The sequence below is a fragment of the Amblyomma mixtum genome, chromosome 8 (assembly GCF_055824585.1).
Source record: "Amblyomma mixtum isolate Tamu chromosome 8, ASM5582458v1, whole genome shotgun sequence".
NCBI classification, from domain to species: Eukaryota; Metazoa; Arthropoda; class Arachnida; order Ixodida; family Ixodidae; genus Amblyomma; species Amblyomma mixtum.
In genome coordinates, this window is record NC_143019.1 from 66434880 (window position 1) to 66573668 (window position 138789).

Here is a 138789-nt window from a genome sequence, read left to right on the forward strand (position 1 = left end):
CAATAAAAGCTAAAATAAGAAAGCAGCCCATGGTTTCCTGGCAAAGCGCCCATGACCGCCTTGCTTGTCAGTCTACTGGGCTCTACTTGCACGCAAGCACTGTCTCTAAATCGTACAAGCTGCGACAAGGTGACGGTTTTTATGCGAGAAAATGCGCCGCCCAACCGCTCCACACAAGGGTGACGCGGACTGTACGCGGTCGGCATTAGCGGTGACCGCTTCAGTTTGATGTTGCAAAGGACACACCAAATTATTTCTTCGATTTTTGCTCATTGCCATGTCTTCTGCCCTTTCTAGTTATGCTTTTATGGGGTTAAACGCCCCAAAGCGACTCAGGATATGGGGGATGCCGTAGTGGAGGACTCCGGAAATTTCGACCGCCTGGGGTTGCTTATAGCGTGACATCGCACAATACACGGGCCTAGGGCATTTCCCCTTTTCTACTTGTCGCCTGGATTCCACGTTTGTTCTCGGACCTCTCACTAGCCTTTGGCTATTGGTCCTGAAAATCTCTTTGTATTTTCTGAATATTACGATGAGAATAAAAGATGATCACGATGAAAAACTTTAAGAAGGAAACGTTAATAATAAAGAGAGAGAAAAACAGCCACTTGCCAGCGCTCGTTTAAGATCCACAGGTGCTAAAAAATATTCCGGAGCAGTGATCGCTCATGCCTTACCTGAAAAGTCCCTCAATTAGGATCAAAATTCCTAAATTCACGCTCTTTTACCTGAAAACTTCGTTAATTTGAAAAAAAAACGAGAATATCGGTCGTTGAAATCTCTGGACTTCGCGTTAAATTTCCTTAACCAAATTTAGACTGAAAATTCTCTGAAAAGAGGCTAATTGCCCGAACAGAACGTCATTATACCGGAGCCCCCCACTACGGCGCCTTTATCTCTCCTCCTTCTTTCACCCCTTCTCAGAGTGCGAGGTCCCGGTGTCCCTCGAAAAGTGTGCCAGTTACTGCGCCGCTTCTTTTCCCCAATTCCAGTTTTCAATACCGGAGAGTTTTAGCACAGCACGATCCACGCACTGACTGCGGAACAAGTCGCCATTGCCCCAGCTCCAACACACACTACATCTCAGTGCATTCTTACAGATTCGCAGACAGCGTATCTCAGCGGCAGGACAGCCCCGCTATAGTCGGATATAACTTATAAGTCTGCAGTGAAGCTCGGCCTATATTCAGCCTCCGCGCACAGAATTCCTCCACGACGAAAAGTAGTCCGTTGTTTAGCCGTTTCTTGTTACCTAAAGAAGAAGCTTGTTACAACAACAACAAAAAAATATGAGCTCTTATCATTTTGATACGTGGATTGTTTGATGTAGTCAAATATTAAAAAGCTGATTTCATTTACTGTTCCGATTGGCCAGCGGAGTAATTACATGATATCGCGGATCACGGCCCAGTGTTAGCAACTGCTGTTCTTTCTTAAGTTGTATCCTATGACAAAATCCTGCGAGACAGCTACACCCGTGTCTAGCAACCACACGCCTTAGCCCGAGCGTTTCTCCTCCGGGCACCCGATACGGATTTCAGGGACCAGCCTACACAGACATATATACTTCAGCATCTAAGACAAAGGGGACGAACCACCCCTCCGCAAGCTAAACACTTTCAACAACAACCCACGAAGACTACACACAATACAACCGCAGTCATTTGACCCGCCAACGAAACCAGCTAGCGCAGGAGGGGAGGGCCAGGGCTTTGCGCACAAGACCTTTTAAAAATCCGGACAGATAAATACGGAAGTGTTTGTATTTCACTCTACCGGCTGCAAATTTTTCAGAATGCTGCTTCCATACTTGGGGACAACTTTTTTGGAAATGCAGCCGAGACTAGCAGGAAGGGAGAGAGACGGGCCTTTGTCCCCGTACCTTGGGGGGGGGGGGGGGGGGGGGGTTCGTTGTTGGGACTAGGGGTGAGGTTGTGAAGAAAGTACAGGGTCGCTAATACTGAGCAGCCCACGGCATGAGGACAAAAGCCCGTCTCATTCCCTTTCCTGCCTAGACTCTGCAGCATTGCCTAACATAGCTATTCCGAGTATAGCATTTCAACATTTTGTGCCTCACGAGCAATCGTAACAAAAAAAAAAAACTATAGCCGGCAGCCATAAAAGAAGCGTCTCTAAACTGATTCGTGAAGAATCAAATCTCAACGTCTATATTTAATGCATGTTTCAGATACCTTCGAAGCAGCGGAGTAGTGCCGACCTCTGAGAGGACATACACGGTGAGATTGCAGCAGGAGGTTATAAGCAGCCCTAAATTCTTATCCCTTCGTTTCCTTTCAGCTACAAGAGATCAAAGACGCTCTCCACCACGACATCAAAGAGGCGGCCAATTTTGTGTGCCGCGACAGTAAAGTAAGCGCTTTACCGATATTCAGATTATAACTTTGCTCAAAGCGGCACTGAGCATCACCACTAGGTGACAATATGCAGGTGCATCGCCTCTATAGTATGTGCACATCTTCCCTGTGACAGAAATACTCAGCGCCTGTCCTGGCCGAGATTCGGCTCTGCCTGGACCGAGGGCTCCGGCCCATCAACTGTAAGGTCAAGCACTCCGAATGCGATCAGGGAGGCGTCTACTACTTGGCTTCCGGCGCCTCCTACGGCAAAGGTGGTGCCGTCTCAGTGACGTCACCACTCACGTGGCTACTGCACTGCTGCTGGCTGCTTACTATCAGCGTCATATACCAATCCCACTCTACCGAATGATCGACAATGGTCAATAATAAAGGCCACGTGTCTGGCATGAGAGGCCCCATCGTCGGCGGGTACGCAATAATGAATCTTATCGAATGGTTTTCCCGGTCATTATTTGCCACGGCCGGTTTAATTTAGATATGGCTCGGTGACAATCGAGCCGATAACGAAGCATGAGAGGAATGCGACTGAAATGAAACTGTTGCGTTATTCCAATCAAGGGTGTACACGACGTAGTCACATCGGAGTAACTTTCGTGCTATCTGCGCGCAATCTGAGTCAAGTGTCTGAGTCTGAGTGAGTTTTGTGCAATCTACGTTCACCTGTGCGGTGTGCCAAAAGCGCAACACCTGTGTCTTTCAATTTCTTTTCAAGAGGCTAATCGCTTCTGGTTAGTTCATTGTGGGTGGTACAGCCGAAACAGACGAAAGACAAAGTAGAATATCATATAACTAACAGCGCAAAAAAAAGCAGGACACACGACGAAGAACGGGGACACACAAGCGCTGTAACATAACTAACAGCGCAAAAATCAAGACACACGACGAAGAACGGGGACACACGAGCTTTTGTGTGTCCCCGTTCTTCGTCGTGTGCCTTGCTTTTTTGTGCTGTTAGTTATACGTTATGGATCACCAACTAACCCACACTCTTACCCTACTGAAAGTAGAATATGTCTCTTCCGCTTTGTATTTCGTCCCTTTCGCACTGTACCACCCACAATGAACTACTGTTACCAACTCGCCCAGCCATCCATCCTTCTTCAGTGTACTTCTGTCCAACCCTCCTCGAAATTCCAGCCCACTGCGTTCCAGACTATCCCAGTAGGATTCCCAGCGCAATCTAGTGCTACGGAAGTCGAATCCATCGTTGGCGAGCTAATAATGAGCGCGGTAGGGAAAAGTTGCTTGCTTTGAATAAAACTTGCAAAGGTTTCCATGTATCCAAAAAGAAGACAAACTTACAATAAACTTGGTAACACACATAATGCCTGCTTATCCAAAAAGAAATAATTCTTCCACAATTGTACATATGCTTAAGAAACTAATCACTCCCGTTTAATGTGTTTTATAGTGGATTCCGACAGAATGATGCGCACAACCACTTATTTTGCTTTATAATGAATTAAATTCACTTGACCGCAACAAGGAACTCTTAGGTATCAGTGCGGAAGAGCGTATAAGGTTTCTCCGCGATGCGTTCTGCCTAGTTTAGAAAGCACAATGGACTAATATATAGCGAAATTTCATTAAAACTCTCCAATTTGCAGCTTTCTTTTTCTACAGTGTTAGCTCTTATAGCTCGTTCCTCAGTTTCGTCGTAGGCATCCACAGCGCCACCTTCCTCAGGTGGCAACCGACAAGGCAGCACCTGAGGTACCTGAGGTAGGTGGCAAAGTGGAGAGAAGATAATCTCCATCTCCACTTTTAAAGGAAGAGGGTCCGCTTCGGCTGTGGGAGGTGGTTGGTTCTATACGAAGCAACACATTTACCTTTTTTTTATGCGTAGCATACTGCAATCACTCAGTTCAGCCCTTGGGCGCGGCCGGGCAGCCGCCAAACCACGTGACGTGACGTCACGTCGTTTGGTGACGTGACGTCACCGAACCACTTAAAAAAAGAAAAAAGAAAAAGAAAAAAGAAAAAAAAAACAAACAACGGCTGAGCATGGTGGCGGTTGCCACCGCCCCGTTTCAAAGGGGGCGCTCCTATCCATCCATCCATCCATCCATCCATACGTCACGGAGGAAAAGCTGCTGAGAAAATCGAGTGCCGCCAAGCAATACCTCGCGCAAAAAGACCGCGCAATATGCAACGCATTCTTGGCTTAACCAAGCTAAGCCTGGGCATTTTTTTTTCCTAAACATCTGACATCTTTTCAGCGAGAGAACACACGTAATTGATAATGATTATGATGCTGATGACCTTGCGGCTTGACCTTTTGTAACGAGCGGTCGCAGTACGTGTGTTCCAGCAGTAATATTAAAAACAAACATAAAAAACGAAGTCATTTCTAGCAGTGTCCCTGAAAAGGGTCCCCTACAGGAGGATAGGGTACCTCGATGGCACGGACCTTTAAGGCACGGACATCCACGCATCCAGGCACCCTAACGCAACCCTATACCCCGGAGTTTCTAAATATTGACAAGAGCGAAAGCTGGCACCACCGTCTATGCGAGTTTCTTAAAACGGCACTTCATCCATCACGGGAATGCCGGGAAGACAGGTATAGCTAGTCTTTGTCAAAAGTAACCAGGCTGCATGGTTTGCTTCTAGCTCGTACAGTGGAGCCCTTACAGCTTCCCTGAAGCCGAAATGGTCGTTAAGGGTAAGAACTGGAGGTCTTCTTACCTTCCAACACCTTTCGATATTTAGGAAAGCCACAAGGGCTCCACTATACAAGCTAGAAGCAAACCATGCAGCCTGGTTGCTTTTGACAAAGACGGTACCTTATCTGGCTTAGCTATAGGTTAGCTCTATGACATGACTACGAATGCAGAAATACAAATTTTCGCAAATTATATGTTGCAAGGAAGCGTTGTTTTGCAATCAGTACGTCCTGTAATGAAATACGGTGACTGCACATCGCAGTAAATTAGCAGAAAAACAGATAGGCCTAAATGACCACCGAACTTGTACACGGTGAGAGAGGGCATTCTCTTCATACCGCCAAATATATAGCAAACCGCGGGAAATATTTGCGCTTAACAGACACACTTTTTACAGCAAATATTCATGCAAGAGAGTTGTCACTTAAAATATTATTATCGTAGGATACAACTTAAACAGCCGTTGCTAACACTGGGCCGCGGTCCAGGCATTCTGTATTACTCCGCTGGCCAATCGAAAAAGCAAACGAAATCAGCTTTTTAATGTTTAATTATATCAAACAATCCACGTATCAATATCCTAGAGCTGATATTCTTTTTGCTTGTGATAAGCTTCTTGTTTAGGTAACAAGAAATGTTTAACTAGCGGACTACTTTTTTTGTCATGAAGGAATTTTGTGCGCGGAGGCTGAATGTGGGTGCAGCTTCACTATCGAAGCTTTCGTTTCCGCATTGTGAAGAACAGAAACGTTTCATTGGTGTTGTCTGCTATTGCGGGACGCGCCCTATGTCCGCGCATATACAGGGTGTTTCACGTAACTTGAACCAAAGATTTAAAAAAAGCAGTAAACCGCAGCCCGCTGAAACCAACGATACATTGTTCGCCATCACGCAGCGCTCCTCAGAATATTTTTATTGTGCTTAATTAGTTAATTATAAAGATTAATTATGCAAATTTTCAAATATTCATTTTAGTGCTAAGACTGTTACGTTAGGTTGTAGAGCAGGTTTATAAACAACCGATCCAGTTTATTGTAGCATCGTATCTCCTACGGGGTCCTTTATTCCGGCATCTAAAGAAAGCCCACGAAATATGAAAAAATACCACGTGACTGCGTTCGTGCGCTACCAAATTGCAGCGCTCTCAACGGCGTTTCGATTAAACGAAGTGTGCCCGCTGACCGTGGCGAAGTGAACGGCCGCCGTTCTTAGCAGCTATAGCGCTTGACCATGGGCTTGACAGTGCGTCAGCACTTTCCGCAGCGGCGCGGCGGCCGTGACAAATGTGTAGTTCCGTTCGATGAACTGCTCCTCGAAGTTGCAATCACACACAAGGCACAGTGCGGTACCTATACTTGTTAAAGGGCCCCTGCCCACCCCATGGTCCCAAACACTCTCTACCTCACTTTGAGCGAGCCTCCTCTCCTTCCATTCCCTCCTCGAAATTTTTCTCTCCCGCTCCTCGTCGAGTAGGCTCGGCAAGGCAAAATCACCCCTTCGTTCTCCGGTGTAAGCCGGAGGCGTGGTGTCTGTGGAGTGCGTCAAAGGGCGACGTCATGGCCCCGCCTTCAATAGAATTCTTTTCTTGGTTTTTGCATTTTCTCCGCACACTGAACGATCGAGAGGCGCGATCGGCTCGACCACCTAGACTTGTTAGCGAGCGCATCCTTTCATACATCTGTTTGTCATTCCCAGTTAACGAGCCACCTTTTCATTTTCTTTTAGGCCTCCCCACCGTTTCACGAGCGGAGGGGCGGAAGTCGGTTGTGTTCGAAACACACGGCGAAGCGCGGACCCGGCAACCGCCCGTTTGCTTTTCTCCATGCGTGTTTGTGTTCTGTGTTTGTGTCTTTTCTCCGCTCCAAAGCATATGTCATTCATTGGAGTCAAGGCGTACGCAAGATGCACGAAAGATAAGCGGTGTGTGTGCGGAGCGGTCAAGTGGGCGAGCGAGGGAAAGGCTCTGCTGCACTAGTAATTAAAACCTTGTTTTGGGGGGCTTGCATAGAAGAAAAAAATCTGAGAAGGGAGCGCGTACGCAGAGCGTCTCGTGAGGTGATCACGGCGGGGGGGGGGGGGGCGAACCAACTCCCTCAGTTTTACTATTTTTTACTTTTTATGGCAAGGGTTCAAGGTAGGGGTGTGCGAATATCAAATTCTTCGAATACGAATCGAATACGAATACTTGGCTCCGAATATCGAATCGAATAATCAAGGACAGACGCATTTAACGACTAGAATACATTTATTTGAGCACCCAAGAACATCACAGTTCAACTATCGATGATTAAATGAGCACATAAGGTGTGTGTAGCTGCACAAAGAGTATCAGTCTCGAACATTATTCTTAGAAGAGTGGAAATATCAGAGAAGATGGCTGGTACACAGCATTGATTAAGGCTAGCTTGCCATCAGCACGAACGCGCGTTGCTGAGATGAACATAGAATGTTGTCGTGAAGGAAAACCCGCTGCTCCACATGATCAGGCAGAAGCAGTCCCTTCTAGGTGAAATGACACCTCAAGCCACAGAAAATGGCCTCTCACTTGGCACTGAACTCGCACGTATTGCGAGGTACGTGCACAGCTCTGACTATACCAGCTTCGCAGGTATAGCCAGAAAGAAGCTCACCAGCGCAGACAGCTACGGCATGGCCCTTGGAGTATCTTGGAGGAAGGAATGCGCATTGCTCTGGGCGCCAACGTTACTAGTAACGTTGCTGTGCGCCGCCTTGTTGTTATGTCTCTGTCGATAAGGCTTGCGGACTGAAATTAACGCCGGTGCTCGCAATGAATATTCGGCTAGATACGAATATTCGCGTCGGGTCGAATATTCGAGACAACACGACTACTTGGATTTCGAATCGAATACGAATACTAAAAATGTAATATTCGAATTATATTCGAAAATTTCGAATATTCGCACACCCCTAGATCAAGGCTGTCGCCGCACGCTCCCTCCGCAGTTTTTTTTTTTTTTTTTGTTCCTTCATGCGGGTTTGTAGGCATGAGCCAGAACAGAAGGCGCCGCCAACGTTTCTAGATAAAGACAGTTGGGAAACTGCGCCGGCGAGCCAGGGAGCAGAGCGGCCCCACGCGATCGCCGTCTAGGCGGTGGCGCTGCGGTCGCTTTAGGATGAGCGCGTCGTCTGCTACTGCCAGCTTGAGGAGCGTCGGAAGGAGATGGCTCGCGTCCGTTAAAAAAAAAAAAAAACGTATTTAAGGAATATTACCCGCCCGAGGAATATTATCAACATAAACTACGAAGAGGCAAGCGGTACGTCATGTTTCTTTAAACCGCGGAAAGAAGGGCTTCCAGTTTTTTCCGATATCTACAGCCAAAAGCTCAACCTCGAGCTACAGTGAACTAGAATATCCTGTACTCGAGCATCCTGCCCTCACGTACCCCAGGCGTGGAGCGCACGCGGACTTCGCAATTCGTAGATGAGCGCGGCTAGAAGCAGCCGCCCCCGGCACAGACGATGCGAGGCGCGAACTAACGTTAATCATTCGCGCAGCAAACAGTGACCAAGCGCAGTCAATGGGCGCCGCGGCGGTGAAGAGAAATCGTGGCCTCTGAGATTAAGCGCGGTGTTAGATGCTTGAGCTGGTCACGGAGGCCATGGAAAACAAACGCGGTACTCCCACCACCCAAGAGATGGCGCTCGCATCTCTTTGAGATGAAATCGGCGACAGAAAGGGGCCGCATACCCGGAGAGAGTTTTCCAACTGTCTTTATCTAGAAACGTTGGCGCCGCGGAAAGCGTTGTGCAGACGACGCGACGCCAAGGCTACGCCCAATCTTCTCCCGTCAGTCAGAACGATGCACCAATGGAGTGCCTTCAGCGAAAGTAACCCCCCATGACGTCAACGGGGTTCAGAGTAGTGGGCCGGGCCCGTTTTTGTTGAAGGAAAGAACGAGCGGGCTTTGATCTGAATTTTCGCAGCTTTTCGGGGCGCGCATGGCTCTAGTATTTTGCAGAGGTTATCTTCGATGCCTCATCTATGCAGTGGGCTTGTTTTTCAAAAATGTCCGGACCCTGGGCAGTGGCCCTTTAACCAGCAGATATAGTGGACCTCGCATTTCTAAACGATTTGTGACACGACGGCACAAAAGGACTGAAAATTTATGCCTCTTCCTTGCCAGTTTTAAGCTGCCTATAAGTTTCTTTTCTTCATTTTTACTATAAAGCACTGGGTCTGTTGCGAACTGCATTGTGCTAGAGCCGACGGAAACAAGAAAATAAAGTAGCTGCTGTCTCTTACTTTTAACGTTTCATTGCCAAATAGTAAATATCTCCTTCAGCCCTAGCGTCTTGTGACAGTCAACAGAAAAAGAAGTAACGCTGTGAGCCAATATTGCGGTTAGAAAAAAGCCAAATGCAACCGCGACGAGTAGCAGACGATCCACAAGAGCCAGGCGGTAGGGTGCCTCGATGCGCTCGCCCTCTCCGCCGCTCCATGCAGGGTGGGGACATCCTTTGAAAGGGTCAGTGCCGCCGCCGCGGAGGAGGGCAGCCATATTTGAGCCCACTCCTCGCTTCCCCACGAGGGGTACGGCTTCTTCCTCACCAGCACCACCAGCGGACTGCTACAAGATTGCCTTGAGAATCTTTTCTCTGTGGTTCGTCGCAGGAAGCCTGTTCCAGACGCCTATGATATGAAATGCGCTCTGAAACTTGTGTGCATAAGCCAATTTTTGCACATGCCGACTACCACCAGCTACACTGTTGACGATTCCGAGTATCTGGTTGACCTTCTGTCAAACGGAAAACGTGAACTCGCCGAAGCCGAGACACAGGAAATCGATGACTCGGAGATTCTTTTCATTGAAGCACTAACGTCGACTGAATGCAGCATCCTGTTCCATATTGCCGGATTCCTCGTTAAAGGTGTCCTGAAAGCCATAAATAATTGCGAGCAGTGCAAAGCTGCTCTGCTTGGTTCTAGTGACGCTGAAAATGCATATCTCACAAGGCTGAAGGAGTACATCGAGAATGGCGACAACCTGCATTACCCCAGTGCTGAAGTGATGAAAGTGCTGAAATCGTGCGAGGAGCATTTTAAAGGCATCACAGAATGGGCGGAAAGCCTTGTAACTATGAAATTTCCTTTGCAGGCTGTTATAACACACCTAAGAGAAATTGTGCAGTTTAATGTTTAAACATGCCAGGTTCACAACGAAATCATTCAAAAGTTGTTATACTCGGCCTATGCTCGAACTAGGCTGCGAATACACCTGCGACAACTGGAAGAAAAAAAAGTCAATGGACATGCAAGCAAAACATGTGCTGACGTCAGCCTCCCGTGAAGGAATTTGTAAATATTGTACATATATGTCAAATTCACCATAGTTCGCTTGTCTCCTATTTTTTGACAGTAGCTTTAATAATTTCCAACATAAATAAACTGCATTATTACAACTCCTAAGTATGTGAAATTTATTCATTTACGTTTATCATTTGCTCTTCACACTATATAAGAACAACTTCCTCAGTCGATGAGACACGCGCATTTTGCCAACGTATGCTCTGTTCGCAGATGTTTTTTTTTTGCCTTTTCATGAGAGTATTTTTCACACTGAAGTTTGCATTCACTTAATGTTTTCGGTGAAGGTATGAAGGTGCCGAAATTATCCCATGCTTTGTTAAAGTGGCCACCTTACATGAAAAAGGCTGCATGAATTATGCAGCTGCATTGGATTTTACAGGTACAGTGCAAACTCCCGTACCACAGCATTGCTTTTTTTTTACCTGCGCAAATTAAGTGTCCTAAAACAAGCGATGCCAAGGACCTAACGACTACGACTGTCCTACCATACTGTACCTACCATACGGCCGCACTTTTCTTAAAGTATAACTTACTTCCAATTACTAAGCTTTATGACTATCGTTTGAGCAAGTGTGTGAAAAACGAGGTGTTGAACAATATATCTTTTCTATTCAAATTAGCTGGTTTAGAAAAACGAGATGCAATGTACAGCACAAGAAATATAGCGCAATGGAACGTAAAAACATGCAGAACTTTCTATGGTAATCAAACATTAGAAAATAAACTACCACGACTTCTTAACAAACTCGCACAAAACGATATTGATCTCCAAAATACAACACGCCACAAAGTATTTTTTACACTACACCTAACCTTTCTTTTTTTCCTGTGATTTGTTTACCTAATTCTTCTTTCTCTCACCATCATTGTAAGTTTTCTTTCAAGCCAGGAGAATGCTGTTGATTTTATGCTGACTACTGTAACCTGATAACAGCTCTCCTATATGTATTTTTTTTTGTTACCTGTATTTACTGTATTTTCTTTTTTTTTTGCGTGTGTGTGAAACTAAACCACTACATTGCTGTCAAAGTGGGGGCCCGTGGGGGCGTCAAGCTGTCAAACGGCAGCTTTTACTATGGGTCCCCGCCATGATGTACCATGATGGCAAAATAAAATTTGAATTTGAAGAGCCTACAGATTGCGTCCATTTAATTCTGTACCGGTAAAATATTTCATTAATAAGCCTTATCATTCTCAGCATTTAATATTGACAAATACGTTGCGGCGAGCGAGATAAACACTGTTTTTGCGAGTCAGCGCACTGAGCCCCAGACAATTTACAAAACTCCGTAAGCCAACTTTCCTGCATAACAAAAACACCTTCACGATGGCGACGCGAACTGTCCCAGGGAGAAGAGTTGGGTGCAGCGCGAATGACTTTTATTTCATTGTATTATGGTGTGCACGCCCAGGCGAGCACCTTGGCGCAGCTGCTTTTCAAATTTCCTTCAGGAATGCAGCCCGGGGAGGCTGCATTGTACCTGCAGTAATGGCGGGAAGGAGCGGCCCCTAATCTCTTTATTGTGAAAGCCACACAGGGCAGGAGCCTGTAGGAAAGGGGTTACAATAGATGTCCCCAGCGCTGCACCCAATTTCTGCCTCCAAAACCTGTTTCGCCGCGATGACGAAGGGGTTTTAGCTGCGCAGAGAAGCTTACCTCCCGTGTTTTGAAACGAGTGGGCTCAAATATGGCGGACGCTGCAGCAGACGACGCGGTTGTCCCCACCCTGCACGGAGCAGAGGAGAGGGCGCCAATCGAGGCACCCTACCAGGCGGAGAAAAGGAGCGCCGTTGGTTTTGTTGTCATGAGGCGGAGGCGCGCGGAACTACGCTTTATTCCTTTACCCCTTGCCGTACGACACACTTACTGATCTAGCCAGCGTACCCTAACTAAAGCATAGAGACCTAACAGGACTACGACGTAAATCGCCATCTGACGCAGTCTGCCTAAACTGCGTAACCAAATGCATGGCCTCCGCGATCGAAACGCGCTTTTGCTTAGGGCGCCGCCGGAGCAGATCGCGGCGGCCACGCCAAATGCGTAGCCTCCGCGATCAAGCACGGAGGCCACGCCAAATGCATTGCCTCCGGGACGACAAACACATTGACGTAAATCGCTGAGGCCGTTTTAGCGGCACAGCTACCGAGACGTCCCTACAAAATTGCTGATCTCGGAGGCTTCGCAAATGAAGCAATACGGAGGCGCTGCTCCAACGGCCAGACGACAACAGTCCGAGGTGCGGCTTACTGCCGCGTCTGAAATTCTCCCTTTCAATCGGATACGCTTCCTGCACGTCACGGACGACACGAGCAACACGAGTGAGCAATGAAACGTCACAGAATTCCAATATCGACGCATGCGATGGCGAGCTGCGGTTCCCCGGCAGGTCAGACGACCTGGCGTCCGTAGGGACGCCGTCAGCGGACGACATAAAAACACAAAGGCCTATTATCACTGAACGGGCGCAACAGAGGAGACGAAAATGCTTTGTCCGGCGCTGCTCGTGCTACCGCTGCTGGCTTCTGTTGGGTAAGTTGCGATAACTTTGCTCCGTTCTCGTTCGCGGGAAAGGTCAGCGGCGATCAGCTGATTATGTGCGGGGTTGAGAGAGGATTCGGCTGCCGGTTTCGCCCCGCGGTCACCGCCTAGCTTGCAGTGTTTACCTCGGTGGCTCGGGGATGTAAAGAAAAAAAAAGTGTAGATCGGAAATAATATTCGCGAGGCCTGAAAAAGCAAGAACAGGCCGTTGGTGTTTATTTTTCCAGGTGCCCATGCGCGCAGTTATGATATGTCTCGTGACCTCGAGCTGCTGACAGATGCTGCGTGAATCAGTTTCGCCACTTCGATTCGTCTCGGCGTACCTGTTGAGCGGCTAGGGTTCAGTTGTCAAATTAAAAAAAAAAAATGAAAACGCGTAAAAGTCCCTGCACGCGGTAGTGTTAGAGACAGTTGTGCGAAGCAAATTAACAACTCGAACATAACGGCATATGTTGTAAATTACACGTATCGTCGGCGTAATTTGAACAGCGTCGTTTTCCATTTTGCGACGATCACACAGGACAGCGAACTCCATGAACCGGATTTTCATAAATGCCTGCAAGAAACTACATAATGTGCATGCATGTTTGCAAGACAACTGACAAATACGTCATGTGTTTTAAGTTCTGTACACAGCAAAAAAAAAAAAAAAAATATTTTAATGACAGTGAGAAACCGCAACTGGTAGCTATGGTGGTAACTATGTCATTTTTTGTTTTCTTCAGCTGGCGTAATATGTGTGTCACAGACGTCGTGTCACATCACTGTCATGCTCTATTCGTGCAGTGGACTTGCCACACACATGCGGAAAAATTCAAAAGAACCAGCAGTCACTTACTTCATGCTCAGTCAGCAGTGGAGCGTCGGTTACTGCAGCACGGCAGATGACAAGGTCAGTCAACAGAAATACACCACTATACTCCAATAGGCAAGTGCCAGGGACTAGAACAAGCTGGAATTGCCATATCCATGCAAGGAAAGCTTAAAACTGCATCCCAGTTTTCTGAGCACTGCATATCCCACCCTCCCCCTCCTTTCAGCCTTTTTTTTTTTTGCCCATGCATTCACACGCCACGTTGATATACTGAAATAAGAACAGTGTCGGTTTACTCTTGAGAATATTGATGTACGTTGAGGCGGCTCTTAATAGGAAGTGGAAGTTATTGCAGAAAGAGTCACTCTTCTTCACCATCGCACGGCGTATGACACTCCTTTTAACTGCAGGCACAGTTCACAAAATTAAACATGCCTTTTCATGTCAACCTAGTTTTTCATCCTTTGCATTGTCCTCAAATGATCATAAACTATTGTAAAAATAAAAAGTGCTTTTTTTTTTCGAGCGCCTCTGTGGCGGGATGCGGGTTGACATGAATAGGGTAGAAGCTTTGATAAATGCCATTCATTCACAGTTGCTGACTTTGTTGTAGAGCAGAAGCTTCTGTGTTGTTGCATATTACATGAAAATATTGCAAATAGCCACAATTTTTCATTCAAGTGTTTTTTGCGAGAAAATAAATGTTCTTTATGAATCAAGTCCTTGGAGTCCTGCGTGTGCTCGCATTTTTACGGAGATATTACAGTGAACGAAACAACTAACCCCTCGGCTTTATTGAAGCAGAAAAATGACATTGTTTGGGCACAGGCTCTTTCTTTCTATTTTTTTTTTTTACCGGTGGCGTATAACACCTCCTGAAAAATATTTCTTGCAACGCCACTGCCAGTCACATATGAATAACCATCGGAAGGGCTGAAAACACTACTGGATCAGGCACCTGGAACTTTTGTGTTTCAACTGGTTCTAATTGTGCCTTCAACACATGCAGTGGTGGGATAATTTAAAATTTACTTGCAATCTACTTCGGCCTGTATTGCACTGCTTTGCCCAAACGTAGGCACCATGCATTTTCAAGTTACTGAAGTTCAGCTTAATCCATCAACTATAATATGCAGGTACACAAACATCGTCTTTCCCTGTATATGCAAATCAGAGCAAAATAGTACTGCCACATTGTGGTAAACTACTAGGCTGACCTATCAACCATTTCAGTACACGGCACGGTCATCAGGTGCTAAAGCAATATGTTTCTTCAAGGGGGCTCAACTCAAGAAAGGACCCAGCAGTAACAAAACCAGCTAATCTACAAATAAGAAAGTTACAGCTACCAACAACAGAGGCTAAAGCTGCACATATCGATATAAACCTATATACCTTTTTTTTTTTTCCATTATCTAACCTCATCTTTTTTCTGCCTATTGCCCACTGCTACAGTGCATAAGAGAAAACGAGAGGAACTTCTGGACAATACATGGACTTTGGTAAGGATGCCACGACATCAATCAAAAATGTTAAACTGAATTAAGCATATGCCATACATAATTTCTTAAAGGGACGCTGGGGAAAAATTGAATTTGCCTTGAGTGAAGCTGAGATTTGAGCGAGTTGGTTAGCATTCATGGTCGGTGAACAGCGCAGCAAAGGCGAGACAAAGACAAGATGTCTTGCCTTTGTCCTGCCTTTTTTGCGCTGTTCAGCCACCTTGAATTTGCCCAGTATTGGAAGTTTACCAACTTCTAATGGCCAAAATGCTACTTTAGAAAAGATAGAAATACCAGCGTCGCCATCACTGGCGAATTCTGCAAGTAAACTATGCGCATCAGCACAATATTTCGGGCAAGGATCCCAGAGGTTGGGCTGTGCCACCAGGCACTTCTAACGGGGATGAGTCCTTTTTGGTGTAAAATGCACGAGCTTCAATCGAGTGAATTTTGAATAGATGTTTCAGTAGAACATTCTTGCAGGATAGTCGGTTCGTTTTCAAGGAAGGTTGGAAACTGCACAAAAAGGACGACGACAAGGAGGTAAAAAATGCATCATGGTGTCGTATTCATTTCTTTATCTCCTTGTTCTCATCCTTCTCGTGCAGTTTCTAACCTTCCTTATTAAATAAACACTTCTTTTGCTGCTGGACAAATATTACCAGACAGTGCCGCAGAATCGATTTTAACTCGCTACAAAATTGGATGGAATAAGGGAGTGATTACTCATTGACATCCACCTGAGTGCAGCCATACGGCTGCAAAGGAAAGCTTTACATATTTCTCATAAACTTCTAAGTTAAAGAAAAATTCGTCCTGGTCCGGGGTTCGAACCCAGAACCATCGCTTCATCGGAGCAGTCGCTCTACCAACTGAGCTAACCAAGACAGCAAGCTTATGGTAGGGAGGGAGCGAATTTATCAATAACTCGAAGTGGGAACAGTGTTGGTCAAATGTTTAGGGGAATCCCCCAAGGTGGAGTAGGTACTGCACCCTGGGGGGGCTTCCCTACTAAACATTTGACAAAAGTTGAATGGAGTTGTCCTCAGTATCCTTTCAAGTAGAGTCATTGTTTTTGACAGAGACAAAATAAGGCAGCTGAGCCACAAATACTAACACAATGATTTCAGGGTCACTTTAGTTTCATAGTTAACATTCACGGCAAAGTTTGCACGAAATTTAAATTTCCACCACTCACACATCGGATGTGCCCTACCTTTCAATGCAGGCCTTCTTCGAATACCTCTTATCCTGCATTCTGCAACACAACACTCCGCTACAATGCCACAGTTCTCTCGGTGAGCCCAGATTTACATTTCAGTAAACATGGCTACTTTCATGCAGCCTCGTACAATGTGCATGCCATCATCCTTCTCACACTTGCAGTCCCTGGTACCTCTCCTTGACCTGTACTGGCCATCCATGAACACCATCAACAACAATGTTTTCTGGTAAGTGTGAGTTGTGCGAAAGGCACCCTGCCTGTTAGGAAAGGCAATCTGCAAATAACCTAAGGCCGTACTCGTTCTTACATGCGTTGTTAAGATAGAATAGCAGTACTGCGAAGACAAGTTTACAAACTAGTTGTGCATTCCCTAAGTGATATCAAGCTCTTGGTAGAAAATTTTTTTAACTATCATACATATAAGCTTTAACCTCTGCAAAGAAAACTTTGTTAAGTATATTTTCCTTTTCCGCATCAATTGAATGAAGCAACACTACGCTAGCCCTGGAGAGCCCCAGCGAGTGAGACAGTTATTGGGTAATTTCCTTTCCTCAAATACAATTTTCTTTTTCTTCATTAGGGCCCCTCTTTCTTCTTCCTGCAGGATGGATGACCTCAAAATCGTACTCCTGCAGGAGCAGATTCCAACGGGCTAACCTCAAACTGGGGTCTTTTACATTGATGAGCCATTTCAATGGCTGGCAGTCTGTCACAATCTTGAAATGGCAGGCGGTAGAAGTGATGCACTGCTGTGTAATTTCCTTTCCTCAAATACAATTTTCATTTTCTTCATTACGGCCCCTTTTTCTTCTTTCACTGCCACTTCCTCCCTTCCTGCCTTCCTGTACTGTGCTCAGGTGTCCACTGAGATGACAGAGAATTGCAGCACCATTTCCTTTCCTCAAAAAGCGTTGCGTTCAAAGGGCAAGGCATCCATGTTCAAAGGGCAAGGCATTGCGCTGAACGAGTGGCGGTGCTTGGTGTTCAGTAGACTCCCTGGCAGCGCTACAACACGCTGTCGCGTTCCACTCCTAAAGGCGAAGCTTAAGCATCATTAATTAGCAGTTAATTAGTATTTAGTTATTACTTAGTAATTAGTACTTAATTATGTGTGACGTCATCCAGTGGTGACGCCACCAGTGCCACAGAGGCAGTCAAAGTGGTGCGAAAAATGCTTTCGCCTCTACGCACTTTAGACAGTCAAAGTGCCCCCCGAGATGCCGCTGCGATTGCCACGCCATTGCTTCCGCAATTCTACTCGGGATGGCCACTGGTCGAACCACAGCCAATTTTTGTGGCTTGGAGCACTCCCTCATGATTTCACGCAGTAAAGCAGCAATTACGGTTTTTCGAGGTTAGAAAGCTCCTCGTCAATCACTTCCAGAAAACACAAAGAACAACAATTCTTTTAGGTTCAACGTTTTCTTAAGTTTCTGCATTTGCACAGTCATCAACTCTAACGGCTAAGGTTGATTCTGAAGGTTGTGCAAAAGGGACAGGCGTCAATTTTCAACTGACGTTTATTCGCCCAAACCCTGTCCCATTCTTTTCTTGTGCTTTTCTTGTCCCTCCCTGTCTCTTTTGTGCAGCCTTCAGAATCAGACCTTAGCTATGAACTAACTAGCCCAAACCAAAGTAGTTCTTGAACTCCAACGAGCCACAGAGGTACGAGAAAGTTACCTGGAGCAGAGAGGCACAGATGGCATGATAGATCAAGACCTGGCCAGCTGTTGTTGACAGAAAGAAAAGGAGGATGATGACCACAGAGGCAAAGCTCATAGAGCTCGCAGTTATATGCGGAGTGGAAAGCTTCTGCTCAGTCTCGGGTCGTATTTACTGCAAAAATCCTGCCACATTCCTCATCTCGGGACGAAAGCCATTCATCCAAACACACTGAGCACGCAGCTAGTGCCTCTCTTCCCACCAAGTAATATGAACAAATGTACACAGCACACATTTCATCACCTCCAGATGGGCATGCTTGCCGCAGTAAAGACATTCTGCACAGCTGTTAATGTGCACAGATAACATGAAGCAACCTCAATCACACGCGCTGCTGCAAGACTAAACAAAATCCCCGTGAACAGCAAGAAAATTTCCCGACAAATAATGGGCCTCAATAACGGTGTGTCTCCCTCTTGTGTCCCGCTCAGGAAGCACGAATGGCAAAAGCACGGCACTTGTGCCACCACTGTACCCGAGTTGGACGGACTGTACAACTACTTCAACAGGACGCTGAGCATCTACTTGCAGTACAACATCACAGAGTAAGTGGGCTTGAAACACATTCGGGCCCGGGCACCAGGCCACGTGGAACAAAGCAGACTACCGTATTTTCCTGTGTATAAGACGCGGCTTTTCTGGAAAAATTTTGCTGGTGCGTCCTATACAAGGGTGCGTCTTATACGCAAATACTTCAATACGGGGACCGCCGTGTGCAACTTTTTTAGGTGAACTTTATCATGAAACAGCGGGGATGACGACTTCCGGGATCACAAACACGCGGCCGCTTCGGAGGCCCCAAGCAAAAGTAATGTGAAATGCCAAAAGATGGCGACAGTCTCGCTTCTCGCCATTGTCAAGACAAGCCAATAAAAGCCAGCGTTATTTTTTAGTCACCCTTTGCAACTTTGCTCCGCACATGTACTACGTACGCAAACGTTTTGATAGCGCATCCAAAGATGAAGACTTCGAAGGTTTTAAGTAGAAATTAAATGTTTTTATGGACATAAGGAAAGTTCTCTTTCGTTCTTTCTTTCTTTTTTGCTAAAACGTGGGCGGGTATGGCGTGAGTGTTGCCTTTTTCGATCACTTATCATTGCTTAAGAACTTCTCAACAAGTACGGTGCATTTCGTGATGGTCACGCAAGTGTGTTTAATTAAGCCTCACTAGCCTAAGTGGGTAAATTGGGTTGCGTCTTATACACGGGTGCGTCTTATATACCAACTTTTTCAATGACAGCCTGCATATATGGGGGGTGCGTCTTATACAAGGGTGCGTGTTATACACCGGAAAATACGGTACTGTTTGTTGTTTCAAAGCCGAGCAGGAACCCACTGGAAAAACCGCCAGTACACAGTCAGAAGTAGTGTCGAGCGTCTTAGTAAAGCATTTTGACCACTGAGAACACTTGAAAAAGCACTCTTGATTTTATGTAGTGTAAACCGTTTTCGACGAGGAGAAAAATAGCCTCGAACATGGCACATGCAGCACCGCTACTCCTCTCTGGTATGCACCGGTGGCACCAAGGCATGGTACGCAAGATACATGTGTGCTATGCAGCCTTCTGCACCACCAAGTAGTTGCAAAGCATTTCACATCTAAATATCACAATGAATCGAGACTCAAGGTCATCCGGCTACCACTGTGTTGTCGTCGTGTGTAGCAACAACTATCGGAAGAAAAAATGGTCTCCAGAAACATGCAAAGCGCTTCCGCAGCCGCTGCATGTTTGTGGGCGCACGCTGAGCACTGCATGCCATCCTTTTCAGTGGCTCGTGAGGCAACACTTTAGGAGAGAAATTTCTAAGCACAATGGCTTTCGCGCAACTGTCAGCTGTTCCCCTCGTAAGCACAGCAGGATGCTTAGCGCCCTAGCGCACTATGAGTGTATTGTTACAGACTTGGCTTAACTTACATGGCAAGGAGACTTCATACAGCAGTGAGAAATACGGAAGCACGTTATTTTCAAATAATGAGAGAGCTCCCCTTCGAACACGGCTGGTAGCCTTATTATAAAGTTCGAGCACACTCCAGATCCCAAGAAAGGGATCCACAACCACAAGGACCACATCCTCACGGGTTACACAAAGGTTGTTCGAAGATACAAAGCATCTTCAGTTAGCTTTTTGTACGTCAGTAACACAGGCGAAGATATCATCCTTAAATGGAAAGCATCTATGGTTAAACAATGCAGCACACTGTGCTGCATTTAACTGTGTGCATGGGGCACTATGCAGGGTTCATAGCTGGACGCTAATGGCCTTTCGCTATAGGGGACGCTTTGAAGCCTTCTCTTGTCAGCTGTCCAGTTTGCTCCTCTATACAGCCTCCAGTCAGCTAGGCTTCTGCTGACGGCGGCGGCTTTTGTCTATACCCACATCTGGGACTTCAGAGAGGTGGGGGGGTGGAGAGCCATGTACCCCTGAAATTTGCACTGTCGTTCAGTGCTACTAACAACAGCTTGAAGAGTGAATCAGAGCGATTACTGAATGGAAATTTCGTCTTACACTCTTGAAGGCATCAAAATACCTCACCCTCGTGCATGCTAACAGTTACGACATTTTATGCATCGAGTGTTCCTGCAGTAGTGAGACACACTTACATCAGAAAAACATAAGGTAGATGAATGTCACTTCACTAATGAAACCAGTTTTGTGAGGCGTGTAAACTGCCTAAACCTCTTGTTACTGTGCATTCCAGGTATCTCCGAAATAGTGGTGTGGTGCCAACCTCTGCAAAGACTTATCCGGTAAGGTGACCTTGGAAACATCCCACATAACCCTTGCTCATAAATTTCTGAGTCTTCAAAACACTTCAGGGCAAACCGCTGCACATTTCTAAAGGGGCGCCGAGCAGAATGTGAAGTTGGCCTACATCGAGTGATTACTGCACTCTACTGACAGTGAGAGATAACTTGCATTGAAAAACGAGCTTTTATTAGCAGAAAAACTCAAGTGCCAGAGTAATCACAGAGTCTTTAATGCTCTCAACATCATTATCATTTTCATAAGTTTGAATCTAGTGGCAGAGACAAAATACTACATCTTCAGCTCCAAATTTATCAATAATAAACTTTTAGCCTCCAAATAAACGTTAACAAAGTCTCAAAATGCCAAACAGTCAAACATTGCCAAGATAAAAAATTTGATGGTGTTCTCAGCTAATCGGTGCCTGCTTGAGAATGCTCTCCTGAGCTCCTGCATAGGGCTCACTGCCCTTTAAAGGGTCTCTTAAGTCATGGATAAGGCCTCCAGAAAAAGCATGTCTCTATTGCCCAGATAGACGCAGGAATTTGTCTCAGCTGCTGTTTAAACTGCGTACACAGCTCACAGCCGAATTCTGTATAGACATAGAGAAAGGGCTTTTTCTTTTGTTTTCTGCAAAGCCATACCACCAAGTACCGAGTAAATACAATTACACAGCTGAAATATTGAAGCATTCTCAGAACTTTATGGACGGAGGTACAAATAAAGCTGACTGCAAGAAATTTCAAATTCAGATCTCTCATTTCTTTTATTTTCTCCCTTCCAGCTGCAAAAGATCAAAGAAGCCCTCCATGATGATATCAAAGAAGCAGCCAATTTCATGTGCTACTCGAACAAGGTGAATCCTTGATAAGTCTTTTTTTTTTTATTCGAGCTGTTTGCTAGGCATAATGAAAAAGGAAAGTAAAGTTATAAAAAGGAGTGTAAACAAGCCTCGCTTAAAAAGCGGCAAAAGTTCGCGATAAAGCGATTATCTTGAGTCCACTTGCAAGATAGTCGTCTGCAACGTCCCATCGCAGGCCAACCTTTCTTTCTTCTTCAAAGCATGTCCCGCGTAAACTGTATTTTATGGTGCCATAGCAGATCAAGCCAGATGGCACCAATGGTACAAGTCGATCAGTTTCTTATTTTAAAATGAGCATTTTCTGGTGGTGTGGTAAACTGATTATTGAACAGGTGGCAGATAAAGGACACAGCACCACACTGACACACACTGCTACCTTTTCGCTCTGGTTTTGATTGCCAAGTGGGCTCCATGACGCTCATCAACCCCGTTTCCTGCGTTCTTATCAAATCCTTGTGTCACACTTGCGAAAGCATGCAGGCCATGCTGAAAAGCCCAAACCCAAAACCTGAGCCGTGGAAGGCTGAGCTGTCCAGCTCAGGCCTAGAAGATTAAAGACAGCTGGTTCAGAGTGTTTCAAAAGAAAGTATTGCAAGAACGAATAACTTGTTTATTGAACGGAATTACTCGATCGACTGCCGTGCCACCCGCACGGGCGCCATGCTTGACAAGCCAAGAGCCGGGGAGAGAGACTGCTTCAAGAGCTTGCACTGGCGGGAAACGTAGAGGGAACGATGCCGCCACGGTATGGTGTCGCCATCTCGTGGCGCATATTGTCCTGGGCCCCTCCTAGTTCTGGAGGCGCGAAGCTCTTTAGTGATTAAAGTTTATCACCAGCACCACCTTTCCCATATTTCATGGCATCTGCCACCACTTTGCTAAGCCAAAGAAAATAAAAGCAGCATGCTATAACCAAATACAAAAGTGGCAGATTCCAAACCAATGACAAACAACCTGCTCCAGCCTTGGCTATAGTCGGCTACAACTTAAGCCTGCAGTGAAACTCCGCCCACATTCAGCCTCCGCGCACATAATTCCTCCACGACGAAAAAGTAGTCCACTGCTTAAATGTTTCTTGTTATGTAAAAAAGAAGCTCAACGCAAGATAAAAATTATAAGCTCTAGGATTTTGACACGTGGATTGTTTGATATAGTCAAGCATTAAAAAGCTGATTTCGTTTACAGTTGTGATCGGCCAGCGGAGTAATATAGGACACCACGGTTTTTAAGTTGTATCCTAATATAGTGCACAGCTGTTGACCGTCACATCAGATGGATGCCACTGCTTGCCACTTCATTCTTGAGTTTCAACTTTTACAAGAGGAGACAACATTCTTGAACAAGAGAAGGAAGGTGCAGCAATGCTTCACAGGGCCTGTCCCTGTAGCAGAACCGTAGGGACAAAGGAGCAGCCGTGCTGTTGAGAGGGGGGGCCCTGCAACTTGCTGAAGCTGGTCCTATCACGCAGGGTCGACCAGTGCAGTCCCAAAGTTTTCAAAACAAATTACAGCTTTGCTGCTGTTGAAAGACTGCAGCAAAGCACTGAAACATGAACAAGTTAACAATGATCAGTACTATCCCAGTATCTGGACGCTCAAAATTGAGGACAAAAAATTATCAGTACTACCGCAGTGTTTGGGAGCTCGAAATATGTGGAAGCCACCTACAGCCCAGTAAGTTCTATTTGTGTTTTTGCAACTTCCAGACATCTTTTGAACGGTGCATACTGCCAACACAACTTACTGTGGTGCCTAGACTACCCACTGTCAGTATTCATGTGGTGCATGTTTCACTGTGCTGTTACTGTACGTTAGTGGGAAGCCGAGACAGTGGCCTTGAAAAAAAAAAAGCGTAATATACATGGACTGCGTTTTCCTACTCTGGTCACGCAAAATACGCAAGTAATGGGATAAACCGCTCTCGACAGCCACGATGTGATTTGAGCCAAACCGCGTGGAGTAGTTGTGGTGCTCTGCTGCTGACCTTGAAGACGCTGGTTCAACCCCGACCGCGGTGGGTCGCATTTCGATTGAAGCGAAATTTTAGAGGCCGCTGTACTGTGCGATGTCAGTGCACTTAAAAAGAACCCCAGGTGGTCTAAATTATCCGGAGGCTTCCAGTGCGGCGTCCCTCGTTGCCCGTGTCGTTTTACGACGTTAAACCACTTTCAGCCGCGCGAACAGCTCGACGCCGCGCAAGCGCTGGATTGGCCCTGGTCAGCTAACTGATGCTCTCTACCTTGGCTGTAGTGGACAGCGCGTAGCAATGACAGAAAAAAAAAAAACACAATCTCTGTCAGGTCTTATCGCTTCACTGAAGAAACATGACTCATCGAAACAGGCACTCAGTTTGCGTTCCCCATTGACAATTTTATTTATTCCTGGCATACGGCAGTCGCAGTTTACTGCATCGGTGGATGCAGAGCATGCAGACTGTACACTTAGCGTCCTCACTTTCTGATTGCGATTTTGAAGCTTTACTGCTGGACAACTTAGGCAATAAAGCTTCAAAATCGCATTCATGGTCCATTAATTTACTTATTCACTTAGTACGCGCGTTAGCGTAGAGACTGCGTGCGTTAACCAGTCAGTTCTGCTGGCGGCCCACTGCAATGAGACACTTGGTTCCAACCCGTGGTACTGCCGAACACGCGACATAAAATGAACCACCACCAACCTTCGTGAGGCAGTGTCCGTAGTGCGTTGCTGCTGCCGGTGCAACATTTCAGGGCGTCTCGGCTGAACGAGAATTAGCGTAGCAGGGGAGGGATTGAAACTGCCGCGAGAGCACGCAGTTGTGTTGACACACGCAGCTGTCGATGACCTTTCCCTGCGCCGGGGCATCGGTTGGCTGCGCGGCGATGAGACGGCGTCATACTATCCGCGTCGCCGCGCGAGTCATCCGTCACGCGGGTATTGTGAGTCACAGTGAACGCAAGCTTTCGCTGTTGGCTTCTTTCTTCTTTGTTTTACAAACCGTGGTGAAAGCCAGCTTGCAGTGCTCGCATGGAATGCTACACACAGTTCGCTCGTTCGAGCAATTCGAAACTACCCGTAACCCGACTACCCCACGTGCCCGTGCCCCTTGCGCAAAAAAAAAAAAAAAAAAAACTAGAATTCAGTGTTGCCAGGCAGTCTTGAAAGTCCGCTTGACTTCGCCGCGCCGATAGTTTCGGTTTTAACCGGTTAGCGCGTTTTTCGGCCGGCGCGTGTTGGGCTTTTTGAGGCGAAAGCCTTTAATGCCTCATACTGTCGTTAGCAGTTACTGCGTACTTTCCTTTCCTCAAATACAATTTTCAGTTTCGTCATTACGGCCCCTTCTCTTTCTTCTTTCATTCCCACTTCCTCCCTTCCTGTATGGTGCGGTTCGGGTGTCCACCGATTCCTTTCCTCAAAAAGCGTTGTGTTCAAAGGGCAAGGCATCGCGCCAAACAGTGTTGGCTGCGGAGTTGGTGTTCCCTGGACTGCCTGGCAACGTTACAACACGCTGTCGCGTTCCACTCCTAAAGGCGAAGCTTAAGCGTCATTAATTAGCAATTAATTAGTATTTGGTCATTAATCAGTAATTAGCCACTAATTAGGAATTTGTCATTACTTCATCAATTATGTGTGACATCACCAGTGTCACATAGGCAAAGTGGTGCGGGAAAACGCTTTCGCCTCTACGCACTTTAGACAGTCAAAGTGCCCCTTGAATTTTTTCACTGGGAACACTTTCAAGTGAGCCGGGCCAAGTGTTGACCCTGGCCAATGGAACGTGAAACGCGCCACACGCTGTCATGTTGGGACCGACTTTAATTCTTCCTTTTTTTTTTTTTTTGACTAGGTTTCAGAAATGTAACTTGCGTGATCCTGCGTTTTTCTACCTCCATGTATACAGCATAGCCAATTCCTCAGCTGTGTCAGCTTCTGTCAGATCGCAAGCATGCGAATGTGAATTTTTCTGGTCATATTTGAATTTCATTGCAGAACTACTCGGTGCCTGTTCTGGCCGAGATTCGACTGTGCCTCAATCGTGAGCTGCTGCCCATTGACTGCAAGGCAAAAAATTCCGGCTGTGGTCAAGGCGACGTGTACTACTTGGCCTTCGACAAGGACAGCGCCATCTCACAGACGTTGCCGTTCTCATGGCTTGTGCACTGCAGCTGGCTTTTTGCACTCAGTGCCATACCAATGCCACTGTACTGGTTACACTGAACAATCAAAGCCATCAACAGATTGGAGTAATATAACAATTGATATTGTTCTATTCCCTTCTCATCGGTCCACGCAGTGTGGTGGCTAAATGGCTTTGATATTCGGCTGCAGACCCCTCAGTCGCAAGATGGAATCTCAATCTCACTGGCCGCATTTCGATGGAAACAAAATGCAACAGCGCTTACGTGCTGTGCAATGTCAGTGCATGTTAAATAACACCATTAATCTGGAGACCTCACTATGGCGTCCCCAATGGAGTTTCGGGATTTTCTATCCCAACCATACCCTTACCCACATTATACCTAAACGATGCCATACCCTTACCCACATACCTAAACCATGCCATTTGGCCGCCGCGGTGGCTCAGTGGTTATGGTGCTTGGCTGCTGACCCAAAAGACGCGGATTCGATCCCGGCCGCGGCGGCTGGAATTTCTTTAAAGGAGAAATTCTAGAGACCCGTGTGCTGTGCGATGTCAGTGCACGTTAAGAACCCCAGGTGGTCGAAATTTCCGGAGCCCTCCACTACGGCGTCTCTCATAGCCTTAGTCGCTTTGGGACGTTAAACCCCATAAACCAAACCAAACCTAAACCATGCCATTTATTATCTGCCATACCGCTTAGTTGATTACGATGGTAACAGCAGCTCAGCAGCATTTAATAAAGGATGAACAGAACATGGTAGAAATAGAACTGTACCAATTGTTACATTACTCCGGTCCAGGATGTATGCGACTACATCACTAGAAAACCCTTGAAAATGGTATTTGGCCTGTTAAACCGTCTGCTTGCAACTTGGTTTTTATAAGTTATTGTAAACACCTGGAGACTGCTTTTGTTTGGTAATACAGTCGCCTATTGTGTTGTGCACCAGAGAACTTATGTACGCCCTTGAGCTAGAAGTTTTTAAACTGCTAGTCACTACTTTTTAACACCAGTACATTTTTGGCAACCACAAAGCAGTATGAAAAGCGGATGAGCAAAGGTACCGTACTGAATGAGGATCTATATCTTGACAATATCGTGCTTCACTGTACTGAATTTGTCGAAATGCATTGCCATACTACCTCTTGTACAGGTGTTATAATGCATAAATGAACAGCATCTAGATGTCAAAAGATCTCATGCCATGTTCATGAAGCACAGTTCTGGAAATAAATTTTGTCTCTATGCTGCTGCTGTGATCTGCCAGCAGCTTTTGTTCAGCCTACAAGGACAGAGCTGGAAATGAACTAATACATTCTGATGAACTTTGAACTACACTGAAATGTATGCCTCAGATTTTTTTTAACCATATTTTTAGCACTTGTACATTATCCCTGGGTATTGAGTAATACATGAGAGATATGTAATCCTATGCAAGAAAGGCACATGCCGAGGTGCTTGGAGAGAACCGGTTTTTTGCTATAGGCTTGAGAATTTGTCGTGTGGCACCAGTTACATCCAGAACTGGATATAACATGCCATTTATATCTGGCATGTTTTTGTCAGATATAAAAGCAGACAAAAACATGCCAGGCAAATGTATCATGCGTCCAGGATGAATTCACACCATAAAGACCCAGCAAGACCTTGGTAGAACTTTCTTCTGTCGAAATTTTTCACCATTCATGTCCGAAACTGCAGGTGTGAGGTTTATTGCACAGAAACGGTTTACGTGTTTGCGGACAAAACGCACAAAAAAGTTTAGAGCAGGTCAAAAGTAGGCAGGCCCAGGTTACCATGATATTTGTTGTTGTACGTGCTTTACCCATGCTTGCTTGGTTGCTTCGATGTCTATGCAGATAGTAAGAGCCTATGACTGCTAACAGCGGCTCGCGACAGTTTTTCGACCTAGCAGAAAGTTGTGCCGTCCTCTTCATCGCTTTACAACGAGTATGCCTACTGCCTAAGAAGCTAGTAATTTTTATTTATTTGTATGCCTTCTTCACATAGAATTTACACAGTCACATGAACATTTTACCACCAACCGCGATAGGCTTCAACAGAGTAACCAGGGTGTCAACACCAAATGGTAGGAAAAAACGTCTGGTTGCGATGCTCAAGTTTTTGACGGCCAGACTAGCTGTTATGTTGATTTTTGTTGTTTCATTTTTACTTTAGCATATGACTTATTTACACTTGTTTGCATTTTTTTCACACATTTCTTTCTGCATTATAAGCGTCAATGAATTCAAGATTTACTAGAAATGCCATGCTCGAATTTTGGGCTTTGTTCTTTTTCCGGAGTTTCACATGGGAACGGCAGTTCATTCACTTGTACAGCCATGAGCAAGACTATGCACCGTGCCAGCGTTTATATTCATGCACTGTATCTGTGAAAAAAATATCATTTGGTGCATTTTGAATGCGCGAATGCACAAGCATTTTTTGTACCAATGTTCCAGAAAGCTGTGCCAGAATATTGTCTTGACATATTGAATGCAATGCGTCCAGTTTTTGTAGGACATGGCCAGAACAGAATTGAAATAAACGGTTGATATATTTACACATTGTCTCATCTTCGCACATTTGTTTACTGTAGTTGCCAAGCCTCGTCATTTTTCAGGGCTAGATTGCTCTGAACTGCGATGACATGAGTACGGCACACTTTGCTGCATGCGCAAGAGAGATCAAAAAGCAGATTTTGGATGGATTGGTGCTTCGCACTGAACCCAGCTGTCTCAACCCCAAGTTTTTTTAAATGCGGCAATCGGAAGGCAGATTTAGGAGCACCTAACTGCCATCCTTATGGTGAATTGGTCCAACTCTTAAAGGTGCAGTGAAGAGGAATCTGAACTCGTCTTTTTGCCGCAGGAACTCGATCTACACGTTCCGAGCATTCTTAGAAACATCGACTTATTGCCCTGTGTGGCCGATTTCCGTAATTTAAATCGGATTAACATCCGGCTCCCGTCTTTTTTTTTTTTTGAACTTTCCCGTACGGTGGGCAGAGTCGACCAACGCGTGGAGTGCCTTTCACCCAGTCCTGTGGCGGCTTGACGCTCTGCCATCGGCGGAGTAATACGTAGTAATCCGTAGAAGCAAATAGTCCGCGCGTATTTTTATTTCTGCGGGCTTATTTTGCGGCTATATTATCTGCGAATGAAACTATTTATTCACGGAAACCTAAAAAACAACAAAGCGAAAGCAAAGCCTCCACAGAGCTGGCTGAAAGGCACTCCATGCGTTGGTCGACTCCGCCCACCGTACGGGGCGAATTCAAAAACAAAGGCGCGAACCAGACGTTAATTCGATTTAATTAGGGAAATCGGCCACACAGGGCAATAAGTCGATGTTTCTAAGAATGCTGGGAACGTGTGGATCGAGTTCCCGCGGCAGAAAGACAAGTTCAGATTCCTCTTCAGTCCACCTTTAAAGGTGCACTGAAGAGGAATCTGAACTCGTCTTTTTGCCGCGGAAACTCAATCTACACCTTCCGAGCATTCTTAGAAACTGCGACTTATTGCCATGTGTGGCCGATTTCCCTAATTAAATCGAATTAACGTCCGGCTCCCGCCTTTTTTTTTTTAATTCTGCCTCGTACGGTGGGCGGAGTCGACCGACGCGAGGAGTGCCTTTCACCCAGTCCCGCGGCGGCTTGCCGCTCTGCCATCGGCGGAGTAATACGTAGTAGTCCGTAGAAGCAAATAGTCCGCGCGTATTTTTATTTCTGCGGGCTTATTTTGCGATTATATTATCTGCAAATGAAACTATTTATTCACGGAAACCTAACAAACAAAATGAAGCGAAAGCAAAGCCTCCACGGGGCTGGCTGAAAGGCACTCCACGCGTTGGTCGACTCCGCCCACCGTACGAGGCAGAATTCGAAAAAAAAGGCGGGAGCCGGACGTTAATTCGATTTAATTAGGGAAATCGGCCACACATGACAATAAGTCGCAGTTTCTAAGTATGCTAGGAACGTGTAGATCGAGTTCCCGCGGCAAAAAGACGAGTTCAGATTCCTCTTCAGTGCACCTTTAAGTCATATGTGGGCAGCTGAGGCAAGATCAACATCCAGCTAGCATTAGTTGCAGAAATAATTTAGGGTTAATGGTACAGTGGCAACTTGGGGCACATGAGCTATGTGTTGTCACTCGATATAAAATGCAGGCCAATTTTCACCTTCCAGAAAACTAACTCATCCCTTGGGCCCCGAGAAAAGAATAAAAATCATGAAAACATGGCACTGCACACTAATTTTCAGAACCTTGTATGACTTGCTCTGAAACAGTGCAGATGTCTTGCATCAGCAATGGCACTGTACTTCACTGTAACACACCTTTGCATGGTACACATTGAAACGAGCTCGATGAAAGAGTAGCAAGCAAGATATCGAGGAGCAATTCGTGGACGAAAGTCGGAAGAATGCTATTGCTGAATACACACTTCTTGGGGTAGGGTAAATCATGCACAGATGTTAAGCTCAGAAGTGGGGTTCACAAGGAGATATATAGATATGAAACTGGTATACAACACTTTCCTGAACAATAGCAAAGCATCACATCAAGGAGATGAAAATAACGCAGCTTCTTGTGCCCATTACAAACATTACAGAACAATAGCCATGCACTTGATTTTTTGCCTCTTGCATTTCTTTGTGTGTGCTTCATCTGAAGACTCAAAACGCAAGTAAAGTGCAAACAAGCATATAACTCGCTACTGCATCAGCTTTCTTGAAGCTCAGAGAAAGATTAATTCTATGAGAAATTAAAAATGCACGAAAAGATGCCAAAGCAATGGTGCAATGTTCACCATTAAGAATCAAGTACGGTATTGTTCCCATACAAATTCTAATTTGTTTTCATGTAACCTAAATTAGCACACTTCTCATTGAAGCCTCCTTGCACAGATAATCAATATACAGGTACATTCACGTAAGAAAAACTTTATTCGCTGTACAGGCCAAACAAATTGCTTCACTTCAGGGAAAATAAAAACAGAAAACTTTGGTAATTACATTCTCCACAAAGCAGGGACCCTAAACATACCCTGCACAAGAAATGCCGCACGAAGTGAAAAAAAGAAGCATTAAACATATTTAATGCAAGGAACAATCATCAAAATTACTGCATTGTTGGACACTTTGGTTTGAGCAAATTGCACTGGTAACAACTGTAAGAATAAAAAACAAAAATTGCACAAAGCTCAGCAGAGACTAAAACAACACAACTTGTCGTCAAGTAAAACATGTACAATACTTTGGACAGCAAAAAAAACCATTTAAAAAATGTTCTACAGTCACGCTATCCCACTGGTTTAACAATGTTCTGTGAAAGATACAAAGTTTACGTTCACATGAATGCTCAAAATAAGCAATGCGCATTATACATGACATAGAAACACACTCTTCCACTTCTCACTGAACTGTGCCAGTCCCCTTCCATACGAAAATGTTTAAGCATATTCGCCAAAAGTTTTCACGGAAAATACTGAAACTGTCTAACAGCAAATACCTGACATACAAACATCAAAGAAATTGCCTAAACAGAAAATTTTACAATCAAGTTCTCTTTCAACAATTATAAACAAAAATATGTTAATTCTCAAAACTTCTGCTCCACACAAATTCTTACCTATTAGTTTGCATAAAATGCATACAGGGCACAGGCTTCACAATATAAGGCTATGAATGATATGGCATTGCTGGCTTTTATAGTTTCCCCACAACTCATTAACATTAGCATCAGAATAAGCTTGGACTGCCCAAAGAAAAAAAAAAAGTGCAGAGTGGTGTCCTGAACAAAGTGCAGACATCCACTTATAGTACCACATAACTCACCAAGGTTCACGTTTCTACCCAACATTGTGACAGCAGCAATAATTTGCACCAGCTGTCACCTCTGATGTATTTCACAGAACGATGAATCTCAGTGACATAAGTGCCTCATTTTTTTTTTCTGCTCTGACCAGCAAACTAAGTAAGATGGCAAACTGATTAATTAGCAAAGCAAATTGGATAACTCACGCTCGGGGAACTTAATGAACCAAACGACCAAGAAGTTCCACAAACAATGTCTAAAAGTAGCAGAAGCCTGTGTCCTCAATCCAAAAATGAGACACTTCTACAGAAACGGCAAATCACGAACATCTAATACTGTTCTGCTATCCAAGTAGTCCAGTGAGAAGCAGAAGTTTACCAACCACACTCTCATTCAACAAGGCACAGTGGAAATTCAGCGCCAGAGCGGAGAGAACTGTGAACAAATCATACTTGGCAAAAGGGCACGCCAGAGATAGCTGAAACAACAATATCCACGTATGCATTCAAGGTGTATGGCACTCTGTGCTATGCATGCGAACAAGAAAAAGCAAACTCACACAATTTGCAACGGGACATATCAACGTCATGCACAAAACAGGAGGGTCACAATAATGACACTGTGGTGCTGAGGCAATGCCAGGCCAGACAGGCCACACAGGGCTGCACAAACATCTCAGGCAGGCACAAATGACAGCTGCAGAGTTGATAGATGCAGGGGAAGTAGCAGAATCACCTTTGAAGAAACTTCACTGGTGATAACAGAGCTGCTGCTTTTACTGACTGGGATGGACTGGCAATAAAACAGGCAATACATGGCATGAAAGCAGACCACTGATAAGCCAGGAACTGGCAATGATAAACCATCAACTAACAAGCTAAATGTAGTCCATGGTAGAGAGAGGTTGGTTACAGATGGTTCTCGATAGTCACACAAAGTGAACAAGGCAGGGAGGACTTGGGGGTGCTTGCCTGAGGTTCTCTTGTTATCTTTGTGATTAGGCTAAATGTAGACCAGGTAAAAACCATCAAATTAACTTTCACAACAGCTGAAGCACTCTTCACAAAGTCAGAAATTGTTTAAATGTGTAATTCTTGACGCTTTTAAGCACTTTACGCTATGTCATGGCAGTTGTCAATGCATCCCATAATCCAAGGAAGATGAGAACAGCAATAAAACAATGCATTTTGTGTTCTCGTACGAAGTGCAATGAATGTTTAAGACATACTGCAATTAAGGGAACATTTAGATGTTCTCTGAGTCTGTTTTTCAGGCCACATTGCTTCTCTCCAGATGCAGTTACCTTGTCATGCTGTGTCTAGTATGGGTGATGTACAGTACTCAGTGAGTTGCCAACATCAAACTTATTCTCTGGTATCTTGACCTGTAGCCTGGCCTACCAGCTGTCTGCTTCATGACAGTGGAACACTACACACATCTGCACAAGGAATCAATTCTAAAACGGGGAAAAGAAAGACTGTGTGCACTCTGACTAATTTCCCTAGCCTCACTCTGATTAAGTGTCGCACCCTGCTGAATATGTAATATTGGAAAAAAGCAATGAATGCCTTGCACAGCAAAATCAAATGGCCAAAAAAAATTGAGACGGGGCCTTGACAATGCGAAGCCCTTTCTATGTCCACATATCGAAACTGTTTCTCTCAGGACTTACACGTGTCAGTGACGGGTGCCTCAGTTCACCGAGATCAGAACTTGGAAAAATGTCAGCATGTGCAAACACAAAAAGGCAATGTGAACGTTGTGATGGCGGACAAGTTGTGTGACTCGGCTATGCGGAGGCAATCATCATGACACCTAAACTAAAAATGGTGAAACAAGTGTAGCACATGACTAAAACTTTGGCTAAGCTTTGTATTGACTTTGGCTCTCAAAAGAGAAAAAGCAAAGTTGGCACCATCTAGGATGCAAGAGAAACAAATGACTCGGGACAATACTGACTTCTCTGCATTGCATTATTACAAAAAACACAAAACAGCCCCTCTCACTACCATAAAGACAGGTCACTTGTATGCTTACTGTGGCTAGCCTCTGCATCTAAGAAACAGTGAAAAAATCCGTTACTATAGTAGGATATAACTTAAAAGAACAGCAGTTGTTAACACTGGATCATGGTCGGTGGTATCTTTTATTACCCCGCTGGCCAGTCGTAACAGTAAATTAAATCAGCTTTTTAATGTTTGAGTTCATTAAACAAAATTCCAAAGCTTGTAATTTCTTTTCTTGTGATAAGCTTCCTTTCTAGGCAACAAAAGAATCTCCAACAACGCACTACTTTTTTGTCATGGAAAAATTGTGTGTGGCAGTCCTGAATGTGGGCCTACTTCTGTCAGCCAGTATATACGGGGTTTCAATATCCAAAATACAACTTCAGTGAAGAGCCTGTATTAGTTACGACCTCTCGTCTTCTCCACGTGTCCACATTTCGGTGGAGATTCGCGTAGCACGCTTAAACATTACAGGTGGAAATAAGTCCAGTTAAAAGGGCTCACAATCACTTCCAACAGTTTTTTTTTTCTGTGTGGCACAATCCTGACCCCCTCGGGTTTTTCTTCAAGTAACAAAAACAGTTAAAAGAAGCAACAAAGGTATAAAAAACGAAAAAAAACCATGGCACCAGGTAAAGAACAAGAACAGCTCAAGACACTCGTAAAAACGTATTGATAGACAGGAACCAAAACGCATGGCCTGCCCGAGTTCAATAGGCGATACAATGTGGTGGCACTTTGCGCAACTAGTAGTCATGACAACTGCCCTACGTCGGCAAGGGAGCATCAACAGAACAGCAGCACTAAAAGCTTCAGCCGATATAAAATAATGTTTGGAAAAAGAGGGGTAAGACTTTGAGACAGGGCAGATGCATTCGTACAAGAAAGAAAAAAAATTTAAACAAAAATTCTTTGGCTATTTGCAGTGTCAACTGCCACTAAATATGGCAAGTAAAAAGTACAGTGCTGTGCATATTTGTCCAAGTGACTTAAAATTTTTCCCACCTTCTCGTTTGCAGTGAAACTGCACACAGTGCTTGCAGCTTAACTTTTGTTTCAAAGTTTTTGAAAACAGTGCTTACCTAATTCGGCCACGCATGATGCATAACCATAATCGTCTGTGCCAAGAACAAGGAAACGAAAGGCAATTATGATTTTACTTTATAAAGAAATTATGATTTTGCTCTAACCATAAGCAAGTCATTTAAATATCTAGGTGTCTTTTTTAGATCGGACTTACGATGGAATAAGCACATTAATTATATTGCGAATAAGGCAGCATCACGTTTGGGTTTCCTACGGCGGAATTTTAGCCATTTACCAAGTAACTTAATAAACACAGCTGTATTTCAGTCATGTACGCTCCATACTTGAATATGGATTTGTTTGCTGGGACCCACACACATCTGAGTGTGTAGGCAAATTAGAGAAAATTCAGAATAGGGCTGTTAGATTTGTTTTTGGTAATTATAATCGGCAAGTTAGTATGACGGAAAGCAAACGAAAACTTAAATGGCAAGAGTTGAAGGACCGTAGAAGGTACATCAGACTGAAATTTTTCCATGAGATTTATTATTTGAAAACTGGCGTAAACCACGAACAACATGTCCAGGCACCTCATTATATCTCAAAGCGACTGGACCACTGCTTGAAGGTCAGTGAATTTTCTTGCAATTTTCTTGCGTTTTTCTTTTTTTGTTAGAACTGTTCGGGACTGGAACAGTTTGCCATCGAGCATTGTATGTATCGCATCTAATGATGCCTTTTTCCATGCACTGCAATAATTGTTTTATACCTATAATGAAGTCTGTATAAATAAATATTGCAGGGTTGCCGCCGATGGGCAGCAATGGCTTCATCTGTTGTCTGTAGAGGAAAGTGCCACAATGCGAACGGCACCGAGGCAAGCATCTTAAGGACCTTTGATGGTGCCAGCATGCCCTTTGGCAACAACCCACAGTTGGTGGCTAGCGGTTTGCTAATCTTGACACAGATGATTATGGGTTTGTGTCATGCACAGTTGAACCAGGTGCGTACCATTTTCGAACTTCGTACGAAGCAAAAGTTACCACGTCATGCAAGTTCTGGGTGCAGTTTCACCTTAAACAAGACAGCAGTTAAGGCAGGAAAAAATCATTACGATAAAGATGCACAACACTGTACACAGTGAGCAGCTATAAAACATAGGCTGCATTACAACTGTAAACTGCGAAAACCAAGAACTAGGGGTGTGCGAATATTCGAAATTTTCGAATATATTTCGAATATTGAATTTTTAGTATTCGAATTCGATTCGAAATCCAAGTATTCGTGTTGTCTCGAGTATTCGACCCGACGCGAATATTCGTATCTAGCCGAATATTCATTGTGAGCACCGGCTTTCATTTCGGTCCGCAAGCCCTATCGAAAGATACATATACAACATGGCGGCGCCTACACGGAAGGAAAATTCTTTCTTCCTCCAAGGGCCATGCCGTAGCTGACTGCGCTGGTAAGCTTTTTTGTGGCTATACCTGTGAAGCTGCTATAGTCAGAGCTGTGCACGAAGTACCTCGCAATACGTGCCAGGTCAGTGCCAAGTGAGAGGGCATTTTCTGTGGCTGGAGGAGTTGTTTCAGTTAGAAGGGAACTACTTCTGCCTGACCATGTGGTGCAGCTGGTTTTCCTTCACGACAACCTTTTACGTCATCCCAGCAAAGCGCTTTTGTGCTGATGGCAAGCTAGCCTTAATCAATGCTGTGTACTAGTCATCTTCTCTGATATTTCCACTCTTCTAAGAATAATTTTCGAGACTTTGATACTTTTTGTGCAGCCACACACACCTTTTGTGTTCATTTAATCATCGATAGTTGAACTGTGATGTTCTTGGGTGCCCAAATAAATGTTTTGTAGTGATTAAATGCGTCTGTCCTTGATTATTCGATATTCGATTCGATATTCGGAACTAAGTATTCGTATCCGATTCGTATTCGAAAAATTTGATATTCGCACACCCCTACCAAGAACGTTATGACACCAACGGGCTCATGAAACTAATACAAGAGACTTTGGTGGTCAACATACCCTGTGGTGGTTACTTCATCCTGTGCTAAACAGAGTCGTGAACAGCAAAACGACTTCCAGCACAAACAAAACAGCCCCAGGCTAAACATCACAACACAAACAACGCTTTGGATTTCAAAAAGTAGTATAAGTAAGAACACTGAACAAAATTGCAAATATTCTTTGGTGGCTTCCTCAGTGAAATTACGAAACTAATGCTCTGCATGTCATCTGCAACGCATTTAAAGGAATACAGACCAATACTAGGTCAAGCACTAGATATTAAAAAAATTTCATGACAGTCCAAAAAAGAGACGCTCACATGGATGTTAAGTATCAATCAACTAATGGACAAGTCATGGCCAACCACGACATAGGTTAAGCATTACAGAGGCCTCTTGTTGACAAGTGAAAACTGAGAATAGCACGACTTCTCACCTCATCTTTACGGGCCCATCCGTATAATAAGAAACTAAAACGACCCACCGGCAACATCCACACTGCACGGAGGGCAAAAAAATTGGCCCCCCCGGGCGAGCAATGCAAACTGCTAGCATGAAAATACATCAATGTAGTGTGCACCAGAGTAGCATGCATAAGTGTACATCAGTGTAGACCGGTGCGGCACATGTACAATATGCACAGTCAGCAATCGGACATCCCCCTGCCTGCGGTCTGGAGCAGCTGCCATTTCAAAACGGTGGCAGGGTCATGACACAAAGCTTGCGATACAGCCCACTGGCTTTTCGAACCAGCTGAGGCTGAAAGGGAAGAACAGCTTCTCGCTACGAAGAAAAACAGCAGCAGTTTCGGAACGCTCATGCATTCAATTTGTTTCACTAAAACTAGAGCGACGGGTCCATGACACGGCATTCCTGGCTAACGCACTCCAACATAAAAGGGTGTACTACAATGTTTTTCGATGGTTCCCTAGTTGCTTCATTCACTAAACTGGAGTTACTCAAAAGAAAGGCGGTGCAACATTTTAAAACACCCCTAGAAAAGCAGCCCAGAAGTTGCAACCCTGGCCTAGCTTCAGAGTCATACACATCAGCATTTCTTCGAAGAACCAGTGGGCAAGCCGCAAGCAGCTGAGCTTTAACATTGCCGAGAGTAAAAGTTTTTTCCCTTCATGCGCGGGCAAGTGGAGGGAAACACTGCGGATGCAAGATACAATGCACTGGACAGTTCCAAACACACGCGGCTTGCAGTACATGCGAGGTCTCCTCGAATCACCTTACACTGGCTCAGCAGCTGAAGTTCCCTTATAACGTAAGCAGTGCGCTATTGGTCTCAACTGACTCTCAGTGGACTCTCACTGGCTGTGTAGTCCTTGTTGAGCCCTCGTTCACTCCAGGGCAGTGCAGTGTGGAAACTGCACTGCTTGTTAATAAGCCGGCAGCAGAAGTGTTCGTGCAACAACATGGTCACATACGAGTCTCGCACGGTACGGAACCATCGACACTGAACTACAGTGACCCAGATTCAGTGAAAGCCAGCATTTGGGGCCCCAAGAAAACATTTTAGGTTTCAAGCAAATCGTCTCAGCATTTTTATCACACCTTTGGTATATGTCCCAGTAAAGCAGAACAAGTATGCTCAAATTCCTTTGGTCCTGGCAAGTTTGTTTGAGGAAGGTGGACGTGGCAGGAACAACAGCTGTTCACACACAAAGCACTAGCCTCGTGCTGGGTGTCATCTACCTCTGCCTTAATATGCCTTATGCTGCACTTTCTTTCCTTTTGGAAACATGGTGTTTTGGGGCAAAACACCATGTTTTGCCCAAAATTAAGGTGAATCACACATATGTCTACCAAACTGACCCAAAGCATTGCACGGGCAAGCATGAACAAATCTCGCACTACATTAACCCTTTGAAGGTTTTTGCCGTATATGTACGGCGGCGGTTTTCTGTCCCGCAAGGTCTTTGCCGTACGGGTACGGTTTCGATCTTCCGTTTGAAATTTTGCGCCAAAAGAACAGTGCGTGCTCACTGGGGGGTGCTGCCACCTCTTAGGACTTACAAGAAGTGTTTGAATTTTGTGCTGCCTTCTTACGGAGATAAGCAGAACTTATGTCTAGCTTTAGCGCGGCGGCACAGACAGCGGCAACACCCCTTTTGTAGTTTTGGTTTCGCCGCGTGATCGCAACGGAGTCGCGCGAAATTTGAGTTTTCTTTTTGTCAGCACTATCTTGCAGGGGCTGCCGAAGTTGATTTCTATCTTTATTGGCGCTGCTCTTAGCTTGCTTATCACCGTTGCTCGCGAGGTATTCTCGCCCTCTGTGGCAACGCGCCTACGCGGTTTCGATTCCGCCACGGGATCGCAACGGAGTCGCGCGAAACGTGTTTTCTCTTTGTGGGCACTGTTTTGCAGAGGCGGCGAAAGTTGATTTCTATCTTTATTGGTGCTGCTCGTAGCTTGCTTATCACCGTTGCTAATCTATTCTATTGAACATTTTCCAGTTGTGAGTGATGCTGTCACCAAAGTACTGTTCCTAATTTTTTTTTACTATTTATTCTCGATTATATACATTCTGTAGATTCAAGATCCGCAATAAAGTAATTTGACCACCTGGGAAAGTTTTCTTCAAAATAATTCGACCCTCAAAGGGTTAAAGGGCACAAAAAAGTACAACTACACTAATAATTGCTCAGTACAGCTCACTTCTCGTCTGACCTCTCCTCCTCCGTCGCTTCCGTCTGCATTTTACACCAGCGTGCAGCCAGGTAATGTGATATCCCGAGGAGATCTCGCAGGTATGAGACACACCACAACACACTTTGATAAAATCACTAGATGAACACAGAAAGCACAGCCTCGCGGCCAAAAAGCAGGGGACCCCCCCCCCTTTTCAGGTAAGGTGGCTCCGTCTTGTGGCCAAAGGCAGAGGCAATCTGGTGGGGAGACCGCTCGGTCAACAGGGCAGGACCTTTGATTAAAAATCATTAGATGAGCAGGGAAAGCACTGCTTGACGGCTGAAAAGTTGCCCCGCCCCCTTTTTCCTGTCAAAGGAGGCGACTCCATCTGGCAGGGAGACCTCTGGCATGACATCATGGCGGGGCCTGCAAAGAGTGGCGGGTGCTACCTGTGCACAGCGGAGACAGAGCTGCTTCTGAGACAGAGCTGGTGGTCTCGGACGTCACCCCAGCCTCCATTCCCCTTTGGTGCTTTCAGGTTGCGCTGCACACCACGCTTGACCTGCGGGGGCAGGGAACAGGAGGGAGAGCACAACTTTGCAGAGCACCAGCGAAGACAGAATGCACAAGTGTCTAAAACGATCGATCTTGTCGGGGGTTCCAAGCAAGGCCGGATTATCCAGGGTTCAAAGGGTTCAAATGACCTGTGCCCACTGGGCTTAAAGGTGCAGTGAAGAGGAATCTGGACTCGTCTTTTTGCCGTGGGAACTCAATCTACACGTTCCGAGCATTCTTAGAAACTGCGATTTTTATTTATTTATTTATTTATTTTTATTTATTTATTCATACTGTCAGCTGCTGCCAAGACAGGAGTTGAGATCCTTGAAATAATCAAGAACTAGATGCAGTACATCAGCAGATCACCGCCTTAGGAGAAATACAAAACAATACAACAATACAAATTTATAGGAAAGACAAAATGACATGTGATATGGGTCAAAAACATACCAGTCAAACCAGTCACAAATACTTCATGAGGGCATTTTCAAAAGCCTTTAAATCCGAACATTGAATCACTTCTTTTGGTAATTTGTTCCATTCGTCAATAGTGCGAACCAGAAAAGAGTATTTGAAGAAATCTGTTCTAAAATCCAGAGGTGTGATATGTTTGGAGTGTTTTGTTCTGCTGCCAGAAGCATTCAGTGGTTTGATGTATCAGACTAGATTGACCTTACAGCTACCTGTCAGCACATGAAAAAAGAACATCAGTCTGTTAAGCTGCATTTTCTGCTTCACAGTTGTCAGCCCGGCCCTGTTTCTAAGTTCAGACACTGATTGGGTTCTAGAGTACGAGTTAAAAATAAATCTTAGAGCTTTGTTTTGTACCCGTTCACATTTCAATATGTTTTGTTTAGTATACGGCTCCCAAACGTGACTAGCGTAAGTCAGCACTGATTTATTGCCCTGTGTGGCCTATTTCCCTAATTAAATCGAATTAACGTCCAGCTGCCTCCTTTATTTTTTTTAAATTCTCCCTGTACGGTGGGCGGAGTCGACCAACACGTGGAGTGCCTTTCACCCAGTCCCGTGGCGGCTTGCCGCTCTGCCATCGGCGGAGTAATACGTAGTAATCCGTAGAAGCAAATAGTCCGCGCATATTTTTATTTCTGCGGGCTTATTTTGCGGCTATATTATCTGCGAATGAAACTATTTACTCACAGAAACCTAAAAAACAAAATAAAGCGAAAGCAAAACCTCCACGGAGCTGGCTGAAAGGCACTCCACGCGTTGGTCGACTCCGCCCACCGTACGGGGAGAATTAAAAAAGAAAAGGTGGGAGGCGGACATTAATTCGATTTAATTAAAGAAATCGGCCACACAGGGCAATAAGTCGAAGTTTCAAAGAATGCTCGGAACGTGTAGATCGAGTTCCCGCGGCAAAAAGACAAGTTCAGATTCCTCTTCAGTGCACCTTTAAGGGGGGAGCCTGGTCTTGAAAAAAAAGAATTTTATTAATGAAGTCACAGTGAAGAAATCTTCAGGGAATATGTATTTTTGTGTACCGATTCTGAATATGTCATTTAATTTCATGTAAAACAATGCCTTGAGCACTTATGCAATTTTTGTGCAACTATTTTGTGAAGAGCTTTGGAAAAAATTTCTTGCGGGAAACTTGCTGAAATGTACACCATTCGGTTCTCTTGACACCAAGGAATGCAATAAAGGTAAAGTTATCATCCTGGCTATCATAGAACTTGAGTTATAAGGTTTTGAAGTTGTCGCTTCAGAAATGAGAAAAAAAGTGTGTATTCCTGTGCTACCTCTACCTCTTACCTACTAGTACAACCTCTTAAATGATACGGAGGCCGCGGATGACAACACCATATCCATGCAAAGCTTTGCTTTTCACATGGAATCAACTCATCTTATATTCGACTGATACAGCAAGGACACTGACATAGTAAAGATTTTTGCTGGTCTGAGTGGCTTTACTATAGAAAGGTTCTACTGCATATCACAGCGACCAAGCACACAGCTTGGGAAGAGACACATAGTCAGGAGCGGCAAAGAATCAAGCACAGCAGTTATGAGATCAGGAAGTTCACAAGAACAGGGTGGGAATGGGAGGCCCAATAGGAAAATGTTGACGAGGTAGTTTCAACATGAATGATGACATGATCACATACACACAGAGAAGACTGTGCGGCTCGGACTTGCTAGTGTGGTTGTGTGCCTACTTATTCCCACATCATGCTCTATCAAGTGAAGAGCTATTGCCAAACAAAGAAGTACTGACCTGGAGGCTCTTGGGGTAAAGGTACGAGTGGGCAGACCCAATCACGTTCCTCGCCTGTTGCACCATCTTCTGACTCGAACAGTTCTTACTCCGGTGATGCACTCCGCTGCAGTAAATCAGGGAAAAGTGAAGTGCAACAACTATTACACGAACACGGAAGTTGTCGGTTACGATGCACACTGTTGGTGCCATGTGCTCCAGAGAAAGTCTTACGCACAGAGTAGTCCACTGTGGACAGAGTAGCAGGATAAAGAAGCGCATGATAGACTCACATCCTAGCTCCAAAGGGCATCACATTGGGTGATGGAAACATTATACGTGCGTGTGCAATAAACTTACGAGGACAATTAAGCTCAGCCTTAAAGGGACAGTGAGGAGAGCTCTATCAATATTTTTTTAAAGCAAAATCCGATAGTTCGGCATTTTATGGCTTTGTTGTCACTTGGTCGGCAGCGAAAGATGCATTTATTTCTAAGAAATTTGGATTCGAAGCTGAAAAAGTTCTTCCCGCCGCTCTGATTCAAACTTGGGACTCTCTTATGACGACACAGGACTAAGTGACGTGAAACATCACGTGCACATGATGTAACGCAGACTCCGTGACTTCTGGCGGCCAGCAGTGCAGCAGCAGCCGAAATGAAAGCTACCGCCGGCCGCACGCTGAAGGCATCTATCTGCTATTGCGGCTGCCACTACCGTCTCTTCGTTTACGTTTGCACCGGCGTTTTGCCAGCGTTACGATGGATCCCGTTCTCGAAGTCGTCAACAAAGTTCTCGCAAATAGACACCTTTAGCATACCGTGCACCTTGTTACTGTCAGCGGAATAGCGGGAGCCCGCCCACCGCCGGTCCGCAGGCGCTGATTGGTCCCGATGCTGCAGGTGCGCGCGTAGCTGCCGGGCACGTGGCGCCATCTGGCGATGTCAAGGAGATTTGCGCATGCATTGGCTGTGTCTCAGTGATTCGTGGCTTCTTGTGTCCTAGTGTTGCTAGAACCATTGGTTCTAGCAACACTGTTTTGTCCTATGACGTCATCACGCTTGTACTTGCGAGTTTGGCCTGTGGCGGCGATACCTGTATTTTGGTTCTTGCTCTGTCCTACGTTACAAGAGCTTTGTTGTCAGTATGAGTGTCGTTTTTGTAATCAAGAGCTGGTATTCTGTCGATACAAGCCAACTTCAATTTCTCTTCAGTGTCCCTTTAACGGTATACGAAGCGACAGCATTAATGGTTCCCTTCAGCAGCCTGGAGTCTTCTTTGTGTATCACTTCACAGACATAGTCGTTCCATACTTTACATTCATAGATTTCGGGGAGCCTTCATATCACTCCCGGCACAGTGGGGCAGCTATTAAGCTATGCGCCACAGCCCTGGCAGGTGGCTGTATCAAACAGCCACTGGTGGGACTTGTGAGACCTGTTGCTCAGAGCAGCCTCTCGAGACCAATTACTATTTTAACTGCTGCCACAAGTCATGTGACCTAGGTGGCAGGTGGGCCTTAACGCCGATGCCTTAAAGGTGCACTGAAGAGGATTCTGAACTTGTCTTTTTGCCGCGGGAACTCGATCTACACGTTCCTAGCATTCTTAGAAACTGCGACTTATTGCCCTGTATGGCCGATTTCCCTAATTAAATCGAATTAACGTCCGGCTCCCGCCCTTTTTTTTTTTAATTCTGCCTCGTACGGTGGGCGGAGTCGGCCAACGCGTGAACTTCCTTTCAGCCAGCTCCGTGGAGGCTTTGCTTTCGCTTTATTTTGTTTTCTAGGTTTCCATCAATAAATAGTTTCATTCGCAGACAATATAGCCGCAAAATAAGCCTGCAGAAATAAAAATATGCGCGGACTATTTGCTACTACGGACTACTACGTATTACTCCGCCGATGGCAGAGCGGCAAGCCGCCACGAGACTGGGTGAAAGGCACTCCACGCGTTGGTCGACTCCGCCCACCGTACGAGGCAGAATTCAAAAGAAAGGGCGGGAGCCGGATGTTAATTCGATTTAATTAGGCAAATCGGCCACACAGGGCAATAAGTCGCAGTTTCTAAGAATGCTAGGAACGTGTAGATCGAATTCCCGCGGCAAAAAGACAAGTTCAGATTCCTCTTCAGTGCACCTTTAACAGCACAGGAACCAAGGCAGCTCCCTACGCTGCATTTGCCTTCTCATTTCGCAAGCACCCAACACATTGCATGTTCACTTTCACCCTAGACGTGGGTGACTGTGAGCACAAATATTTATTCATTTATTTATAGATACTGCCAATCCCATCCAAGATTATCGCAGGAAAGGCACATACCGCGTGTTCCGTATTTATCTATCCCTGTTATGAAAAATTCTTCTGCACAAACTACTCGACTATATGGGCTGAAACGCTGACTACAAGGTAGCTTATGACGGTCTTCGTCTTTCGATAAGTAATTTAACGTCTAAACTTGCCTGCATTTTCAGGAATCGGCAAAAAACTGCATTCGGCTGCGGCAGAACTTTTCGTCCAGGCGAGCAAAGAAGCCAGTTTGACAGGCTGAGCCATCTGGCGAGCGGTGAGGCAACCGATGTCATGGCTTGGGGCGGGAATGCGCACCTCGCGCTGTTTCTTGGAATGTGCGTGTCGTCTGCTCCTCGCCAGATGGCGCAGCCTGTCAAGCTGGCTTCTTGTTTGCTCGCCTGGACGAAAAGTTCTGCCGCAGCCGAGTGCAGTTTTTCGCCGATTCCTGAAATTGCAGGCAAGTTTAGATGTTAAATAACTTATCGAAAGACAAAGACCATCATAAGCTACTTTGTAGCTTACCTGGCGTTTGAGCCCATATACCGTATTTACTCGCGTAATAGGCGCACTCGCATAATAGGCGCACCCCTAGTTTGGGCTCGAAAAATCAGATTTTTTTAATTCCGCGCATAATAGGTGCACCCCGAACTTGGCACTGTGATCAATACTGTATTTACACGATTGCAAGCCGACGCCTCGCCACCCCCCACTTCCCAATCTTTATTTTAACAAAGTTTTTGCTGAACTGACTACTAGTCCCTACTAGTGCTGCTGCCGTCGCAGCTGCTGCGGACCCACAGCACATACAACGACATCGCGTAGAACAGCCGCACTCAGTTTTCAGGGATGCTCACTTTAAACGTCTGTTTGGAAAGCTTCATCTCCAGCCGGAAACGTTCCCGACTTAGGCCCGCGAAAACCTCGGCGCCTGGAGTCGCGTACGAAAATTTAGGGACGCCGCAGTCGCAACTGCCGCACTTCTCGGCCACGTCGTATTTTCCGACCTGCGGCACGCTTGCCGTGTTCGAGAGCAAACTCCCAGCCGTGTAGCTGTTAAGGTGCTTGCCCGTCGAGCTAAAACAGCAACGCTCCGCGGCAAAGCCATAAACCACGATAACTATCGCCCTACCGCAAATCCCGGCATTTGACAGCAACAACAACAACAAAAAAAAAACGAGCTGTAGATGCTGATGGCGATATAGATAGCGAAAGCTCGCGGCGGAGGAAAACGATGATGATGATGAGCTTGGCCTTGGGCGCCTTCCGTGGGCGGCGTCCGGAAGCTCCTGTGCACGTGTGTGGCCTCCGCGATCAAGCGCCCGTTGCGCGCAGCCGGAGCCGATCGTGGAGGCCTCGGCGCGTGCATTGTGCGGCCCTTACATGGATCTTTTTTTTTTCTTTAACATTTTCTTCGCGAAAACGGGGTGCGGCCCGTACACGAGTGCGTTTACGCAGTGTGTTCAATTCTGCGAGTCGAAAAATTTCCGGAAATTTTACTCCGCGTAATAGGCGCACCCCGAACTCTGAGCCGGATTTTCTGGAAAAAAAGTGCGCCTATTATGCGAGTAAATACGGTAGTCCAGTTGTCTGCGCAGGAGAATTCTTTCTAACACGGACAGATAAATACGGAACAGGCGGTTTAAAACTGTCAAGCACATATAACACAATGGAATGAGCCAGGTTTGGCAACATGTTAGTGTTAACAGCAACTTGTAGCAGTTTGGATAAAGCGCAAAAAGGAAGAATGGGCTTACAAATACACACTATCATATAATGGGGGCACCCCATGCGGGATACCTCCTCTCCCTCTGGTCATGCTAGACTGCTCGGACGCTATTTGGCGACGATGACGACAAACACACTTTGCCCGGGAAGCTTCAAATTAACAGCCAGCGCCGTGAAGATGAAAGGAGGACACGCACCACTCGCCGGTGTGGAAGATGCGGGTCGACTTGACCACCATGGCCTGAATGGGCGCTGACAGGCACATCATGCTGACCCGGTAGAGGGACCAGTCCCAGTTGTAGTCATCAAAGTGGCAGAACATCTGCACACGGGAGGAGGACAGGAGGCTCAGGACGAGAATTCACATATTATGAGCACAAAACCGGAGATGCCTCCTAGGCAACAACCCCCTGTATGTGTCTCCCGGCCCTTCAAAAAAAAAAAAAAAAAAACTTTTGCTGCTTTTATTTCCTCAACAGCTTTTTAAAACTCTTCGTAACATACCATTACTGCTGCTAAATAATGTTAAATTTTGATAAGACAAATCTGAAGGCAATTAAAAATGCTCTTGAATAATGCATAGTTCGAATTGAGGTCAACCCAACTAGCCTCCCTCTAGTGCACTTGGTGGCGACAGGAACAGAGCATCTGTCTGAATAACTGAAGTTTGAATTATCGTATTCTCTCATGTAATTTGCACACTTTTTTAGAGTGCAGCTCTTAAGTGCCCATTCATGGGTTTAGCGGCGTCCTTCGCCGTCACCGTAATTGGGCACAAAACATAAAAACACAAACTTCTGCGTGCCGCGCAGGTACATAGAGTGTTGCCGCTTGCTCATAGATGGCGGCAGAGTCATACGCGCCGTAGCGCACGAAAAGCCAGCATGGGGCAGAAGTCACACCCTCGCGCACTGCAGACAAACCCTGAAGCTTGGAGAAACAGCACCTGTTTACCTATGGAAAGCACGTACATAACCTTATGTGTGCTGTGTGGTGCCCTCTCCACTTTGCTCCAACAAGGGGAAGCTTTGGGCCAGTTGGTCTGACATGTTGGAGAGGAGGATAACCGCGAACTTGACAGGACTGAAGAGCGAGAAGAGGACAGGACGAGCGGTACCGCTCGTCCTGTCCTCTTCTCGCTCTTCAGTCCTGTCAAGTTCGCGGTTATTCCTCCTCTCCACTTTGCTTGCGTGTGGCTGTGCCTGGTTGGAAAGCAGAAACACAAAACCTCTAGAAACCTCACTCCTTGCTTGACCAATGGCGATGCGAGCCTCGGCGGGAGGGTAAAAGAGCATTTGTATTGTGGATGCTATGTGTGCACCTGCTTTGGCGCGAAGTGATGAACACACGCGGCGCGCCCTATATATGAAGGACTTTTAGAGCCATCGGTCAGCCCATGCCGTAGTTCTAGCTTCGACGAAGCCCATGCAAAATCAAAACACCTGAAGAGCTGCGCTTAATTTTCCCATCCGGAAGTAGTTGTTGGTCCAGTTTTTAGGGGAATCCCCCAAGGTGGAGTAGATTTGTAATAAGGGAGTAAATACTCATTGACATCCACCCGAGCGCAGCCATACGGCTGCAAAGGAAAGCTATACAGCTTTCTCAGAAACTTTGTAGTTAAAGGAAGATTCGTCTGCCCGGGACCACCGCTTCACCGGAGCAGTCGCTCTACCAACTGCACCATCCTGGACGACAAGCTTATGGCAGGGCGAGAGCAAATTGATCAATAACTCGAAGTGGGAACAGTGTTGGTCCAGTTTTTAGGGGAATCCCCCAAGTTGGAGTAGAACTCCACTTTGGGGGAGTTACTTCCTTATTACAGGAAGTACTGTAATCATCAGTGGCATTTTTTTTTTAAATTAAGCCCTCAAAAAGTGGGTGCGCAAATACGTGAAAATTTCGAGCGCACAAAAAAAACCTCACAAATGTCCTAACGAGCAATATGTATCGTATGCTGTCACCTGTACATCGTCCCCCTCCCCAACTCGCACCCCTCACTGGCCAGAAGAAGGTTTGACTCAAAATAAAGGAAGCATGTACTTCCCCATGGGATGGCATATGATGGCATGGGATCAGCTCAAAGCAATAAACACACAACAATACTATCGTAAAGACAGCAGTCAGAGGCAAATCGAGATAAAAGGAGATAAACTGGCGCCTTTGCGTGCGGCCCGGCTGTCTTGCGGCAAACAGAACCATGATCAAACAGCACACGGTTCGGTAGTACCGGATTTCGGCGCGTGCAAGCGGCTACCGGAAGTTTGCTCTCAGGACTAACAGTTTGTCTCGGAAAGCGACCGCCAGCACAAGTGAGCCGGGTGAACTGCAAGCAATTCGTTCCCCCATTATTCAAACCTTCGTAGCCGCAGACGGCGACGCGGCCGTGCCGATCTTCCCAAGCCTAACTTCTGTGCACCTGCGTGCATGCTGGTGGTCTGGCAAAGGCAGGGAGCGTAACTTTTTTTTAAACCAGCGCAATAAATTACGGGTGTGCAAATTACGCAAGTATGTTAACAAGGTTTCACCATACTACTAAAGTTATTCAAAAGCAGCTAGTTAAGTCTTACAGTAGCATGCCACAAGACCTCAGTGAGCTATGAGAGAGGGAAATTTTCAGCAGAAACCTCACATTAGAACAGTTGTTGCGGATGGTCACCCAGAGGTCCCTGTACAGAACCATTCCCATGTTGTGCTTGCTTGAAGACCACTTCAGCAGCTCGACCTGGTGAGAGTAACAATAGCAGAAAATGCAACATCTTGAGTCAGAATATTTTAAACAGTTCAAAGGAGACTCACAATTCCTCCACAATTTTTCAGTCACAAAATCCTGAAGAAATGTACTAAAAATAAAGGCCTTAAGGTAGGCGTAAGTGAGGCAGTAGTTCGTGCAAACAGATATATTCATAGATAATTCCTTGCAAAACCACCCAAGAATGTAAGCCACATGTTAATTTAATACCAAATTTTACAAATTTCTCTAACAAACAAACAAAAATGTGAACATTTAGGCAAAATCTGCTGCATGACAGAAAAACGGACTCCAGGAGACACCTGGGCTGATATTCCAAGTTGCGTCTCTTCCAGATCCATCCTTTTAAGGCCAGACAATCATGATTGGCCAAAACTCCAGAAGAAGAGCTAGATTTTGTTGCAACTGTGAGCGCCAACAGCAGTCAAGGCACTGCAAGTGCTGGAGCAAAAGACACAGTGGAATAAACGGAGCACGACCAAAGATATCAGCCGAATCTTTAGTTCCGTATCAAAGGCCATGGTAAAGAAACATTTTAAAGCTGTTCCGTCACTCCTGAAGACCTAAAAAAATACGAACAATATTTCATAAGCTTTTTACCCACTTTGAAAAGACTGGACATATCGAAAAAAGGAAAAATGATTTGTGCAACTGCATTAGGCTTTTCAGTAACAAATGGTGGCTGCTGCAGCTGCTAATCACCTATGGTAAACAACAGGTGACTAGTTTGTTCACTCAGCACAACATTCTACATTTAGTTAGGGGGGAAAAGAAATGCAGAGCAAAATTTGTGAAGACTTTAAAACATCTCCCTGTAGAATGTCTAGCTATGGTGCAATGTGATTATGGAGACTTTGCAGACAAAGTTTTCAGAGGTTCACTGAGGCTCCAAGCGCACACACGCCCATGGATACCCTAACACTGCTGGCAGCGAAGAATCTCAATGAAGAACCTCACTGACTTGGGTTTTAACAATTACCGTATAATCTTGTGTAAGGGCCGCATCTGTGTATAGGCCGCACCCCGTTTTGGACTAGATAATTAAGAAAAGAAATACGGTTATACAATTTTTTAAATTTGTGTATGGACCGCACCTTCAAAATTCACTCCTGAATTTTAAAAAAAAAGTGTGGCCCTGACACGAGTTCGTAAAGTATTCCGAGAAGCCTTGGGTTACTGCTGAGCTCAGTGTTATGTCTTTCGACAGCCATAAGTGATGACGAAAAATGTCCTCTGGCCCGTCAAACGTGTCAAAGCAGTGATGTCACCTTTGCTGAGACGACCATCTACATGATGAGTGCACTCTGACATCTCGCTAGGACAGCTTCTGTTCACCGAAAGCTGCCATCTATGCCCTGCTACCATGCAACCTGCAAGCATCATGGTCTGATTTCTACGGTACTTTTCGATGTATCCAAGCCATCACATCCGCTTCAAGTGTTTCAGCTAATAGGGATGACTCTTGGAATCTTGGATTATGGGCCCCAGTGAAAGTTTTATTCTTGACAGTTGCAAGAGTTTAGCAACCCTCTCAGGTCAACACAAACCTGAGGACTATAAAGAGGACCAGCGAATTCAATGAAGAAAAGATACACAGGAAAAAAATAGCGGCACTAAACTCGGAGGAAAAGGGCACACGCACCTGGTTTCCTGTGATGTGGTAGTTGAAGGATTTCACGTAGCTTCCCAGGACCAACATCGAACACTCCCTGTGGCTAATAAAGAAAAACACAGTGAAGAGAAGACTGCCACACAAAAAATAGCAATGACAGCACAGCCACAATGTTGCAGCACAAAGTAGCAGATCTGTGAGGTGCAACTTCACTACTTTGGTAATCATCACTTCAGTCAACTAATAGAAACAACATGTCATGCTATACATCAAGCTATTTAAATCCAATTTTTTTCACAAACAACTAGTAACTAGTAACAAGAGCAGGAAGAACACCAGAAATTTCTAGAACCTGTAAAAGCACCTTTGAGTGAAAGTTGATGCTCTGAGAGGGGATATCATGCTTGCAACTAACATGCACGTTTTGCTGAGTCAAAGAAATGTCTTAATGGCATCCAGAGTATCGCACAGATCACTCACACTGCAGCAAGATTAGTGCTGCGTTTATGAATGCATAAAAGGCAGTTCAAATCCCCTTGCTGTATATAATTTTTCTTGTCCTTTTGTTTTTAATGCTAAGAATTAACAGGCTGCAAAATTATGACCATTTCCTCAGAGTGTTTCTTATCTTCTAGGTTTGATTCTGAGGCACTTTTGAGCCAAAATCTCCTTTTAGAAACCTGTGAGACGAGCCGGGCGACAGAACCGAGAGCTGGAATATGCTTTATCATTGAGAGAACAGAACTACACTTCAAAATGTTATGGTCTCTAATTGAAACAACAACAATGATTATAGCTTCTGCTTTGCTGAGTTATTGTCATTACTTCCTTTTGCTTTTTATTGTGCACGCATCCTGAAAGTATCCTGAGTAAATGTACACGAGAAGAATGTTGGTAAATAACGCTAACTACCTGGTGGCGCAACTGATGCTGTACTAAAACTTTGACGCAGACCAAAGCTTGTTGATTAGGTGGTGAACTGCGCCAATGTACAGCCCCTACAGAAACCACATGCATGCTAACAATCTGCCCACTGAAACTCATAAGTTTCTGCACGATTTAACCGAGGTCTAAAAACAAGCAATAGCACCATGGATGCAGTGTGCAAACCTCTGAATTCTCTCTTCCCTGCCTTTTATCCTGCCACATTATTTTGTAATAATATAGAAGCAACTCCACCAACAACACTTCTTGCAACAGCAGAGCATAAATAGAGTGAATGACTACATAAGTGGGAGCGGCCAAATAAATGGGTGAGCGAGTGAATAAATGGATGCCTGAGTGGCAAAGTAAACAGCGATCAAGTGAATGATTTAAAAAGGTGAGATAGAGGGCAAATAAAAGGGTGATAGTGAACAAATACATGAGCGAGCAAATGATGAAATAAATGGGTGAGGGAGTGAGCAAATAAAGAGCAAGCAAGTGACCAAATAAATGGGCAAGCACGCGGCCAATGAATTGGTGAACAAGTGAACAAATAAATGAGAGTGACCAAATAAATGGGCTAGCAAGTGAACAATAAATGGGTGAGCGAGTGAACAAATAAGTGAGAATGACCAAATAAATAGCGAACGAGTGACCAAATAAATGGGCAAGCAAGCGGCCTTAAATGAGTGCGTGAGTGATTAAATAAATATGTAAGCGAGAGACAAAATAAACCGGTGAGCAAGTGACCAATAGGTGAGACAGTGGTCAAATAAGTGGGTGAGCGAGTGAATAAATGGATGCCTGAGTGGCAAAGTAAACAGCGATCAAGTGAATGATTTAAAAAGGTGAGATAGAGGGCAAATAAAAGGGTGATAGTGAACAAATACATGAGCGAGCAAATGATGAAATAAATGGGCGAGGGAGTGAGCAAATAAAGAGCAAGCAAGTGACCAAATAAATGGGCAAGCACGTGGCCAATGAATTGGTGAACAAGTGAACAAATAAATGAGAGTGACCAAATAAATGGGCTAGCAAGTGAACAATAAATGGGTGAGCGAGTGAACAAATAAGTGAGAATGACCAAATAAATAGCGAACGAGTGACCAAATAAATGGGCAAGCAAGTGGCCTATAAATGAGTGCACAAGTGATTAAATAAATATGTAAGTGAGTTACAATATAAACTGGTGAGCAAGTGACCAATGGGTGAGACAGTGATCAAATAAATGGGTGAGCGAGTGACCAATAAATGAGCGAGCGAGTGACCAATAAATGAGCGAGCGAGTGACCAATAAATGAGCGAGCGAGTGACCAATAAATGGGTAAGTGACCAAACAAATACGCGAGTGAGCGAGTGGATGTGTGAGTGAGTGGGTGCGTGAGCAAGTGGGTGCTTGAGTGAGCACGAGAGGTTTAAGATTTAAGGTTTAGTGGTGCCAGGTTGACAAAAGGCCAAAAGTCACCATAACTAAGACCAAAGGCTGAGAGTGGCTATCGTCTTGTCACTACCAAACTGGCTCGGAACCTGAGCCCCTATTGCCATCAAATAATAGGGAGGCGAAGAGGAGTCACCCCCAGGAAAATGGAACTTACTTAGTTTTTTGCTCAGCCTCCATGAGTCGCATGACGTGCAGAAAGTCAGGTGCAGCATAGTGGTCTTCTTCCAAAAGAATGAACGGCCCGGCATGATCACGTGTGATGTTCAGGCCATCCATTACACGGTTCATCTGGGCAAAGATAAACCAAAGACATCACAATAGCACTCTGCCCAAAAAAGGGTTGGCAGGGATCAAACACACGAGTCAAATGCTCGCTGCTTCAACTTACAAGACAGCATCAGCTGAAAAGGGCAACAGGAGAGAACAATATGAAAGGCTTTAAGTCTCACATATCCCTTGCTATTATGGGGCTAGATGTGCCTCCACGTAGCCTTGTTGTCGAGCTATATGAGGTAGGAATCTTCAACAAGAAGAGCTTCACGGATCTTAAAGACGTTCTAGCAAAACCAGATGGGTGTGACGTACTATTATTTCGGAACCACAATGGTACCTTTTCCACAATAAAACAGCGTCAAGACTCCGAAGAAAAAAATCAAAAGGGTAAAGCACATCCCCTACCTTCCACCACCAGTGATGCTTTGTCTGGGAAAACTTGGCTTCCCGGTAGTGGCCAAAGCTGTCTGGGTGTTCGGCGTTGTTGCAGCCCAATCTGAGCGCACTGCGATTGCACAAGAACAGAGACCATTGCATTCGCAAAATATATTGCAAACTGCCTGCCACTTGTCCGTGGGCCTCAGAGTAGGTAATAAATTTGGAGCCTTCAAAACAACACAACACATTTCCGCTGTGCATGTTTGATGACATCTGTATCTTTAGCTCATAAGTAGGGATGTGCGAATATTCGCAGTTTTTAGCATAAATATCAACAGTATTCAATTCAGTGATGATACACTGCATATATTTTTAAACACGGTACCCATGAACACTAGTCTTAAAACTGGGTGCAATACAGTTATTGTACCTTAGTTTGAATCCTCTTATTACTTGAGCTCACTGAGTGCATCACCAGAATGATAGGTGGCATTGTAGTGTAACATCTAGTTCTCCTTTTGAGTGCTCTCAGCAGTCGTTTCGTTTTTTTTATATTAGTGCAGAGTCAACCAAGATCTCTGCATGCATGCAGTCCTGTGTCGCCAACTTGGCACATCAACACCACAAAAACCACAGTAACCTTTTACCAGTTGTTTACATGCCTTTTGTGTTAGTATGCTTTGTTTACTATTGTCAAGTACATAGCATTAGATTCTTGATCATAAAATCAGTTTTCTTTGGGCTCTTGCCCTTTCCATCATACTTCCATCCCTTTCCATCCATCATACTCTAATTTCCTGGAACAAAACATCTGCTAACTTGCCAGTATCTGGGATCATATTTTTGATAGGTGCATTTCATAAGAAAGCTTGGCTACTCGCATACCCCTACTCGCCAACCACACTAACAAACTTGGCTCAACGTTAACTTTTGTGGGTACTGCTCGACATTTCCATTTAAAACAAATATTTCTGCCTGCACAATGCAGCTAGGAAAGAAAGACAATTCGTTAACTTTTCCAATGAAACACCCCTGTGGTTAACTTTTTATACCTCTGTACAAAACCTCCTAGAAACTGTCAAAATTGATGGAAACTATAATAATAAAATATACCAAGATTTGCGAAATTAACTCCCCAGAAATCGTGGAATAATGTTCTTTTTTGAAGAAGCTTTGGCGCTAGCGATTACAAAAAAAACATTATTTACCACTGTCAAAATTTGTCTTCATAAAAAGGGCAGAATACAGGCATTAAGTTCACTGTTTCGCAACATTTTCTTTACTATGTTTGCTAATTAGCACAAAAAAAAAAAAAACGCTATTTGTGACAAGAAGGATGCTGAATTCACCTGAAACAGAAACTGCTAATAGGTGTAGCACGCTTTCAGGAAAAGCTGTAAGTTTGCTTTGTACAGTTGTGTACATAGCACCTCGAAGGGTTAAGGGGGGAAGAGGGTCTTAGAAATAAAATTTTATTAAGGAAGTCACAACTACGAAATCTTCAGGGAACATGCATTTTTATGTGACGATTCTAAGTATGTAATTTAATTTTATGTAAAACAAGTTGTTGTGCCCTTACGCAATATGTTAGCTAACTTTTGCCCAGAGTTTTAAAGAAATTCTACTCCAGGGAACTTGTTCGATTGCATGCCACTGGTTTCTCTTGACATCAGGCTGTGCAATAAGGGTGAAATTATCATCCTGTGTGTTATAGAAGGCGAGTTATAGGATATTGAAATCGTCAGTTTCTTCCCGTTTGTGACGTGGCTAATTCAAAACCCCACAACTCAACTTCTATGATAGGCAGGATAATAATGTTGCCCTTATTGCATAGTTCGATGACAAGACAAGGCAATGTCATGCGTCCTAGCAAGTTTCCTGCAGCAAAATTTATTGAAAGCTCTCAGCAAAAAGTTACATAACATATTGTATAAGTTCACAAGGCCTTGTTGTACATAAAATTAAATTGCATATTTGGAATCAGCATAGAAAAACACATGTTTCCTGTATATTCTATTATTGTGACTTCCTTAACAAAAATTTTTTTTTCTAAGACCAGCTTCCCCCCTTAAAGGACAACCCTTAACTACCAGTGACACACAGACAAATCAAAGAATAACGCTAGCACTCACTCGTCTTTCTTCATATTGCGTGGGCAGTCATTGGGGTGCTGGCCAGGAAACTGGTTTGGATACAGCTGGATTGCATGGGGGAGAAATATTTGCATCATCTGGAAAAAAGAAAAAAAGAGAGCAGAGGTCCTCAGCAGTCAGTCCCTCACGTCCAGGAGCAGGTCAGTCAAGCAGGGGCCACTGAAAAAGGCCACAAGTGCCTGCACTAAAGACAACTGAACTGGAACGGTCCTCCACGGTCCTCACTGAAACGAAGAGCGCTGCACATACAGTGGTCACTCTAACTTAAACTCGCCTAATTCAAACTGGTGCTTTGGACACTTTGGTCCAGTCAACACGAAGCCCAGCAAAAGTGGGGGCACCGTGGTATCCCTTCAGCCTACGATAAATGGTGGGAAAAACAAAGCTGGAGTGGAAATGGTACAGAGAGGGAGAGAAAGTAATTTAATGAAAGTAAAGGTCAAGAGGTCGGACGGCGGTAAGGTGACCTAACACCAGCCCTCTTTTTTGTCAGTTCTTTTTTTAGTTAAGTCCACTTTAACTGAGCCTGTGAGCACCTGGGAATGTCTGTGAACGTTTCATGGCCGTCTCTTCTTTTGCACTAAGTTACGCTAATCATGCACAACAAAGTTACCCTGCAGTGTACTTTGCTGAATACCTTTCACGGCTGCACCAATGAATTTTCTTATCCATGGTATTGAATGTACTGGTTTGGTGCACTTGTTTTTGTACATGAAAGTCTGCATTCAGCTAATTTAATTAAATCCAACTAAATAAAAAACAAATCCAGTCCAATCTAATTAAAACGAGCTGACTAAACTAAGTTTAATTTGTAATAAGGGAGTAATTACTCATTGACGTCCACCCAAGCGCAGCCATACGGCTGCAAAGGAAAGCTATACAGCTACTCCACCTTGGGGGTTTCCCCTAAAACATTTGGTCAGCACTGTTTCCACTTCGAGTTATTGATCAATTCACTCTCGCCCTACCATAAGCTTGCCGTCCCGGTCAGCTCAATTGGTGGAACGACTGCTCCGGTGTAGCGGTGGTCCCGGGTTCGAACCCCGGACCAGGACGAATTTTTCTTTTAACTGCCAAGTTCCTGAGAAAGCTGTTTAGCTTTCCTTTGTAGCCGTATGGCTGTGCTTGGGTGGACGTCAATGAGTAGTTACTCCCTTATTACAAATCTACTCCACCTTGGGGGTTTCCCCTAAAACATTTGGTCAAGTTTAATTTAATCCTTCATCTCCTTTCCCAATCGTGCTCCTCTGAACACACTCTGCCCTCTGCTCAAAACAAATGACCTATTGTGAAATTCTATTCTCAGAGATTCAGCAAAGCCATAGAAAACAGCAAGTCATGCAAAGAAACGCAACAGACATGACTGCTTCAGGCCACAGCACTATGTTCCACCCAACGCTATGGCTTAGACAGGTGTGTCGCATGCAGCAATGAGGCCATCAGGCACGGTCACCTTGCAGAAGTCGACCTTGTAGGGCAGGCTCTCAACAACGGGGCTGTACTCATCGTGGCTGAAGATGAGCAGGGTGCGGTTGATGTCACGTGCGGTGCGCAGAGAGTCCAGCAGGGAGACTAGGTAGTGCCATCTATTGTGGACCTGGATCACTATCACAGGGTCGCCTGGCAACAGGGGGCCAAACAGCTCCAGGTTGTGGACCGTCTGTTTGAGGACACAAAATAAAAGCTAAAGTGTACCCATATCAAAATTCACCTGCTCTCTCACTAAGAATGGCAAAGTCATTGCTAGCAATATGCCATGCAAAGCATGCAAAGTATAGTAAAACCTCACCTGGACATTTCCGAGAAAAAAAGAATTTCAGAAAAATCGTATTATCCGGAAAAATGTATGATCCAAACTACCAGTTTTTGAACAATGTAACTCTTGAATGAGATGATACAAATGCATTTATTGACGATTTTACTTTATAAAAATGTTCATTAGCATTTCTTCGTTGGCACAGTCTAAACAGCTTCCTTTCTATTGCTCGCAGAATTCAGTCCACATTTGTCCGTACTGTCCTTGGTGCGGAAAAACCTCGCAACACATTTCGTCTATCGATGGAAGTGGCGAAAGTAGCCATGTCTCTTCCTCATTCTCAGATGCTTCGCCCCCTTGCACCACTACATAGCAGGGAGCTGCTGCAGCGGCTTACTTCATGACGCGTTCCCTAGACCTAGCCTGATCCTGTGTACTCCCATCGTTGCAGTTCTCGTATGAATCACACCCTAGCCTTAAGCCTTGCGAAGAAGCCATTGCATTTTTCCTCTTCATGCCACATCCCCACAGGAACAGCCCTCTAGTATGTCAGCTCTTTTTTTTTTTATGCTTCACCCCTTCACACTTTGGTAGAGCAGGAAAGCCACCACGGTGGGTCAGTGCCGCTGCATTCCTCTCTTTGGGAGCGTCAACACCTACCCTTCACGCGCCCAGCAGTGACCACAACAGAACAGTGGGAGGCACTACTGTGCAGCTCAGAAGCCACTGCTCAAGAAAGGATGGTCACCTCGGCTGCGTAGACAGCCACAGCACAAGGGCTTGCGGACATCTGATATTCGGCCCCTCCCAAAAATCGCTCAGAAGTGAAGTTTTTACTGCCTACCTACCGTCCAGTAGTTCACATTGCATGCCCCTCATTCCATCTATTTGTATGTTTGCGTCTGCGCAGTTGGTCACTAAACGTATTATACGACCAGAATTTGCCCTAATTTTCACAGTAGTAGATGGTATATCATGTTGTCCGGGAAGGTATTAAACGAAAGAAAAATAGTGCAACTTTACAAGACATTTTTTTGTTTTTGCCCATCATTTTGAACATCTGAAATGGGGAATTATATGAACAGGGAAAGTATCAATGAGATTCTACTGCGTTCTTCCCTAAAACAAGCCTGCATCTGCAACACTGCTTTTTAAAGGTAAGCCATTAACTCAAAAATCTGGGGAGGGGGCTAAACAATGCCTCACATTTCAACTTTCAGCATGTACCTGAGCTTTGTTCAATTCACCTGCATTCCCTCCTTGTCAATGGCCCTCAAATGGAGGTCAATACATGATTTAATCTTTAGTCGACTTTCTCAACTGTGCTCCTCTGAACATGCTCTACCCTCCACTCAACAGCCATTCTCTACAAATGCTCATCATCATCATCATCAGGCTGACTACGCCCACTGCAGGGCAAAGGCCTCTCCCATGTCTCTCCAATTAACCCTGTCCTTAGCCAACCGCGGCCACCATATTCCCGAAAACTTCTTAATCTCATCCGCCCACCTAACTTTCTGCCGCCCCTTGCTACGTTTGCCTTCTCTTGGAATCCACTCTGTTACCCTCAAAGACCAGAGGTTATCTTGCCTTCGCATTACATGCCTTTTCGAAGCCCATTTCTTCCTCTTGATTTCGACTAGGATGTCATTAGCGCGCGTTTGTTCCCTCACCCACTCCGCCCTCTTCCGATCTCTTAATGTGACACCTATCGTTTTTCTTTCCATAGCTCGCTGCGTTGTCCTTAACTTAAGCTGAACCCTCTTTGTTAGCCTCCACGTTTCTGCCCCAGAGGTGAGGTACCGGTAAGATACACCTGTTGTATACTTTTCTCTTGAGGGATATTGGTAAACTGCCATTCATGATCTGAGATAACCTGCCATATCTTAAAAATTCAGACATATGTGATAAAATCACTACAGCTTTTACAACTGCCTTTCCATTCACCTATTTCACCCACTGCCCGGCCACCCAGGCAGCACACGCGTAGAAAAACAACAAACCACCCACCTGTGCCTGGTTGAGCTGCGCAACATATTCACGCAGGATCTCGAGCTCGCGTGTGCTGTTGAACAGGGTCCACGTGAGGTTGGGCTGGGCAGCGGCGGAGGAGCCGGGCGCAGAGCCGTCCTCGATGGTCACCTGCCCCAGCAGGGTGAGGCGTGCCTGCAGCCACACAAAGGTGACTAGGCAGGCGGCCGCCAGGAACCGGAGGGGCCGCACCCTCCGCAGCTGCCGAGTCACCCACCCCATCTGCCGCCAACGGGCGAGGCCGCGGCTCGACCAGCGGCGCACCTCACCTGCGAGAGCAGTCGCCACACACCTCTTAGTGCCACCTCTCAGCTAGATTGCACCTTCGTGGCAAGCCTAGAAGACCTAGAGCAGTTCCCGAAGGTCGACAGCAATGTCAGGCACTACTAAGTAAGTTTTTTTTTTTTATTATTGGGGCTTAACGTCCCAAAGCGACTCAGGCTATGAGAGACGCCGTAGTGAAGGGCTCCGGAAATTTTGACCACCTGGGGTTCTTTAACATGCACTGCAATCACACAGTACACGGGCCTCTGGAATTTCGCCTTCATCGAAATTCAGCCGCCGTGACCGGGATCGAACCCGCGTCTTTCGGGTCAGCAGCCGAGCGCCGTAACCACTGAGCCACCACGGCGGGGCACTACTGAGTATGCTCTAGCTTTGCATCCTGGATAATGTCACTACAATGAGATGCACTTTGTTCTGTCTGCAACGCAACAAAATGCTGTGGATTCTGCTTGCTAAGGTGTTGTGTGTAACTACAGTCAGTGAGGTTATAGCTGTTGATATAGATTCAGAGTTGTGTTCAGTACTTTTACTCTACTTTTACTGTTCTGGCATTTAGGTCACTCCTTTTAGCTACTATGTTGTGTGCTGAGTTTTGGTTTTAGTTTTAAGGGGTTTAACGCCCCAAACCAACTCAGGCTATGAGGGACGCCGTAGTGGAGGTCTCCGGATAATTTCGACCACCTGGGGCTCTTTAACGTGCACTGACATCACGCAGTATGCGGGCCTCTAGCATGTCGCCTCCATCTAAATGCAGCCATCACGGTCGGGTTCGAACCCGGGTGCTCCAGCTGTGATCGTAAACTTTTAACTGCAGGTATATGCAGCATTTACTCACATAATTGTGCCCACGCAAAATTTGTGCACCCCTAATTTATTACTTGGATTTATAAAAAAGATATTTCACTCTCCCTACTGCTCAAACACACCAGCATATATGCAGGTGTACGCAGGGCAGGCTTGGGAAGATTGGCGCTGCCGCATGCAACTGTGAAAGGTGTGAGTGGTGACAAAAAAAGTCAGCCACTCGTTCGCAAAGGATTGAACCCTCATCTTTTGGGTCAGCAGCCAAGCACTATAACTACTGAGCCACCGCGGCAGCTGTGTGCCGAGTTCTGTTGTGGAATGTAGGGAAAGTGGAGCAAGGTTAAGTGTGATCCCCTACAGAGGCATTGTATGCGAAAGCTTCATAGCAAGTCTGAGCATTGCATTGGCAGCAGTCTACGGACAATCCATTACTCAAAGCATGTCACTACCATGGGAGCGGTGCTTGCTGAGGATCGCATTCCCACACAAAGTGACCGTTTTCATACGCGTAGCACTGCGCTAGTGGCAGTGGTTGCTGACTCACGAGGTCAGTGTGCTGCCATCACCACTTCCACAACACATCTACTGGAGCATGGCCAGCAAGGCTTGTTGATGAGGTCAGAGCCAATTACACCGTGATAGGAAACATGTTAATTACTTCTTCAATCACGTGCCTCTTTCTACATGTTATATTGGGTGCCATTAACTTCTGATAAATCGTGCATTTCCTCTTTGAAAGTGCTCAAAACAATGCCAAGAAGCATTTTGTGCTTGTGACACTTCACTTTGTTAAACTGCCAGTTGAAAACAATATGGAGGGGTGAAACGAGGCCATTGCTATCAACACTGGTTCCCCTCACACTTTGTTCCTCATTAAAACACTTTTCTTGGAAGCAGCTCCTTGACGGAAAATCCTGCACACGTTATAATGCAATAAGCATTTTGTCATTTTGTTTATTCACACTGGTGACCATAATCAAGTGGACATGCAGAAAATGCTTTGTTCATCACTCATACTGCCGAAACCTTACTTCAGAAAAAGTAGCAAGTGTCACAGCTCGACACATTTTTTTACTCAGACTAATGGGTCAAGTGGGCGCTGGAGATACACATTCTGTTTACCATTTGGAGTGCCAAGATCGTATTTCACTATCCGTGTTATGAACACGTAATCATATGAATATCAAACAGAACGTTGAACTGCCTTAATACCTACACCATACGGACAAATTTAATGCCATTAAGTGCTTACTGCCTTAATTCAGTTTTAATGGCATTTGCGGGGTGTCACACATATAAATTTAATAGCATTACCCTTACTGCCATTCACGACCCAGTGAATTTGCCAAAACTCATTCGCCTGAGCAATGTGTACTCTTGTCCCCATTTCACATGCAGCAAAAACATGCAACTTGGTTAGAGTAAGATACAACTTGAGTCTGCAGTGAAGCTCCATCCACATTCAGGACTGCCACACAGAATTTCTCCATGACAAAAAAGTAGTCCGTTGTTCAAACTTTTCTTGTTACCTAAAGAAGCTAGTCATGAGAAAAATATTACAAGTTCTAGAATTCGGACACCTCGCTTGTTTAATAAAACCATACATTAAAAACTGATTTCGTTTACTTTGTGATTGGCTAACGGAGTAATGCAGGTCATCACGGACTACAGCCCAGTGTTAACAACTGCTGTTTTTTTTTATCTGTATCCTAAATAGTCATAACTTCCTATCCAGTAGCAAGATGAGGCATCTCTACCCGATTTTTGATGCGGAGGGTGCCATTTTTACCAGCACTTCTGACAGATACTCTCTGTTTGTGTGCTCACAAGCGAGTTTTTGGCTACTCTTTCAATTTTTCAAGCAAGCACAGCAGTGTTTTCTCCAAAATAATTTTTACATCACATTTGAACGACTTTTCCAAGTGTGCTCAGAGCACGTTTGTATTCAGGTGAACTTTTTGACTGCCTTACAGGCGTTATCATCATGAATTTCACATAATGACATTAAATATGGACGTGTAGCACCAACTATGAAAATAATGACATTAACAAGCTTAACGCCTTAAGCATTTACTGCCATTTCTGGTGTGCGTGTGGCACTGCACTAACAATGGGGCGCTCACAATGAACATCACAAGGAACCTTTTTTGAGCCAATTTGCCTCACATGCTACACCAGGCCAAGAAAATTAAATAAGCAAAGATGTCTTCCAAACCTGTCTTGTATGACAAAAGGAGTCATAAAATTCAATTGTGATGCAAGAAAGCTGCAGACAACAGGAAAGTGTTCCACGTACAGCCACAACAAATGAATGGAGCCTACCACTCATATGGAGCAAAAAATAAGACTGATTTATAGTATTGTTTATAGCGTGGGGTCATGAAGGCACAGCAAGCAGCAACAGGTGGTGGAAGCTTTAAACCTGAACTACAGCCGCACTATAGTAGAAGTGGAAAGAACAAAAGCAAGGGGCCAGTAAAAGAGAATCGCATTTGTGCAGCAGCACACAAAATGGAGAAAAAGAAGCCTGCATAAATGAACCAAGAAACTATTCCCAGCCCCGGCTCCTTCCCATACCTTGCAATGTTCAAACCAGGAGTCACCCAAATGTTCCTCCTCTGCTGCCTTGTCCAGTTGTTATGGCATATGTGATATTAATTTCTAATGTCCCTCCTTTCTTACAAAGAACACACGGCAAATGTGATAAACTCTCCCCTTTAATAACAATGCCCCTGCATGCAAGTCACTCACACAAACTCAGCGAGACAAGCAGAAAATTTCAGAAGGAACAAAAGCGCAGAACAGAGAAAAGTGGAACGGAAAGTCTCGAAACCAAGCTTTGTTAACAGCGAGTAGACAGAACACACTTAAAAATCCTACACTCTTGTAGAGAGCAAGAATGAAACAACAAGCAGAGCTACACTGCGTGAGCCAGAAACCAGTGTGGCAACATGACTCTATATGGGCCAGTGAAATGCACGCAATTCTTATTTGAAAAGGCTGCAATAAACCAAACGACCTACATAACCAGGCAACTAAAAAATGGTTTCGAACAAACCCAACATGATTTCTGTACCAATGGCACGCACTCAGCACAATGAGGCAAAAAATAAAAAAATAGATTACATCGGACGAAAACCTAGCAACGCGCAGGTATTACTGCAACGAGAGTGACAGATTAACAATGTGAAATTAACAATGTGGTCTGAATATGTGGAGACATGCATGCCTTAGTCAGAAACTATGAACCTCTCAATAAACAAGTGTAGAAAATTTAGAAGAAAAACTGCCAAAGAAAAGAACCGGCAATGTACTGTACACACGTGGTGAAAGGTGTCGGTGAGTAGACTAGCGCGTTTCGAAGTGACCGAGCCGTAATGGGCAGCACAACAGAATCCAGGCCAGTAAAAAGCAACAAGTGCACTGTGTGTCACACGTGCACAGCCGAGTGGAAGACAACGCAGCAACTACAGCACGGGCAGCAGGTGGCAGCACGGCAGCTGCTTCCTGCCACATGCAGCCTGGCATTTCAACTGAAAAGGTCGAGAAACATGTGGCTGCTGCCTCTGTGGATCCGGCTCCTACTCTCACCACATACAGGACGATGTAAACAAAGAAGCGCAGTTGAATCTGAACAAAGTAGTGTTTAGAATTTTTTTTTTTTTACACAAAGTAAGAGACCGCGGCGGCCGCGTTTCGATGGAGCCGAAACGCAAGAGGCGCCCGTGTGCTGTGCGATGTCAGTGCATGTTAAAGATCCCCAGGTGGTCGAAATAATTATCTGGAGACCTCCACTACGGCACCTCTTTCTCTCTTTCTTCTTTCACTCCCACTTTCCTCCCTTCCCTTATGGCATGGTTCAGGTGTCCGCTGAGATATGTGAGACAGATTTTGCGCCATTTCCTTTCCTCAAAAACCAATTTACCAATTTACACAACTCTTCCTCGCTCTAGAATGCTAAGTTACTCTCATGCGGAAGGGAACAAGAAGTCATTTTCGAGAGAGGGTTGACTGAATGAAGACTGAATGCACAAAAAAGGATGGGATGCCACTGGCTGGTTAAGAGGGACTCCGAAGAACCAGTTTATTGGGATGATTGAATTGGGCAAAATGCCACAAGAAGTATGCCCACTCAATTTCTAAGGGCCAAATCATGGTACATTAAAACTCCGCAAAACACTGCAGCCTAAACAAGTCAAGAAAGGCATTGAAAAGCCTTTTCCTCCAATAATCTAATATAAACTAATGGAATTTTTACTTTGAACCCTTTGTCCAAATGCTTTTTGCGGACAGGAACTATTTTCCCACCTTTGCTGTACCAATCATCGCAAGTGCCCAAGTTTTTTATGACAGCATGTTCGCAAAGCCTGTGCAATAAAGCTATTAGTTCTTTTTCTGCATGTTCAAATACTCATGAAAGTAAAACTTGAATTACAGCTCGCGTATTTACATCAAAACATTTCTTTAAAAAAAAATAACTTTCAAAGGCTGTCCCATATATACATAGAAAAATCAACAACTTTATTGCAGTCCCAACGTCTCAGGATTCATCTGCAAAAAGAAAAAAGAAAGCAGAACGACTCTACTGTAATTTGTTATGAAATGCCAAAAGCCTGAGTGATAGCAGTCGCACAAAAAGTGCAAGCTGAGAAAATCAGGCTTAAAGTTTATTCCCTCATTTATCGCCTTGTCTGCATTTTGATTTTGGTTAGAGAAATGTGGCACTCTGGCCAGCACAAGCTATGATCTATACTCTTCGCAGTGATACACAGTCAGAGACTGCGGAACTTTTTGTATGAGCGGCAAGGCGATGGCAAGAGTATTGAGTTTTTGTTACCTATTTATTAAATGTTTTCATTAAAATTTTTCTTTTGTTTATATCTTATTGTCGTGTCCGGTCGCTGTGTTGAATGCAGCGAAAGACGCACACGGTACTTTTAGACTTCGTTTATTTAAAGCTGAAGAGGGTGCGACCAGCGTCGACCGAGGCAGCAGCCGAACTGGCCGCCCGAAGAAAGGAGGGAGTGGAGAAGCGTCCACGGCAGGGAGTGGCTTCCCAGAACAGGAGGAGGGTGCGGGGGCGCACCGTGGGGGGGCATCCGGCGACAGCGTGCGACGAGGGGCAAGCGGTCGTTAGGAGGGGATGCGAGTGGTCGTTAGGAGGAGGATTGAGTGGTCGTTAGGAGGAGGATGCGAACTGTCGTTAGGAGGGGAATGCGAGTGGTCGTTAGGAGGGGGCGCACACACACAAAAGCAATAAGGGGACACAACACTTCCTTCCCCCTTAGAAAGTTGCCTGGTATCGTGCAGGGGGTCGGCGCTCACGCGTGGAGGCGCGCTGGCTTTGTGCGCTCGGGGGAGAAACACTTGTAGGCTGGCTGTTGTTCGCTGTGTCTCCTAGGTCTGTCCTGGGCGAAGTCTCTTCTTCCGGGAAGGGGTGCCAGGCTATGTGGGAAGATGGTGCACATGCTCTCTTCGCTGGCGGACAGCTCTCAGACGGCGTCGTAAATCTACGCAGCTGGTTGAGATGTCGGCGTGCTACTGTGCCATGTATGTTGACGAGCCAAGAGCGCAGGCCTATGCGTCTGACAATTGTAGCTTCCTCCCAGCGTGGCTTTTTCAGAAACTGTCGGGCGAGGACGCGCTGCCCCTCATTAAGCGTGCCGCAGCGCGGAATTGCTTTTTCTTCCCGGAACGTCTCTGCCTTTGGCTCGGGGAGGATGGCTGTGAGCTGGGTTCGCATTTCACGCTCGAACATCATTTTCGAGGGGGTCTCGCCTGTTGTGCTCTGAACCGTCGTGTGCTGCTTGAAGAGAAAGCGCGCAAGGCGGCGCTGCAGCGAGCCTGTCTGATCTCTTTCAAGGGCGCGTTTTAGCTCGGCTACGTAGCGCTCGGCTTGTCCGTTTGTCGCTGGGTGGTAGGGGGCCGATGTAACTGATGAGATCCCGTTGTCGCGATAAAACTTGAGGATCTCCGCAGACACAAACGGTGTTCCGTTGTCCGACACTACCTTGCGCGGCAGGCCGAACGTTGCAAATAGTGATCGGAGGTTGTCAATGACTGCTGCCGAAGTCGTCTGTCCCATTTGCCTTATCTCAAGCCACTTTGTGTAGGCATCTACGACCACAAGGAACGTGCAGCCCTCAATTGGTCCTGCAAAATCAATGTGCAGTGTGTGCCATGGTGTGTCTGGCTTTTCCCATTCTGGGACAGGAGCTTTCGGCGGGGCGCTCCGGCTGCTCTGGCAAGGCTTGCATTCTCGCACCACTGTTTCGATGTCGTTGTCAATGCCAGGCCACCACATGTAGCTTCTGGCACACTTTTTCATTGCAACGATGCCCCGATGTCCGGCGTGGATGAGAGACATAGCTTGTGCGCGTAGTTCTCTCGGCATCGCAACTCGGGACCCAAATATGATGCAGCCGCGATGGGTGCTCAACTCTGTAGCTCGCCTGCGGTAAGCGTCGAAGTTGTCCCCTTTGAGTTTATGCACGTTGCCTTGTTGAACAGCTGTGTAAACTAGCCGGAGAGCTGCGCACTTCTGCGTAGATGCTGCAACTGTGCCTGCTGTAAGCGGAGGTTCTGGCAGTGCTTCGAACATCAGAACGTCTCCTGGTGGAAATGGTTCGTCAACAGTTGCATCTAGTGGCAGACGGCTTAGCGCATCGGCGTTTTGATGTTTACCAACCATGTTCTGGCTCGGCGTCTGGTGTATGCCGCATATCATCACGCCTAGTGGAGAAAACCAGTTTCTCCCTAGAAGGCTTGATCCTGTGCCCTTCACAACAAGCAGAGGTAGCGTATGGGTCTGGCCGTTGTAGTTAACCTGCACGTTGGCAGAGCCCAATAGTGGCAGATTCTGTCCTGACCACGTTCGCAGGTGCGTGTCGTCTTGTTGCAGGGCGGGTGCGTCAGATGGCCATGAAGTTCGGAACGTGTCCTCACTGATCAGAGTACAGGCTGCGCCGGAGTCCACCTCGAACTTAATCAGCTGGTGATGTACGCTTACTTCTGTAAAAATCTTCGGTCGCGTGCCGAGATTCATGGTGTTCAGGTCGTACAACACAGATGGTGTTGCTGATGTTGTTCCATGGAGATCAGATAGCGGCGTATTCTCTGAGGCGTTGACGCTGTGATTAGGCTGGGAAGGTGACTTTATCTTGGCAAGTCTCCGTTTCGTAATGCATGCTCTTTCGATATGCCCTCGCTTGTGGCAAAAATTACACGTGGCTGACTGGAATCGACATCCCTGGGGGTTGTGTTGGTCGTCACACCGCCAGCAGCGTTGTGCCTTTTTGACCGATTTTACAACAACAGAAGGCTTGCGCACCTGGTTGCTTGTCTGGTGTACCGGCTCGGTGTTCCGGCGAATCCCTCTCTGCTGGTGACCGGCGCTCTCCGCTCGAACGGCGATGTCGTAAGCTTTGCTGAATGTGAGGTCCTTCTCAGCGAACAGGCGCTGCTGCAGTGACTCGTCACTCAGTCCGCACACAAATCTGTCGCGTAACATCACGTCCAAGGGAAGCATGGTGGTGTTAGCAGAAGAAGCTGCGTCCATTTCCTGCCCGGTAGCTGTTGTCGACAGCGTTCAAAAATTGCAGTCGGCAGCGAGCTTCTTGAGCGCGGCTACGTAGGCGCTCACAGTTTCTCCTCCCAGTTGATCTCGTCGTTGGAAGCGAGCCCGGCTGTAGACCTCGGATGGCCTTGGGTCGTAGTGCTTTTGCAGCGCTTTTACGATGTCGTCGTCAGACACTGCCGCTGGTGTGCTTGGCTGAATAAGGGCGCAGACAGTATCGTAGGTCTGCTCCCCGCACAGCGTCAGCAGGTTGGCCCTCTTCAAGGCTGGGTCTGTGATGTTGTTAGCTTCAAAGTAGAACTGAAGGCGTCCAACCCACGATGACCACGATGAGCTGTTGAACTCTGGTATCTGATTGGGAAACCCTCGCGTAGCCATGGCTTGTCAATAGCGTTGCGTAGCGCGGGTCGAATCCACTTTCTCGTCGCCACTGTCGTGTCCGGTCGCTGTGTTGAATGCAGCGAAAGACGCACACGGTACTTTTAGACTTCGTTTATTTAAAGCTGAAGAGGGTGCGACCAGCGTCGACCGAGGCAGGAGCCGAACTGGCCGCCCGAAGAAAGGAGGGAGTGGAGAAGCGTCCACGGCAGGGAGTGGCTTCCCAGAACAGGAGGAGGGTGCGGGGGCGCACCGTGGGGGGGCATCCGGCGACAGCGTGCGACGAGGGGCAAGCGGTCGTTAGGAGGGGATGCGAGTGGTCGTTAGGAGGAGGATTGAGTGGTCGTTAGGAGGAGGATGCGAACTGTCGTTAGGAGGGGAATGCGAGTGGTCGTTAGGAGGGGGCGCACACACACAAAAGCAATAAGGGGACACAACACTTATTATTCTGCACTATTTTAAGGTGTATTTACTTAACAAGCATAAAACTTAAAATTAAACTGGCAGCTTTCTAAAGAAACATGAAAGTCAAGTGCACTGTGGGAGGCTACAATTTAAAGAAAGAGCAGTTGGTAACAATGGACCACAGTGCGCAGTGTCCTGTATTACTCAGCTGACCAATTACAACAATGAAAAAAAAAAGCAGCTTTTTAATGTCTGACTATACCAAAAAAGACAAAGGCATCAAAATTTAACATCAGGTGTGTACGCCTGATGTTACATCAATTAAAGGGGATGAATGGTTATCGATAGAAGTGAATTGTTAACGAAATTATAAAAAGCTTCTTATCCAAGAAATTGTTAATGAATCGAGTCGCAGGGATGAGGAAGAAGGTTTCACCATTAAACGACAGTGTGGAACGCGCGGTTGAAGGCTTTAGCATAGTCGAGGAATATAGAGTCGATTTGAAGATTTTCGTCCATACCGTGAAGCAGCTCGTTAGTAAACTCGAGTAGTTGTGTCTCACATGATAACCTTTTTCTGAATCCGTGATGTTTTGAAAAGAAGGAACCGCTGCCTTCTAAATGTAGTGCCGAGTTAGATGCAATGATGTGTTCGAGAAGTTTGCAAGATAAACATGTCAGCGATATTGGGTGATCGTTAGCAACGTCAGTTCGGTCATCGGATTTGAAAATTGTAATAACTTTTCCAATTTTCCACTTGTATCGTATCTCTCCTGTTGAAAGTGATTGATGAAATATATGAGTGAGTATAACGCTGGAATGAGCCATGGTATGTTTCAAAAATTTTTGAATCAATCCGATCAGCACCACATAAAGTACTTAATTTTAGATTGTTAATCAATGTCACTACACTATCAACAGTAACGTCAATTGTGCTCATGTAGTCATAGTCATATTCTGGTGGCGATGGAATATTGGAATAGTCTTTCTTCGTGAGCATATTGGTGAAAAAGTTAGTGAAAGTCTGAGGGCATTTGTCTTGAGCAATGGGATCTCCAGCCTCATCAATCAACGTAAAATCTGGAGAAGTTTCCGAAGGTGATAACGCTTTCCAAAATTTTTTTGGATTGTGCTTAAGGAGGGATTGCAGATTGTGAGCCATGAACTTATGCCTAGCTTTCAGTATGGCCGTGCAGTATTCTCTATAACCGTTTTTATGTTTTTTCCATGACGCGAGTGTTCTCAGCCGTTTAGCTATTTTGAAAAGTCACTTTTTTTGTTCATCAGCATACGGAGGTTGTTAGCACGGAAAGATATGCGGGGTATATAGGTGTTCATTAACTGCGTCAGTTTATCTTTGAACTGACGCCAGTTTTCGTTAACAGACTGATTAGGAAAGGATTGCAGAAAGGAACCGCAGAAGATTTGTAAGCCAAGGTTAATGGCATCATAGTTTGCTCTGTTATAGTTAAAGATGTATTTCTGAGGTGGGCTGCGTTGGAGTGACGGCATTTTTAGAGTGAAATGAAGTAGTTTGTGATCACTGAAACCATCCGTGAGGGTACTAAGGTGGCGGTGTCCCGTCACTGGAAAGCTGCAGAATCCGCGATGCGCTGCGGCCATCACAAGTGCGACTCCCTCGCAACTTCTGACAATCACACATAAAGACAACTTTTTTTTCTAAATTCCTACACAATATTTCGCTGTAATTTTTTGGTAAGAGATGGATGAAGGCTTGAGGATCACTTAAAAAAAATTTTTATAGAAAATTGTGACCAGATGGCTATTTTATTTGCTGCGTCCACTCTTAGGTTACCCGTTCTATTCTTGAGGCCCCTGCATACAGTGAATGAAATAAACAACCATTACCCACAAGCTGTGAGATTGCGTCAATAATGAAAATAAATCACTCTGCAGCACAATATATAGTTCCAATTTTACTAAAGACGTGCTATCTTTCAAAATCAAAGAAAAAAACTGCGCCACATACTAAAGATAGGTGAGATGTTTACAAATGGCCTTGAAGAGAAAAACTGTCAACTAAAGGAGCCCACTAACCCAGTGCGAAATGCTGTGGCTGAGCGGCTCTCCAAACAGGACTGTGTCAATACCTGTGGCTGCCTACAAGACCAGCTCGACACCTCTGAGCTGAATGCTCTTTTCAAAGAACTGTTCATCACACAATGTAGCAGTTCTGAGACATTCAGTGGTGCTGGCAGCAGCATATGTGTCCCCTGAATGTAGCATAGCAAAGCAGCTACTGCGGAAGCCCAGTGTATATGCGTCGGTTCTCTGCATGGACCTGCAACACCAGTATGCAGTGAAGTCGAAATATGACTGAAACTTCACACAGCTGGTCTCTTCTGCAATTATCAAAGCTTCCCAAAACATACTACGCAGCTCAGAACTCCACGAGCTACCAGAGGCATAATGCATAATGTGAATCGAATTATGGCATGCACTGTGCAGTTAAGAAAAGCGCCTTGCAACTAACTGCAAGTAATAAATTTAGGCGAGCACTGGCAATACCTTTTCAGCACCACTGGTGCCACCAGTATGAACTGAAAATGTTTGGCTAACATGGTGTGAAGGAAAAAATTTGAAAAAATTATAACTGATAAGTGCATTTCAGTGAGATAGGACGTTATAGCTATATACCTAAAAGCATGGGCATTTATCAGGGGGGGAGGGGGGGGGTAAAAATTTCAATCAGGTGCAACAGTTTCACAATGTGACGACATGCTGCGAGAGCACCACAAACCAGTTTACATTTCAATGTTTTTTTTTGTTTTGTTTTTTTACAATTGTACTACAAGGAAATTCAACGCATAAAACAATTTGCCAAGCATTCCAGTAATGTTGCCATAACTCATAAGAATGTTGCCATCACAATAAGTTTATGAGAACATGTATGATTTATGTTTTCCACCTGCCACGCTAAGCTATACGGCAAAAAAAAAAAGTGTACGCGAAGGTCGTATATGTTACAGTTAACTTGTACATTACAAGATTTTTATTTGTCACTCTTGAACAAAAGTACCAGCTGCTGTGGAGTGAAAGTAAGCAACATAAAGTCAAATTTATAGCTGTCACCTGTCCCAAGAGCTGTATGCCTATATTTCCTCGCTTGTAGTACACGAGACACTATTTTTTTCAGAGCATGCATGTGTATGTGATGCATCTATACTATACATATAAAGAAAAGTAATATAAAGGCAATGCTAAAATATGGGAAGCCGTCGCTTGTGCATAATGAGCTTGCATTCAGATGTCATCCCAGTAAAAAAACAATTGGAACCAACTGGGTTCCCAACTGGTTTCAATGGGAGCCAGTTCCAATGGAAACGTGTTCAAAATTATGCACTGCAGTTTGTTAGTAGCAAGTATTGTTTTAATGTTCATAGTGGCTATATCAAACAGGACCTGAACTGGGACTCGCTAGAGGATCGCTGATTGCGAATTAGGTTGGAATTTCTCTCCACATCTATCTCAATAAAACGAATTAATCCTAAAGCTTATTTGCAGCTACTGCACTTCTTATCCAGAAGGCGCGACCACAAAAATACACGAGACAAAATGCCATACTGACGCTTTCAAGCACTCCTTTCTTTTTCACGCCATCAATGAATGGAACAAGCTGCCCCATCGTGTTGTCAAATGCCAGTCCGAGGCTATGTTCCAAGCACTGGTGTCGGATCTGTGACTTGCTCAGTTGCCATGTCCCACTTTTTAATGCGAAAACATTGTATGTCCCAATAGCGCAAAAGTCAGCATCCGTCGCCGTCCATGGCACAAAATTCCTCAGTGATGTCACCATGCTCTCGCATGACATCAGCAGTAGACCGTCAGATAGTAACATCTACAGCAAAGAATAAAAAATATTTCTTCCGCAGGTGCCAGGAATTGCACCAAGGAGCTTCAGATTACGAGGCGAGCACGCAACCCATGGGGTACAAAACCACACTGCTTCTTTTTGCAAATAACGATTAATACAGTGTACGCATTTCCTTGCAGGCTGTATGCTAATGAGTGGGTGAGTCACTAGAAAGGAAGGAATCTTTAATCAACCTCGCAACAGAGCTCACGATGAGACAATGCTTTTGCGTTTAAAGCACATAAGCAGTCTTAAGTGCACTCCATAATTTTTCTGGCTATTAGTCACTTGTGTGTGACATATGGCTGTCTGTTTTCCTTGGTTTCCATAACAGTGTGCATACCCCCAAAATTTCTACTCCCATGTAAAAATTCTGGCAAAGGGATTCAGAGTGTATCGCTTGAGTCCTCACAAGTCAGTTTTCCTTTTGCACCTTAAGTTGTACAAATATTAGGAGGGAAATTTTTTGAATATTTTCTGGATGCAATAATTGGGTCGTATTGGGTCCAGTACTGGTTGAGTCCAACTGGTGGACTAAAACCATAATGGGAAATAGGAACCAATTGAAAAACCCGATTAGTTCCAATTAAAATCTTTTTTTTTTCTTTTACAGGCATTGCCTTGTGCTGTCCGAGGTAGTGCCGAGCGAGCAGGCAAAACTGAGATGCAAAATCAGGAATTAACTGCCACAGAGTTAAATTCGTGAGCACATTTGGAACGATCGAGAAGTATCGCTAGTAGGGTGAAGGTATGAACGTCAAACGCTGCTACTGAAAAGTTTCCAGTAATGAGAAAAGCGGGCTGCACAGGCGAACAGACTGCTTAGCAAGAATACATCACGAGATCCCCAATCCGCTCGGTAAAACTACGCTAAGTGGCGAAAAAGCAACCGCACTTTGCATGACGCCATCTGACCTTTGCGCCGGGTGACGTTCCGCTAGAAGAGGCGATATAACGCCGAAGTTGCGCCGTGGTGAAGGGTAGCAGCGGTGTTGTCGGCGCGCGCTGCAGTTTCGGCGGAGGGGGTGGAGCGGGCCTCACAACACACATTCGCGAGCCGCGACGTCTTCGTTTCGAGCCCCACTCGGCCGACGAAGCAGCACCAACAGCGCGACTACTACGGCCGCGATAGGCTGATCAGCACCGCCGCGCAGCAGTGTCCGTTATCTCGAGCCGTGCCCGTACTCCGGCAACGCACTCCCAGGCCAAGTCACGCCAGGAGCTCGCACCGGGACGCCTCGCGCGCGTGCGCTTCGCTTGCACGCAACTTAACGGCGCCGTTCAACCGCGCCCGTCCTCGAAGCCGGGCGCTCTCGGGCTGCCTCGCTGCCAATCTCCGCAACAAACGACTCGGAACGGACACCCGCGCGGCCTTGCGCACCTGTCAGCGAGGCAGCAACGCGACGTCGCTCGGCTGTAACGGCGCGCGCCGCATTAAACCGAGCAAGGATGCATTTATACGGGGTTACTATCGCAACTGAACGAGAACAATCAATAGATGAGGGTCGGCCTATGGGCTCGCAACAGCTGACCGCACATCGCCCTCCCCGCATAGTCGCGGCGTCGTCGTGGAAACCTCACAGAGGAAAACACAGTGTACAGGCACTGAAATGAAGAGTGTATTGGAGTAACAAACAAGCCCGAAAATACCATAATTTGCAGGGATCCGGCTGTGTACGCCGCTCCGCCCCACGCCGCACGGCCGGCTTCCGAGCCGCTGCTACCAAGTGCTCCGTGATGCCCCTTCGCAGTCAGCCTCCCCGCAGCACACAACGGCAAAACCCAACGCATATCATGGGAACGGTGCCAAGAAGAAAAAAACAAGATAACAAGAACCATAAAAAAAACACACACACTCTGTTTACGAAGTAGAGGTAATATATCCCCTCTAAGAATGTCGCTTCTCTAACAAGAGCGACTTGCTCGTGTAGGAGTGTTTGCTAGCGCTCAAAAAACAAATGAGGCGGTTTTAAGAAGTTTTTACAACGTTGTTATAAAATTGATACAATTTGTAGATTAATAATTAATGTAGCCTGTGATAATTAATTACAATATGACAAAAAGTTATTTCGCTTATAAGTAAAAATGTTTTTTTTTTAGGCGTCCCCTTTCTCCCTCCTCTCTCTCCCTCACCGTAGTTACAAAGGAGTAAGCCCCACATCCAATCCAATCCAAGGCAACATGGCATTGCGGGAAGCACATGGCTGCTGCCAAGCGAGCAAGGGTTCTTGATCCAGCCGTGTTCCTGTTTGTAACGTGAGATCTGCGCCAAGTTCGCTTGATTTTGCAAGATGCCACTGACGCACCAGTACCTTCGGTTCACCAGTGGACCGGTATTCGGAGTGTTAGCCAGCGCCGAGGCACGGGTCGCCTTCGTGCGTTACCAGGACACGGCGTCCCGGTACTACGCTGTGACCGCTTGCGAAAATGTAATCATGTGGGACACCAAGACCAAACAGAAGGTGAAGACCTTCCGCGGCCAGAAGCATTTCTCCACGTGCCTGGCCACCAGCCCCGACCACCGGCACGTGGCTGTCGGCTACGCGGACGGCGCCGTACGGATCTTCGACGTCCAGCAGGACAGCGGCGAAGCTGCCATCACTTTCCAGGGCCACAAGGCCGCCGTGACGAGCCTAGACTTCGATGAAGGTAGGCTGGCGTCGGCGGGAAAGGATGCGGTGATCATCTTGTGGGACGTCGTCGGAGAGGCCGGCATGTTCAGACTGAAAGGGCACAAGGGAGTGGTGACCCGGTGCCGCTTTATGAAACAGCGCAAGAATGTGCTGGTGTCCAGCTCCAAAGATACTTTCGTCAAGTTCTGGGACCTGGAGACGCAGCATTGCTTCAAGACGCTCGTGGGGCACCGCGGCGAGGTGTGGGACTTTGTGCTTGTCCGTCAGGACACCTGGCTCGTGACGGGTAGCGCCGATAGCGAACTTCGCGTTTGGGAGATCGCCAACAAAAAACAGGGACAGGACTCGCCCGAGGACACAGCGGACGCGAAGAAGACCAAGCCAGACGCCGCAGAAGAAAAGAAAGCCGCGGGACCCGACGCCCTAGGCGACGCCGATGAAGAGGCAGAGGACGAAGCCGGCTGTCCGTTGACGTGCTCCAAGTTCGGCAGCGTCATGCGGGAGGGCAGGGGCCGGGTGTGCTCGCTTGTCATGGACCCGTCGGAGAGGGTCATACTGTGCCACGGCATCGACTCATTGGTCGAAGTCTTCAAGCTGAACGACGAGGCTGAGATCAAGGACAAGCTGCAAAAACGAGGGCGCAAGCTTCGAAAGCGGCTCCTCAAGTTGGCCTCTACTGAAAACGAGCCACAGGAGTCGGACGTCCATGCAACCGTAACTATCGCCGACACTATAGAAAGGTTGCAGACGTTCAAATGCAGCAGCAAGCCCTGCTGCCTCGACATCTTCTCCGCAAAGAATGGCCTTGCAAAGGCGGCGGTTGGTCTCAGAAACAACCAGGTCGATTTCTATGTCTTTAACATGATGGACAAGAGCGTCCCTCCAGTGTTGGCTGACAGCATTCAGCATGCAGGCCACAGGAGTGACGTCAGGGCACTGGCCTTCAGTTCGGACAATACGGGAATTTTGTCAGTGAGCGGTGAAACTGTCAAAGTGTGGGGCCGCACGAGCCAGCAGTGTCTGCGAAGTATGGCATGCGACTATGGCCTGTGCTGCTCTTTCCTCCCTGGAGATAGGCACTGCATTGTGGGCACAAAGACGGGAAAGCTGCAGCTCTTTGACATTGGCGCCAAGAGCCTCGTTGAGGAGGTTGCAGCACACGATGGACCGGTGTGGTGCCTGGACTTGTACCCCGACCAAAAGGGGCTTGTCTCTGGGAGCGGCGACAAAACTGTAAAGTTCTGGGACTTCGACCTTGTCGAGAGAGAGGGCACAAAGAACCTGGTGTTGGTTCATACCAGGACACTTGAAATGGCAGAAGACGTCCTCTGTGTCCGATTAACTCCCAATGGGAAACTTCTTGCAGTGTCGCTCATGGACAGCACTGTGAAAGTCTTCTTCATGGATACGCTGAAGTTCTTCCTGTCCATGTATGGCCACAAGTTTCCCGCACTGTGCATGGACGTTAGCTACGACAGTACCCTCCTGGCAACTGGCTCTGCTGATCGCAGTGTCAAGATCTGGGGACTCGACTTTGGAGACTGCCACCGATCCATCCTCGCACATGATGACAGCGTCATGTGTCTTCGGTTCTTGCCCAAGACACACATGTTCTTCACAGGCAGCAAGGACCACACCATTAAGCAGTGGGACGCAGACAACTTCCAGAAGGTAGTGACCCTGTCTTATAGCCCTGGTAAAGTTGTAAACTAGTAGCAAAGTCGTTGCAGTGATTACAGAATTTTTTAAGAGTCTAACTTAATTGGTAAGTTAATATTGCCATTGCAGATTAGTGTTCCCGCTTCAATTGCACTGGCAGTGACAACAGGAATTTTGATTATTATTGTCATTTAGATGCTGCACCTGCCTTTTGAAACAAACTGTTACTATCTCCACTGCATGCATTTGCAATGTTCTGAACCGAAGTTCACGTGAGTACATGTTGACTCTGATAGAACTTGAGAATGAAGCAGCAGATGCCCCTCAAAGGAGGGCCTTCTGCCAATAGCGTCGACAGATTCTCATGACATTGTGGTTAATCCCTTGAACCTGCTAGGTTGACACCCCTGGAGGGAAGGCAGGTGAAATGGGGTTGACAATGGTTTAATCGGATTAACCGTGACGTCGCAAAAATCGATTGACGCTATTGGCTGGAGGCCTTCTATAAGGGGCCTCTGCCGCAGGCTTCGTTCTTGTGTTGTGTCCAACTATGCCTTCCCCAAAGGACTGCCTGATAGCATAAGCACAAGGATTGTGTTCTTGTAAGCAGTGATCGCTTGCACAGTGCTAAATGACAATCTAAAATTTCACGCAGAGTCAGTCAACTGTGCTACAGGAATTACCACAGTTACTAGCCATATTCTGACATACACTAACAGCATATCGCTTAATCAAAAGTAGGCTGAGGCCACGGTGTAAGTATATATTCTTACACCCTGACTGAGGCATCCCAGCTGTATTTCAAGCACTTCCCCTGGTACACGCCTCCTTGCCTACAACACTATTATTAGACCAATCTTAGAATATGCAGTCATTATCTGGGACCCTTTCACAAAGGTAAACATAAACAAACTTGAAAGAATCCAAAAGAAAGCAGTAAGGTTTATATATAACACTTACGGGCGAGCATCAGTCAGTGATCTCAAAAAAAGCGGCTTACCCTCTATTTTAAACATAAATCGCATGTCGCTTAAAATTTTTCTTTCAATTAATTAATAATTATTTCAAAGTTGACACCTCCAATATCCTTACTTATTCCTCGAGGTACCAAACTAGAAATTGCCATTCTCTTTCAATAACGCCACTAAATTCGCGAGTTAATTGTTTTAAATGTTCTTTTTTTCCAAGGACCATCACTGATTGGAATAACCTCATGGATGATGTTGTCAGGCAGACATCAAGCGTTTGTTTGAAGAGCACTTGAAATGATTGTTGTTAATGACCTTGCCGCCGTATTTTCTTGCTGATTTTCTATGTGCAGTTCTGTTTTGTTCGTACGTGTCTGTATTTTTGTATCTTAACACAGTTTCCCACCTGCTATGATCTTGTGTACAAGATCGCAGTATCCATAAATAATAATATTCTTTTGCAGATTGTCGCATTGGAAGGCCATCAGGCTGAAGTGTGGGCACTGGCCGTCAGTCCTGATGGCCGGTACGTGGTGACAGCATCGCATGACCGCTCCCTGCGCCTCTGGCTCAAGACAGACGAGCCCCTGGTGCTTGAGGAGGAGCGGGAGAACGAAAGGGAAGCAGAGTCCGAAGCCAACGCAAATCTAGAGGAAGCAGTCATTCCGAGGGAAGGTGGCAAAGACGAGATGGGCCTTGCTGCCAAAAAGACGACCGAGACAGTCAAGATGGCGGAGCGCCTCTTGGAAGCCATAGACGTCTACAGGGAGCACAAGTTGAAGCTGCAGGAATACGAAGCTCAGCGGAAGGCGTCCACAGAGCCAGTTGCACCCCCTGCACCACATCCGCTGATGACCGTCTACCAGACGACCTGCCCTGAACGGTATATGCTGGAGACGCTGAGACGCATGCGGTACAGTGAGCTCGAAGAGACGCTGCTTGTTCTCCCATTTGGCTACGTTGTGGACCTCCTCAAGGTTTGTTTGCTCTGTCATGCCTGGATTATGTCATATACCATAGTTACTAGCGTAATTTGTGCACCCCAAATATATCACTTATCTATATAAAAAAAAAAAACGCATATTTTATGCTCCCTGCTGCGCCAGACCGCCAGCATGAGTGGTTAATTGTACATGTAGTTTTCCTGTTTAGGCATAAGCCTTGTGGTATTTCAGGTGCAACGCAGAAGCAGCGAAAAATCGGGTGTTTCTTATTAGTGGACATTGCTGCACTTTACTTAGGAAAGTCCAAAGCATCCATACTCTTTACTGACATACATGGGAGCTAAGAAGGAAGGCTAGTAATACGTAGTAAAGTGAAGCATGTATCTTCGCCATCTTTTGTTTCATCATCATCAGCCTGACTACACCCACTGCAGGGCAAAAGCCTCTCCCATGTCTCTCCAATTAACCCTGTCCTTTGTCAGTTGCGGTCATTGTATCCCCGCAAACTTCTTAATCTCATCCGCCCACCTAACTTTCTGCCGTCCCCTGCTACGTTTGCCTTCTCTTGGAATCCACTCCGTTACCCTTAAGGAGCAGCGGTTATCTGGCCTTCGCATTACATGCCCTGCCCTAGCCCACTTCTTCCTCTCGATTTCAACTAAGATGTCATTAACCTGTGTTTTTTCCCTCACCCACTCCGCCCTCTTCTGATCTCTTAACGTTACACCTATCATTTTCCTTTCCATAGCTCACTGCATTGCCCTTAACTTAAGCTGAACCCTCTTTGTTAGCCTCCACGTTTCTGCCCCATAGGTGAGTACCGGTAAGATACAGCTGTTGTATCTTTTGTTTGAGCTTTACAAAATTTAGACATGACCAGAGCTGCACATAACACTGGAGTTATGTGGAATGCTGACACTGTGTAAAATGCGTTCGTTCATTCCAGGCACTTGGCGAACTGCTCAGCCGCAACTGGGAGCCCGAACTGTGTTGCCGCTGCCTGTTTTTCCTGCTCCGGGTGCACAGTGGACAAATAGGAGCCACAGCGGCCCTCGTGTCGACCGTCGACCGGCTGCGACACTGCACAGTCGAGCAACTGGACCTAGCCAGAGATGAAATCGGCTTCAACCTGGCCGGGCTCAACTTCCTGCAGCGAGAGGTCGACGCGCGGGAAGAAGTGGCACTCTTCACCGATGCCACACGGGCTTTCAAGGAGCGGAAGAAGAAGAAGACAAAAAAGGAGCGTGCTATACTGTCAGTTGTGGCGTCTTGAACACCAGGCGTGCCAAGGCAAACTTTCATGATCACCAGGTGGCGTGTGTGTGCTAGCAAATTGCTGTACGGCATGCATGGCTAAATAGCCGCGTGAAGCAAAGGTGCATTTTCAGAATTATTTTTTGGAAAAATAAACCTGACAGCCCTTGTTCTTCACACTAAACAGATTCGTTGAAGGTAGCCCCACATTTACGCAGAGCACTGATGCTGTTTGATTTAGTTGCCGAAGTTGCTCAGCTAAATGTAGCTACTACTGTCTCAAGTTCTGACAAAACTTTGAAGTTCTGTCAAGTTCTGATTTTGTGACAAAGATTTGGTTTGGTTTTATGGGGTTTAACGTCCCAAAGCGACTAAGGCTATGAGAGACGCCGTAGTGGAGGGCTCCGGAAATTTCGACCACCTGGGGTTCTTTAACGTGCACTGACATCGCACAGTACACGGGCCTCGAATTTCTCCTCCAAAGAAATTCAACCGCCGCGGCCGGGATCAAACCCGCGTCTTTCGGGCCAGCAGCCGAGCACCATAGCCACTGAGCCACCGCAGCGGCCCTTTGTGACAGAGAACTTCATCAGAAAGAAAGAAATCAGAACTTCAAGTTCTGATTTTGTGACAAAACTGACTTAAACACTGGGCACTGTGCCGTAGGCAAGGGGTGCCCTTCATACAAATCCACGATCACATACTTGCCACTTTGCACTCTTACTAACCAATTCGCTTCCACAGGCTGTCTGCGATGGCACAGCACGACCCGAGTTGCTGGAAAGAATTTGCGATAACTCGCGCTGAAAAGGTGACATACGAAAAATTTTTATTTTGTTCAGTTCACAAGACAACCCCAAGTCTAGAGCAAGTAGAATTTTTCTTGGTTGCGAAAAATCTTGAAACAGCCAGGTGCGTGAACTGCAAAGTGGCACTCGTCTCGCTCCTGACAACTTTCGCCGTTTTTTTTCCTGGGCTTTGTACACTAAACATTTGCGTGATGTTTTCTGCTATGCTGTCATTTGGAGGTAGTTGGTGAGCAAAATGGTGCCATTTACGAGCCTTTAGTCTCATTTGGGGTGGAACTACAGCTGGTTTCCTGTGCTCTTGTACTGGAGCAACACAGCCATGTGAACAGTCTTTTCAACAAGACAAAATTTTCTCTCAGGGTAGCACATTTCATTTGCTTTTGGTAGAATATATAGCCAACTTAAAAAGCCAAGTACATCACATTGACAAATATTTCCTTACACGATTTTTGATTTCCAAGCTGGCAATCAAGCTACATCTGAGGTGCCAAGATCAGAGTCCAAGTAATAATCCTCACCTTGCGAATTAAGTCACACTCATCGCTTTGTATCATTTAAAAGTTTAGGGTATTTGCAGTCTGCATTCCCTCACTGCCAAAAAGCAGCGCAGGAATTTGAGCACCCCTGACACTTGAGCCTTTCTGCAGAGCCATGGTCGTGTTCTGAAGAAGCAGCGAGAAAAGCATTTTTTCGTGCAATACATTTTTGAAACTAGTGAGCAACAACATCATTTCGCATGAAAACTGCAATCTAAAAATGGGCAGCAAAGCATCTGGCGCCATTTGTGGATGCATACTTAAAGCGGCGATCGCCGCCTTTGGAAGCAAATTGGCTAATAAACATTACATATAACAACAAAGATTTCGTACTGCCTGCGCAGCAAAACAAGCACCATTCTTGACACCGAAACCTGTTTTCTTCAGGGCATGATCGCATTTATTTATGTACAAAGCATGTACCCGCAACATGCTCACGATGAGCTCGGCAGGCCGAAAAGCTTCACCGTTCCAGCGTCCTGGTCGCGCTCCCCTTTGTCGTCGCAGGCAAATGCCAGCAGGTGGCGCTTGGGATGCCAAGCTATCGTGAAGGTGGGTGATTCGCAAGGAACCTCGTAGATTTTCTCCCCTGCAAACAAAGTGGCAGACTCAGCAATCATGCACTCCACTAAAGAAACCCTCTTGCAGACCAGTGGCAGCACTTCGCAAAGACTTAAAGGTGCAGCGAAAAGAAACCTGAACTCGTCTTTTTGCCGCGGGAACTCAATCTACATGTTCCCAGCATTCTTAGAAACTGCGACTTATTGCCCTGTGTGGCCGATTTCCCTAATTAAATGGAATTAACGTCTGGCTCCCGCCTTTTTTTGTTAATTCTCCCCGTATGGTGGGCGGAGTCAACCAACGCGTGGAGTGCCTTTCAGCCAGCTCCGTGGAGGCTTTGCTATCGCTTTATTTTGTTTTTTAGGTTTCCATGAATAAATAGTTTCATTCGCAGATAATGTAGCCGCAAAATAAGCCCGCAGAAATAAAAATATGCACGGACTATTTGCTACTACGGATTACTACGTATTACTCCGCCGATGGCAGAGCAGCAAGCCGACATGGGACTGGCTGAAAGATACTCCACGCGTTGGTCGACTCTGCCCACCGTACGGGAAGAATTAAAAAAAAAAAAAGGCGGGAGCCAGACATTCATCCAATTTAATTAGGGAAATCGGCCACACAGGGCAAGAAGTCGAAGTTTCCAAGAATGCTCGGAACGTGTAGATTGAGTTCCCGCAGCAAAAAGACAAGTTCAAATTCCTCTTCACAGCACCTTTAAGGCCTACGCTTGTTATCATGCTCAGTGTGCAACGCCACTAACGCTGGCATGCTAATCTATGTGGGCTATGTCTTTGACCAAAAAGTGCTTCACCATCAGTGCAAAGGACGAAGCTTGAAAGCTAGTTGAATTGGAAGAGCAGTAACTGAGCACCTGACCATACCTTGACAAAGCAAGTCTCACTATGACAATGTGCAATACCCACCATTTCATTCTGTTGCTAAGCAAGCTTGCATCCTACCCTTCACTGCAGCCTCAAGAAGCAGGAGTGATACCAGGTGTAGTCACATGCTTTAGCACTTGTGCTACTTATGGCACCTTCTACAGCATTGCACACTAAGTATGAGACAAAAAATGGGAAGATTCCTTTTTATGTCGGTACGGATGAAAGAGACTTGGAATGAAAAATGTTACAAACGGCCACTGATGATCCCAGTAATACCCGTTTGTCTCTCACACCTTACCTTCGCTAGTAACAGTCCAGTCGTGATACTATATTGACCCCGCATATATTTTGAATTATCGCCAATACTGAACACATTATCTGCTTGAACATCCTATCTAAAAGTATGGGAAAGTCGTGCTGTATATCGACACCCCTCCACTTCTCCTAATGACGCTCTTGCATCACTTTATGTGCGCAGAGGCTGGGGGGCCTGCTGGCAGTGCATGCTGTGAAGCTGCGTGACGAGCTGGGGTGTGCTTGGGGAAGGTCTCCTGTACGCATTTTCCACGACACATCGCTGTCATGCAGTGAAGCTAAACTAAGCGCTTGGGTGCAGACGGTGTTGCGTAAAGAAACTACCTTAATTATAATGACAAATTATTCTATATATAGTAACACGATTAGACATGTTATGACAGGTAGTATCAGCTAGCTTAAAAGCACCGTCCACAACGGCTCTGATGTGAAGCAGGTTAAACCTAGCTGCACCTTGTGAGCGGAGCTTTGCCAGCAAACGGCACATCACTGCAAGAAGCACGTCACTAGCGTGGTGCAATGCTTCTAGGCTACATATACGCTTATCTATTGTCGTTTTTTGCATGCTGAACAATTGATTGCGCAGACCACTTATACCTCAAGATGCAAGGGCAGTGAAAATCCATACTATAACTAAAACATTTCTTTTTTCAGGTCAAAATACATGCCACATCGGTAGCTTCCATTTCAAAACTCTTTATCACTGAACAAAAAGCAACCCACTAAGTCTGCTTAACTCAGATCAGTTTAAGAAGACCGCACGCCGTGTGACCGCAGAGGTTACCACGACTGTTGCCGCAGAAATGCGCATGCGCCTGTTATCAGCGCAAACGCGGTCTGCAAACGCGGTCATGCTGCGTTAAGTACTATGCTAGAACATCATTTTTTGAGGCATATCATGCACTGCCAGGAAAAAAAGTAGTAATTTTGGCCTGCCGCTTCTTTTTCACAGCGTTGCGTAGCTCGTTTTCCACCAAGCTGAGGCACTTCAACACTTATTTGCTCAAGTCATTCTTTGTGCAGCAGGCTTACACTTTAGCTAAGGATTCTACTGCGCTCTTATACGAGACTTCTGGTGTATTATCTTCATCATCGTCCGACTCATCTGCTTGCGCTTTCTGCAGTAGAACGCACCGCCGCAACGATTGCCTCATCGGTGGTTGCCTCCCCGAAGATGTCGGACAAGTTTTCATCCTCACCGACATAGCTTTCGAGCATGTCAGATGCATGCATGAAGTGGTTCCACAGGATAGGACCACACATTGTTCGCACTGACAGCCTCGCTCTGATCGGCATCCAAAACTCGGGACATCACGCACGAACTCGGCCTTCTCGAAGCACCTTGATAGTTGCAGCTTTCATTTGCCACCAAGATGCTGGTATAATATCAAAGGCGGTTCTTACACCAACTTTAATAGCTTCCAATCATTGCAGATTTAAAGCCACTCATTCACATATGTGCTTCTTGTACAGGTTTTCCACCACAGCAATCACGCCATGATCGAGAGACTGGCATGATCGAGAGAGTGGTATTTGCCGGCAGAAACTTCACACTCACTGCACCTCAATTTTGGTTGCACATTGTGAGCGGAGCAGTTGTCAAGAATGGAGGCGAATCATCGTTTTTCCGCAATCATGTCTTCATCGAACTTCTTTAACCAGCTGCCAAATAACGTTCGGGTCATCCGGGCCTTTGAATTCGCCTCGTACGTCAGCCGAAGGTGTTCTCGCTTCTTACAATGTCAGGCACATTCGATTTTCCAATGACGAGCAAGCACCGCTTGTCAGATCCATCCATCGATCACCATGTAATTTTTTGTTACGCTGTTTTGTAGAGTAAGCGGCAACAAGCCTCAGAAGACCCCGGTGCCGCACGGTCACCAAGCAAGCAGACTTCAAAACCATGCTATAACTGGTATTTCACTTTGTGTGACCACACATTAAACCCTATGACTTTACATTAAGTTCTATGCTAGGCAGGCCAGTGGTCAGCAAAAACCACATTATATCCAGTTCCGCACTTTAAGCGGTTATGATATGAGATCTCCATGGAATTTACCTATTTCGCGATCCTCTTCAAGTTCAATATATCTGGCTTTGACTGTAGTTGCCCATCAGTAAGCTACTACTCAGCCGCTCTTGCTTAAGATACCCAGAGCACGTTCAATCAACGCCTGCAATACTACAAGCATGTCCCTCACCAAGCTGTGCACAGTGGACTGTTGCCGATTCCAACTGAAGCCTTAGTTCTTCCAAAATCAAGTGCATTAAAAAGCTTCCCTTTACTCCAATTCCCCTTAATTCAAACAGATTTTCAGCTTCCTTTGTGTTCGAATTAAAAACAACTGACTACAAAACAAAACTGTGACAGGAATGTATCTTACAGCTGCTCCAATGCAATTAGTTTTCAGCATGTTCAGCAAGGCTGGATGCATTGAGAAGATGGATCTCATCAGTGTATTCCAAGCATTCAAATGTAATGACACCGTGAAGGCATATTTTTGCAAACCAAGACTCCATATACAATGCAGCATACTGATCGAGAAAAAAAAGAAAAGAAAACACCCAGGCCCTGGTTCTGCACCCATTCTGATGCATCCAAACCAATGCTCTATGTTGCTCAAAATTAATTTACAAGCTGAAGAAAGTGCATCAAACTGTGCTGTCTCTTTACTCATTCCATGCCGTCGTTGCACAGGAGAGCTTTTGGCTTCAGCCAACTTGTTGCATACATAAGCAAGGATTTTAGATGCCACAGAGCATTAAACCTCTTGGGTGCCAGAACATTAGCATATGACAGCATTGGGAGTGTTCAAACATCAGATCGGACAGCATAACCAACCTGTTTCCACATCTGCAATGTCGATGAGCAAGTCCTCTGACGCCGATGCCAGCATTCTCCCATCATGGCTGAAGCTGATTGTTCGCACTGGCCACTCCAGCCTGGCACAGGGCAGAGGATAAAAAAACAACAAGGAGAAACTGTCAGACAACAAAGAACAGATTCTTAAAAAGCTCCACCCTGCAGCAGAAATCAATGCCTCATAAACAAACTACATATATTGGAACAAGAAAATGCAGCAACCAACCAGCCCTGCATTAAAAGCAGCCAGCAACGCATTGCACTGACATTTAAACCACTCACTATTCTTACTCTCGCATTTACTTTCATCAACGCAAGAGTATTAGAGGCCCATCGGAGAAAAAAACCTGGCAGCGTATGTCATAACATTCGCTGATTGGTCGACGGGGTGTGTGACATCGTGAGACGTGACAAGGCAGAGTTGGCAGGTGCGCTGGAAAAACCCAGCACAGTTAGTCCTAAAATTCGCTCACTGGTTGAGACAGTGATGACATCACAGGGTCACGTGACATGACTGAGTGCTGATTGGTCGCAAGAGTGAGTTGCATCATGAGACCACATGATAAAGCAGGGTTTGCAGGTACAGTAGAACCTCGATTATACGACGTTCAGGGGACCGCGCGAAACCGTCGTATAATCGAAAATCAAAGAATGCGGCCAGTGGCACTCGGCCTTGCGCCGAAAACTGTTGACCGGCTTCAAGCCCGCGGCAAGTACGCCAACCAGATTAAAAAAGACAAAACCCAGCATTTGTTTGAAACAGATTTGCAAAAAAATCATTACCGTTTAAAAAAAATCGGTAATTTTTTTTTGCACCTTTGCCCAACCTCGGCGCATCAACTTTCTTTCAAGGGCTGCCCCGTCCGGCAGTAGATCGCCAACATCGTCGAGCGCGCAAGCGCCGGATGTTGTCGACGCTCTGCAACATGTCTGCGTAACTAGGAATGGGAGCGCAAACCTCTGCATCGTTGTCCACTTCCTCGGAAGTTTTATCCTCGGGGCACATGGCATCCATTACTTCCATTACAAAAAGCGCCGTGGACGCCGCTGTCCTCGCTTCGGCAAGCGCGGCCTTGCCCGCTTATCTGTTTTTTCAGCAGCGTCCGCTCCGGCGGACGCATTTGTTGCTGCAACACGCGTCTTATCTTTTCTCTCTCTCCTTCCTCTGATCTTTTAACTCTCCTCTATCTGCACTTGGCAGCGGTGGTGGCTTGGCTCGAGCCAGTAGGCAGGCCCGTGCAATTTTCTTTTCATCCTTCTCTCAGTCGCAACAACAACAACGGGCAGGCCGCGCCTCCTCGGGACTCCGACTGCACAGGCTCGACGAAAAAGAGAGCAAGTGCACTTGGCGGCCTCGGCAATGCTCTCTTCCGCGCAAAAAAGGGGGTGCTTAGATTCGCATGCTAAGTTTTTTTTCAGAAATTTTTTTCCGAAAATAGGGGGGGTGCTTAGAATCGCAAAAATACGGTACATCCCGGCCTGTGTTTGCTGACGACCTTTTTTGACGGACGGTACGAGCCAGCCGTCGTACGAAGCGGGGTCCTTCTAAAATTTGTGCCGTATAACAGAGGTTTTTAATGCATTGTCTCTATGGGGGTTTTGCCGGGACCACACAAATTTGTCGTAAAATGCGGGTCGTCGCATGACCGGGGGACGTATAATCGAGGTTCCACTGTACACTGGCAGTTGGCAGGTGCGCTGATCAAGTGACATGACCGTGCACAATGGCAATCTCGGTGGCAGCTGAGCGTGGACATGTGCAAATACGTCTACACAGCTTTGCGCATCAGGTTGGAATGAAGCCAGAATTGACACTGCCTGTGTCTACCGCAGAGGGAAATCCCCACAAGCAGAGAGAGGGCAACCACAGAAATATGTCACTGAAGGTGGAGTGTCGGCAGCTGCACAGGCTCGGCATATGCAACGAGGAGAAGCAGGCCAAGCGGACTTCACACTTTAATGCTATCACGCTCTCAACATGTAATGTAATTACTGTATTTACTCGCATAGTTTGTGTCCATGCATAATTTGCACTCCCCTAACTTTTTACCAGGATTTAAAAAAAAAAAAAACTTTCGCTTATTTTGTGCACCATGCTGTGTAAGCACTTATAGGAGGTATTCACATGACGTCATCCGCAAGGGGCGCTAGCGGCCGGCGCGGCATTCGCCATGTTGGTGGTCGCGCACGCGGCATCCGCTGCCAGCCGCAGCGTTTGAATAGCTGGTGATGGGTGAAATGTGAGTGTATTTCGCGTCGCGCCGCACGTAATTTCTGTCCGACCCGTGCCGCCGCGTGACTGAGTGAATATTCCGTGAACTGTGCGAAGCAGAAAAGAGCGGGCACACTCAGAATGTTCTACTTTGTGAAAAGGTCGACCCCCCCGTAGGAATGCGGAGGCACCGGCATGGTGTGCGACGTATACAAGACTGCTGCCGCGCGTTGAATTCACCGGTATCGAGGCCCACCTTGTGCACGGCTTAAGTTTGCTGGCAGGCCAAGGAATTAAAGGATATAAACCTATGAGAGGGTGCAATTACTTGACAAGCGGGTGAGTCCAAGAGTCGTGCTGTGGGTGCCGACGTCCGCGGTGCCGACGGCCGAAGTGCCGTTTTTGTAGAGGTGAGTAATTCGAAGGGTCCGTTCACTTAGCTGTAGCTTAACTTGTCATCTCTACCTGCTGAAAGTGACGTGTTACAACTGAATCTAGCGGAATGGCTGCACACTGCGTTGCTGCGAAAACGGTCTTGTGCATACGAAGCAGCGCTACATAGCTACAATCAAAACTGCAAAACATTCTCGCTGTGTCTGCCGTTCGTGCTGCGAGAGCGCATGGCAGTATTTGTTTGGCCGTTCTGTCGGGTAAATAAGGCAGCTATGACGCTTTGCCTTTCTGCTGAAAGACCGTACGTCTGAGAAGCGTCAGCAGTTCGCGGACTACAGCTAGGCGCTTGAATTATCAATTTCTGCGGTGGCAGTCCTGGAATTTCGGTAATTAATCGTGCTGTTTATCCACGATGTGCCCTGCATGACTAGCTGACAGTTATCAACCGATATTAAAAGCTGCAAGTCGTGTACGTTCTTGCGTGCAGCACAGCCAGCCAGTTTTGCTGCCGAGTTGAGGCAGCTCGTTTATATCACGGCGCAGAAGAATTCTGCTGCAAACTTCATGCACAATACGCGCTCCACAAAGATAAGTGGTCGCTGACGTATTCAACAACGTACAAATATGTTACGGATCACTAACAGTTCAGGCCGGGTACCTCACGGCGCACCGTGACACTGCGCGAGCTGGCCTGAAACGACCGCAAACATGGCGCGCCTGCCGCGACGACGCTCGCGCCGTCTGGTAGCGCGGCCTCAGTGAATACCTCCTATACTTGGAGTCAACTTTTTTTTTTTTTTTTTTGGTCAGTGAGGTGCGCAAGTTGCGGGGTTGACTTATACACGGCAATATACCACATACATTCCGCGTTATGATATTTGTAGAGTTTCAGTCGCCGCGATGGTTCAGTGGTTACAGCGTTCGGCTGCTGACCCGAAAGACTCGGGTTCAATCCTAGCCATGGCAGTCTAATTTCGATGGAGGCGAAAAGCTAGAGGCCCGTGTACTGTGCGATATCAGTGAACATCAAAGAACCCCAGGTGGTCTAAATTTCCAGAGCCCTTCTCACTACGGTGTCCCTCAGAGCCCAAGTTGCTTTGGGACATTCAACTCCTATGAACATAAATCTAAAGTAGAGTTTTTAAGACGCGCTCATGAGATGTCCACGTAATTTGCACACCCAATTGTGTTATGCCTTAATTTTAGAAGAAAAAAAGCGCACAAATTAAGCGAAAAAATATGGTAAGTCTCCCCTAATTTTCTTTTTTCTCACAATAAGGCACGTTTTACTCGGCAGATCATATGGCAGAAAACTTCCCTACATCAGAGCTGAGGTGGTTGAAGCAGAGCAGCGTTAATTGTACAAGCATCATTCTTGCATTAGCTTGTTTTATTTCTTTAAATCAAAGTAATGCAACCGTTGTTTTACAATGGGCTCTTATTAATTCAGAACCGTTCATTCGAAGAAACAATTGAGTCCCATCAGCATCGTGTATAAAAAAGCTCCTGCTAATTTGAACTGTACATGATTAAAAAAAAAAAGGCCGCCACCGTCTGAAAAACGTTGAAGTAACAAGCGTTAGCTGTTTGGTTTACTAGAATTGGTATGCACGTGGCAGGTGGTTGTTTCTACGATGCTATTGTAGATGGCGCTACCAGTCTCAGTGCGAGATGTGCTGTTTTCTAGTTGATGCCACAGATGGCGCTGTGATCTCAGGGTGGAAGCAGACCCCACGAAATCTCGAAACGTGATGAGTAACAGCTAACGCTCTTAAAAACTTGCAGTCCCTAAAGAGTTGAAATTATCAATAGCAAACTGTACTCATTCTATATGACTTGCCGAACAAAGGCGTCAGGGCTCCCTTAGACTTTCTATGGCTCCAGTGCTTAGGGCACTTTCAATTAACACGGCAATCAGCAGAATGGCTATGCTACTGTGAAGCGTATGTAATGTGTGCAAAATTATCAACCTCTCTTGCAGTAACATCATTTCTTCTGTCCATGAGGCTCTCAATTTGCACTTTGTCCGGTTGTTCACCACAATTAGTGAGCAAAAATAGTCTGTAACTAAGCCAAATAAGAGTAACCACTGCCAAGAGCTGTTATTTGGCAGCAATGTGATGTTTGTCTATAAAGTTTGACTGGACAAAAGCAGCTGAACGGTTACCTCACTGAATATCCGTTTCATTAATTGAGCCACGCACCTAGAAAAATACTAGTTTGAAATGCTTTTTTTAATTTGCTTCTAAGGCAACGACACCTTCTTTGGAAACCACGAATACAAAAAAAGACGGGAGGGGGATTACATGCAAACAAATGCTCCCATTACAAATGCTCCCATTACAAAAGAGGATGCAGACAACGAAACATGGAGAAAGTTACATTTCAATTTAGCTTTTACAAAAAAAAAAATTCAGGGGTGCACTTTGTTGACCTAAAGTGCAGTGAGGCAAAAGCCTTAAGCACGGTGCTGCTGCTTGTGTCACTGATGTGTTGTTAAGATGTTAAGCTTCGTGTCTAAGAGTGGAACGTGACAGCGTCTTGCAACGCTGCCAGGGAGTCCACAGAACGCCATTGCCATTCGGTTCTACGCCTTGCTCCTCGAGAAATTGGTTTTTGAGGAAAGGAAATGTTTCTGTCTCCCATATCTCTGTGGACACCTAAACCTCACCATAACCGGAAGGGAGGAAGATGGGAGTGAACGAAGACACCGTATTCACTAGAAGCGCCTTTGTTCATTCCAAACCATCGAGAGCTGGCATGGCGGAGTGGTTAGCATGCTCGTCTCGCACTCCGGAGACCAGGTTCGATTCTCGAATTCGACGAATTTCCTACTCGGTTTTATTTATATACCTGGCCTGACTAGAAAGGTTAATTAGGCTAATTGTGTAATTAAGCAATGAACTAAACTCATTCCCACTTACTTGGATGTCACTATACGATCTCTTTAATTGGTTGCATGGTTACTAGCCAAAGTACAATTGTCCCCATTTGAAATTCGCGCACTGTGACATCACGACCGTTTCGACCAGTTGAAAAGCGTGACATTTCTGTCGACAATAACTGCTTACAACGATGAGGCATTAAAGGCTTCCGACTTAAAAAGAAATAAGAACATCTCCAGCTTCGGTGCAAATAATCTCCCGTTCTGGCAAGGGCAATTGCAGTGGTTCTCCACACACAACAGCCGTCCCAAGCACTCACCGCGAGAAGGTTCTGAGGCAGGCCAGCTCCTCGACATCCCAGAGGCTCACCAGGGCATCCACGCTGCCCGTGGCAAAGTACTTGCCCGTTGGATCAAACTCGATGCAGATGCAGTTGGCCGGGTGGGCATTGAGCACGGTCTGCAGCTGCAGCTCTGGGTAGCTGCACGGGAGGAGGGACAGGAACACAGCACAGCAAGTAAGTTTTACGAACAGAACATAGGCCATGAACCTCAGCAAGTAAGTTTTATGAACAAGAACTGCAAGACAAGTACAAGGGGAGAAGAAGGAAGACGAGAGATCACAGTGCCGTTGTCTTGCACTTGCTATTCGACTCCAAGGAAAGAAAGAACCAGCAACATGTCACATGAAGACATGCCACGAGGGCAGCACTGAGTAAACATGACAGCTAGCCAAGCAGTCAGAAAGTTGCAGTAAGTGGTAACAAAAGCCGCGCAAAGCAAACACAATAAAAGCATCTGCCTTTAGATTGACCAATGCAAGTGCAAGCATGAGATGCTTAGGAGCAAACGAGAGAACTTTAGATTGACCAATGTAGGTGCAAGCATGAGATGTTTAGGAGCAAACGAGAGAGACAGTAGAGGCTTCTACTTTGTAGTGAGAAAATGGCAAGCGTTGTCTTGCTGGTGACGGCCAGGGTAATATGGCCGTGCATTTTGCAATGGGCAATATGATTCACATGGATCTGACAAAAAAAAAGAGAGAAACCAATAAAGAATGATACAACGGCTCATCAAAGTTACGATTCCCAGTGTTTTCCACCCATTAGACAATCCAGAAAAGAGCCCGAGCAGACATCATGAATTCTTGAAAGTTTTGGTCTTAAAGGTGCAGTGAAGAGGAATCTGAACTCGGCTTTTTGCCGCGGAAACTCAATATCTCAACGGTGGGCGGAGCCGACCAACGCGTGGAGTGCCTTTCAGCCAGCTCCGTGGAGGCTTGCCGCTTTGCCATCGGCGGAGTAATACATAGTAGTCCGTAGAAGCAAATAGTCCGCGCGTATTTTTATTTCTGCGGGCTTATTTTGCAGCTATATTATCTGCGAATGAAACTATTTATTCATGGAAACCTAAAAAACAAAACAAAGTGGTAGGAAAGCCACCATGGAGCTGGCTGAAAGGCACTCCACGCGTTGGTCAACTCTGCCCACCGTACGGGGGAGAATTAAAAAAAAAAGGCGGGAGACGGACGTTAATTCGATTTAATTAGGGAAATCGGCCACACAGGGCCATAAATCGAAGTTTCTAAGAATGCTCAGAACGTGCAGATCGAGTTCCCGCGGCAAAAAGACGAGTTCAGATTCCTCTTCAGTCCACCTTTAATTTCAGGCTAACCCACTAATCTGAACTAAGTTGCATTTTCTTTGGCCGTGGCTTATTTTCCACCAACACTCCAAATTTCTTTTCCGAATTTCAAATGCTTCCAACGTTCTCAGTTATTCTAAACCCCAAGACTTCAGGAAGTCACACCCTCCAATGCACAAGGATCAGTCAGACATTTTCAGCAGATCTACACACAGATGCGGAAAGATCCACTGATAGACCGACTGCTACATTGAGCAGTAGCCGGTACATTAACACCATATGGCAATGAGTAAAGTTGAGATAAGCAGCTAGCAGTACTCAAGGAAACTTAGCTGCATGGCATTACATCCAACTTCATTACTACACTCTTATTACAGCCACAACAGCTGTCCTGTGACATGACCTTGTAACACATTCCAGCACAGCTCTGATGGAAGCCTTTCTTTGAATTCCTGCAAAATTTGCTCTAGATATCTTAACCATAAAAATCATGGGAAAAAGCAACAGAAATACAACTGACAGGCAGAATGTTTACTTGTAGCTTAGGGGTGCGTGAACATTTGAAACTTCAAATATCAATCAGATAGTATGACTGTAATTTGGTTAATATCTGATTCAAGAAATTGATATTCTGAAATTTCCGAATATCCGGCGCCAAACGAACACTGTACTGACTTTCATAAATACGACAGTGGCAAAACCACAATACCTGGGCAAATCATCCCAAGTTTAAAGGGACACAGAGGACAGATTTGGCCTGTATTGACAGGTCGCCCCATCCTGATCACAGGCAGACCACTCGCACCGAAAACGAGGCTTTTTATAAGCTGCATGCATCAAAACCAATTTTTTTGGTGGGGATCCCAGAGGCTGTGCTACACAACCAAAAGGGTGGCAATCCGTTCTTTTCAGTAAGGACATCACAAAGTTTGCGTCGTCTGGTGGAAACATTTTCAAATTAAATTTTCTCAGCTATCCTTTGCTGCCGGACAAACGTCTACATAGCCACAGAGAGCCGGAAAACAATTTTTCCTCAGAGCAATAATTGGATGGAATTGTGGACAGCGTCTATTTAATGTGTGGAGGAGAACAGTACAAATGTGTCCTCTTAACTTTCTTCTCCGCCGTTAATCACTTGGGAAGTTCACATTCCGATGCTGCTATGATAGGAATTTGCGCGAAATTCCCCAAATGGGCTTTCCCACATGTCACAGGTGATGAAAACTTGATGGGCGACCACCAGCTTCCAACAATCACAACGCAAAAGCACGCGTTTTTTTCTTTTGACCTCATAATGCGCTGTACACTTGATGCCCACGCCCATGGCACTCGTCCTGTTGCCTTCACAACTCTTCTAGCGAGAGTTCCGCCATTTTGTATCGGTCAACTATGATACTACTATGCAGAACATCTCACCTGTGGGTTCTCGCATGGGGCGCCCAAAGAAGAAGTGTCACCTACAGGGCAAGCAATCATGCTGCATTGTAACCCATACACCCCTCGCATGCATGTAACGGCAGCCGTGACACCAATAGGGAGGCACCTGTCAATAGGCCAGAGCATAGCCAGGCCACATAGCTTAGATTTTTGAGCTTAGCCATCAGCCCACATCAATGCTGCCTATCAGTCACGCGCTTGCTGGCCACCCGAACCCAGCAGCATGCCAGTGTTGGACACTGACTACCACGTCGGGGGTCATTTCATTTTCTTTGCAGAAGCAGTCTCAGTGCTCCGACACAAATGTGCATTCCCCTCGCTTACATCCACACTGTTTGAAGTTTATTTCCATTTCAGTAAGAAATGAGGGACCCGAGACAAAAAGTGAACGTTAATTCCCTTGACGGCGCTCGGGCCCCATTACAAGGCAAGACAGCGAGGTGTCCTTCCATTATGCTCAAACTGCGTGCTCATCGCCGGCTTTTTGCTGTCTGTGCGATGAAGCCTAGTCTACACTGCATTTTCACATTGGAAGGGGGGGGGGGGGGGTTATAACTGGACCTCTGGATAATTAGGGCATTTCTTCCAGTCCCTAGAAGTCCAAATTAATCAGGTTTTTGCTGCCTATCATTATTTTTAGTTGTCAGTAGTAATGGATTTCATTTTGCTACTCATTCTACATGACCACATTACAGGTTGCATACTATTGTCACGTTGTAGTGACGGCAGTCCAGCGGTCAGGACACCAGCAAGTCTTGGAAACGAAGCTCTTTATTTGGGCTGACTTGCACCCGCAAAAGAACTGAATCACTCGGCGGCGGTGTAAGCAAGAAACATGCTCGTCAGTCGTCGAACTACGAATGCCCGCCACTCACAGCATCACTCAATTTAAAGCCGGCAAGGAAACTTCAAGATAACAGGTCTAGATCATCTAGAGTCATCTGGAAACACGTAGATGCAGCTCTTCATGGCTGCGATCAATCGAGATTAGTCTGGTCACTTCTCGCGTCACGAACAAAAATGATACCAACCCTTTTCTGCGGCCTTAAGCACGAACGAGCGGACACTACAATGATATGTGGCACTATTTAGCTGTCTAATCACACACTGTACATTTTTGTACCCGTCACTTTTTTTTAAATATGGTGCTGAGTCAGACTAGTTGTGTTTATTTCAGTTGCAAAGACCATATAATATTTTGAAAAAGTACAGACAACATTTGCCCATTTGTCTCTTTCTGAAATGTTTTCTTTTTTTCATGCTGAACAGGTATTCAATTTGATATTTGAATGCATTTTTTATCTTGTATTCACGTTCCATTCATGTTAAAAAAATTTAAATCTTCTCATACCTCTACTTCTAACAGAAAGCACATAATAGAGAGAGAGAGAGAGCAAGGAACAAATAGCCAAACAACAAAGAAGGCTAGACACTCCAATTTGCTCACTACTCATAGTCATGTTCATTAGAGTGTGCCTAAAGTGCCACAGTATGCTTTGTTCACCATGTCATTCATTCAACCAGACCAAGAGAGGATGGGTCTGCACACGATAGAACAGTCTGGCCAAAGGTGCGCCCATATACAGGGTCTGTTCTGAAAGTAGTAGGACTGGTTTTTTCCTGGGCGAACGGGCGGACCAGAGGTGGTCTGCGCGTGCAGGATTGTTAAAGGGGGATATTGGGAATGCTGGGGAAAATCAGCAGTCGGCTCTCGGCCGTTGATGAAAGGAGGTCGCTTTTACTGTGAACCCCTGTCTAAACGTCTCGTCACGCAGAATCATCAGGCATTTACTGGGTCAGCGATACGCTATAAAATTTTGAGTAAATCTCGGTAAAACGGGCAAAGAGACTCACAACATGATTAAGGAGGCCTACGGTGACGCTTCCATGGGTAGATCAGGTGTTTTCTGAGTGGCACAAGCTGTTCCGAGAAGGTAAGGAAAGAGTGGAGGAAGACGACCGCTCCAGACGCCCTTCGACCAGCAAGACCAACGAAAATGTGTAGCGAGTGAAACATTTACTTAACAGTGATCGTAGAATGAGTATCAGAATGATTGCTGATGACTTGAGCATTCCTCAAACCCAAGTTTTTGAGATCATGACAGAAAACTTATCAATGAGGAAAGCGTGCGCGAAGTTGGTGCCGGGAATGTTGTCAGAGGAGGAAACGGCCAACCGGTAGGATCTTCTTCATCATGTGAATGAGGACCCCGATTTTTTGCCCAGCACAAGGCGGCAATGCTGCCTCAGCCCCACTACAGTCTCGACTTGGCCCCGGCAGCCTTTTTTCTATTCCCGAGAATAAAATCGACGCTCAAGGAGAAACATCACGGATTGGTAGAGGCGGTTCAACAGGCCGTGACAAGGGAGCTAAACAGCATTCCGGTCCAGGCGTTCCTGGAGGCGTACGAAAACTGTAAAACTTATTGGCAGCAGCGTGTAGGTGCGGAAGGGTGCTACCTTGAAAAATTGTAATCGGTTGTACTATTCACTTGAATACATTTTGTTTAAAAAAATCAGTCCTACTACTTTCAGAACAGACCATGTATTCACTGGCAGAATGAGTCCACACGTAGCTTGCCCAAACTGATTTCTACCGAGTGTAAATTCCTCAGGGCAAACCTGGATCAGTGCTCACCTGAGAATGTGGATGCAGCCCTGACCACTAGTGAGGAAGAAGTGGGTGTTGGTATTGTTCCAGGAGATCTCGTTCACTTCAAACTTGAACTGCTGGTCTGTGCGGACCTTGTGCGACCGGACATCAATGAAGGAGACCAGGTCTTCCTTGTTGCCCACCGCAATCGTCTGCCCATCAGGTGACCAGCAGATGTTAATGTTCTCGCCTGGAAAAGTGTTGACAACCACTTGTACAGCCTGGCATTACAGATCTCAAACAGGCATCGTAACCAGGAGAAGAACAGTTCTGATGCAAGTAAATCACCAGGAGACATCTGGCCATGGGTGCAACAACACGGAAAACAGTCTACAGTCGAACCCGGATATATCGAATTCGAAGGGGATCGGAAAATAGTTCGATATAGCGAAAATTCGATATACAGATATAGGCTAAAACTGCACTCCCGATCATAACAAATTGTGGCTTACCGTTTGGAACAGCCGCGAATCACATAGTATGGGCGCGCAATGTGAAAGCGCTTTATTTCGCGGAAAAAAAGATCACTAATTTTGGGCTGCTTTTTCCCCTGGGAAACGAAGTTCAAAACACTGGCCTCGATCTTCTCGAGACTGTCCAGGTGCGAGAGCACAGTGCCTTCCATTTCGCCGCAACAGCGCCGAATCAGGCTAACGCTGACGCCAGTTCAGTGGCTGCTCATGGACGCGTTTCTTCGACAACACAGTTGCCCTCGTCATCGCTGGAGTCGGCGTCTTGAACGCCAGCTACCGCTTGAACTTCGCTGTTAGCGATAAAGTCCTCAACAGTCACTTCGGACGGAACGGCGCCGAGAAAATTGGACAAGTCGCGAAACGCGTCGTCCAAGCACTCATCGTCATCTAAATATTCCGGACATTCATCTCCGGCCACTTGCCAAAACAGTTGGCTACTGGGGCCTGCTTCACGTCGCGCGTTGAAACACAGGCACACACACAAAAAAAAAAACACGCGAGGCGCAGATGGAGCGATAAGAGCGAAGCCTATGCGAGCGGCAGTCAACCCGGCTGCGAAGGAACGACAGAGGGAAAAGAAAGAGCAGGGAGAAAGATCGGCGCTCTGGGCTTCGTTTTTTTTTTTTTTTTTCTGAGCTCTCTCTTTTCCTCAGACCCACGATGTGCCCACGAGCGACCGTTTTCTCTCTCTCTCTTTCCCCAAGAAGAGTGGTCGCCGCGCGTCTCCATGCGGCGCTCTCTCTTCGCTGATCTCCAATGACCTTGACGGAGCACACGCCGGCGGTACAGGAGGAGAGGAGGAGCGGGAAAGCTCGCGCCGGTGGGGCGCAAAAACGGGGAACAAAAAAAAAAAAAAGGGCCCTGCGCCTGCTGACTGCGGAAATGTTCTCCGCTGAGGCGGCTGAGGACCGGACAGGAATGTCTTTGGGGAAAGCGCACCTTCCAGGGGCGCGGCGCGGCGCGGCGTTCGATATATCCAATGTCCGGCGAAAATGGAATTCGATATACAACGCAACTGTCCTATACTTTTACATAGTATTTTCAAGGGGGTAATCTGTGTGTTCGATATAGCCAATAATTCGAAATATGCGGGTTCGATATATCCGGGTTCGACTGTATTTTGCATGTAGGACTGCAGTTGTCAGAGTGGTTCATCCCGCGTCTCTCTCACAAGTGGAGAGGGGGACGGTTGGCAGGTGGAGAGAGCGTAAACACTACTTGCCAGGCATGGTGAGCAGAGGCTTCACACGGATGTCAACACTGAGTTTTCTCTTTTATGGCCCTTCTAATGGTATTGCATTAACCAAAAAAAGCCTATCTCTAAAGGTGCTCTGACACGGCCTTTGCCTGGCCACAGCAAGCACTAACACTTAAAACAAAGCTTCCTCATGCCACTGAGTCGTACCGAGAGGAGAGCTACCGACCTTTGGTGCCCACAACAGTGATGGATTTCTGCATCCGTGCATCCCACAGCCGAACCGTCTTGTCCAAACTGGCCGTCGCCAACTGGTCTGGGTTTGAAGGGTGCCAGCAGAGCTGGTCGACACTGTCTCCATGGCCTTTGAAGACATGGTCTTTCGCCTGGTAGAGAAAAAGTAATCCTTTTAGGAACACAGGACAATTGAACAAACTGAACAGTGCCCAGAACACTTGAAACAGTACAAACAACACACAGGATAAGAAAACTTAATATACAGGCTTCGAAATGCAGGGGCCAAGCACAACCTAATACAGTAGACCCTTGTTAATTCGAATGTGCTTCCTTCAAACTTACGTTTTATCCATACTAATGCTCTGGTTCCATTACCATCAAAGTAACCCCACTATCAATATTTCTAGCCCTCCCTCAAAGTCCAAATTATGAAAACTGTACATGTATTCTCATTCCGAACACACAAATAATTGCGGAAGGCAGATCACTTAAGCATCAATAGAGAAAATGAGACGCTGAAAACAAACCACTCACACTTGTTCTGCGGCTGTTTAACAGCACCTTCAGTGTGCTGTCATTTGCATTCTTTCAAAACGTGCAAAGCGACCAAAGTCCCAGTCAAATGCTATCTGCCTAATCCAATTAATTCCATATCCATACAAGCGAGCAGAGCAAGCATAGCTGGGCAAAATAAGAGCCTCTGACTCGACTGGATACCTCAAATGTCGCATCCACTACGCAAACTTTGCTCTGACAGGAATTTGTTGTTACACGGAGGAATGTTGCACTAAATACGGCGGCAAAATGTTACTTCTGACAATATCACATTTGTTTAACAATTCACTATCCAAAAACATTACTGAGAAGTGCAGGACTGTTGTCACAAAGAGCTGAATGTTCTTGACGTATCTATTTGAGCATGTCTGAATGATGCTGTGTGGAATTATTTTGATTCCTGATATGTGCTACTATGCAATAGTGCATAATCCAGTGAAATTTTGTTTTCTGGCCTGGGGACCACTTCCACTTTACGCTCCCCTCTTCCCTTTATCTCTGACGTGAACGAACTTGAAACAAGAGCGCATTTTCGCTTCGACTTGCCCCGGCTTCACTTCTAAACAAGAACGGTCGCGCGCTAAAATGTGCTGTCCTGTGCCTTCCGACGTCTCGCAAGTGCTTTGTGTTTGTCGTGCGACAGCAGCAACGTATGAATCCATGCTCCAGATCCGCGCTCACGGTGTTTTGCTTATGACGGAGCCGGCGTTTGATACTTGCCATGCGATCCTTGTCCAGGACAAAGATGCTGACGGTCTTATCGAAGCTTCCGCACGCAAGACGGCGGCCATCGCAGCTCCAGTTGACAGAGTGGACCTTGGACGAGTGCGCTTGGTAATCTTTGACGCGGCTGTTGGCCTGGAAAAACGCGGCGAGCTCTTGCACATGGCGCGATTGCTGCTGCTGATGCGCCCAGCTTCTATTCGGCGCCATGACGCCTTCAGCAGCAGGAGCAGCTATCATCATCAAGACGTCACTTCACTTCGAACCCAGCGACGAAGTTGATGCAAAGCAGCTGGCAAAGCTTATGCAAAGTTTAATTACCCGAAACAACAAGAAGGCTGACAAGCCACTACCCTCTATGATGCGTACGCATGCGAGTACGGCAATCTGCTTTTCAACTCGCTGGGCGAGAGTTCCGGCCACGGACGCCGTTTACAGCCGTTTGATGGCCGTTTGGCGCGCTTGCGTCTCGTTGATGTCGTTCCGATCGCTCCGTTTCCCGCGTCGCTTGAAACCATGCCTGAAACAGCTATTCGAGGTGCGCGTGGTGGTTTGGCAGTTGCGTTTTCCCCGTGATGACCACAAAAAAAGTGACGGTACGTCCCTGACGCTTTCAGCCTGCAATCTACACGGTGCCTGCGGACAGGTGACGCACCAAGGACTGCCCAAGTTCTTGGGACCGCCAAACTCGACATGGCAGCGCGGCGTCTTGACTTCTCTCGCAGCCCTGGAGTGGGCTCGAGCTCGACATCGGGCAGCTCGCCGCGCTCCGAAGGCCACCAGTGGCATTCACTGGCGAGGTGGGCGATGACTAGAAGCTCGTCAACGTCAGAATCGTCGTCCCTAGGATCAATGTTCTTAAAAGAGAAGAGCATTGACCGCGATGCCGACTCTCGTCGTCGCACCGAGCCGCCGCCTCCAAAACAACCATCGCCAAGAGGGTAAGCATCGTGTTACGGGCACTCGCACTGCTAGAGCCTCGCCTCTACCACTGCCCCTTATGCGCTGCCCACTTCAGCGACGTTCATATGGCCAGTGTAGCGTCCGGGTTATGCACAAGACTCACAAGACTTGCGTGTCACTCGCGTATAAATATTGAGCCCATCTCTGTGAGAACAGTGGCAAAGCATGTGATAGTGTGATAACTGCACAGTCAGTCGAAGCCCCTTATTCGCATCTTTATGAGTAAGCAAAGACAAAATCACCGGCTGCGCGACCCGGCCGTCGGCGCTGGCTGTCAAGCTAATGCGGTTCAATAGGCTTCAGGGTGCTACATCCTGAAGGCAAGCGCATAGTCGACCCCACAGTTGAGCGTCGCTAAGCGTAAGCGTAAACAGCTCTCGCTCGGAATGACTTTCTGTCTTTGCTATCGAGACCGCGGCCACTGGAAGACTGCACGCCGAAGCACTCCATCAGCAATCGCTAAACTTCGCTGAATAGGCACAAGACCGCGTCTCATCGATGCCGTTTCGTTTGAAGCCAAACGTCAGGCAGCAGCCGTTGTCAGCACGGACTGCGAAAGTATGAACGATTTGTCATAACCATACATGTAGTCGACCAGTGATGACCCTTCATACTTTAACCAGCTTCTGACCGTCAGTCACATTGCAGAGAAGTTTACTGCAGCTTCCTTTGTAGTTCCCATCTATGAGTCTGCACAGTTTACTGCAATCGTGAGCTAAAAGGCACCTCCCTGAAATTTTGAGGCATATTTTGTGACGATAAATTGATTTTGAACTTGCTCCTTATGTTAGCATCGGACTTAATGCTTCATAATTTTCTACACGCAGAAGCTTCTGGGGACGAGTAAGCAGCCATGAGGAATTCAGGGCTCAAGCTGAAAGCCCTGGAAGGAAGCGGCGGCCAGAAGTGAGCTCACCTCTACAAACACCACCAAGGAAAATCATTCACGCCAGTCCTGAACACAAGGCAGCACGTCGGAGCCCCAGGAAGACTTCTTTCTTCATTCCTCCCGATAGCCCTGATAGAACACCTCAGAAAACCCCTCAACAGACACCTCGGCAAACACCCCGAAAAGTGCCTCCGCAGACACCTCAGCGTGGAGACACTGTTTCAGGGCTTCGCAGTGCACAGGGAAGTGCAACTTACTCTCCTGACAGGCGAAGCAGAGTAGACCAGGAACACGAAGTGGCAAGTCCACAGCATACTGCAACACCTCAGAAGTCACCTCAGAAGTCACCTCAGAAGTCACCTCAGAAGTCACCTCGGAAGTCACCTCGGAGGTCACCTCGGAGGTCACCTCAGAAGTCACCTCAGAAGTCACCTCGGCGGTCACCTGAGAAGTCACTGCAGAAGTCACCACAGAAGTCACTACGGAGGTCACCCAGCCATGAAAAGTCTGGCTTAGAGTTTCGTCAAAAAGCTGCTGCTGCCTCGGCCACATCAGCATCCGAGACTGTTCAGAGCATGCCCAAGAAAAAGGCTGTTCGTAGGCATGGTGTGCGCCAAGCTTCTGGCTCTCGTGCACCTTCGGGAAGTTTGAAAAAACAGGTAAGTGCTCACCTCTGTGGCATTCAAGTTAGCTGATAAGCTGGCTTTAGCAAAACCAAAAATGATTAAGGAGGCAAAGTAAGCAAAAAATCTGAAAAAAAAAAAGAAATGTTGTTCTCTTTGTTGGCACATTTCTGAAAGTACTTTCGTTTTCAGCATCTTTTTCCGGTGTCGCACTTCCTGCTCGGTATATTTACGATTAAAGAAAAAGGAAGTGATCGGCCGGGCCAACTTTTTTTCTGGGGGCACTGTTTTTTACTTGCCATTTGAAACACAGTTCTATGACTGGAACTGAAAGTTTCTTAGTTCAATTGGAATAAAACACACACACATATAAGCCCCTTAGTCCTAGCTCCAAAAATTCCCCTGGTACCAGTGGCATTGAGGATGTCAACAGTCATCATCATCAGCCTGACAACGCCCACTGCAGGACTGAGTCCTCTCCCATGTCTCTGCAATTAAAGGTGCACTGAAGAGGAATCTGAACTCGTCATTTTGCCGCGGGAACTCAATCCACACGTTCCTAGCATTCTTAGAAACTGCGACTTATTGCCCTGTGTGGTCGATTTCCCTAATTAAATCGAATTAACGTCCAGCTCCGGCCTTTATTTTTTGAATTCTCCCCGTACGGTGGGCGGAGTCGACCAACGCGTGGAGTGCCTTTCAGCCAGCTCCATGGAGGCTTTGCTTTCACTTTATTTTGTTTTTTAGGTTTCCGTGACTAAATAGTTTCATTCGCAGATAATATAGCCGTAAAGTAAGCCCGCAGAAATAAAAATACGCGTGGACTATTTGCTTCTACGGACTACTACGTATTACTCCGCCGATGGCAGAGCGGCAAGCCGCCACGGGACTGGGTGAAAGGCACTCCACGCGTTGGCCGACTCCGCCCACCGTACGACGGAGAATTTAAAAAAAAAAAAGGCGGGAGCCGGACGTTAATTCGATTTAATTAGGGAAATCGGCCACACAGGGCAATAAGTCGAGGTTTCTAAGAATGCTCGGAACGTGTAGATTGAGTTCCTGCGGCAAAAAGACGAGTTCAGACTCCTCTTCAGTGCACCTTTAACCCTGTCCTGTGCCAGCTGAGGCAACCCTATCCCCTTAGCAACCCTTAGCACGTCTAGGGCCCCACTTCACGGCTTAGAGGCCTCGGTCTCTATATTTGGCCAAAGGCTGTACCGTTTATACATTCTTAATATTTTTGTTGGTCTTGCATTTCGTGTATCCCTTTCCTTCAGCCAGTGCCCTACTGGGTTGGTGAGGTATAATAACGAATTAATTCCTTCCCCAGGGCGAACCAACGACGCACAAGCGGAGGCGTGTGGGATACCAGGTGCTTCGAGAGATTGCGCGCTACCAGCGCTCCACGGAGCCCCTCATCCCACGACTGGCCTTTGCTCGGACAGTGCGCGAGATACTGTGGCAAGTGGCTGGAGAAGATTACAGGATGCAGAAGCTGGCACTTCAGGCACTCCATGAGGCGGGCGAGGCGGTGATTGTGGCACTCTTGGAGGGTTCCAACATGCTGGCCCACCATGCTCGCCGAGTTACAGTCATGAACAGGGACCTGGCTGCTTTGCTGTCTGTCATAAAAAGTTATGGTAGTTTGCAGCATAGCTTGGCTTAACGGCGGGACTGCTTTGCTCATTTGGGAGGTGTTGTTCTGGTGGATGGTGCCTTGTTTGCAGCAAGTGTACTGCAACTGCCGAGCTGTCACTGCCGAGCTGTCAAGCTAGCCTGTGAGTGCCGCTGAAAATGAACAGCATCTTGACGAGTGCATTTGCACACAGCATTTATTTTTATATATGTATTCAACTAAATAGGGCACATAAAATGCATCGGGTATGTCAATTCACAATGTTTTTATTCTTTTAAGACAATTAGCATTTGTATCTGCAGTGAGACGGCATCTGTGTTCGCTCTTGCATTACCTCTGCCATTTTAGTTTGTTGACTGCCTTTTCCTCTGCCTTACACAGTCACAAAGTGGTGAGATTTTCTGACATTTTAGTGATTTTATGGTCATTTTAAAGGCTCAAGATGTATTGTTGTTCAATGATGGTGTACATAAGCTTAATAGACGGTTTTAAACAGCATGGCATTGGCTTATCTTTTACCTACAGACTCTGTAATACAGGTTCTTAGCAATTTCAGTGCGCCAGCGTCAGGAAGGCCATGAAGGCAAAAACTGTCCAGCAGCGTCTGCGTCTTTCACTCCCAGATTGGGGAGTGAAAGACAGTGAACTCAGGATTGACATAGAATCAGAACTGGAATAGACTGGTGAGCAAAAGAAGCATGCTGTCACATTTCTTCCGGATCAGTCCTATTGATAACCCCTAAATTTTTTATACATCACTTTTGTGCCTCTAAGGAAGCAGGTTTGTTAGTTCTATTGGCCCCGGTCATTGAATGGATTACTGGAACACAAATCTGCTCACTCAAGTATTGTAAAAATGTGATCGCTGCCTTCTGCTTCAAATCTATGTCTTGGCAGTTGTCTTCATTACCCAGAGGAAGGTCCGCACACAAGTAAATGACTTTTAAAATTGTTTACTATTGGTCTAGTTGGTAATTTGCCATTATATTCATATCTTTAGTGCCAGTGTTCATCTTCTTTGTCTTCGCCCTAAGGATCTGAGTGTAATGGAAATTGACCTGCAAGATTTTCCTTTGGCCAGTCGCGAGCATGGTTACTGAGTGTATCGTAGAAAAGGTCAAAGCCACACAAAGTGCGCCATGTCTGGACTGAGCAGACCGTGGCAGGACCTGAAGTTGTGCCATACCTGCACGAGGTTTCTCATAACCTCAAGAAAGTCGCCAACTTTATTGGAGGTCTGGTCCACGCTGGTTCATCAACTGTCATATTGGCTGCATGATGCGAAACGCGCCTGTGACTAACTGCCTTTACTCATGCATTCGCGTGGTAATTTATGAAAGGTCGATCAATTTTGCTCATGCATGTTTATTGGGAAATATGGTTTGTTGACAAATAAGAACAGCTGGCTAGGTTGTTCATCTTGTGCTCACCTAGTGAATGTATGTCCTCCTTTGCGCCACAATCTTCTTTCTATGCATAGATCTCGATTTTACTGAAGGCATGCATTGTTTTTATTTCTCTTAGTGGCTTTGCTACATATAGCTACAGTATTCTTTTTTCACGTGCATTTAAACTGTTCCCTAAATGTAAACAGTTATTTTTACTGCTTAAGAGGAGATGCATAATGAAATTAGGTGTGCATATTTGTTTCTTCCTGTTTTTGAAAATATAATTAGTTTCACTATATCTAAATTAATTCCCATAATATACGAAAAAACTGAAGCATAATTAGCCAAAACGGGTCATTAGGGAACTTTGTTTCAATATTTTTTGGTTTCGATTGAAATGGAGCGGTAGCCAAAGACCTGCCGTCTGGAGCTATGCTAATCATACTGTTTTTGAGGTAATTATTAATTGCGATAATTATGAAGTATAGTTAATGGTAATGTTCGACTCAGCCAAAAAAAATAGCATAGCTTCACAGTTCAGTTCTTTCTGGTGTCAGTGCACGTTAATGAACCCCAGATGGTCAAAATTGCCGGAGCCCTCCACTACGGCGTCTCTCATAGCCTTAGTCGCTTTGGGACGTTAAACCCCATAAACCAAACCAAACCAAACCTGAATTCAATGCTATGAGATTAATTGAAAGTTCAGTTCTTTCTGAATTCAAGGCTATGAGATTATTTGAAATTGTGCCATAAAAACACAATAAAAACTTCCTTAAGGCTGGTCACGCTGGCAAAAAAACACAAAGCTTAGATAATCTCATTTGAAGTGCGTGCGCCAGCCATTCGGAGGTCGTTGTAGAGGTCTCAAAAAAATGCGAAATGCGGGTGTTCCAAAAATATTCCACAGTAGCGAGTAATACCAGGTAGTGGGGAAGGGGCCCAGTTACAAAACCAGGATGACGGCCATCGGGGACACGGTCATGGGAAGCGACGGGCGCAAAGTTTTGCCGTATTTCACTTGGAAATCACCATTTCCGCTCTTCGTAGGCACGAAATATATAATTTTTTAGTACTTTGAGCCACACTGGTGTCATTTTATCCACTTGGAACATTCTTTGTTTCAGTTTTTATGTCTATCATATAACATGTTGCTATAGTTTTCAGAATGGATGCATTTGTATTATATAATACACTATTAATAAAGTTTTTAGAATTGCTGGATCTGATAAAATAAAATTTGCAGTTATAGTAGACTGCCCTGGATGCGTGGAACAGTAATCTTTTAGTCCTTTGAGAACATTTTTTTTTACATCTGTGAAAAGCATGTTTCCATGCAGTAAGTCATCAGCTTCGCAATATGCAACATGGTACAATATATTGAGTGTATTTAGATGGTCTGCGTGGTCCATGGTCACAAGTTCTTCTATGAGCAGGATATTGGTCACAAAGTTTTCTCTCTTCTGTTAATGATTGTCATTTTATAATCATTTTATGATTCGCTCTCTCCAGGTCGATCTTAATAACATACTAGACTGGTGTCATAATTGGAAAATGAAACTAAATATTAAAAAATGTAAATCTATGAGAGTTTCACGTTCAAATACTACTTGTCCTCCTTATTTTCTTCACAGTCATCCCCTTGAAAGCGTAAGATCGTACTGGTATCTTGGCATACATATAACTAACACCCTGTCCTGGAAACTTCATATAGAACATATAGCATCTAAAGCTAACAAAACGCTTGGTTATCTTCGAAGAAATTTTACACTTGCTCCATCTTCGTTAAAATCATTATTATACACGACCTACGTACGACCGCAAATGGAATACGCTTCATCCATATGGGACCCTGGACAGGTCTCACTGACACAGGTTCTGGAAACTGTCCAGAATCGTGCAATTAGATTCATTTTAGGCAATTACCATCGTACATCTAGCGTCACCCAAATGAAAAGGTCTTTAAACCTCCTGCCCCTAGCTACCCGCCGTAAGCACTTCCGCATCTGCCTATTCCATAAGATTTTCTACTCCAATTTTCAACTTCGCTCTCGATGGATTCAACCAGCACCGTTCATTTCTCACCGTCGTGATCATCAACACAAGGTCACAGTGCCTCATTGTAACACAGTGACATGTGCGCAATCATATTTTCCGCTAACCTCTAAAGAATGGAATTCCCTACCCGCATCATTAACTAGCATCACTGATTCAACTCAATTTAGAAGGATACTTACCACTCTGATTACATAATGATCGCTTTTGTATTTTATTGTAGTGTTGTGTTCTCCACGTACTAGTATTGTTCTTAAACTATTTTATTAATCTGTTCCGTGTTAATTTTGCTCACTTCTTTTTATCCTGCCTCAGTTGTTCTATAGTTTTGTATGAATTGTGCTTTGTTTATTTTTTTGTTATCAACTGCCCTTCCCCTCTGAAATGTACTCTGTACCCTGAGGGTATCACAAATAAATAAATAAATAAGTCGCACCTGCCGGTGCCCCCGAGTGAGACAGTTATGTGCTGTACGTAAACTGTTCTGAGAGACATGGGAGAGGCCTTTGCCCTGCAGTGGGCATAGTCAGGCTGATGATGATGAGGATTAAACTGTTAGAGTGTGCTTCTACGTAGTCCACTGCATACAAAAAACAATTTCTGCAGATCCCTGATCTCCTGTGCTTCTCAGTGATATAACTGTCTCCAGATTCTGTTGCGTATACTCTGTGTAAGGACTGCAGACAGATTATATGCACGCAGAAAAACTTTGGATGCAACCGTTCAAGGCATGCATACTTTAAAAAAGATCTGCCATATTTTTTTTCCGCAGTTTTCATGTTATTATGTTAGTTGCCTGTTTTATGCAATCATGTCATTCTTTTGTACTGGCGCCCATCTTCTATTATGTCGTTATGTATTTTAAAAAACCTGAAAAATTCACTTCTGTCTCTCTGTTTGCAAGTTCTCAGAGCTTGATGTTGTGAACACAAATAGTTCAGTGTATTTTCCCAAATATAGCCTTGAGAACAAACATTTCACATAGCACAAGGCAATGCTGAGAAAGCAGTTGGCAATTATTAGATACAGCATGCTTCAGGGTCTGCATTTGAATGTTGTTGTGGGGCATCGACGACACACCCTGATCTCAAAATCTGCAGGTGGGTGGGAGAAGAATCATTGTTGCCTCCGAGAACCTTGGCAGCTTCATAGGCATTTTAAAGGGACACTAAACAGGAGTTGGCCTGTATAGACAGGGCACCAGAAATCGAGCTTTTAATAGGGTGGAAAAGAATAAAGAACGAAATACAGGGGTTGCCATCGCCGGCCACTTTTGCAAGTAAAATTGGCGAGTCGACACTGATTTTTGGGTGCAGATTCCAAAGGCTACGATACACTGCCAGTCACTTCAAAATGGTGGAAACCCGTGCTTTTTGGTAAGGTTTTCAAGCTCCATTTTCGCAATGTGCTGCCGGACAAACGTCAACATGGCCGGAAAGAGTCAGTTCTTACCGAGGACAATAAATGGATGGAGTCGTCCTCACTGTACCAGAATATAATGCTGAAAAGGCAGACCCTGTGGCCTGGGAACTTTTGACACACACTATACATGAGGGTTCAGTTCGATTTGTTTATTCTACGAGTAGTCCAGAACAGTAACTGGGCTAAAAGTTGTAACTTACAGCTTAGCATGGCCCAAAAAGACCATTACAAGTAAGTTTCGACATAACTCTATGCAAGCTACACTACCTGACAAGTTGAAGCAAATGAAATGTGCGGTGAACTATGCATCGCGGTCACACCTGTGTGCAAGTGTTGCTTGCTGCCAGCTAATTGTGCTTGAAAATGGGACATGTGAAGTTCAAGCAGAGTAATGTTTTCACCTTGCAATAAACTGGCTGTGCTGGTCAATTAGGTGGTGCTATAATTTCATCCTTGTGCGTAATGTTCATGCTGTTCTGTGTCAGAGTTGCAACTTTTTTGGCCTGCAGGAATGAATGAGTTCTTGTATGAGTTGCTCTAGTGTCTGAAATGCTCCATGCTGGGCAGCAAATACAAAAAATTCTTAATTGCAGTGTGTTGGGTCATCTAAAACAAATCCCACATAACTGAAAAATTTAAGCGGTTCTTGCGCAAAAATTGCACAGTCAAGAAAATGAATCGAATTGGCTTTGACACCCTTGCAAAGCACTGGAACTACCAATGGTGTTGTATCCGAACCGACGTATGTGTTACACATAGTTCCTGTTCCTTTTTCTTGTTTTATTCACTGCTTGAATTGTGTGACACCCATCCTGCTCCAAGCCACTTTGGAGACTGCATTATCCTGCAAATGAAGTAACCAGAAATAGAATACTGTGCCTCATAATAAGCTCGCTGTTGTAAATAGTAAATAAAATCAGTTCAGCAGCACCCCCGCAGTTACGAAGTGTACACATTAAAGGTGTCAGTGAAGAGGAATCTGAGCTCGTCTTTTTGCTGCGGGAACTCAATCTACACGTTCCGAGCACTCTTAGAAACTTCCGATTTATTGCCCTGTGTGGCCGATTTCCTTAATTAAATCGAATTAACGTCCGGCTCCTGCCCCTTTTTTTTTTTAATTCTGCCTCGTACGGTGGGCGGAGTCGACCAACGCGTGGAGTGCCTTTCACCCAGTCCCGTGGCGGCTTGCCGCTCTGCCATCGGCGGAGTAATACGTAGTAATCCGTAGAAGCAAATAGTCCGCGTGTATTTTTACTTCTGCGGGCTTATTTTGCAGTTATATTATCTGCGAATGAAACTATTTATTCATGGAAACCTAAAAACCAAAATAAAGCGAAAGCAAAGCTTCCACAGAGCTAGCTGAAAGGCACTCCACGTGTTGGTCGACTCCGTCCGCCGTACGGGGAGAATTAAAAAAGTAAAGGTGGTAGCCGGACGTTAATTCGATTTAATTAGGGAAATCGGCCACACAGGGCAATAAGTCGCAGTTTCTAAGAATGCTCAGAACATGTAGATTGAGTTCCCGCGGCAAAAAGACGAGTTTAGATTCCTCTTCAGTGCACCTTTAAGAAGGCAGCTGGAGCAGATACTACCAGTCGTTGACCGTCTGTGCTTTGTATGTTGCATATCCACATAAAACATGCACTCATCAGTTGGCTCTTGGTGCTGTCTGCTACACTGGTACTGATTTTAGTGGAGCGTAAATTCAGCCACTACTACCTGTCTAGTGGTCACCATCAACTATAGTCAGATGCGGCCAATGGCCCTCAAAGGAAGCCCTACAGCCAGCGGCGTCCACTGATTGTCACAGTAAATCCCCTTGCACCTGGCAATGTGGTAAGTGCAAGGAGGTTAAGCGCAATCTCGTGACAATCAGTTCAATGCCAATGACTGGAGGGCCTCCTTTGAGGAGGCGCTATCTGAAGTTGAATCCTACAGATACCTCGGCGTAGAAATAACAAGTGATCTTAACTGGTATATCTTAACTGGTAGAAGCACATTACGTCCCTTGCTGCTAGCATTTCTAAATCACTAGGATTCATCTGATGATCGCTCACATTTTCTCCCCCTAAGGTTGGACTAATCGCATATGAAACTCATCCGCACTAAACTTGAATATGCATCGAGTATTTGGAACCCCCATCAAGAGTATTTAACAGATATGTTAGACGCCATTAAAATCGAGCTGCTCGGTTTATAAAATCAAATTATGATTCTTAGATGAGTGTTACTAATATCAAATCCTTCATTGGTTTACCTTCCTTGGCATCCTGGCATAAGATAGCAAGACTGTCTATTTCATAAACTTCATTATAATTTTCCCCAACGGCGTGAGAGCATAAGTATGCCCCCTATAAGATCATCGCGACGCTTGTTTAATTGCTGTAGTGTTCAACACATTCATGGCTCAATCAATGTGTTCAATTCCTCGTTTTTGCCAGCTGCCATAGTGGAGTGGAATGTCCTTCCAGACAGTGTTGTGAATGAAGTTAATTCCCTAAAATTTAAACAGATGTTAATCGATTTATTCCCCTAATAATTTCTGTTGAAGGCCCTTTTTCTTTCTTTTTCTTTGTTTACCTACTTAGTCGCTTGTTTTTCTTTCGAAGTGTTCACAGCTGTATCTACATATGTCTAAATTTGTGCTCCAAACTTTGTTCTTTGGGGCTTGATTACTGTTCCCCCCCCCCCCCCCCCCCCTATGTAATGCCCCCTGGGGCCCTTAAGAGTAAATAAATGATGATGATGATGATGCATTTGCAGCTGCTTTATTGAGTTGCATCCGACATAGACCTGGACAGATGTGTTCAGTCTCGAGTAGAGCACATCACATTTCAAAGGAAGGAACAACTACTAATAACAGCTGTAGTAGCTGTGTGGCTATGCTCGGCTGGATGCTACTTCACTCCTTTCCTTGTGTATCATTTCTCTTTGGAATTTTGTGAGAACAGGCACAGGTGTGCAAGCACATATGTCAGACTTTACAATATTGAGGTATGTCACCAGTATGACAAAGCCAGACAAAAATGAGTTGCACTACATTTATTTACAACTTTCCACACCTTCTAGGTGGCATCTGTTTTGGCACTGTGCACCTTATTTCTGCTTATACAGGCATCAAATCGTGTCTTTAAGTGACTGACTTTTTCATGCCAACACAGTAGTGACAGGCGCTGTTTCTAGAAATGGGTATTTACAATGGCAGCCAACTTATGACAAGTTGGTCCACTTTTCGCTGGTAGCCCATAGCCAAGCTGCTGCTTTGTTATCTTCAACAATTGGGTTTGATGCGGCCACCTTGCAGTTGCTGCATCAAAAAGAACCATAACACAGTGTTACGTTCTATGAGTGTATGTGGTTAACACACTTGCATGTGACACAGTAAAAAACATGCCATGATTACAAGGCATAACATCGATCAACAGCATCGTGTGATGTCGTGTAATTGGGGCCCTTCATTTTAGGATACAAGATTCTTGCATCCCGGACAGGTTTGTTAAAAATCAGGCTAAACCGGGTTACTAAAAAATAAAAAATAAAAGCCTTCTGAGGAACAGTTTTCCTGTGTACAATGCTGAAGACCACAGGCCGCACGAAAATCTGCACCTATCTTGTGCCTAATACAGAGGGCATTTTCAGTCAACTGACCATTGGAGAGACATGGGAGAGGCCTTTGCCCTGCAGTGGGCGTAGTCAGGCTGATGATGATGATGATGACGACCATTTTAAATTTCCTTAATGCTTTTTATCTGTGATAGCACTTAATTTGAGATGAGGTTCGAACAGTAAGCATTGGAAGCAAAAAGCCCAGATACAGGCACTGACCAAATGTCTTACTGGCATCATTGTATCAAGCGTTATCCACGCCACGATGACCTGCTCCATGGCTGTTTTGCGTTTGAAATTATTGCTGTGGCATTGAATTAATGTTTTCACAGTGTACAGAGAAAGCCTGAGGTCTTGCATGGACATAGAAACGCTGCGAAATATTTGCATTGCACACTTGCAACTGCTCTGTGTTTTTTTTTTTTTAACCTCTCGTAAAAAAATGTGCACCTCAACATCAGGGCCAGTGTACAGCATGTTCACTTTATTTCGTTGCGATTGGCTGGAGCCATCAGCTGCCAAAAAATTGTCGGTTCGCGTTGAAGTGAACGACGCTAAACATCAGCGACACGAGCACATCTGACTGCGAGCGTTTGTTGATGACGGAAGGACGGAGAGACATATATGAAATTTTGACCCTCCCAAAAAAATGTGCCGAAACTTTTTAAGAGTGTTAGCCCTTACTACTTACGTTTGCCAAGGACGTGTCTGTCTGCAATGAAGGTCAAATTGACCACAACAGTAACCACTTGTCCACACCATGTCACATAGCAACAGTGGGCGAGTAGCACTTCAACTAATTCCTATACTTTCGATATTCCTATAGCTCCCGTCGCTAACGCTCTCAAGTCAACACTGAAGCAGTGTTGGCAGAGGATTTTTTTTTCCAATGTGATAAATCCTCCCCCAAAACTGACGTCAACTTTTCTGGAAAAAAAAGTGTGTTCATTAAGCGAGTATATACGAGGGGGTACCCAAAAGAAACCGGACAAAGTTTTTTGGTCGGCAAAGCTTCTGTGGTACCGCGTTTTGCCACTAGGAGCGCATAGAACGAACATTCCAGAGTCAGCAAGCCAAGTGCCGTCATTGAAGGAGGTCAGACTAGTTTATGCAGAGTTTTAGAGTGACGATTGTTTTGTGTGAATGTCGTTTTTGCAATGGCTGATTTTCGTGAACAGCGTGCGCCGGTGAAATTCTGATTTTTGCTCGGAAAAAGTTGAATGGAAACTCTTGAAATATTAAGAAAGACGTACAAGGACCATGCTATAGGGACAACTCAAGTGTTCCTGAATCGAATTCTGAATCAAAGCAACAATCATGCCAATGGAAAACTTCAAATTCACCTCGCCTCAAGAAAGCTCGTCAGGTGAAACCAAACCTCAAAACAATGCTGATCTGTTTTTTCGACGCGAGAGGAGTCGTCCATTGAGAATTTGTTCCGCAGTGTCAGACAGTTAGCCAGGCTTTCTACTTGGATGATTTGAAAAGATTGGGCAACAGTGTGCGGTGGAAGCGGCCAGATTTGTGGCGGTCGGGTGACTGGTTTTTCCATCATGGCAATGCCCCTGCTCACACAGCCCTGTCTCTACGACAATTTTGGACCAAAAATGGCACGACCCCTCTTCCTCAACCCTCGTACTCTCCCGACCTTGCCCCGTGCTACTTTCTTTGTTTCCTAGAATGAAAAAATAGGCGAATGGAAAGCGTTTCGCTGATGTTGCTGAGGCGAAGAAAAAAACGACGGAGGCACTGTCAAGCATCACAAAAGATGAATTTAAACAATGTTTTGAAAAATGGAATGAAAGATTCGACAAGCGTATCATTGCAGGTGGGGAATACTTTCAAGGAGGTTGAAGGTCTGTGCTTAAAATGTGAACAAATAAGTTCAAACAAAAATAAGTCCGGTTTCTTTTGGGTACCCCCTCGTACGGCACTTTCTGTGTTGCTGCTGCTCTAGTTGGAGAGTGAAAATATAGAGTAATCATTCGACAGTAGACAATAGGACAGAGTAGAGTGGAAGGCAACACACTTCGCTGGTGGCACACAACATGTGGTGGTCGTATGACTCCCACCAGTGACACGTTTTCTGATTCAACATGCCATCTATTACCTAAAATGACTACTAAATTACTTTCCACTAGCTACAACAAGGAAAAAAAAAAGATATATTCTTTTCTTGGTTTCAAAGACTGCTGGCTTCTTCTACATACCGGGTGTCCCAGCTAAATGTATCCAAACTTTTAAAAAAGGCGAAGTGTCCTAGTCTAGTGAAAACAACTCAGGGTTGTTCAGAGTCGCGTGGCCTAGTCTTGAGTATTTTTTTCGCTCTTCAAAGTTAATTAATTAGGTAAGTTTGATTAGCTAACTTTTTAATTATTAACTGCAGGAAGAAAGTGTCAATGCAAAAATTTTAGATCACCTCGAAAAACCGCTAGTAGTGCTGTTTCCGTCAAGTTACGATTTACGTAGCTTCATTTATTGGCCTTAAAAGAAAGTTGTCACGTGACCAGCTGCTCGCTCACTTCTCTGCCCCAATGTGCACCCAAAGCCTCATCGAGGAGAGGACTTCAAGAAAAATGGATTTTATTCTTTAAGGCGCGTCTTGGGACGTTGAAGTGGCACAGTTGTCATGTGGAAGCTTTTTCTTATTGTGCAGGTTATGGTTAAAGGCCGGTTAAAGACCCTTTTTCCACTGTAATGTGTGTGGAGAAATAAATTTTCAATTTAAAAAAAAAAATATATCTACTTTACGTAAATATTGCTTTGCTGCAAATGTCCCAGTAAGCTGTTTCTCAAAGCGATCTACAACTTTTCCATTGACGCTTTGTTCCTCAAGTCAATAGTTAAAAAGTTAGTTAATTAAGCTTGACTAATTAGTCAACCTTGAAGAACGAAAAAAATACTGCAGACTAGGTCACGCGACTCTAAACAACCCTCATTTGGTTTCAGACGGCTAGGACACCCCGTGTTTTTTAAAAGCTTGGTTACATTTAGCTGGGACACCTGGTATATTGTAACAAGTTCCCTATCTTCCCTGTTCTAGTCTGAGAGTCAAATTACAGAAGAGCCAAGGGTAGCACAGCTTGCACCGCATTAATATTCTATGAGCAGCAGAGAAGGCTTTGCAGCAAACACTGATAGGGGAAGCATTTTCATGGCCGATCCTTACCAAAAATACTTGCCACTGTGCTCCTCAATGCCATCGGCCAGGGCACAGTAAAGAATGCCTTGCACCCCTTGTCGTGGTGACTTGGCAAAGAGCCACATGAGCGGCTTGGCAAACATTGCAGCCAGCCACGAATTCGCGATTCCCATGTGGCGTGTGATCTCGGTGTTGACGATTCCAGGATGCACCGCAAACACAGACACACCCGTGCCTGGAAACAAGAGTTGACGTTTTACGCATCAGAATTTTTACTGGGGCTGCCAAGACCCTGGTCTTGAAAAAAAAAAAAAAATTATTAATGAAGTCACAGTTATAAAATTTTCAGGCCACATGTATTTTTGTGCGCTGATTCTAGATATTTCATTTAATTTCGTGTAAAACAATTCCTTGAGCAGTTGTGCAATTTTTATGCAAGTATTTTGGGAAAAGTTTTGCAGAAAATTTGCTGCAGGAAACTCGCTGAAATGCATGCCATTGGGTTCTCTTGACACCAAGGAATGCAATAAGAGTAAAATTATCATCCTGGCTATCATAGAACTTGAGTTATAGAGTTTTGAAGTAGTCACTTCAGAAATGAGAAGGAAAGTGTGTACTCCTGTTTCTGAAGTGGCAGCCTTAGTACCCTATAACTCAAGTTCTATGATAGCCAGGATGATAATTTTACCCTTATTGCGTTCCTTGGTGTCAAGAGAACCTAATGGCATGCATTTCAGCGAGTTTCCTGCAGCAAATTTTCTTCAAAACTTTTCCCAAAATGCTTGCATAAAAATTGCACAAGTGCTTAAGGAATTGTTTTACACGAAATTAAATGACATGTCTAGAATCAGCGCACAAAAACACATGTGGCCTGAAAACTTCATTACTTATCTAGATTAATAAAATATTCTTTTCAAGACCAGGGTACCCCCTTAACCCTTAATCTGCCACTCCCGAGATAACTCGGGCTACCACATATGCACACCCCCTGCCTCTCCCGAGTTAACTCGTTTTGGCCTTTTAACTCACCCCCTGCCGCTCCCGATAATACTTGTGTAAAAAAAACTAAGCAAACATGTAGCGCCATCTATGGAGAGACTCTGTACATTCATAGATTTTGTAGGATAAATTTTAAACAACAGATGGCGCGCATGTTTTCACATCCGAGTCACTTCGTTTTGGTCTGCGCACAGCAGCCATGAGGCTATGTGCCACACCCGTCCGCGCTTTGACGGACGAAGAAATTCAAAATTGCTTGTGAATTCGGAGTCCAATGATAATGAGAACGAGGAAGGAGCCGACCTAAGTGCCTTGTCGAGTGATGACAGCGATGAAGTCCCCCTGCCACCGAAAAATCCGCGTAAGTGGAGGAAATTCGACAGGCCAGATTGGTGCTGGAAGATTTGATTCATTACAACTAATATCTATAAGATTATCCTGAATAAACATATCTACATGTCCTGCAGAGCATTTTAGTCCGTTACTAGCAAGAAATTTCCAGGAAACTAACATGCGAAAAAAACCCGGCAGGGGGTGTGCAGATGTGAGTAAAAAAACCTGGCACTGAAAGGGTTAAGGGGGGACGAGGGTCTTAAAACTAACTTTTTTACTTATGGCTAGAATCTCATGAAATTTTGCACACAGGTGCGTTTTTCTCTTCTGATTCCAAATATGTAATCACAATTGAGCTGGTGGTCTTAAATCTCACAAAGTCTAGAATGTAATTACGTAATTTTTTACACAGCTTTAATGAACTTTCTCACTGCATTTTGTTGCTTTTGTTTACATGATTGATAGCCAGAGAGTTCCCATACCCGGTGACTTTTTTTTTTTTCCCTAAAGGCATGTCATCCCGATATACTATATGTCGAGAGTAAAAGGTTGCAGCATTTTACACTGCAACCCGTTAGGCTAATTGTAAATTGCTATTTATACATGGCCTAAACAAAAAAAGTAAGAATGTCATCGGGTATGGGAATTCGCTGGCTATCAATTCATGTAATTAAAAGCAGCAAAATGCAATGAGAAAGTCCATTAAAGCTGCGTAAGAAATTGCCTAATTACACTTTAGAATTCACGATAACTTTTGATCTAAGGCCACCAGCTCAAATATGACTACATATTTGGAATCAGAAGAGAGAAACACATCTGTGTGCAAAATTTCATGGCATTCTAGCCACAAATAAAAAGGTCAGTTTTAAGACCCTCGTCCCCCCTTAACCTGGGGCTCCACAAAGCCCCGGAATGACAGAGTGTGCTTTGTTAGAACGAGGACTGCACACCATGACTGCAGATCATTTTCGCTTGATGTATAATTCTTCCTTTCCATCGGCTTGCAATAGTGCGAAAACCTGCTGTACTGAACAATTGTTTTTGCTGTATGTAGAGTAGATTTGTGATAATGTAATGCTCAAAAGGACATGGACAGTAAGTTGGCTTTGCCAGGGAATTAGAAAATGTCAGCTGCGCTGTTCCTCAACAAGAGAACAAAAACTGGTGAGTGACAGAGAATGACTGAGAAATGGACGGCGTTAATCAAATGAGTGAATGACAGCAAGGGGAGCTACAGGTTATGAAACCATAACAAATGACCAAATAACTACCATAAGTGAGCAATGACCAAATAACTACCATAAGTGAGCGATGCAACCGCACTTGTGAACAAGCTAACAAAGAAGCAATAATGTCTGATCAAACAAATGCGTAACGGCACTGCTTACAACAGCCACACACTCTTCTGCATTTTCTTTTCTGCAACAGTTTTTCCCTTGCAACGTGGCCCCGTTAAACACTGTTTTGCAAAGTGAGTCAGCAAAGCAGTGAGCAGTTAATAGATCGAGAAGGATGAAACCCGTGCCTTTGAGCCTCTGGGCGAGTTCCGTAGTGAATAGGACATTTGCCAGCTTGCTCTGATTGTAGGCGTCTGCAGGATTGTAGTCCTGGTCTGAGTTGAAGTCGTCGTAGTTGATCTTTCCCCGCTTGTGTGCCACGCTCGAGACGTTGACTACACGACTTGGTGCCGCCGCCTTGATCTTGTCCAGTAGCAGCGAGGTGAGGTAAAAGTGGCCTGGTGAAGATTAGGAAAGTGGTCAATTCATTCAGCTGCTGACTGATGCAAAATCCGACAGCCATGAGCACAGACACAAAACTGAAATGCACACACACTTGCTACCTTTAAAGGGATACTGAACCAAATTTTTGGAGCTACTCTTTTACATGTAAACAAGAGCTTGACTGCTAAAATTGATACATCCGACAAGCATTTTAGCGGAAAAGGCGAATAACACGCTTTTTTTCGTGATTTATTGCCGTATCGTTGCACCTGGCGGCCGCCTGTGGAAGCTGCGACTAGACGTCATTACACCCGCACGCCCACCGTTCCCGCAGAAGCACGATTGCCATCGCGTCGGCCGCTCGTCATCTGTCTGTCGTCTGCTCACGGCGTACACAGATATATCAAGACGTTAATCGAGGCTGTCTACATGCCATAACCGTATGCACGCTTGCGATACGCTAAATGCCGCTATTTTTTTCGGACCTTACGCAATTTCTAACATTCTCACTTTTAAAACAGAGACGCGACGATGTTTAGACTAGTGGCGCCATCTGGTGGTTGATAGGGGAAGCATTGTTGTCAACAAACCGACGCCCCTCAAGCCTAAAGGGGGCAGAATCGTCGCTCTAAATAAAAAATAAAGCAAATTTATTACTCGTACGTTTTCTTATCGGTGACAGGAGATGAAGCGAAAGACCAGTGGCCCATTTATGGCCACTGAACGCGCTGAAGAAGGCAGTTACAACAACGAATCCAGTCCGAAGCGAGGCTTCTTGCATCGAAGGGCGCCGCCATATTTGTCGCCGCGGGAATGCAAGGGGGGTGACATGACGTCACGCTCTTCGCCTCGCGCCGGCCGGGAGGGCTTGGTGCGCGCTCGTGAAACATCGAAAATAAAACCATCCGGTGAAAAATATGCGCAGTGACGACTAGATTTCGGTGTAATCGCATTCTGAGAATCTATTTTCAGCGTTTTTGCTCAATTTTAAGATTTTGCTTCAGTATCCCTTTAAAGTAACAGTAGCAAACAAAGCTCAGGAGATGTCATTATTAGACTTCAGCATCAATGATTCAAAAGTGGAGCGTCTCACAACTGGCATCGAATGAAACGCAAACAGCAGGAGATTTTAGCTCATCACGGTTTCCGCAGTTCACTTCTCAACTCTGCTGACCAGCTCTCCAAAAGTGACTGCAAACAACGTTTGTATTTCTTCTTTTCCGGTTAATATTTTTGTGCTTTTTCATTCATGCCTAAATAAGCCTGTTCACATTTCACTTGAAGCTGATAGCACATCAGCATGATGAAATGAGTTTACCCCACAAAAAGCAGTCACAGATAAGTCAAATTTGGCTTGTAACATACAGAGTGTGTTTCGAGCTTAAGCAGCTTAAACAGGGCTTACTGTGCCAATCAAATCAATCAATCAATCAATCTGCTGAGTGCATCCGGGCACAATCATTAGCTGCGAAACACAGAAAGCATTAAGGTTGCCAACATACAATCAGTAATTACGCACTGGGGAAGGTTCTATATCATGTTGATGGAAAAGGAGTAACAGCACTTTTTGAACACGGGACAGAGAACGAGACAGACACCTGTCTGTCTCCTTCTCTGTCCCGTCAACATGCACCAACCAGCCCGTATTGCCCCTCTTCTGGGGTTCTATATCATGTATGCTCAGACTCTGCTGGCTCAATAAACAAGAAGTGAAACTAAAAAAGTCTACACTACCATGCCTCCATTTTGTCAACAAATGAAAACTCTTGAAAAAAAAAAGGCTTGAAGACATTTAATTGCAAAACAATACAGAAGCAACGACCTTTCTTACACTTCTCCCAGTATTTGTTTCTTTTCTTGTTTCTCGGCCATGTACAGAATGTGTAAATTTCTACCATTCTTCTGTAGTTTCTGTTCACTCAAAGCACAGCACGCAGATTTGGGTTTAAGTGTGCATTACACCGCGTAAACTGCTTTTAATTAAATGCTATACTCGTGGATAACTTTTCACGGCTATGCAGCAGAGGCTAGGCAGGAAAGGGAAGGAGACGGTCCTTTGTCCTCGTGTCGTGAAGAGTGGACTCCTCACCACCAGCAACCCTCTCTCAGACTCTCCCCCACCCCCACCCCTTTCTCCACACCCCTGGCCCAAACAATCCTCTCCCCAAGGCATAGGGACAAAGGTCCGTCTCCTTCCCTTTCCTGTCTAGCCTCTGCTACATAGCCATAAAAAGTTGTCCGCGAGTATAGTTGGGTGTGACACGAGAAGAATAACAATGCTTGGAGGTCTATTTTTTTCACTAGTAATGGCTGAAGTAGGAATCTGCACTGTACAATGCACTTCCAACACTGGCCGCCAATTTTGTGTTGCTTTGCTGGAGGCCTCTACCATGAAAACTAATAAAATGCAGATATGAAGGTACAATTCTACCTATGTGAAATTCTATGCAGGCTTGTGGCCCTAATTTCTTGCTTAGCACATGGCTAAGAGGTTATACACATTTACAGCATTTGGTTTAGTGGCCAAACTCAGGCTCAAATATGCAAGGTGTCAGTCGACAAGTGAATAATGAGCTGCTGCATACCCAGATGGTTGACGCCAAGCTGCATTTCAAAGCCATCCTTTGTCAGGAGCTTCGGACACCTCATGACTCCTGCATTGTTCACAAGGATGTCAACTTGCTTGACACCTGCAAGAAAAAATAAAATTAAAAAAAAAGAAGTTGCAGGGGACACACAAGCTCCGTCTTAAGTGTGTGACGTGATAGTGTTAATGGGTTAAAGCCCATATATGCAGAACTAGTTGCTGTTGCATTAAAAAAGCTTTGCAGCTTTATATGCCTCAGAAGTGGTGATTCAGTTATGCAAAGGCAATTAGCAAAGCAGTTGACGGAGAACGAAACTATGCAACTAGTTCCACAAGAAAGCCCTGTCCCTTCCAAAGAAGACAGGCGCTTCAAAAGCAGTGCCTAGCAATGTCATTTAAAAAAAAAACAGTTGCAACGAGCCCATATTAAGTGTTAATGCAGAGACTTGCTCAGGTTGGTAGATATTTAAGAACTAACGCAGTGCAATGCACAGGACACGATGAACAGACACGTGTTGCGCTGTGTATTCTTTACTTAAACCACACCAAGTGCTAATTAGCTAACAGAAATACTACTGAACTGCTCATTTCGTAACCACTTGGCAACACTTCGCATAAATTACACGCTCGATTCTAGCTTTTATTGGTGAGCGTTCCAAGACGCTGCAACTGGAAACAATGCCTGCCTAATTTCGATTCCAATTTTTACATTAATTTTAATCGTGATGCCACAAATGCAAATTATTTTAATTGTGAAAAAGCATGCACGATGTGATCGAAGAACAATGACAGGCAAGTGACATTTTCCTGGTTTAGGCTATTCGAACTGATATTTGACAACAGCACCGTAAATCCCAGAAAACCTGCGCGCTTAATAGCGTTATTAGGCCTATTAGGCCTGTATTAGGCCTAATGGCCTAATACAGTTGAAGATGGATATTGGCTCACTTTCGCTTATTCTCGCTGCAAAGTCCCGTATAGATTCCAGAGAGGCCAGGTCCAGCTCTTCGCAGACGACGTGCTTGTTCTCGACTGCAGTGAGAATCTCCCGTCTGACTCGGCGACACTTGGTGAGATCCCGACAAGCCATGATGACATTGGCGCCTGAACACAAGCCAAAGCACAGCAAATGCACAAGTTGTACATGGTTCATGCCGGCCAGTCAAAAAAACCACTCTGGATTTCCGAATATACAATTCAAGGAAACGTAGCTCCAGTTCATTCCAACTGGTTTCAATTGGAAGGTCGTCGAACGTGGTAAAGACCGCCAGCATAGCAAATGCACAAGTCATACAAGGTTCATGCCAGCTAGTCCAGAAAGACCATTCCAAATTTCTAAATATATGAGACATGATTCCAGAACTGGGCACAACTGATTGCAATTAACCATTTTGTTCCAACTGATTCCAAATTTGCTTTTTGGAAGTTCAAACATAGAAAATGCAGTTTACGTCTAATAACTCAATGCTGTTTAACCACTGGTTATTTTGTGTTTTATGAAATATTGCAGACATCATCTATGAGAGTCTTTCAGCAAAGAGTGGCCACAAATCAGAGATAGGAGTTAGTGTGCTCTGCTGAAGACATCAGCACTGAGACAGCAACTTAATTTGATAGATTCCAGTAAGGCACCCTCAGTTACCTTACTGCCAGGCTATAAATAAAACAAGATTGTTACTCCTTCATCATCAGCCTCACAACGTTCACTGTAGGCCCTTCCCATTGCCCTGTGCCAGCTGTGGCCACATCACCCTGGCAAACCTGTTAATCTCATCCACCCACCTGACTCTACCGCGCACTGCTACAGATGATTATTGCTGCTATTATTATTATTAATGACATCATTAGTTAAGTCCTGACTACTGAATGGTAACGATGAACATTAAAAAAAATCTTTGTGACTCAACAGAAGAATACTGCTTACTCTACTGTAAACGAAACTGAAGCGGCGCAGTGCCGAGGTCGGGCTTTCAAAGATCCCCGAACTGTGCCCCGAAAAACTCACCACTTAAAAAAGCTCACATTCATTCATGGTCGCAATGGCTTGTGCCTCTTCCTTTATGTCCAGGGTGAATTTTCACGATTAGACAAAAATGCGCCACACCATTTCAGCGATAAAATCGGCACAGCTTGTACCAAGACCGCGGCAAATCACTCGTGAATTCTGAATGTTAGAGTAACGTCTTTGCAAAGAAGCTTTCGATGAATTTTCTGAAATGGTTCGCAAACTGCAGAAATGAGAAAAGCTGCTTGGGATCCTTAGATGGTGGGAACTTGTTGATGTCATCTATGTGTTTAAGGTCTGAAATTCGGCCTTCTTTTGTAAAGACATGGCCAAGAAAATAAATCTGGTTGCATTCATACTGGCACTTTTCAGTGTCCATTGTCAGACCATTAATATTTATGCGGAGTAATGCTTCTTCCAGGAGTTTGAGGGCCTCTGGGATAGATCTTGCACCTTGCATGTTGTCGTCAGTATACGCACTCATTCGTGGCAGACCATCAAAGGTCTTTCTCATGACAGTTTGCATTGTCTGTGGGGCTTTACTAAATCCAACTGCCATGCGGAGGTATTCATACTTACTGTCTGGCGTGACGAAGGCTGTTTTGAGAGAGCCTTCAAGTCTGACACAGATTGTGAGGAATGCTGTCTTGATATTTCATTTCATTTCGCTTTATTTTCGAGAATGTAAGTTACATCCTAGAGAGATGCAAGGGCTAAAAGCTGCTAAAAAGCAGCTTGACGGGGCCCAAGCACCTCAAATGGCAGTACACGACAGAACGCAAAAAAAAAGGTTTACAAAGATATATAGGTTAGAACAAACAAACACAACGAAGCAAGTGACATATTGATTCAATACAATGAAAACAATGGCAGTTTACATGACGCACGAAAACAAAGAGAGGACCCCCCCCCAAAAAAAAAACACTTATTGTGCATACATGGCACCGGCAGACAAACAGAGGCACATAAAATGCAACCTGGCTATATATTAACAAAATACATTTTTAACTCACTTTGTTTAACACTAGCCAAAACTTTGTACTTATTAAGAGTGGTCGGTAAATTGTGTTCAAGCGTTTGAAGTTTATAATTATTTCGAAAATATGGAATATACCAGGGATCGGTATTTCGGGTGTGGGTTCGATTCGAAGCGGTCCTTAAATGGGCAGTATGTACGAGGAAATCTCTATAAGCAGGAGAAGAATGGTAAAAAAACCTCAAAATGCGAAAAACATACATATGTTCAAAACTAATTATTTTATAATTAATAAAGGCACTTCGTGATGAGAGATAAGGAAGGTTTGCAATGTAGCGGATCATTTTCTTTTGCAGACACTGTATTTTTATCACATTTGTTTTTGTGGTGGTTGCCCAAACAGAGTTACAGTAATTCAAAACGGAACCGAAAAGAGCATGATAAATTTGAATTTGAAATATCCATGGCTGAGAAGTAACATGACGGGTCCCTCATGACTTCATCCAGAGCATCTCCTATTAACGGCATCAAATATGGCGGGTTCACGGTTTTGACATTCAGTTTGCAGTAGTCATGTACCATTCTCCTAGGTGTCGTCAGGTGATCTGGCTCATCTATGAAGAGAGTCGGTGCAGAGTATTGGCTCTCACTCGGTCTGACTATGCCTGGTTTGATGTATTCATCGACCTTTCCCCTCGTGAACTCGCAGTCCGCATATGAGGCTCATTATGGGCGAGGTTACGGGAATGAAGTCTCTCAATTCGACTGAGCGCTCTGCGCGTGGATACAACTTGTGCTCCTTTGTAGCGAAAGCTTTGTGGTGAATAGTTAAGATTTCATCCAACCTCTTGCAATCGTCTGGGGTTGCATCAGTTGTCATAAGCGCAACCGCTTCTGTAAACTGCTTAAAGGGACAGTGAGGAGAGCACTATTAATATTTATTTTATAGCGAAATCCAATAGTTCGGCATGTCATGGCTTTGTTGCCACTTGGCCGGCAGCAAAAGATGCATTTATTTCTAAGAAATTTGGATTCGAAGTTGAAAAGTTTTTCCCGCCGCTCTGATTCAAACTTGGGATTATCCTTTGACGACACAGGACTAAGTGACGTGAAACATGACGTGCACATGACGTAACGCAGACTCCGTGATTTCTGGTGGCCAGCAGTGCGGCCCAGCAGCAGCCGAAAAGAAAGCTACCGCCGGCCGCACGTTGAAGGCATCTATCGGCTATTGCGGCCGTCGCTACAGTCGCTTCGCTTACGTTTGCACTGGCGTTTTGCCAGCGTTACGATGGATCTCGTTCTCGAAGTCGTCAACGAAGTTCTCGCAAATAGACACCTTTAGCATACCGTGTACCTTGTTACTGCTAGCGGAATACCGGGAGCCCGCGGCCTAACGTCGGTGAGCAGGCGCTGATTGATCCCGATGCTTCAGGCGCGCACGTAGCTGCCGGGCACGTGGCGCCATCTGGCGACGTCAAGGAGATTTGCGCATGCATTGGCTGCGCCTCAGTGACTTGTGACTCTTGGGTCCTAGAGTTGCTAGAACCATTGGCTCTAGCAACACTGCTTTGTCCTGTGACGTCATCACACTTGTACTTGCGAGTTTGGCGTGTGGCGGCGATACCTGTATTTTGGTTCTTGCTCTTTTCTACGTTATAAAGCTTTGTTGTCAGTATGAGTGGCGTTTTTGTAATCAGGAGCTGGTATTCTGTCGATATAAGCCAACTTCAATTTCTCCTCAGTGTCCCTTTAAGTTCCGGGTCTGGATCTGATGAAAAATTCTGTATCGTGACAAACATGGCAGTACTGCTACTTTTATGTTGTTAGTCTACGGCTGCAAACGTCGAAATAAGTGCTTCTGCCCCACCTGCAGGCTTTGAAGGCTGCTGATCCGTGATTGCATGACTTTTTGCTGTTGGAAGTCTCACTAAGGTTACACTGTTGGACACGTGGAATGTGAAATCGACATTGATCAGTTTTCCTATAGTCCGAACCGAGAAGAATGTCCATCGTAGCTGGGAGAGGTAGAACAAGAACTTCAGGCAGGGTGATGGACACCTTGCCAACATTGACTGCCAGGCAGGTCTTCCCCTGAGGGACAAGCTGTCGGTCCAATAGGGGGCTTGCTCCATTCCTGTAAAGGCACTTTTCTTGACATCAGAAACCAGCACCTTGGGGTTTACGATGGAGACGTTTTCTCCCGTGTCTATGCACGCTCTCAGTAGTTTATTCTCATTTATGTAGGCAGTGACGATCGGGAGCGTGTCACCAAGTGTGCGCAGGAAACAATGCACGTTCCTGTCCTCGCTTTTGTTCTGCCTTCTGGTTCTCTTCTCTTCTGCTCGGAGAGCTGCTTGGGTTTTTGGTCACAGGCATTCTCGTGATATGCGTCCCGTTGCAGAACAGTTAAAGCATCTGCGTTCTCTCTGCTGATAGCTGTTCTGTGAGGGTCTCGAGTTAAACTGTTCTTGCCATGCCATTGTCAGACTTGGTTGGTGTCTGAGCGACCTGTACCAACTCAGGTGCTTTCCTTCGGTTTCCGATAGCACTTGCTGCAGGTGCCAGTAGCTGTCTGGGTTCATTGTTCGATCGATGAGCTCTCGCACAGAGTGACAGCTCCGGGTGGCTAGTGTAGTCATCCACTTATCTTCTTGAATGCTGCTCAGTATCACGAATATATGTTCTTCGGGGCTGAGGCTGTGTGGTGTCTTTTCCAGCGTTGCACTTTTGGCGTACATGTACTGGGCGAGGGTTTCTTCCGGCTGACATGCACATTCTTTCTGGACATCCAGGAAACCTTGCGGGGCCATTTTGCACTGGAAGTGTTCAGCGATGGCTTGCTTCCAGGCTCCCCAGTCTTGGATGTGGCTACCGCAAACCATGTGCCAATCGAGTGCTGCTTCACGAAGTCGCGTGATGGCATTAAGCATTGTGCGAGTTCGATCCAGTTCGAGAGATGCGACGAATTCGACCTCTTCGAGCGACGCCTTCAGGCCCTCTTGTAGAGTACCTTCAAAGGTGCGGCCGTATCTCCAGGGGAATGTACTTGAAATGGACACATGTGCTGTTGCTGGGCTCAAGCAAGCTGCCGCTGCATTTCGGCTATCACGTCGAGGAGACCATTTGAACTATGGGGACGTGACCCGTTGTCTTCATCTGCCTGGGCAAAGTCGTGAGCTTCATGGACAGGGCTGTGGTCGCCCCTGGTTGTGCTACCGAGATCTTCGTACCGCAGCCCTCGGCTCGTTGACCTTGGTCGTGATCGTTGGCGAGGTTCAAAGTGATGAGTAGCATCCGTAGTTACGACCTGATGTCCTTAATTTCATTGCGGAGGTTATCATTGGGGCTCCGTTCAGTTTCTGAAGTCGGCTGCGCCATGTCAAAGGTCGGAGTAGACGAATAAAGACAAGATGAATACTGGAACAAGACTTATCAGTGGTTGGTTGGCCTCAAAAAAAAATGGCACTGCACCTTGCTACGTGTACAGTCGGGAACAAAAGTCTGTGGACATGTTTCTCAACTGAAGATGATAGCTCTATTATTAGCTGGCGGCTGGAGACCATACTTGTGGAGATGAAAGACTAAAATTTTGACTTCAACTGCACAAGTGTGGTCTCCAGCCGCCAGCTAACAGCAGAGCTCTCGGCTTCATTTGAGGAACACGTGCTCAACAGACTTTTGTCCCCGACTGTACGTTCTAATCATTCTCTTCTTCCGTTCGCGTTCGCACGTGCTCGCTGCTTCGGGACACAAGCTCGCGCTCACATGAACTTACTGTTAAAAAGAACATCGGATGATTTAAATGAATGAATGATCGAGCATGCCGTGAATGCTCGTGCAAGTCATTGCAGCACCATGCAAACCACTTAGGGTGCGCAACGTATGTGACAACGTATTCGATACATTAAAAAAAAAAAAACACAATCACCAGCACACAAGCAGCTCTATATCTTCCAGAATGCCACGTATTCGGCAAAATGTGGTTGGAGATGGCCGGTGCCCAGTGAGGGTACTACCTCTGCTGGCAAACTCTTTAGCGGCGGCTTTGCCCAAGCCTGTGTTGGCTCCGGTAATGACGACAGTCTTGCCGTCCAGTCTCGTCTCTTTATCGAAGCGGCAGCCACCTACGTATTCCCTGAAAGAAGAGAAACCGATATAAGACTGGGCCAGCTAGGCTTCAAGATTCGCGTTAGATCTTCGATATCAACTGATGCCGGCTTACTTGAATAGAACTATCCCTCCCACGCCGGCACCGATGGCGCTTAAGAAAATTGCTGGCTTTGATTTCAGGAAAGAAGCCATCGTGTATTTTTTTTTTTCCTTCTACAATCACAGCGTTTCACAAATGCATGAAAAGCACCGCCGCTTGTGCCTTGCACTTTAGTTGCTAAGTGCCGGGTGCCGCCATGCTGCAGCTGTTTACAATCGATTCAGGCTAGCCGTACTGTAGTCGCTGAATGCCAGACCAAAGAAAAAAGGCATGGAGGAAGGAATGAAAAAAGGCAACAAGTGTCTATGAAAGCAGTAATGTGCTAAGCAATCTTTGCCATGAAAAAAGTTACACGATTAAGGTCATTTGACACCAAATGCGCAAGCAGTCCAAGAAATTTAAGATCCATTTAAAGCCTCAAAGGCATACGCATGTATTTCGACAGTTTCGAAAGCGGTCAGTGGATGGTGGAGAACCCAAAACCCCAAAACAAACTGGAGCAGGCGAGCAGGTGTTTCGCACGCTATGATCTACGGTTGCTACGGTCTCGGTGTAGTCATAACCTGGGCGTAGCACGCAGGTGCAACGCTGTGTACTGCGTGCAGCCACGAGAGTGTGAGCGCGCTGACGCAATGCCGTAAGGGGCCGAAAATCTTCATTTCGTCGTATTGATCCAGCTGGTAAACGGGGGTCACACGACCTAGACATGGCCGGCCTCTCGGCGACGCTGACAAAGGACCGGACGTTCCCTGTCAACTTCACTTGTCAACGATGCTGTCAGCCGCTGCGACTGGACGCGTCATTCTCGTCCATCGACGAGCAGACCCTCACCGAGCTGTCGGAGCCGATGTTGAGTCAGTCGGACCCCATCGAGCTGTGCGGGCCCTCTCCAGCGGTGCACTACCGAGCGCCGGGGGACGGCGTTTCCCGGCGCACCGTTGAGCCGCTTCGGTTCGTCGAGAGCGGCAACGGCTTCATGCTGGTCGGCGAGAGCTCGGTGGGCGCCGTCGACACGACCATCAGCCACAAGTTGGACGTGGAGACGCGCCTCTTCGAGCTGATGACGAACCAGTCGGCAGTCGACTACCCCATCTGCGAGGAGTGCACCGACAACCTGCTGGACCAGATGGAACGGCAGCTGGATCTAGCTGAGGACGAGTGCAAGGACTACAAGAAGTATCTGGACCAGCTGACCAGCGGCGATGAGGAGGAAGGCGACCTCGAAGAGCTGGACGCCGAGTTCCGGAGACTTGAGCAAGAGGAACACGAGCTGCTGGCGGCCGTAGAGAAGATTGAAAAAGAGCGTACCGAAGTGGAGGGCGAGCGCAAGCGACTCGCCGAACAGTTGGAGCGGCTTAGAAGCGACGAGGACCGCTACTGGCGCGAGTACTCCGACCTGAACCGACAGCTGATGCAGTGCGCCGACGACCATGCGAGCGTCGAACGCCAGCTCAAGTACTCGGAGAGCAAGCTGAGCCAGCTGCACAAGACGAACGTGTTCAACGCGACCTTCCACATCTGGCACAACGGCCACTTCGGCACCATCAACAACTTTCGGCTCGGCCGCCTGCCCAATGTCCCCGTCGAGTGGTCCGAGATCAACATGGCCTGGGGTCAGACCGTGTTGTTGCTGTACGCGCTCGCCCAGAAGATGGAGATGACCTTCCAGAGGTACAGGCTGGTGCCCTTCGGCAACCACTCGTACCTGGTGTGCCTCGAGGACCGGACCCGCGAGCTGCCGCTCTACTTCGCGGGTGGCTTCAAGTTCCTCTGGGACACCAAGTTCGACCATGCCATGGTCGCCTTCCTCGACTGCCTGCAGCAGTTCAAAGAGCAGGTTCGTGTCCGGTCAGGACTTGTCTGGATGCTGTTAGATTCATTTACTGATTCCAGGTGAGCCGCCGCGGTGGCTCAGTGGTTATGGCGCTCAGCTGCTGACCCGAAAGACGCGGGTTCGTCCCCGGCTGCGGCGGTCGAATTGCGATGCAGGCAAAATTCTAGAGGCCCATGTACTCTGCGATGCCAGTACACGTTAAAAAACCCTGGGTGGTCGAAATTTTCGAAGCCCGTCACTATGGCGTCCCTCATAGCCTGAGTCTCTTTGAGACGTTAAACCCCCATAAAAGAAAAAAAATCCAGGTGTAAGCTTTTATAAACAATATATAAGGTTTGTTTGAAAGCGCTCTCATGGGCCTCAGAAAGAGGGGTTAGGATGAGGGCTTCTCTCACCTCTTGAGAGATTTTTGAAAGGGGTACGTGCTTGCGCAAAAGACGGGACGAAAACGAGGAAACATAAACGACATGTACAATGCGCAACTTCCAACTGGTTTATTTCATAGAGAGCTACACATTTATACCCACGAGGTCAAACACAGCGGTAAAAACCGTCGCATGCGCATTTCACGTCAGCATAGCACCACCACAGGTGCAGCTTGATTGCATCAAAAGTTCCAAGAACCCCCAGCACTGCTATCAAGAAGGAAAGAAGAATCATGAGGGGAAAAATGAGGAAAGGTGACATTAAAAGAAATCGTAGCAAAGCATTGTCAAAACCAAAAACCAAAGGCATGTCAAATCATCGTAGCAAAAGCAGTATCGAAAAAGACAAAACACAACGCTAAAAACAGCCAGTTAACAGGGTAAAAAACGCACTGCAACGAAAAATTCAAACCAGGATCGAAGGCTAGGCCACCCAATAACAGTACGACCCAAAATAAACCTGAGGCGCAGCAAAACTTCCACGTGTCCATCTAGAAAAGTCACCTCTTTGTTAAGAAGTAAGATAGATGCAGTGCTAAATGCATTTATCTCCGGAGTAGTAATGTGAAATTCCTCAATAATTTCCCTCTGCTGCTTCAACATGAGAGAATATATTCACTTTCTCTGCTCGTTCTTTCTAGTTTTTAAAAAAGCAGCCACTAGAGACAGCCAAGATAGTTTTAGAGTAGACGTTGTTAAAGAAGTGTCAATCCACCAAGGTGGCTCAGTGGCTGCGGTGTCCAGCTACCCGGAATCGAATCCTAGCTGCAGTGGCTACATTTTGGGGAAGGCGAAATGCAAAAGCGGCCGCGTGCTGTGCAACGTCAGCAAGCATTAACCCTTTATATGAGAGCGGGAGACCCTTGCTCCAGGTGCTGGCAACTGGACAACGGTATGCCTACTTGCCAGATTCTTGCGTGCTGAATACTACCGAACTATCAAACAAACCACTGATCATCTTTTTATCTTGCGCTAATAGACTTCCTTGGCGCTCTGCGAGTTTTTTACAAGCGCGAGTGTGCAATTTGACGCGGCCTGTTGTGGCAGAAAAAAAAAATGTTTGAAAAACTTTCCCATCAGTAAACTGCGTCATAATACTTCTTGATGCAGCTTACAATTGTAACGCAAGTTTTCTTATACATCGATAAGGCAGGTAGTTACACATACCACATTTCAGATGATTTTGTGAAGTCATTCGTCCAAATGTGTACCTCCTTTTTCTACAACATCATTGTTTGAATCTGATTGAAAGTGATGCCATTCAGTTTATATAGTGTCATTCTGAATACCATTTTTTCCATTTTGTGCATGCAAGCATGCATGGACAGATTGAAATTGGCCTGTATCGATAGATTCCATTGACAGAAAGGATGCTGTCACTGATAAGCTAGGAAAGCTCAAGAAATGAAATACAAATATGGCTATCACCGGCAGTTTTGGCAAACAGACCTGGTGCTTCGAGACAGTTTTTTGATCAGCGCAGGTCCGTAAGGCTAGGCTACACTTCCTAATGGTGATCACAAAGGCCTTTTCAGTCTTGCCAACTCAAGTTGGAATTGAGTGGCAGCAAAGAAGTGCTCCATTTTTAAGTCCTCATTTCTCAACAAATCCGTTCCGCCAGATAAACATCAGTGTAGCCCGAAAAGGCCACATAATCAGCTTTTCTAATGCCGTTTTCGATAAACTTGCACTGGAGCTGCCCCGAAACCAAAGGAGTGCGCAGGGGCTGGCAGTGGTCCGTGGTATAGTGGAGCCCTATGTGCACCAGTGTCATTTATTGAAAATGCTGAAGAGTAAAGATTGGATGGAGTTGTTCACAGTGTTCCTTTAAAGAACCTCAGGTGGTCAGAATTATTTGGGAGCCTGTGGCACTGCTCGTATCCAGACTGCAGCTTCAACACATTAAGTGTCCCATAGCAAAGAAGTCTGGTGTAAATGTACTATGACTGCAGGCTGAAAATTCCCATGTGCTTCTTCCGCAGGTCAGCAAGATGGACTCCAACTTTTGCCTTCCGTACCGGATAGACAAGGGCAAGATTGAGGACAGCAGCACGGGCCAGTCGTGCTCCATCAAGATCCAGTTCAACTCGGAAGAGCAATGGACCAAAGCACTGAAGTTCATGCTCACCAATCTCAAGTGGGGACTGGCCTGGGTGTCAGCCCACTTTGCCGCCCGCGACACAAGCAGCTGATTCAACGTGCAGCGCGAGGCTGCTTGTCTATACAACTGTTGTATATACACCAAATGTGATATAAAACTGTTTTGTGAGTTGCTGTTCTTTGGTGTGAGTGTTGTATATTCATGTGCGTGAATGCAACATTTGACTAGGCTTGATGCATTATGCAGACTGGCTCCAGTTTGCACTGCATGAAAGACTGCAGAAAACACAAAGCATGCCGAGAAAGATTTCTGATTGTTCGTGAAGAGACAAAAGATTCACTAGACCAAGTGCATAAGAATGAGGGTGTAGTCTTAGTTTTTGCAAGCACTGCATATGGAGGCAGTCTGTCGTCACAGAATGACAGGGGTGCTAAATTTGTCGCATAAAAATTTCTACGCATAACTTAGTGCCACAGAAGCCTACATTCAAGGCGTACTTCATACGCCCACACTGTGGGAGACTTGAGTTGTTCTAAAGTTTTAAGCATTGTTCAGGAGCATTACCTGGCATGCATAGCAGATTGAAACTATTCATGGCACTTGTTTTATCAAAATAAATTTGGTGGCTTCACCGGCAATGCTATAGTTACAACCTTTGTGGTCTAATTGCATCACTGTTACTTGTGAAGAAATAAAGGCCCAGAGACAAAAGGAACAGATGAAACCAATCAGGGCACGTTCACTCCTACTTTCTGCTTATTGGCCTGTTTTTTCACTTTGTAACGATAGTGCATTTGATAGCCATAATAAACAGATTGCCCAGGTGGTGCATTTAGCTTTTTTTTTTTTACTTTTTGTTCTTGTGCTGCCACCTGCAGTGCGATGATGAGGAGTACACTGAAATAGCTATTTTGCTGTTTTTGTTCAACGAGAATTTCACCTGTGCAAATGAGAGATTGAATGTGTCAATGAAAAGTAGTCAGCATGGCATCAGTGCAAGGAATGGAGGCCTGCAAAGTGCCGCCTCTCACAACCTCACTGGAGACGAGGAAACCCAAATTCTTCCAAGATGTTTTTGACATGACTGTAGGAGGCGAGCAGATGTGCCAGATGCCATCAAAAAAGGGGAAAAGCTAATGAAACTGTGTAATTCGTTCAGTGGGTATTCATATACATCAGACCACTTCTGAATGCTGAATTTGCAACAATTTTTGTTATTGTTATTTGCTTCATGGTTTGCTGAAGGTTTATTGCAAATAACAGTGGTATTTCAATCCATGCAGTGGAACCTTCCTCTGCTGTTTGCCTAAGTGCTGTACTTTGTTGTATTTGCAGGTGGCCTGCTTTGCTGTGGTGTTGCTTTAGGAGGTGGTCTGAAATTTATTTTGTGCCATAGAATTGTTTCCATGCCACATTACGAGTGCAGTAAACTCGATATAGGAATTCATTTCTGGCATGGAGCCAACACGTTACATTTTAATGTGGCTGTGTTCACAAGCCTGTGCCGCAGAAATGCCGGCTTTGTTAACCGTGAGTGATAAAGCCACGTAAAACCCCCAGGGAATCAACCTAGGCGGGCAACCTAGCTAGGTCACGTGATCTTGTGACGTCATCACAACCTGCCCTCCGGTGGCAGCATCTGCCATCGTAGGGATGTGACACATAGCTTAACCGCCACACCACTGCGTCAGGAAGGGGTGTGAGGACTCCCAGTGACCTAGGAATGTAAAGTAGAGAAAGAACAATTCTGCATCGCATCATGCTGTTAAGGCAGAGCGTGAGTGTCCACTCCAATTTTCCAAAGAGCTGTTGAAGGTTCCAGACATACAGGCTCGCAGATTATCGGGACAAGCTGCAGTGCTCAAGACACAAGCTTCACTGGCTCAGTCGCTGTACTCCGAATTCTAGAGCATGCAATGCAAGAAGCCAAAACATGAAAGGCGAAACCGGCCGTCGCGGTGGCTCAGTGGTTATGGTGCTCGACTGCTGACCCGAAAGACGTGGGTTCGATCCCGGCTGCAACGGTCGAATTGCGATGCACGTTAAAGAACCCCGGGTGGTCGAAATTTCCGGAGCCCTCCACTACGGCGTCTCTCATAGCCTTAGTCGCTTTGGGACGTTAAACCCCATAAACCAACCAACCAACCGAAAGGCGAAACCACAGGTGGCCTTTTGCCAAAGATTGTTTGTTTGAAAGCAGCATGATGTGGCCACCAGTGCCCAACAAAAAAGGCTGGCGGTGGTGACTCCTGTATTTAATTCTTTGGCCTTTTAGTTTACAAAAGCTCCGTTTTACATGGAAGTAGCGTTTCTGTTGTTAAAATGCAGTAATCTATGAACCCCCTAGCAGACTTGGACCAGCCAGGCCCAATTGTCATTTCTGGCTCCTGATGCATGTTTTATTGCAAAAGCAATCCTACTCCCAAGAACAGCCTTTCACGTAGCGGCGGCCACTTGGCACATTTGACCTTTAGAATGACCTCTGGCGTCATACCATGCCTAGTGACGTCACAGCGTGATGTCATACCAGGAGCGAGAGATGGGCTACCAACGGCCCGTCGGGTAATGGTGCGCCGCGCTCTTCCCACTAGAGGCGCTGCATACGCAGTATAAAACACCTGCTTTCACAACCTACCAGGCTTAACCAAAGCTAAGCCACCGCCAATTTTTTTGACAACACAAGTACTAAACGACCATCTTGTGCCATCTTCAAAAAAAAATGTCTGTTAGGTGTTTAAAAGAGTGCATGTGTCCGTTATAACCATGTCGGAGTTCAGAAAGACAGACTCCTAGTCCAGAGCTGCATGACTAGCTCAACCATGGTATTCATGCTGGTTTAGTGGAGTGTCCAGCTGCCACTAACTACACTAGGGGCTGGACTGGGTACATGCATAGGCTAGAAGGTGTTGAAGAATTTGTCAAAGCACACCACATCGGCAAGAGGGTGAACAGTTGCATTAATCAGCCATCGAAAGTATCAAATTTCCAGGTAGTACATTTAGTTGCAACTCGATTGCAACTTCCGTGTTAAACAATGCTTCACTGTTTTGCTTATTAGTTTTTTAATGTTTTGTCACGTCAGCCACTAGAGGTCATTGCTCAATATATTTGTGTTTCTATATTTATTCTAGGTGCAACACTGCACTTGAGACATCTTCATTGCCTCAAAATGCAGACGTACCATCTTGCTCACCTCACTATAGAGAGGGCGTTTCACCCAATATTTTACACTATCTTCAAAAATAGGCTTTCCGAGTTTGAAGAGCGCTTTTTTCAGCATGGCGTTGTCAGCAGTGTAGTACACCAGAATACAGCTAAGATGCTAAGCTATATTGAATAGTTAGCTTTTTAACTATTACCGTTACCCTCCTTAATTACTGTGAGCCGTGTAGCCCACCGTAAGTAATATATCAGCTTTTAGAATTTCAAAAACGTGGTTACCCTCAGTGCTGTGGCCCAACAAATCTGGACTACTTCGACGAGTTATGTGCACTGGAGAGGTTGCTTTGCCTGCAAGCTTCAGTGATGTCGCCAAAATTTTTTTAGGCCACAGCGCCAATGGTAACTGCATTTTCGAAATTCTGAAAACTGAAATGGATATCACTTACGACGGACTGCACGCCCCTCAGTAAATAAGGCGACCTGACAGTAATAGTTAAAAAGTTATCTATTCAGTATTAGTTAACCGGCCTACTAGTTAGCACACCTTAGCAGTGCTAAGGTGTCCTAACACCGCGCTTGTGTCGTGCCTTCTACCTTGTGTCTGTGTTTTTTTGCGCAGTTAAGAGTATGAATCCCCACCAACTCGCCCAGTTTTCCGTCCTTATAAGACTTTAGAGTTACCTGCTGCTTTCAATGCAGATTCTGGGCTGGTATCTCATGAAAGCAGTTAAGATGCTCAGTTTCATCAGAAGGTTTTTAAAGTTACCTGCTAAAGCTAACAAAAGCAAGCAGATGCTAGTCGAAGGCAAACAGTGCAATGCATGGGACTACAGACAAGATGGGACAAGGCAATGCCAGTGTTTTACAGCTGTTCGCTTTTGGTTAGCTTCTTGTTTAGGCAAGAGAAAAGTTGGAACATAACGCAATACTTTATCATGGAGGAATTGTGTGTGGCGGTCCTGAATGTGGGCGGAGCTTCATTACGTCAAATCATTGTAGTTTGGTTTGTATCAAACCAAAGCTCAAATGTGATACATAGACAAAGTTTTGTCCAAATTCTAACTTCCACTGCTCTACTTCCTGGACCCATGGCTCCACTTGCAAGGGTGTCAACAGCAATTAGTATGTTTTTTAGAAAATTCCTATTCCTTGTGCAGGTGAAGACTGTACAGCATGTCCAAAGAACAGAACTACGATAGCAACAACTTACACAAGTTCACTGAAAACAGATTTCGCAGCTTGGAAAAAGGAGGCAGAGTGGTTACACACAAGGGAAAGGCACTGTAACTTTCCTCCTGTCATTTTCCTCTCAGTTTATTTTTTACAAGTTTCATGCAGTCTTTAACAGGTATATCTACTTGTTTTATTTGTACATTACAGGCATGCACGTCACATGCAACAGCACTCTTGTCCCCCCTGATTCCCACATGACTAGGGACCCAGCAGAACTTTATTGTAAGTCTGTGTTTTTGCTTCGTGTTATTTATTATGTGTCCTATTATGGGCTGAACTGCATTTCTGGAGTGTAGTACTGTAATTATGCTGAGGGAGTCTGTGTAGATGGCACTATTTGTGTATTTTTCACGATTATTTCTTTGACAGCAACGACATAACTTTCTGCTGTGAAAACTTACGTGCACTCAGGTAGCCTATTTTTCTTCTTTTCCTTGTATTACCGCACTCCTAATGTAGTGTGCAATTTAGGGCCATCTGTGTAAAAATCTGCAATTCTCGTACTTTTCCTTCAATGCCAAAAACTCCTGCAAGAGTCTGCTTTTTGTGGATATGTATCAACGTAAGATCGCATACAGAAGGGAATCTGCACCAAGGTGGCAGAGGGTGCGGTCTCGGGGCAATATTGGGCAGTGTGTTCAGCATACCTAATTCTTCGCATTTTTCTTCAAAGCGGAGGAGTAGAGGCCTAATTGCTTGGGGTTCGTTATCAAACAGTTGTTTGGATTGGCATTTTGTAACTATGGCGTAGCGGAGATGTTTTGGCATCTTTTTAGGACATATGGTGCTCCAGCATGGTGCTC

General features: G+C 45.6%; 7 protein-coding genes and 1 pseudogene across 11 annotated transcripts in view; 5 read left to right on the forward strand and 3 right to left on the reverse strand.

Moving 5' to 3' along the window:
- Positions 1-2809, forward strand: part of LOC149332800 (ribonuclease Oy-like) — a 13128-nt pseudogene extending 10319 nt beyond the window's left edge. The window contains exons 7-9 of the transcript XR_016285262.1: positions 2192-2240; positions 2302-2373; positions 2494-2809. The product of XR_016285262.1 is annotated as a ribonuclease Oy-like (transcript). The remainder of the gene's footprint in view (positions 1-2191; positions 2241-2301; positions 2374-2493) is intronic.
- A 9743-nt stretch (positions 2810-12552) lies between these two features.
- On the forward strand, positions 12553-28471 carry LOC149332801 (ribonuclease Oy-like). Its single transcript, XM_089558381.1, has 9 exons — positions 12553-12906; positions 13702-13807; positions 15185-15231; positions 16460-16529; positions 16618-16682; positions 18610-18723; positions 20880-20928; positions 21711-21782; positions 25757-28471. The coding sequence occupies exons 1-9, from the start codon at positions 12860-12862 to the stop codon at positions 25982-25984; spliced, it is 798 nt and encodes a 265-aa protein (XP_089414507.1). The 5' UTR covers positions 12553-12859; the 3' UTR covers positions 25985-28471.
- A 2363-nt stretch (positions 28472-30834) lies between these two features.
- LOC149332802 (alpha-1,6-mannosyl-glycoprotein 2-beta-N-acetylglucosaminyltransferase-like) lies at positions 30835-74647 on the reverse strand. Of its 3 annotated transcripts, none has more exons than XM_089558386.1 (11): positions 74492-74647; positions 59499-59788; positions 57186-57392; positions 55712-55809; positions 53607-53706; positions 53083-53216; positions 50594-50666; positions 48832-48924; positions 46400-46524; positions 42209-42314; positions 30835-39973 (listed from the first exon to the last, which is right to left on the reverse strand). In XM_089558386.1, exons 2-11 carry the CDS (start codon positions 59739-59741, stop codon positions 39857-39859), a joined length of 1296 nt encoding a protein of 431 aa, XP_089414512.1. In that variant the 5' UTR covers positions 59742-59788; positions 74492-74647; the 3' UTR covers positions 30835-39856. The 3 variants fall into 3 exon arrangements, with proteins under 3 accessions (XP_089414512.1, XP_089414513.1, XP_089414515.1); XM_089558387.1 differs by lacking the exon at positions 74492-74647 and adding an exon at positions 73757-74453; XM_089558389.1 differs by lacking the exon at positions 74492-74647 and adding an exon at positions 63932-64082.
- Positions 74648-74998: 351 nt separating this feature from the next.
- On the forward strand, positions 74999-80483 carry LOC149332803 (WD repeat-containing protein 3). The gene is made up of 3 exons (XM_089558390.1): positions 74999-77145; positions 78566-79078; positions 79992-80483. The coding sequence occupies exons 1-3, from the start codon at positions 75133-75135 to the stop codon at positions 80316-80318; spliced, it is 2853 nt and encodes a 950-aa protein (XP_089414516.1). The 5' UTR covers positions 74999-75132; the 3' UTR covers positions 80319-80483.
- A 1519-nt stretch (positions 80484-82002) lies between these two features.
- Positions 82003-101107, reverse strand: tex (THO complex 3 homolog tex). Its single transcript, XM_089558392.1, has 6 exons — positions 100674-101107; positions 99391-99547; positions 97479-97683; positions 92080-92241; positions 86250-86350; positions 82003-82233 (listed from the first exon to the last, which is right to left on the reverse strand). The coding sequence occupies exons 1-6, from the start codon at positions 100917-100919 to the stop codon at positions 82079-82081; spliced, it is 1026 nt and encodes a 341-aa protein (XP_089414518.1). The 5' UTR covers positions 100920-101107; the 3' UTR covers positions 82003-82078.
- On the forward strand, positions 100938-110518 carry LOC149332805 (uncharacterized). Its single transcript, XM_089558391.1, has 3 exons — positions 100938-101617; positions 102467-103187; positions 104482-110518. The coding sequence occupies exons 1-3, from the start codon at positions 101370-101372 to the stop codon at positions 104815-104817; spliced, it is 1305 nt and encodes a 434-aa protein (XP_089414517.1). The 5' UTR covers positions 100938-101369; the 3' UTR covers positions 104818-110518.
- Positions 110519-112674: 2156 nt separating this feature from the next.
- On the reverse strand, positions 112675-129779 carry LOC149332806 (retinol dehydrogenase 13-like). Of its 2 annotated transcripts, XM_089558395.1 has the most exons (7): positions 129244-129771; positions 129038-129156; positions 122986-123141; positions 122036-122140; positions 119255-119464; positions 116425-116632; positions 112675-112956 (listed from the first exon to the last, which is right to left on the reverse strand). In XM_089558395.1, exons 1-7 carry the CDS (start codon positions 129321-129323, stop codon positions 112860-112862), a joined length of 975 nt encoding a protein of 324 aa, XP_089414521.1. In that variant the 5' UTR covers positions 129324-129771; the 3' UTR covers positions 112675-112859. The 2 variants fall into 2 exon arrangements, with proteins under 2 accessions (XP_089414521.1, XP_089414522.1); XM_089558396.1 differs by lacking the exon at positions 116425-116632 and having other exon boundaries at positions 129244-129779.
- Atg6 (Beclin-1-like Atg6) lies at positions 129621-133768 on the forward strand. The gene is made up of 2 exons (XM_089558393.1): positions 129621-131068; positions 133473-133768. Exons 1-2 carry the CDS (start codon positions 129938-129940, stop codon positions 133680-133682), a joined length of 1341 nt encoding a protein of 446 aa, XP_089414519.1. The 5' UTR covers positions 129621-129937; the 3' UTR covers positions 133683-133768.
- The last annotated feature ends 5021 nt before the right edge of the window (positions 133769-138789 follow it).

Excerpts from the sequence above, each read along its gene's own strand:
- LOC149332801 (XM_089558381.1), top strand. The coding sequence starts at position 12,860 with ATGCTTTGTCCGGCGCTGCTCGTGCTACCGCTGCTGGCTTCTGTTGG. Across the intron at positions 18,724-20,879 it reads TTGCAGTACAACATCACAGA|GTATCTCCGAAATAGTGGTG; the intron begins GTAAGTGGGCTT and ends TGTGCATTCCAG. Across the intron at positions 20,929-21,710 it reads CCTCTGCAAAGACTTATCCG|CTGCAAAAGATCAAAGAAGC; the intron begins GTAAGGTGACCT and ends TCTCCCTTCCAG.
- LOC149332802 (XM_089558386.1), bottom strand. The coding sequence starts at position 59,741 with ATGGGGTGGGTGACTCGGCAGCTGCGGAGGGTGCGGCCCCTCCGGTTC. Across the intron at positions 57,393-59,498 it reads CGCAGCTCAACCAGGCACAG|ACGGTCCACAACCTGGAGCT; the intron begins GTGGGTGGTTTG and ends GTCCTCAAACAG. Across the intron at positions 50,667-53,082 it reads GAGGCTGAGCAAAAAACTAA|CCACAGGGAGTGTTCGATGT; the intron begins GTAAGTTCCATT and ends TTTCTTTATTAG.
- LOC149332803 (XM_089558390.1), top strand. The coding sequence starts at position 75,133 with ATGCCACTGACGCACCAGTACCTTCGGTTCACCAGTGGACCGGTATTC. Across the intron at positions 77,146-78,565 it reads ACGCAGACAACTTCCAGAAG|ATTGTCGCATTGGAAGGCCA; the intron begins GTAGTGACCCTG and ends ATTCTTTTGCAG. Across the intron at positions 79,079-79,991 it reads ACGTTGTGGACCTCCTCAAG|GCACTTGGCGAACTGCTCAG; the intron begins GTTTGTTTGCTC and ends CGTTCATTCCAG.
- tex (XM_089558392.1), bottom strand. The coding sequence starts at position 100,919 with ATGATGATAGCTGCTCCTGCTGCTGAAGGCGTCATGGCGCCGAATAGA. Across the intron at positions 92,242-97,478 it reads GGCTGCATCCACATTCTCAG|CTACCCAGAGCTGCAGCTGC; the intron begins GTGAGCACTGAT and ends CCTCCCGTGCAG. Across the intron at positions 86,351-92,079 it reads TGCCTCAGAACCTTCTCGCG|GCTGGAGTGGCCAGTGCGAA; the intron begins GTGAGTGCTTGG and ends GCCCTGTGCCAG.
- LOC149332805 (XM_089558391.1), top strand. The coding sequence starts at position 101,370 with ATGGCAGCGCGGCGTCTTGACTTCTCTCGCAGCCCTGGAGTGGGCTCG. Across the intron at positions 101,618-102,466 it reads AAACAACCATCGCCAAGAGG|AAGCTTCTGGGGACGAGTAA; the intron begins GTAAGCATCGTG and ends TTCTACACGCAG. Across the intron at positions 103,188-104,481 it reads CGGGAAGTTTGAAAAAACAG|GGCGAACCAACGACGCACAA; the intron begins GTAAGTGCTCAC and ends TTCCTTCCCCAG.
- LOC149332806 (XM_089558395.1), bottom strand. The coding sequence starts at position 129,323 with ATGGCTTCTTTCCTGAAATCAAAGCCAGCAATTTTCTTAAGCGCCATC. Across the intron at positions 122,141-122,985 it reads TGCAGCGAGAATAAGCGAAA|GTGTCAAGCAAGTTGACATC; the intron begins GTGAGCCAATAT and ends TTTTTCTTGCAG. Across the intron at positions 112,957-116,424 it reads CACAGTGGCAAGTATTTTTG|CAACTGCAAGGTGGCCGCAT; the intron begins GTAAGGATCGGC and ends TTTTTGATGCAG.
- Atg6 (XM_089558393.1), top strand. The coding sequence starts at position 129,938 with ATGGCCGGCCTCTCGGCGACGCTGACAAAGGACCGGACGTTCCCTGTC. Across the intron at positions 131,069-133,472 it reads TGCAGCAGTTCAAAGAGCAG|GTCAGCAAGATGGACTCCAA; the intron begins GTTCGTGTCCGG and ends CTTCTTCCGCAG.